Here is a 127,240-nt window from a genome sequence, read left to right on the forward strand (position 1 = left end):
ACAACATGAAATTTGAAAACAGATATATTAAACACACAAACAACGAGAGAAAAATGGAAAACAGGAGAAACATACAACAACCCTTTGTCAGTTGTCACTGTGTACTCCTCATTTTAAGCATTCAATGACAGTATGAGTTTTCAAAGACAGTTGCTCCCATAAATTCCAAATTAAAATTTCGGATTTATGGTGCATCAAAGTTGGGAACAAAAACAGGACAGTGGAGACATACAAGGAAACCGAACGTAAAGAAACATGGAGGGTCACTAGACAAAAACGAGAGGAAAATAATGAACACTGGGAGACAAGAAATAAACGAACACGTGTGTGAGTATAAGGGTGGTTGTTGGCAAATAAATTCTTCCTGTATGATAACATCCATTAATGATTAAGTGAGTGTGGTGGGAACCAAAGACAGGTGAAATTAAGTTCATGAGTAGACTGGCAGATAAGTTGGTATCCTACTGGAGTTAATAAGTTGTCCACACATCCTTTAAAGAAAAATGCTTACAAAGAAAAGAAATAATGAGTACAATGCTACTGCTGGATCATATTTATATAATATGTATAATATGGAAAACTCAGCAACTGCTGTTGCTAATGCACAGAAACAATTGTTGTCAATTGTGATTAAAGCCTGTTCATTCCATCTTGTTTTATCATTGTTTTCACGTGAATGCTGTGTACACTAATGGATTTTCACATGTACATCCAGTAAAAGGAGTATTCCTGCTGTAAGATTGCATATGGTAGCTGATAACATGATATTATCAGGTAACTACAGAAAACAGATTTAACCCTCAGTGACATTCATGCCGATATGTTTGCTACATTAGGGTATGGTACTCCAGTTTTATCCACAATGCAAAAGTGGGTAGCTGAAATTAGGAGGGGAGCAGAGAGCCTTGAATATGACACATGGTCTGGATGTCCTGCAACTCACACTACCAAAGAAAACATTGTTCATGTTCACATGGTGATGGATGACAGGTGATTCACTATAAATCAAATAGCCAATGCTATTAGCATATCCTCTGAGAGAGTTAAGAATATTCTGCACAATGAATGTGGCATGATGACAGTTTCTGCTTGATGGGTGCCACATCTTCTGACACCTGATCAAAGGCACACCAGACTGATCACTTCACGGGGAAATCTGACATTGTTTGAGGCAGATCCAGCTAGTTTTCTTGAACGTTTCCTAACCCAGGATGAGTGTTTGATTCATCATTTCGAGCCAGAGACAAAGAGACAATCCATGCAGTGGAAACACCCTTCTCACTGGCATCAAAGAAGGCCAAGATTGTTTAATCTGTAGGGAAGGTGATGGCTTCAGTTTTTTGAGATGCAAAAGGCAATGTATCTATTGTCTTCAAAGGGCTATACCATCAATGAACAACAACTTGCTGAGGTAGTTATGAAAGGTTATCAAGACCAAACACCCAAGAAATATCAGGACAACGCTCCATCATACAAATCCTTGCTTTCAAAAGCTAAAGTGTGTGAGTGTGGCTTTGAACTGGCTGACCACCCTCCCTATTCTCCTGAATTGGTCCCATCTGACTATCATCTGTTCCTCAGCATAAAAAGTCACTTGGCTGGAAATTAGTATCATGACTTTTTAACAGAATGAAAGCTTCTTCACCAATGGGATCCAAGCACTGCAACACCAAAGGAAGAAGATTGAGAACTGCAAAGGGAACTATGTTAAAAAATAAACTTCATTTGGTCACATTCAATTAAAGTATTTTTATTAGCCTATGAACATTTCAGCCGACCCTCATAATTCAGTCTTCAGCAGACAGTAAAAGTATATAATAAAAGCATATTTTACTAACTATGCATGTTCAATGCATATAACATACATCCAAGGATTAGGAGGAGGGAAGCAAGGAGTAAACAGAAGCCTTCTTTTGCCTTCTAACAAGATACTTATCTACATACACACACAATTGATCTAGAGATAGCAGGTGTGTTGTGAGTGGATTTGGTAGACAGAAACTGAATGAAACCCATTATGTGTATATGTGTGTGTGTGTGTGTGAGTTCTCCATCTCCATGTGACAACTGGTATTGGTGTTTATGTCCCTGTGAATTAGCAGTTCAGCAAAAGAAACTGATAGAATAAGTACCAAGCTTAAAAAAATAAATCCTGGGGTCGGTCTGTTCAACTAAAAGCCTTCAAGGCAGTGCCCCAGTATGGCCACAATCAAATGACTGAAATAAGTAAAAGAAAGAAGATAATTCTCAAATACTTATGACAGAGACATTTTTACTGAGCAAATAATGAAGGACATAAAAAAAAAAGTAGAACACGAAATAAAAATAATCAAATTTTAAGGGAGACTTACCCTTCCATTGAAGCCTGATGATGTAATTAATGCATGCAGTGGTGTTGAGGGTGTTGAATAGTTCACATTTATCCTCTGGAATGGTGAGAGGATGTCATTCAGGGAACCGGTATTTGGAGGCTTGTCAATGAGCAGCTCTTCTACAAAAGAAGCTGAATATAAAAATGTTTATATATGTATGTGTATGCATGCTTGTATGTGTATACAAACATGACAACCTAAGGAAGTGTCTTCTACAATAACCCTAGACTAGCTGAAACCTTGTGAATAGATATAGAAGACAGGAACTGAAAGATGCCTGTTGTCTGTATATGTGTGGGTGTACAAGTGTGTATATACATGTGTGTGTGTGTGAATGTGCATATGTGTAAGTGCATATACATGTGCGAGTGCATATGTGAGTGCATGTGTGTGTGAGTGTGTATGTCAATGCATATATGTACCCTTATTTAGACAACACTTGATAGTTATAAATAAGCATCATCATCATCATACAAGTGAGGTTGCTTATTTCCAGTCTTCCACGAAAACTATGCCTAGCTATGGGAAAATATTACCTTGCCTAGAAACAGGTGAGGATTGGCAACAGATGGGGCATTCATTCATAGAAAATCTATCTCAACAAATTCCATCTGACCCATACAAGTATGGAAAAGTGGATATCAAACGACGACTTTAATATCAGTAGCAGGACACACTGATTACAGAAATACAGTTATTTCCTGTACTGACTTTGTTATTATTGAGAGCACACATTGATATCATTATCATCATCATTTAACGTCCGCTTTCCGATGATGATGATGATATCAATGTGTGCTCTCAATAATAACAAAGTCAGTACAGGAAATAACTGTATTTCTGTAATCAGTGTGTCCTGCTACTGATATTAAAGTCGCAGTTTAATATCCACTTTTCCATAATAACCAAATTATAAAATAAATTGTAAACTAACCTGATGGAGATTTTTCAGAAGACTTATCCTCTTGAGAACTATTTTCAGAAGAATTCTCTGAATCATAGGCTTCCACTGGAAAATTGTAGATTGGCCAATTAGCAAGAAATCATGACATAGTGATATAAATCTGTATCACCAATAATTAGTTTCTGTCCCAATTGAAAGTGATCTGATTTAAGTATGCATAACATGGGTCAAGAACACAAGGAATGCTTTTATCCTTATAGATTCCTTCCAAACATAAAATTACACATTTGATAGTACTGTAACCCTAGATCAAAACTGGTCAAGTTGATCTGCGATCAAAAGCTTTCCATAATCAATTTCTTTTAGTTAGGCATAGTGTAACCTAAAATTATATCATCCATTGTGATGGCTTTAAGCAAATGGGATGTGATTTAAGAGAGAGTTGGATATTATTGCTAGTAGGCTGAGTGCACTAAAGCTCTCTTGTATATGTAACTTATCAATTTCTATTACATGCAGTCTAGACACCAAATTTTGAACTACAATGAGTTTACAAGAAATAATACATTGTGAATGGTAGTGTCATTTCTACACAGCCTTTTCTTCCTCTCAACATTTTTATACATGTTTAACCCTATAGCATTCAGATTTCTCTGTCAAATGTAATGTTTATTCACATTAATTTTGAACTAATCACGCATTACCTTGTAGTTTTGAGATTTCAGTGATGTGATTGCTTATTTTAAAAATAATATTGTAAGGTAAGTAGGCCAGAGCTGGCCAGTTTGAGGATAAAACAGAGCTGAATACTAAAGAGTTAAACAAGTGAACAGCATATCTACATCTCAGTTGTAACACACTAAGAATACAGCTAAAGGTTAGTTATGAGGCTCTGAAAACTTTAACAATGTACAGCTGGATCAACTTATTTGGGAATTAAAGTTATTACTGTTCCAACAACAATATTATAGACAGAATACGCAGGAATCAGCAACTACTGGAAGTTTACATGAAATTCAATGTTCTATGTTTTGTACTAAGAAATGTGCATCTGTAATAAAGAAAATTAAAGAAGCTGATAGATATGTTGGAAATTAGATATTTACAAATCTTTGTTATTATTTCTTGTCATGTAGTCATGGAAATCCTTTCTGAGTTCCTGGCCATTCCATCAAAGTAGAAGAATGGACTAAGTCTAGATTAAGAATTATTATGATGGAAGATACTGTACAAACTATAGAACTTGAGCTAAAAATGTGAAAGGCATAATTACTTACAAGATTTATTTATTAGAATATCATCTAAATGAAGATCAGATGAAACAACATTCAAAATTTCTTTCAAGATGCCCATTATCTCTAACTGTGACCGCTCATTCAATGAGAGCGCTGCATTCATGAAGACTTCCCGGTTTTCCCCTTCCACCCCAACTGCCAATACAAGTACAGCAATCTAAAAAGAAGCCAATTAGAGAATACAATCAGCTTTGATTTAACAGCATTCAATAAATAAATAGACAGAGAGATAGAAAGTTAGGAAAAAAACAAAGAAAAAGTGGGATGAATAGCTCAAAATCTATTGGTGAAAACCGAAATCATCATTGTCAAATAGAAAGTAAACAAAATATAATATAAAAGCATTTTAACCCTTTTCCATTGAAACAGTGCTTTTGTTTCAATTAATTTTGAAAATGAAGAAGACTTTAGTAAAATAACTTTGTCATCATTATTAAGATAGTGTTTGGAATGTAAATTAGCATGAAATTTTGATGGAAGATTTGAATTTAGATCACATTAGAACAGGAAGTTTGTATTGTAGAACCAAGGGCAGCCTCAGGCAGATTGGTATCAAAAGGGTTAAGGTCATTTTTTTTTCTGGTTAAGGCAAGGGTTAGCTTTGTAGGCCCTGTGACAGTTTCCTTCATTTTGCCTTTCCCACTATATCATTTTCCACCAACATCAGACCTTTTCTTCCACATTCATTTCAATTATTCCTCACACCCAGCCACATTCATCCTTTCTTGGCTCATGTAGAGTAAATGTTCATCATAGGATAAAAATGAATATTTACAGTATGATATGGTTTCATTTATAGTATTCAGAATATCAAGTTAATACGAGACAAAGATGAAATATCAATGTAAGTTGGTTAAAATGGGAACTGATTCAAATTCAAAACAAATCAATACCGATATGAAACAATACATAAGAAACAAAAAGGAATCCAGCATGGTGAATATACAAACATATTGAATGTTGATGGCAAAAAACCTATTATGGAGAGGAATTGAGAAGAAGGGACATCATTTAAATAAAATACAAAGACAATTCCTGAAGACAAAAAATTATCAGTTGGAATGTTCTTGTTAAGCAAATAAAAATAATACATTAAAGTTGTCATTCTAAATCACACATCTGGACAAAAAATATATGCATACACACAATACAAACACAAATGACATCTGTATACAACCTACCTTGGCAAGATCCAGTTCATTATCTCTGTCAAAATTCACTTGTTCAATAAGACTATGATGATAGTTATCTAGGAAAAAGATTTATAATTTCTTAGTTATGCTAACAAGAGTTAAAAAGTAAAGGAAGAATTAAAAGATTACCATTTAACATTATTAACTAAAGGCATTCAAACCTTTTACCATTCAGATTGCATTGTTAACTGTAATGCTTATTTATTCACATTATTTTGTAGCTTTGAAATTTTGATGATGTGATTGTTTATTGTTAGAATGACATTGTAGGGTAGGTGTGAGAGGCCAAATCTGGCCAGTTTGAACATAAAATCAGGTAGAATACTTGGCCTGATATGGCTGGTTTAAATGCTAAATCTCATTATGTTCATTTTTGCCACTTTTTCTTCAGTTTTCTTTACTGATGTGCATACATATATACACAGAAAACAACAGAGAAAACAAACTAGAGCAACAATGAAGTAAAAATATCATAAAACATACCCTCAATAAACTTTTGTATAATTTCAAAACGTTCTTTCTTTGTGTTTGCATCATAAGAATGGCCTTTTCTATGTAAAAAATATAATAATAAAAAAATAAAGAAATAAGAACAAGTATGGATTATATTTTAGAATAAAGCACTAATAGCTTGTCTTTATTTTCATCAACTTTGAAATCTTCTGAAAGCAATAACTGACTGAAAGAAAAAATATATGTTTAATCGTTTAAAGCAGTAATTTATATCACAAAATAGCTGAGGGGAAAATCTTGTAATATTTATCATGTAGCTGTGGTAGAAATTATTATTCATAAATAAGGCATAAAAGACAAGAACTATGTTGTGGACATTAAGCCAGTGATCTTGAGGTCCAGTTCAGATTGCTTTGTTTCACTTTAAGTCATCTAACTCCTTTAATACTAACTTGCCCGATTCCACCGCTTGCTCTATGATACAAGTTTCTTGTTCTAAAGTGGTCTCAAAACTTTCTGGCAAAATTTCATGTTACTTTATGCTCTGATGATCAACTTAATAATGACTAAGTTAATTGACTAAATTCTTCATAATTAAAAAAAATTAATCAAAAGAAAGGCGATGTATTTCAATAGAAATATGGTAATAAAAGGGTTAAATAGCTAAAGCTCTGGAAAAAAAAAGGTTGAATAAGACTTCAAATTGTAAAGCCTCGTCAAAAACATTTACACATGGTCACACAACTAGAAGGTAATTGTTGATATCAAATATTTAAAGTGAATTACTATTTTATTCACGGCAACATTTATCTAAAACAAATATGGATTTCAAATTTTGGGAGTTTTGGGAGAGAGGGCAACATAAACCGCAGTGTACAACTGGTATTTATTTTATTGATTCTGAAAGGATGAAAGGCAAAGTTGGCCTCAGTGGAATTTGAACTCAGAAGGTGAAGACGGATGAAATGCTGCTAAGCATTTTGCTCGGCATGCTAATGGTTCTGCCAGCTCAATGCACCAAAAGGATAAAAGGCAAAGTCAACCTCTATGGAATTTGAACTCAGAGAGTAAAGATGGATGAAATACTAAGCATTTATCTAAAATCGCTTTTATCTAAAACAAATATTAAGATCCAGGAAATATAAACACAAGACAGAAAGTAGTAATAGTAATATATGGTCATAGATATCCAAGTACTTATGTTAGAGTAGAATAATCTAAAGAAGATTTTAACTACAAATCTGTAGGCAGTGGGAAACTAAAATTAGTTCTGACCATCATACATTGTCTATTCTAAAACATGATACTTTTACGTGTTTCTGAAAAATGTGTTCAACGCTATATGTAACAACAATGTATCTAATAGCTCCCATTATCTCATTCCAAACACTTACTTTATCAAATCCCTGCTGCTCTTCCGCAGATTTTCATTCCTTTTGAATCTCTTTCTATCTATGTACCCTCTCCAATTATGCATCATCGTCTAGGGATCCTTCATAATCCAGTAAGTCATCTGGCAACAAGTGGAATAATGTGGAATGTACTATGGTTGAACCAGAATTACCTATTATATATACAACCTGTCAAGAGCGTTAGCATGCTTGATGAAATGTTAGCAGTATTTCGCCCATCGCTAAGTTCTGAGTTCAAATTCTGCTGAGGTCAACATTGCCTTTCATCCTTTTGGAGTCGATAAATCAAATACCAGTTGCGTACTGGGTTCGATCTAATCGACTGGCCCCTTCCCACCAAATTTCAGGCCTTGTACCTCTAGTAGAAAGGATTATATATACAACATGTAATAAGAACCAGAGCCTTCTAAAGCTTTCTCCAGTTCTGCATGGTGAGTTGAACTTAGTGCTACAAGTCAATAATACTATGACTTTTAAAAACAACAATGACTTAGTGACAACTTGTTCCTCCTCTGTGATATCTAATTACAGACAGGCATGCTAGACTGCTTAAGAACGAAGTGCTTCAAGTATTTTCTGTGCAAGGTACGTAACTCTGCCTCAGTTTGTTTGCCTAACAAGTTCCACTCTTGTTTCATGGCTAAGTAATTAGTAATAATTAAGCAGTTAAATTTCACATAAGGAAAAATATTAAAAAATACAATTTATTATAAATATTTTTTTGTATGATGATAGATCTGTTAATATAAATAAACAAATGAAAAACTATATTAATAAAAAATACTTACATCTTGTTCAATAAAGCAACAAACTGCTCCCCTTCTCTCAAATCATAGAGTGATTCTATGACAAGTTGAGGGTTTAATTTGTTCAGCTGGAAAGAAAGAGTGAAAGTTAATTTCTAAAGATGTACATGAGACTAAATTCTTTCAATAATATATCTAAACTAATCACTCTGTAATACCTCAAAACCGTGTAAGACAAATGACAGTATAATTTAGAGATTTAATATCCAATCCAAGGAGATCTCCTAATAAGATAGTGTCATTTAAGGAGACGTATTCATCATCATCATCATTTGACTTGGCTGGCATGCTGGAAGGCTGCACCAGACTCCAGTCTGATTTGGCATGGTTTTCTATGGCTGGATGCCCTTCCTAATGCCAACCGCTCCAAGAGTATAATGGGTGCATTTATATGCCACCAGTATAAGTGCCAATTTGCGTGACACCAGGGTGCTTTTACATGCCACCAGCACGAGTGCCAATTTGCGTGACACCGGGGTGGTTTTACATGCCACCAGCATGTGTGCCAATTTGTGTGACACCAGTATCTGCCACGACTGTAATTTTGCTTGGCTTGATGGGTTTTCTCATGCACAACATAATGCCAAAGGTCTCAGTCACTGCCTCTGTGAGACCCAACACTCAAAAGGAACTCAGCCACTTTGCCTCCGTGAGGCCCATCACTTGAAAGGAACTCAACCACTTTGCCTCTGTGAAGCCCACCACTCAAAAGGAACTGTCACTTTGTCTCCATGAGGCCCAACACTTGAAAGGAACTCAGCCACTTTGTCTCCATGAGGCCCAATGCTCGGAAGGTGTTCTTTACATGCTACCAGCACAGGTGCATTTGGCTTGATGGGTCCTCTCAAGTACAGCACATCACCAAAAGTCTTGGTCTCTTCAAATGTCAAAATGTTAAGAAATTATTATGAGGAAAGCACTTTTGATTTTTCCATCCACAACATATGGAATATTGTGGAATGTACCATATACACTGTGTGAAATAAAATATTTTTTTGTCATTCACTCCACAACTCCAAAACACTTTAATGGTTATTTTCCCATTGGTTGGATGATTCTGCCAATCTTCTATCAATACCAAAATTGCTAGTAGTCACCTAATTGTCAAGAACTTAAGCCCCCACCAAAACCAAAATATTGAAATTGATTCTGTACTACAAATGATTGAAATACTAAATGCACATCAATAAAATTTGAATTTAGATTTATATGTCATTTACAAGGTGTAAAATCCAGTAGTCTGACTAGTAAATCATCATAATCTTCATCATTTTTATCTTTACCTTTTACTTGTTTCAGTATTTAGAATGCAGCCATGGTGGAGCACCACCTTGAAGAATTTTTAGTCGAATGTATGAACCTCAAAATTAATTTTTATAAAACCCAGAACTTATTCTATCAATCTCTTTTGCTGAACCATTAAGTTACAGGGATGTAAATACACCAAGCAGTAGTAGTAGGGACAAAAAGACACACACGCAAACACACATACACACACACAATGGGCCTCCTTTAGTTTCTGTCAACCAAATCCACTCAAAAGGATTTCATTGGCCTGAAGCTATAGTAGAAGACACTCATTCAAGATGTCACACAAGGATGGTCTGACAGGAGCTGGCTAGGCAGAAGTCTGCACCAGGTTTCAGTGTTTGTTTTGGCATGGTTTTTAGGGCTAGATACCAAAGCAGACATGTAATTGTAAAAAAAACTAGCTTTGCAAGTATGTCTACAACATATCATGAGCATAAAAATGGTATGTTGTGTCCTTTTATAATTTAGCAGCTCAACAAACAGAAATCAATAAATCAAACTAGTACCTAGCTGCAATGGCTTGACTAATCTGCATACCATGCTTAATTTAAATAACTATTTGTGAAAAGATCCCTTTGTCAGAAAAGAAATGACGTGGATACTTCTCTGGTGAATTGTAAACAAACTGTGAAATCCATCGGAACACATGCCTACATTTTGATGTGTATGAAAAGAATAACAGCATAAAAACTGCAGTTTAAATACTTTAATTGTATCTTAGGTTTTCTAAACCATGCTATGTTGTGTGTAAATATCAATTATTTAGTATGAAAATTAAATTCTTACAACTAAGTTATAATTTGTGTTTAATTTAAAAAAGCTATTTGTGTTAAGACCTCTTTGTGAGCAGAGGAATAAGCTGTCAACAAACCATGAAACGTCAAGACAGTCTCCTTCATGTTTTTGTGTATGAAGAGAAAGTGTAGTCGCATCTTTTTAAAGTTCACTGACTGTGCACTGCACAGCACCTTGGGTAAAAGCTTTCCACCATAGCCCCAGGCTGACCAAAGCCCTGTGAATAGATTTGCTAGGTGGAGACTGAAAGAAGCTTAGCATGTGTCTCCTTGTCTTGACAGCTTGTGCTAACTATAAACAAGCACCATTGTCATGTAAGCAGGGTTGTTCATTTCCAGGTATCCATGAAAAACCTGTCTGGCCATCAGAAACCTTGCCTGGAAACAAATGAGGGTTAGTGATAGGAAGGGTATCCAGCCACAGAAAAGCTGCCTCAACAATTTCTATCAGATTCATGCAAGCATGGAAAAGTGGACATTAAATGATGATGATTATTATAGTAATTGTTGATGCCTACTCATTAGTGCTTGTCGTATCACTAATCTAGCAATTAGAGAAGTCTGTTTCACAGAGGTCTAATAAGACTAAAACATGTAGAGTTGTCATTTATATGAAGATGAGATTAATATTCAATGAGCTGATGGTGAACTGGTAAAATCATTAGCATGCCGAGCAAAATGCCTAGTGGTTTTTTTTATCCATCTTTATATTCTAGGTTCAAATGCTGACGGGGCTGACTTTGTCTTTTATCCCTTCAAGGTCAAGAAAATAAGTACCAGTTGAGCACTGGAGGTTGATTTAATTAACTTAGCCCCTCCCCAGGAAATTGCTGGTCTTGCGTGAAAATTTGAAACCAATATTCATTGAGCTAATGTTTTTTCCTCACTACATTGCATAAATGTCATTAATTTATATTAAAAAAAAATTCATTAGAGTTATTTTCCTCAATACATACCAAATCAGTTTTCACAATAAGTATTCAGTCATCTGATAAACTATACCATCTGGTCATTGTATTAGCATGTAAGTGGCTGAGTATCCACAGACACTTGATGTAATTCTCCACTGTAACCAACATGATACAATGTGACAAGGACAAACCTTTAAATTACAAATACAATTCCATTTGATAGGCTTCCACAGTTTCTGTCAACTTAATTTTACTCACAAGGCTCAGGTTGCCACCTGATAAAAAGAGAAACTTATTCAAGATGCTATGCTGTAGGATAAAACCCATGACCTCATGAGTGTACAGCCAATCACAAGCATTTGGCCTTGATGGCACTAGAAAAGGGACATGACTCTGTCCAGCTTGTTTGATTTACAACTGGTTTGGTTTCTTCACAGTTGAGAAGTTAACAGAAGAAGCATCCTGCTATAAAATAACTCCTCCAACAAAACAGATCTTCCCTGCAAGCTGCAGCACCTCACTAGTGCTGGTGGCACAAAAAGATTTAAAAATTTTTTTTTTAAAAACACCCAGTATACGTTGTAAAGTGGTTGGTGTTAGGAAGGGTATCCAGCCATATAAACCAGGCCAAAACAAACACTGGAGCAGGATGCAGTCCTTGGACTATTGGAACTTGTCAACCCATGCCAATACTGAATATGGACATTAACTGATGATGATAACATGATTAGTATAGCATTTTAACTGCTACGGCATCTTTTCAATAACAGAGATTAAAATAAGCATAATCATAAAATCTACTCACCCACTGGATTAATGTATCTTTCTTGCTAAGATCCATTTGGTATTCTACAGAAGTAAACAAAATTCACAAGGAAATTTATCATTTTAATGTAAACACATTTAATGATCACATTTAAATAGGGTCATAAAGTTCATACATTCAACAAACAAAACATTATTTTTTGCTAAAGTTCTCAATAGAAAGAAGCTGCAAGTAAATAGAAGGGATGGTCTCTTATGGATCTGACTTGATGTAAACCTTTAAGGTGGTTGTTAATGAGAGTGAAAAACACGTAATGACAGAGTTTAATGTGAGGATGAAGTTTAATGAAGGCATGTGGTGTTTTAGTCAAGGGTGACCAACTGTAAAGACATAGTCACCACTTATATAAACAAAATTTAATGCAATAATGTACAGGAGAAATGTAACAGGCTAAAAATGTCAGCAAATCATCAAACATAATGAAGTTTTATGATACAGTTATAATGATGGAGTTTAATGTGAAGATGTATCAGAGAAATGAATGAAGAAAAATATTTGCTTGATTATTAATATGATCATTTATTAAGCTGATTATAATATTGATTACCATCATCATCGTTTAACGTCCACTTTCCATGCTGGCATGGGTTGGATGGTTTGACTGAGGACTGGCTAGCCAGAAGGCTGCACCAAGCTCCAATTTAATCTGGCAAAGTATCTACAGTTGGATGCCCTTCCTAATGCCAACCACTCCAAGAGTGTAGTGGGTGCTTTTACGTGCTACCAGCATGAGTTGTTACAATATGATATACACAACTTCGAGTTTGTGTGTACACAGCTTGTTTGTCAATAGAGTAATATATTTCATCTCTGATTCTTTGGTTCATTGTGTATGTTAGTAGTTTAGTTTCATCTCTTTGACTGAATTTACCAAAGAGATCAACTAATATTTGGCTGTGGATTTATATTGTTGCTAATTAAATTAGATCAAAATAAAAGAATAGGGTTCTTTGTCCCTACTCAGGTTTGAGGTCAATTTTTTCTCATTAGTCTCTCAGTGCAATGGATGAAGATAATAGGCTGAGGATTTGTTTGACATTGTGGAAAAATGTTGATTCACTTTTGAATCTCAGCTTAGCTATTCTGAAGCTGTTTGTTACTGAGATATTTAACACTTTAGCATTCAGATTAATGTCAACAGTAATCCTTATTCATTCACATCTTAAAAAATTAATCTGGTATTATCTTGTAACTTCAAGATTTGAAAGATGTAATTGTTTATTTTTAGAATGACATTGCAGGATAGGTGAGAGATGCTGGTTCTGACCAGTTTGAGCATAAAATGGGTGGAATATTTGGGCCAGATACAGCCGGTTTAAACACTGAATGGTTAAAGTATTGTAAGAAGTGGTTGTTTACAGTTGATTCAATCATATTAGATGCACTGAATGGGAGATTTGTCACGGCAGTGGATTAGTAGAATCATTACAGTGTTGGACAAAACTCCTTACAGGGGTGTAGTCAGGGCCAGATTTATGTATGGGCTAGTATTGACCATAGCCCAAGGACCCCCATGCATGTGGTGGGGTGGGGCCTTTAATTCAGAGAAACCTAAAGCTTAGTTTTAAAAATTCAGATAATATATTTACAGCAATCAAATAATTTGTAATTTTTTTCCCTTGTTTAAAAAATTTATTCTAATCCGGTAAAGTTCTTTTAAAATTATTGAGCCTTTTTTTGATTTATTGGTCCCTTTTAGATTAAAAAAAGGGGGGGGGGGGCATTGAATTTAAGTGAATACTTCTGAACCTACTGAAACCCACTTATGTAATAGCAGTTCTGTGACAACTCTGAGACTGAATCCGAGTGAATGTCAAATCCGCCCCTGAGTGTAGTTACCTTCAGGTTGGAGGTCTAGCTTCTTGATATTATGAGAAGCAATTGCAAGACTGATTAGGACTGACATAGGACGGTGGGCATATCTACACAAAGCAGGCACTACTTATATACAGAGCTCCCGATGCACCTACGTAACGATGTGTTTACAATGCACACTCGTTAGGGTTACGTAGATGCATCGGGACCTCTGTATTTAAGTAGTACCGTTAAGGGATCTCTGTATTTAAGTAGTACCGTTAAGGGATCTCTGTATTTAAGTAGTACCGTTAAGGGATCTCTGTATTTAAGTAGTACCGTTAAGGGATCTCTGTATTTAAGTAGTACCCACAAGCGTGCCCTACCCTCCAACTTTGTTTCCTCATAACGTCCAGAAAATGTATACTTTTAAATGAAATTTTCTGCAAATACGTTTCAGATGGTGTAGATTCCGGTCGAAATTTGTGACAAAATTTTCCGAGCGTTGAGAATCTATACCATCTGAAGCATATTTGCAAACTTTCATTTAAAAATATCCATTTTTCTGAAAGTTATGAAGAAATAAAATCGAGGGGACACGCGTAAGTATGCCAGATGGTGCACCTGTAGAAAATTCAATATGGAATGCTCACTTGTTTAAACCGCATAATCTAGATCGAATTTAAATTGATTTGAATTATGTCAATTTATTTGTTTATCTATCAGTAAATTCATGTTTTATGTCGTACGAAAGAAAATTTTTTGAATTCTGAAAGTCAGCATAGAAAAAAGTGTTAAAAAAGAACACAAAGAAACCAGCAAAGAGACGAAAAGAATGGCTATGGAGGGGGTTTCGAAGAAATTTTTGTTACTTTTTACTGTTTCACTCATCTCACAAAGAGCACAAACTGAAGGTGGTCAAATATGTAAGAAAAAAACCCTAAATTAAATTAAATTTTTTTGGATAAAAATTCTTTCGTAGGCTTTAAAAGAAATCGAAATTCACTAAAAGTTAACGACGACAAAAAGAAAGTTATTATCTTAGTAAAACTATCGTTTACTTTTTAATTGAAGATGTTTAAATCTTTCAAAAAACCCTAAATATGAAAAATTCAAAATATCGTTTACAACAAAAACAAAATAACTTGTCAGTTGGTCAAAGGTTTGAATAGAATTATGAAATTACCTCAGGCAACACCATACAATTTAAAATTAAAAAAATATTAACTGCTTCCTTCTTTTCACGGACAAACGTTGAATGAAATAAATTCCATTAAATGAGATTTAAATAAAACAATCAGAGAACCATAGCAGATCTAAATCCCTTTCAGACGTTTATTTCGTAAATTTTGGAAATTGAATTTGCCGGTTAAAAGCCTCGTTTTCGTTTATTTAGTTTCTCATCCGTTGCATCCTGGGATTCATATTTACATATTACCGGTTGGTTTAAATAGGCTTCAGTCGAGTTATATCCCGTGTAAACTCGCACCCACCCTCAATACCTGCTACTATAGGCGCGTAAGGCCAGCAAATTTGAGGGAAGAGGCAAATTGTTTACATCAACACGAATGCTCAACTGGTACTTATTTCATCGATCCAGGAGAAATTTGAACCCAAAATGTAAAGACGGACGAAATGCCGTTAAGCATTTTGCCAACCCACCGCCTTATAGTATCCTAATAATTATTGGCACAAGGCAATTTTAGGGCTTTAGTAAATTAAATCGATTCCAGGACTTGACAGGTGCTTTATTTTATCGCCTCCGAAAGGATAAAAGGCAAAGCCGATCCTGGTGGAATTTGAACTCAGCAGAAGGTAAAAAAAACAGCCCAGTGAGTCTTAACAAATATGTAGGAAACGAATATGATAAAAAAAAAAAAAAATTACCCGCTGACGACCCCGGAGGGAGGAGAGGACTTTCGGAAAATTCAGAACTTTCGGTAAAATGGATATATATTGATTTTTTTTTCAACGGAATCCACAATTTTGGTTATGGAGGATCCGATTCTGAAAAAAAATTTCAAAAATCGTATTTTACAAATTTCAACCCCACCCCTTATCCTCCCTCCCCTCATTTTTCAATTTTTTTCTGCGAAAAAATTTGTGGCAAGACTTCCTTTTGTACCCCCGCCCCTTACCCACCCCCTAAATTCTTCATTTTCAACTTTTTTCACAATTTTTTTTTCACAATTTTTTTTTCAAAATATTTGGAAAAATACGGAGATTATGATTCTGAAAAAAATTTCCAAAGATTTTTTTCACAATTTTTTTTTTTTTTGTCAAAATATGCAGAAAAATACGGAGATTATGATTCTGAATAAAATTTCCAAAAATTTTTCTACTTAGCGTTAGGGTTACGTTTAGGGTTAGGGTCAGGGTTGGGGTTTTAGGGTTAGGTTTATGGAAAAAGTGAAAAATGAAGAATTGGTGGAGTCTTTTTTACCAATGTTTTTCACCAAAGTCTTCAGAAAGATGGGCGGCATCTTTTCATGAAAAAAAATTTTGAAAATTTGTTTTTCACTCCCGCCACCTCTGCACCACCCCAGTCCAAAACGATTTTGGTCATATTTTTTTCACTACACACTTAAAACCTGTGACAGAAACATTTTCAGTTTTAAAAAAAAATTGTTAATAATTTCAGAGGAAAATGTGTGATTTAAGGGAGATATGGCTGTTGTTTCTAGCACATCCCCAAACCTCCCTCCTCTTTTCTTTCTCACTCACACATCTATTGATATTTTTCAATATTTTTCTCTCCATAATCAAATTTTATGGAATGATGATGTCAAAGTAGCACCCGTGTAGTCCCAACCGAGTGAAGCCATGTTATGTGTGTGTAAAGAAAAAGACACCTACAAACATCATTAGTGTTCATATTGATCTGTCAAATGTAATGCTTATTTGTTCATGCTATTTTGAATTATTCAGGTTCAAGAGGGGTGTCTACAATATTTGCTTGTAACTTTGTAAATTTTTTACATACAGATTTGAAATTTTGTCAGTGGGTGCTTTATATACCACTGGTTTATTGTTATGTAATTTTAACTGACCATGCAAAGCAAATTTGACTTTTATGGGCAGGTAAATTTAATTAACAGGTGTAAAAGCAATAACAATATGGATAAACACTAAAATTGAAATTCTTAATGCCTCATACCTGTTTGATTTGATACTTAAATTATTCCAGATGCCAACTGACAAAAATTTTTGCCACTTTTCAAGATGAGGTACATTAATTTGAATTAATTAAAATACAGGTATAATTGGTACAAGATTTTATTCTTTCAGTAAATACGTACCTTGGTGTGGAATAATATTTTTCCAATTTTTTTCAGGTGCATTCAACGTATCTGACCTCCAAACCCACCACAAGCCACTTTTTCCAGAAAAGAAAGGTGGGAGGGGTGGTGTTGACCTTGAAGTTTTCCACCAAAGGAGTTTTGTTTTGCAGGTCTTTTTTTCTTTTCCAGGTTATTTTGCATACTTTCAACAAATGTGATATCGAAATCAAACGTAAACAGCTCCTTTTCCAGAAAAGGAAAGATTTGGCTGCTATTCCTAGCATGCCCTGCTACCATGTAAGAGCTATTTGCATTCACACTGAAATATTTACTAACTTTTTTCCCTTCCATTTATTGTTTCCACTTTATGGAAGTCGATGTTGACATCCACCTCAGTTAATTTTGCTTTTCAGTTTTGTGCTTTCTGGAAGAAAAGCCCTCACATTATCTCAAAGCTACAAGAATTCACTAACACAATTTGTTTATTTTTTAAAAAAGATTTCGTAGAGGAATTAGATACAATGGGTTTTTTTCTGATTTAAACACTAAGGGGTTAAAAAGTGCCAAAATTATAAAATCAGCTTCTTTTTTGGCCTTTAGAACCCTAAAACTATACATATATATTTTTTGCTTAGAGTTAAAAAATGCGGATTTTATAGCTTTAAATTTCAAAGGGCCTAAAAAAGGCTGATTTCATAGTTTGGGACCATTTTTAGGTTTTTAAAGGCTTTTAGAGCCAGAAAAGAATAAAAAAAAAATGAAACACAATATTAGTATTAAGCTAAGAAAAGTTTATTGATAAAGTGGCTGTAAAAAATCGAGAAATATGACATATACATAATTTAATTTTTCTTCTTCTCCATTTTGTTGATGAGATTCATGTTGCACTTCATGAAAATTAACAAACTAAAATTTTCATCAGATAAAAACATTCTCTTGGCACTCGAGATGTCCTTGCCCATGGAAAATAAACATTCAGTTGCAGCACTGGAAAGGATGGCGGTGTTGAACTTGATGAAAAAGCCCACTGACACTTGCTCACTCAAGAAGGCATCTGTCAGTAGATCCTTGGAGTTGGTCTCCAACCAGATCTTTACTAAATTCTGGGCCTTGTCCTTCAGTGACCTGTAGCTTCCACTCTCTTTTTGTTGGGTGACACCACGGAAGAAGTCATCCTCCACCTCTTCATTGTTGCTGCCCCCCCACTGTTGCTGCTCACTTCCTCATACTGCTGTCTCATGGCCTCCTTTTTCATACTTTTTAGGGATAAGCAAATAGGAAATAATAGTTGCTACCCAAGGACAAAAATTGTGTTACACAGTGTTATTTAGGCTATTATTTTGAGTGGTTGTTCTATGTGAGAAGATGTTTTTATATCCAGAATATTTTTGATACTATCTAACACAGAAATACTTTTTGATTTTAAAGGCTACAGTCCAGTATAACTCAGCTTTGACCAGGATTAAGGTGTAGTGAATCAACAATTGTGTGGTTTGTATTTGTGTATAACTCTATAAATTGTATTTTTCATCCAAAAGAAACTGAGTACACTAAGTTTCTCAACACCCTGGATCCACCTGGAGTGTCATCTCAGAGGTTCATGCTGAAGAAAAGATCCTCAATTATTCTTTCCAGAACTTTGATGTTGCACATTGATACAATGGTACAAGTTTGATATGTCCGGAGCTCTAACAATGTTTGGCAAAGTTTTGAATAAACTCCCAACATTTTTTATAACTTTTATCTTTTATAATAAAACTTTTTCATATTTCTCTGGATTTCTGTGTTTTAAACAAAAGAGATTTGGAAGGCACTCTGTTGGTTACAACAATGAGTGTTCCAGTTGTTCTGACCAACAGAACAGCCTGCTCGTAAGATTGATGTGCAAGTGGCTGAGCACTCCACAGATGTGCATACCCATAGCATAGTTTCCAGGGTGATTCAGCATAACAAATGTAATGGGGCTGGCTCTTTGAAATACAGGTACTATTCATTTTTGCCAACTGAGTGGACTGAAGCAATATGAAATAAAGTATCTTGCTCAAGGACACAATGCGCAATTGGGAATCAAACTTATGAGCTTAAGGTCATGAGCTAAATATCCTAACATTCATCAGAGATTACAATTCTGCAAATAAAAATATTTTCAAAATTACCATTTTTCATTTTTTTTTTTAACCCACTTAGTTTCAAAGTATGTATCTGGCAATAACTTTTCATTTACAAATTTTTTTCTAGAAGTGTAAGCTTTTGACATAGGAGGTTGATTTTACTCAAAAAATAAGGTTAGGACCAGGGATTGAGGTTAGAATTTAGATTAAGCTTAGGATCAGTATTAGGGTTTTAGGGATATGCATAGCATTAGGGTTTAAAGTAAGGGATTAGGGTTAAGACTTAAGGGTAGAATTTGTTGTTAACACTTAGAATTAGGGTTTTAGGTTAGAGTTAAGATTATGTTTAAACAGAAAATATTTGAATTTGCATTCAGTTTTTTGCACATTTGAAATCACCTAGTGAAGGCACAAGGCTCAGTGGTTAGAGCATCAGGCTCACGATCATGAGGTAGTTAGTTCGATTCCTGGACCAGGCTGTGTTGTGCTCTTGAGCAAGACACTTTATTTTTCATGTTGCTCCAGTTCACTCACCTGTAGAAATGAGTTGCGATGTCACTGGTGCCAAGCTGTATTGGCCTTCACCTTTTCTTTGGATAACATCGGTGGCATGGATAGGGGAGGTTGGTCTTCCATAAACAACTTTACCTGGATTTGTCACTTGGAAAGTAACTTTTTAGATGCAATCCCATGGTCATTCATAACTGAAAAGGGTCTTTACCCTTTACCCTAAAATGAAGCCTTCTGAACATGTGGTGGTCTTACTAGAAGCTGTATATACTGTGGTAGAGACTGAGAACAAAAGAGAGTTGCTACTCAGTAGGAGATAACTACTTCCAAGCACAGCCTTCTTTTGTCTTCTGTGGACATTTTTTTTTCAAAGAGTGTAAAGAGAATACATCTTATTGAATATAATTCTTTTATTATTATTCTTTATTATGATCTGAAAAAAAAAATTCCTAAAAGAATATTAAAAATAAAAGATCTGCATAGTGTTCTTAGTCAGAAACTGAACAGAGTATTTCTCCAAAAGATTTACTATGAATTAATTAAATTGCTTTGTGATGTTAACATTAATTCCCTGAGTCTTCAATTCAGGCAATGCCAAGTTTTTCAGTTAGTCTTAGATATTGTTTAGTGGGATGTCCCATTAAACAGTCACTTTGAATTGATGCAAAAGTTTACTTTCTGTTGACATATTAACAGTACACACACACAGGGAAAAGGTCCTTAGTCTTGCAAGCTACATGATGACCTCACTAGTGCTGGTGTTGTGAGAAAAGCACCTGGTACAATTTGTGAAGTAGATGTTAAGAAGGGCATCCAGCTATAGAAACTATGCTGAAGCAGATGCTGGAGCACAATGCTGTCCTTGGACTAACTGGATTCTGTCAAACCATCCAAGCCATGCCAGTATGGAACATGGACGTTAATTAATGATGATGATGATGATGATTGCACAAAATCATGTGTACAATATTGGCAAAGGTTTTGAACAGGTAGAAGTTCTGAAGCAGGCTAAACCAAAAGAGTGAGGCGAGTGCACAATGTCTCACACACTTATATTTAAGGCTCTGAGAGGTAACATTAATGTTATGTGTGACTCACAGTCTTGCTCTCTGATGATTTCTGGCAAACTCTGTCAGTTATCTCAAAGTGTATAACTACTGATGTAATGAGAACAAACCTCAAAACATCCTATGCTGAGAGATGAAAAGAAAAAGTTTATTTTTTCCTATCAACATGTCACAATAGCTCAGCTTCCATGAAGGGGTGGGGCAATAGTCATCTACTATCAGTTAACCATGTGCTTGGGGATGTGAAAACAACAAAATGTGGAATAATCACTAACACATCTCAAGAAATGGTATTGAAAGTTTAATCATCATCATCATCATCATTTTAACATCTACTTTTCCATGCTTGCACAGGTTGGATAGATTTCATTGAAGCATATTTTCTATCACTAGATGCCCTTTCTGTCATCAACCTTCACCTGTTTCCAGACAAGCAAAGTAATATTTCTTCATGGTTAGATATGTTTTTACTGAAGAATCGAGTTAAATGACATTGCTTGTATAATGGTGACATCTGCTTCCAAATATCTTACAATGTCAAGACAAGGACACACATATGACAGGCTTCTTTCAGTTTCTGTTGACCAAATCCATTCACAAGTTTTTGGTTGACCAAGGGCTATGGTAGAAGAGACTTGCCAAAGGTGCCACACAGTGGGACTGAAGCCGAAAACATATGGTTGGGAAGCAAACATCTTAACCACACAAAAGGCTTACTCCATGCCTGCACCTACCCATGCCTTTGTCTAGCTTTATTTCTTTCCAGTGTTTGCAAATTTTCTGTCCTCAAGGCCTGTGTCTTGTTATCATGTAGTATTGAAATTCTAAGACAAGCAACACGTCAAATTGATTTTTGTTTTTTAAAATTTTCTAGCATCTATCAAAATATGTTAGAGATTTATTCACAAGCTGGGGGTGTTTTTGAAATTGGACTTTCTACTTGACAGGAACAAAAATTTTAAGTTTACAAGATGATGACAAACAAGACATTCATCATAAGGATAACTCTCATTTTTTTAATAATCAGGCAAATATACACTGAAGGTCTGGTAATCATTTTACATTCCCCATTTACATACATTTTCCATTGTGGGTATTTATCAAGACTTGTTTTATCTATCGATTTATCAGGACTTGTTTTATCAATCGAACAAGGCTACTTTCTCTGAGGTAAATTATCAAAATAATTGCAGTATGGAAGACACATGATAGCCATTCAAAAACACACAAAGACTGTTAACTTCACTTAAACAATTATGATTTGGTGTCAAAATTTTCATCATAGTATTTGCAACCTGGTCAATAATACAGTTCCACTGCATTTGGTCTGGAGTAAGGTTGTTGGTCAGCATATATAGGTTTCAGAGTCATAAATATAATCTAACAAAATATTCTTTCTAGGACTGGGATATGTAGTGCATTGCTGTACTCAGGAAGACCTGCCCACCACAACAGAATTGAGATTCTAAAGCCAAGGTGCCACATAAAAAGCATTAGTGTGGGTGTTGAGGCCACATAAAAAGCACTGGTGCTGGTGCCACATAAAAAGCACCCAGTGCACTGTGTGGAGTGGTTGGTGTTCAGAAGGGCGTCCAGCTGTAAAAATCAAGTCAAAACAGACTATGGAACCCGGTGTGGTTCCTGTCAAGCCATTCAATCCATGCCAGCATGGAAAATGGATGTTAAATGTTGTTAATGATGATAGTTTCAGATTTTAACTGTAAAATAACATTTTCCAGACATGGTTCTGATTGGTGTTATTCAGTAACTGTCTTTTCAATGACACTGTTTTTAGTAAATGTTTTCCAAAATTTAACAATTTTTATCAAATTTCTCTGTTAAACTCTAAGAACTACTTCTTTTATGAACTCCAAAGTAATTTTTATCTATCTTTTAGGTTTGTACAAACCTAACTTGTGACCACTGTTTTACATACCTCCACATTCATTTCTGTCAATCTTCTCATCCAACTATTTTCATCTTTCATCATCATTTCTCTTCACAAGATGGCTCATTCTCTGCAATTTGTCTTTTTGTCCTCCTCTCTCTTATTGAAACTCAGGATTCATTACCTATATCTTATTCCTATATATCACAGCTCCTCTCACACATGCAACATAAACCTTCTCTTCAATTTAAGTGACATTTCCTTCCTCATTAGTATACACTCAGTTCCTGAAACTTCTTCCACATCTATCTCATTCTAGTCACTATCACTGAATCCATACACCTTATATGTAAATGTAGTTATCACATCAGTTAAAAACTCTCTCACACCAATACATTTTCAATGAACCCATCCAATACATATTATACATGTAATAATGTTTCCTCCAACATTATTCCTGTGCACTACACATGGTAACTTTACCCACATGATTTACATTGGTCACCATCTTCATCTTTCTGAAGTTTACCTTCATATCAGACGTGCCTTCCACCTACTCATCTTCTCTTTCCATCCATCTTTACTCTCTGCAATTAATAATAATAATATTCAATGAAAATCCTGACAAACTGATACCTGAATTTGAATAGAGTTTATTTATATTTAAAAACAAAATAATTGTTTTGGGGAGCATTAATTCCCAAGAAAACAACAGAGAGAGAGAGAGAGAGAGTTGACTGGATTAATAAATCTTCAGGAACCAAGACAAAAATGAACAACACTTTTGTATCAGGTTTGACTGATTCATCGGCATTAGAATCCTCCTGGTGGACTTAGACACAAGTGTGGCCCAGCTCACAGCAGCAAGTACACTCAAAGATTTCTTAATTCAAAGAGTTGTCTGTCTGAAATTTGTTTTCAGGGGATTTCTGTCAGGCTGAGGTTCTTGCTGCAATGATAGTTTTTAAGTTAACATTAAAATCAAAAATATCTAATCAATCCTAATTACAAAATTTCAAACAATCACTAATGATGGTATATAACAATAAAGTCAATACCAAAATAATACATGAAGTGAGATATTTGGATCTGAAGATTTGCAGTAGTGTTCTATGCCATTATTTGTTTAGGAGAAAGGCACTATTTAAAACAGAGTTTCCTTCCCCATCATAGTTTGCTTCTTGTGATATGTATTATGCATGGGCAATCATGGCTGTGTAGTTATGTAGTCCACTTCACAACCAAGAAGTTTTGGTTAGTTGTCTCCTTCAATACCCAAAGAGAAACTATGTATAGTAGTAGAAATCAACTGCCCAGTGAATGTTAACATAAAGCTAAAATCAACCAAAAAGAAAATACCTAAGCTGAACTATTAAGAGATCTACAGTAACTCTACCCAGATTACAAATTCAGGTTTGTCCCTGTAATTATTGGGGCACTGGGATATATAACACACTGCTTAAGTACTAATCTTGAGAAATTAGGCTTCTCAAAACCAGAAAAGAGAAAGGCGATTTGAAGACTACAGACCCAAACCATCACTACATTTGTAAAGTTTATCATTTAAGTATTTATGTGCACGTCTAGATATGCAACCATATGCATGAGAATAGATACCTAAAACAAAACATACAAATCTGCATATGCACTGACTCCAAATACTGCACATATTCACATATACATGCAAAAATACCTTGTTGATGATGTTGAAATTCCAATGAAAGAACTTTGGATCTAGGTTAGAAACTGGCTCTTTCTCTATTGGCAAGAAATCTTGAAATAAAACTAAATAATGACATACATGCATGTATATGTACATGAGATCCCATGATTGAAAAGTGAATGATATGCAATCCCTGTTGATTAAATGACTGGCTGCTTTGTACTTTTGAAGACAGAACTTCAAGGTATATAAGTATATGGAGGATGCCAGTTGTATTAAGAAGTGCTGAATGTCCGAAGTGAATGGAATCCATGGATGAAGGAGTACAAAAGGACATATGATGAAGTGGTAAAAACTGATCCTAAGAAGCTGAAGTAGATAAAAGACCACAGACTCTGAGAAAGTGCTGAGTTGGAAAGGACTGGTCTAACCAATGCAAGTATGGAAAAATGGATGCAAAACTGATTAAGGTGTTGGTAATGGAGATTGGGGTGTACAATATCTATCAATAGCTATTATGTTCATATTAAATTTCCATACTCAGCCTTCTGTTTTTCTTTGTCATTTTTTTCATCTCTCACTTACCTGTCTTCAAGCAATGTGCCTCCCCACTAGTGCCCTATATCTCTCCCATAGTGCACCTGTATAATGAAGGATGGTAGTGTATTAGCTTTCTCTGTTTATTTTTGATCCTCACTTTACCATCACCCATTTCTTAATTGCTAGCCATCCCTTTCTCTCTTAGTCTCTCCTAATATTCTCTCAGTTATCACTTACTACTGACATTCATCACTCACTATCTTTTACCAGCACCCATCCTCTTTGCAAACCATCACTAATTCTCACTTGATTCTTCCTCCAGCACTTATTGTTGACATTTCTCTCTCTCTCTCTTTCTCTAACTCACTTCCAGAACTCCATCTTCTGTCATCCAGTCTCTCACTATCCCTTACTCTTATTTGTCGAGTAGCTTATTCTGTTTGTATTCAATATTCTTACCAACAATCATTGTGTAGCTGTCTGTCATTCTCTCTTCCTTTACTCTCCCTTATATAACCCACTCATGCCTATCACTCTAGTTCTCTTCTGTTACTCTCTCCAGCCCATCGGAAAACAGATATAAATTTATGATGGTGATGATGGTATTAACCTTAGTTAGTTAGGCCTGCCTGCTCAAGGAACATAGGGCTACCAGAGCCTTCCTGTCATTTCTTTCAAGTGTCAGGCCTCCAAACCTCATCCCAGCCATTGTCATCACCCATGAGATCCTTTTTTATTAATGCCAACCACTTCTTCAGACATCCTTTCTTCCTAGGACCCAGTGGAGACCACTGATGATACTGGTGTGGAAGTTGGGAGGAATCCAACCTGATCACCAAGCCAGTTTATCCTCCTGCTAGCCATCAAATGACTTAGTGTGCATGAGAACCCTGATTTTCACAGATTGATGACACAGTCTCTGTATGAAATTTCATAATCTTAGTAGAAAAAAAAAGGAAAAACCCCAAAATCTCTTGACACTTATCATAACCATCTCCTTCTCATCCACTCAAAATAACATGTGATTTGACAATACAGTGGAACCTCAGTTTACAAATGCCTCTCATCACAAACAAATCAGTTTATGAACAATTTTTCAAACATAAAACATTTCGGATGACAAATAGTGTCCCTAGTAATGAACATGCAAGCTGGCACAAACAGTTGGTGACAAACTGGGAGTATCAGCAGGTGAGCACCGTTGCGATCTAGCTTTTTCTCAGTACACATCTCTGTTTGAATTTGCCATGCCTTCTCTTGAATATTCTATGGGAAAAGTAGTTTCAGTTTACTAAAATTTGGACAATGATTGGTCTTCAGCTTCCACTGAAGCCAATAGTTCTGCTGAACTTGCAGTTAAACAGGAAATGTCATTTATCTTATGAGTAAGAATTAACTAATTTTCTACAAACTGTAGTCTCTCAACAGAACAAGATCAAGCAACAAAGTGTCTTTCTAATGATTCAGAAACCTATTGTTCTAATTGTACTAAGAATTTGAAACAATCTCCTGAGTTTCATTCCACATCAAGACATATACAAGTTTCAAAAACAGAAATATACATTGGGAATACAGATAGTAAAATGAATAGAGATACCAGAAAATTATCCATAGATTGGTGGTTTTGATCCTGTCATTTGTACAGTATTACATTCACGGAAAGAACATTAATTATCAGAGGACACAGTCAGCCAGTCCTACAAAAGCACCACAAAGAAGGAACAGCACATTGTTGTAAACAGCAGATTAAACGTTTCATAGTCCTGGAGTTTACCAATAACAACTTTCTTCTCTTCTTTGGTTGTCTTCAGTTCTTTTCTGAGACTTTCAATCTGGAGAGAAAAAAATAAAATGGTTGAAATTATGTTTCTGTTTCCATGCAGCATCTGTACTACAATCTGCAAATTGTTAAGTTAAAAAACACACATGTTCAAGACACTTAACTCTGTTGTAACCATACTTCTATTAGAAATACACTGGCTTTGTTTTAATTAATTTTGAAAATAACGAAAAATTTAAGTAACTTTATCACTATTAAAATGGTGTTTCAAACATAAATTAACATGAAATTTTAATGGAAGGGTTTAATTTAGATTAGTTCAAAACAGGAAGTTTGTGTAATAGAATCTGAAACAGATTTAGTTTTATTTACACAACATAGAATAGATCACTTAGTACAAGCATTTAAAATCAGACAAAATGCATTTGTGGTTTCATATTTCACACATTGAGTTTAATCCATTGGCATTATAGGCATTGATAGAATACCAACAAGTTGAGTTACTGACCTTTTTCCTCATACAATATATTGATATTTAGCAGAAGCAACAGAGTGACTCAAGGGCCGAAAGTTTCATGTGTTGGCACTTATCAAACTAGTATATACATATACTCATATTTTGAATTCTATTTTTCCTGTTTGCACTACCACCACCACCACCACCACCATGCATGCATACATACATACATACATATGGTGTGTGTGTGTGTGTGGGGGGGGAATGCACACTAAATTCACAACCAAGAATCGAAACCTCAGTTATCATGCTTTTGTCCATTGTTCTCAGAATCTGCACTCAGAATTTATTAGCATCACCTGTCAAGTTCATCACCATCTTAGTTGAGTTCAATTCAGATAGTCCATCCAATTCCATTGTTACTGAGCTTGTTCAACTTCAGTACAGGTATTAATTTGAGACACCTACAGGAAAACATTTGCTTTTCTTTGCAAATTTTAGTGAGTTAACTTCTCTGTCTCTCTTTTCTTCGGTTATCCATAGACAGTTAACTTGTCATCAATGGCAAACCTTGTGTGAGCTTTACATCATTACATTTCACTTTCCACACAACTGAGTAGGAGACCTCTACGACTACAGCAAGAAGTTCTCTAGTAAATCAGACTCATATTTGTATCTACTTCCAAGTCATTGTAGTTGTGAAAAACTTTGTAACAGATGAACAGAAGCCATGATAAGTATAAACTGTTATCTGTTGATTTATTTCAAAGCATCCAGAAATTACCAGTTATACAACATGCAATCTTACCCACCCAAACCAGTCTAGTACATCTTAAGCATTGCAAATAATCTTTCTTTTCTCTCTATCTATATGTGTATGTATATTTCATATATCTAGCCCAAGTGGTTTTATTTCTGTATTTACATCATTATCCCCTCCTTCTCCCCCCTCTCTCTCTCTCTCGCTATATATATATATATATATATATATATATATATATATATATATATATATATATATATATGTATGTATGATGATGATAATTGCATCATCTTGTCAGAAGATAGCTCTCTTACATTCAGCCTGATTGTTCTGGCTTACTTTCATCCTTGCATTTTCACAGATATAACTTTTCAGGTAACTAGGATATGAAATGATAGCAAGATATCTGTATATCATTGGATTTAAGTAATAAAAGCCTGTACAACACTTTTGCCACTCTCTCAGTCATCATAGTATGTTTGAGTGAGAAGCATTGCAAAATGACAGGTACTATTTTGACTGCAAGTTTTATGTCAGAGTATCTTTGTCCTAGAAGAGCTGCCCTCCCCATGGCTTTGTCAAAAAAAAATTGGGGGGAACCTCCTGGGAAATCTATTTAACCCATAGACGGGACCCGGACAAGTACCACTAGTCTGGGTCAGAAGAGACCTGGGAATAATGGTAATTAAGGAGTATATTAAATAACATGCAAGATAAATTTTGATTTATTGAAACTAACTCTGCTTCAAGAGTTAAGAGAGATCAGTCACTCAATGGCAACTCCAGATGAGAAGGGGAGATAATCTCATGAATCAAGAATTTTCCTGACATGCCTTTAATGAAAAGACAGTCCGATTGTCTGAAGAGAAGCAGACAGCTGTGAACTCTTGTTTCTGCCTTAATATCAATAGGTATCACCTGCACAGCAATTTATGGGAATCAAAGCTTGTCCTGCTCTTTTTTTATAAATGTCTATGTGCATCATCTGCTGAAAATAAGGTTGGACAATTGATGTGCTGATAATCCCTACTGAGGCTGAAACCTCTGTACACAGACATCCTCTTATCTTTAGACTCCAAAAGATGAAATAAGTTAAATGAAGAGGAAAACAAAAAGATGATAAGAATCCTTTCTACTATAGGCACAAAGTCTGAAATTTGGAGGTGGGGAAGGGAGTAGTTAATTACATCAACCCAAGTGTTTCACAGGTACTTAATTTATTGACTCTGAAAGGATAGAAAGTAAAGTCGACTTTGGCAGAATTTGAATTCAGAATGTAAAGACAGGTGAAATACTGCTAAGCATTTTCCTGGCATGCTAACAATTCTGTCAGCTCACTACCTTCAAAAAGATGATAATAATAGTCATCATTGTTATCACTATGCTCAATATCATCAATATCTATATATATATGTTTGCAAAGTTTATTGATTTTATAGTTCATTAGCTTTCTTTATCTTTCAATCCTGTGTCATACATAAAAGTTTCATTTTTAAAACAAAATTTAAAAAATACTACACACAAATTACCTTAGAACATAGATTTTCATGCTTCTTTTTAAGTACCTCTAACTCTTGAGATGTTGCTTTTTCAAGTTTAGTCTGATCTGTGCTTGCCTTTTTCCACTGTTGACACTCGTTTCTGACTTCATTTATGATTCTGTTTAGTTTGTCGATCTCCTCTTCATGAATTTTCTTTTCAGACATCTTTTCATACTCGAATAGCATCACCAACGTTTTTTTGTCAGACAGACTTTTCTCACAGTTACTTTTGGTTTCACGTAAGACCTGTTGAAGTTCTTCACATTGGGATTGTGAAGAGGCTAATTCTCGGGAGTGGCAATCTTTATATACACACATATGTGGATGAGTGGACAAACAAAAGAAAGAGGCACTCAACACATTTAATAGGAGTTACATATATCATTAGTTAAAACAGGTTGATTTGGCCCCATGCAACTTAAAGTTTCGTAAGCTCATTACAGGTATCTAACTTGTCGGACTCAGGCCGAATCAACCTGTTTTAAATAGAAATAATAATAATAATAATGATAATAACAACAACAACAACAACAACAACAACAGCAACATCAACAACAACAACAATATACAAACACACACATGCATATAATGTTGAAAACAAAAAGACGTATAATAAAAAAAGCATAATACAAAATGTACAAATAGTGAGTAAACATTAAAAGCAACTATTGAAATTCAATGAATTCAAATCTATATGCCTCGTATAATGTAGCTGACAAGTAAGTAAGATTTTAGTAAAGTGCACTGAAAAGTATTTTACAAAAGTTAACTATTCTTCTATTCTGCTACTGGTTTCAGGCACTGGACTGTTCTCTTCCTGGGGCACAATCTTCTGGAATCTCTTGTGGCTCATATTGATCCCAGTATTTTTTTTTGCAGTTAATTAGTTATTTTATTGGGATTTATTTGACAATTTGATACAGCACAATTCATATTTTAACATGTAAACTCTGAGATAGAGACAAACTAATTATATACAAGTAAATACAATTTCCGTTCATCAGGTAAAATAAGTGCATCAGTAAGGCAATGCTCTTGACCAGCAACATTTTGTACATCAGAGACAGTACTTCTACATGTCTATACATTCTATATGTTAACATATTTTACATGTTTATACATTCTAGAATCTAAAATAGCAAAGCTTCACATTCTACATACAACATTACACTCATAGTTAAAGCATGATTTTTATCTTCTACTATAATGGAACTAAACCCAATAGCTTAATTGCAGGTAATAGCAATTCTTCAAATGGAAATATTTTGACAAATGCAAAGGTCTATTTTCTGCTATCGAATATTCCCACAAACCTTCTTCCTTTCAGTTGCTGAAAACATACCACAGTTACCCTGTCTACACTTCCCATCCCGTCAATAACTTTAGAGCTGCCTCAGTCAATGCAGGCACAATGAGAGATAGGTCTGGAGAGATAATGTAAATGTGCATTGTGTGCAAGAGTTAAGATGGAGAGGAACCTTAATCAGATTCCTCACAGGCAAAGAACAAAGGTAGAAATTCTTGAGGGTAGGCAGTAAGATTTATAGAATTGATCTCATAATTATAGTCACCTTTCAACATCTGTATCTCGTCCTCCAAAGATTTACATTCAGTAATCTTTTCTTCATAGGCACTCTGTATTTTAACTATTTCTTGATTGGAAGTTTTTGATTTCTTATCATTCTCAATCATGTATTTGGTTAGTTGATTCACCATTTCTTTGTGATCCGCATAAGCAACTTTTGACATCTCTTCAATTTAATTTGAAAGACAATCAGATAAAAATAAAATGTTATGTTAGTTTAATTGTGATTAGGCATCATGATGATGATGCATGTTTATTGTCAATATTGTGTGAGTATTAACCTCTTCTTTGAATTAACATTAGCAATACTAATTATTGATTACTTGACAAACAAGCACAGACAGTGTAGGGTTGAGATAAAATTCTCTCTGTATTCTCTGTAAAATGCTTAGAATTAGGGAAAATGTGCAGCTGTAGAAACAATGTCAAAAATGGAACATACAATTAGGGCCAGTGCAAAGAAACATGGGGCCCAATTACAGAATTGTCATGGGGGGGGGGGCCCTCTATTTTACAAAAGCTGAAGATTGATGTTGTATGCTTCATGTAGCATGCCAGTCCCAGCCAAAAAGCATTGAAAGCTTGAGGCTCCACCATTAGCCACAATGATATACTAAATATTCATTATAATGTCCTCTGCTTGAGTGTGTGTACAGGACCCTCTCTTGGCACAGGACCCAACTTGAACAAATCTGTCTAATTGGCTTAAAATCAGCCCTGCATACAATTAAGCCACAGTTCTCTGTGTTTAGAAGAACAATAACATTAGAAAAGATCATAATACCTGCTTTGAGCCCAAGCTAACATGGAAAGTGGATATAAGATGATAATGACAATCTAGGAAGAAATTGAATGTTTCACATAAGCTAAATTGTTTTATGTTGCATTTATACAAATTTCTATGAAGTACATGGATAGTTGAGATAGTTGACATCTGTTACTTGATATATCTTCTTCATATTCATGCATTAAAAAAAAAAAAAAAAAAAACTTCCAGTGTCTTTGCTTTTACCATGTGCAGTAGCTACATTTAAATGTAACCTGGGAGCAACAGGCATTATTGCCAGGAAAGATGCTTTGGTAGAGTGACAGTGCTATAAAAATTTAGGTACAGGTAAAAGATATGAACATTTTGTTTAAAAGCATCAATATCTTTAAATACAACTTCCAGAATAAACAATATAAAACATAGAAACTATTGTTTCTGCCCTTCTTTAAAGAAGAAAATAGTAAATGAAATAAAATTTAAACACACACACACAAACACACACACAAAAAAAATTTAAACTAGAATTACCATTTACTTTTCTCATGTAATTATTGTAGTCAGTTTTTATTCTGCAAAACACCATATCATGATCAATTTTCAACTGATTTATATGAGACTGGAATATTTTTATCAAAGTGACTATCTTATTTTCATGTTTAAGTTTCAAAACTTTTATCTGTTCTTCCAGTGATTTATTCTTGGTAAGCTCTTGTCTGTGGGCATTTTGTATTTTTAAAATTTGTCGTTTTGAAGTTTTCACTTCCTCATCTTTTTCACTCAGGTATTGTGTCAGCTCTTTCCTCATTTCATTGTATTCCTTTTCAACTTTTACTTGCTTCTCTTTCATTTGTTCTTAAAAACAATGAAAAAATTAATTTGCTAGATTAGTTTAATATTATTTGGTAGTCATACAAATGTTTTTATTGTGTGAATAATAGCTTATTTATTAACTTAGTAATAAAACTTATTGATCTAAAAAGCAATTGAACTATTTGTATTAACTACATTGCTCTACTTTGCACTAATATAGATCTTAAACATCTATGTACATAAATAAGTCAGACATTTAATAGCTCTTTCTTGCTCTGTCACCTTCATATTCAGGTATTAACAAATATAAAAAACTCCCCAAAACATTATGCATGGTAGCTGTATTTAAATAAGGTCCAGTAATGAAGTTGTAAATATTATTGCTTGAAATGTCTTTTTGGTAGAATATTGCTATAGAAATTTATGTACAGGTAAAAGATATGACCCTGTAGTTTAAAAGCATCAATAATATTGTTAAATAGTTTTAAATATTATTGTAATGAGTATACATTGATACGCAAATATATAACCAATAATTCCACTTCTGTCAGCCTCCTCAAGTAAAATTTCAAATAGTAATAATTTCAAGAACATAACAAAACCCCGTCTACATGATGAAACATGGAAATGAACCAAGGACACTGAGATCTTCAACCAGTTCAATGTTCCATTACTAAGCTATTGACTATCTGCAAATGACCTCATAATTTATAGTAAATATTTACTGTTAATCAGTGATGAAGTGTGGAAAAGGCCACAGAGATGCAAAATTTCAAAAGTAAAAAATAAGGTGGTAATAATAAATATAAGAAAATAGTTCTTCCTCCCAGCAATACTTGCTTTGCCCCAGATACTGGCAACCCATGCTATATCACTGCTGTCAATAAAAGGAAAATATTTTGCTACTGTACACCAAAGAAAATAGTGAAAAAAAATAGAACTTATTTCAAATTAAAAAACAATTAATTTGTGTTTTTATACAACTTTACTTCTTATACTTGTTTTACATTTGTCTGAAATATATATATTTACACAAAGTAATAGAACACATTGAAAAATTGGAAAACCCTGTTCTTATCAAACATTTTTACCATCAGACAAGTCAGGGTTTGGTAAGCGCACGCAATTCAGTTTTGGATTAACCTGCTGAAAATAACATGCAATGTCTCACAAATTCATCACACATTATCATTGTCATCTAATGTCCATCTTCCCTGCTGACATAACTTGGACAATTCAGCAGGAACCAACATGTTGGAGGACCACACCAAGCTCCAATATCTGCTTTAGCATGGTTTCCAAGGCTGGATGCTCCTCCAGTGCATTTTTCATGTCACTAACATTAGTGAGGTTGCCATGTAACCACCAAAACTAAAAATCGCCTTGGCTAAATAGGAATATAGTAGAGAAAGAGTGAGAAAAAGAGAGAGACAGACAGAGACAGAGAATATGTGCTAGGTGTCAAGAAGCTAATGTATAAAAGGAACATATTGCTTGCTACACTATTAAATAAAGGCTATATTGATCAACATAGATTCTAGACATAGAAAAGGTGAAACTATCATGACTCAAATGCCTTCCATCATTGTGTTCTTACATGACAAACTATATTTTGAGCCAAGTAGAAAGGCTTCTGCATGGGTGTATGGCCTGATTGATACAAGGTCAAGTTTCCCTCAAATAACACACTACCCTCTTAAATTAGGATATATTAGAAAATGTAATCCCATATATATACAAACAGATGAAATGATTATATTCATGTTGATGCATAATAATGATTATGGTAGGATTACTATTCTTGTGCTAAAAGTCACAAAGATTCATTGACAGTACAGATGACAAAGCTGATAGAATAACAAGCAATTAACCCAAGAGGTTGATGTTTCATTTTTTGGATAGCATCTGCCAGTTTTGGGGCCTATAAAGAACATCTGTGGAAGAAGATGAAGAGAAATTTCTGATGTGACTGTGAAGTCCAAGTAACTACCAACAGTATAAGCTTCAGAGATTTCACATATATATATGTGTGTGTATATACAGGGGTTGGACAAAATAATGGAAACACCTAGCATCATAGCATCATAATTTTGAAATATCTATAAAACCGTCAAAAGCTTGTTTATTTTTATGTTTTTTGATTTATTATTATTGTTGCTTAATATGTTTTGCTAAAATTGCTGTTTCTTTTCAGTTATCATCAGAAAAAGGTAATTAAAATTCATTAAAATGACAGACCTATCAAACTTTCAAAGAGATCAAATTGTTGGTGCTCATATGGCAGGCCCTATCAAAAAGAAAACAACCAAAATGTTTGGTGTATCAAGAGGTACTGTCTCGAAAGTAATGACAGCCTTTGAGAAAGAGGGAAAAACCTCCTCATCGAAACAAAACTCCAGAAGAAAACCAAAACTTTCAAATAGGGACCGTCGGACTCTTACGTGAATTGTTAGAAAGGATCACAAAAGTAAAGCTCCCAAAATTACTGCAGAGCTTAATGACCACCTCAAGAGCCCAGTTTCTACAAAATCTGTTCGCCAGGAGCTGCACATAGCCGGATTTCACAGGAGGGTTGCAATCAGAAAACCACTACTTTCAAAAACAAATGTTGCAAAGCACTTAGAGTGGAGTAAAAGCCTACAGAATTGGTCCCTATTTCTGACCACTGGCCGAGTATATGTGTAGAGACATCCAAAAGAAGCATGTGACCCAGACTGCCTTCTTCCAACTGTTAAACATGGAGGAGGATCTGTGATGATCTGGGGGGTTATATCTTGGAAATCCACCAGCCAAATGGTTTCCCTTCATGGCAGAATTAATAGTCAAGACATCCAAAAGAAGCATGTGACCCAGACTGCCTTCTTCCAACTGTTAAACATGGAGGAGGGTCTGTGATGATCTGGGGGGTTATATCTTGGAAATCCACCAGCCAAATGGTTTCCCTTCATGGCAGAATTAATAGTCAAGACTATTTAAGCATTTTATCTGATCAAATTCATCCTATGATTGTGGAACTGTTTTTGGAGGGAAACGCAATCTTTCAGGATGATAATGCACCAATTCACAGGGCTAAAGTTGTTACTGAATGGCATGAGGAACATTCTAGTGAAGTTGAACATCTTATCTGGCCACCACAGTCTCCAGATCTCAATATTATTGAACATTTATGGTACATTTTAGAAAAACAAGTAAGGAGTTGATATCCTCCATCATCATCACTACAAGAACTGGAGACTGTTTTAGTTGAAGAATGGACAAAAATTCCTTTGGAAACAATTCAAACTTTGTACCAGTCCATACCTTGTAGAATTAGAATTCAAGCTGTAATTACTGCCAAAGGTGGTCCTACCCCATATTAGAATAAATTTGTTTGAAATTTTAAGGTGTTTCCATTATTTTGTCCAACCCCTGTATATATATATAATATTTTTCATGTCAGTGTTGTTGTTAGTTTCTATTCTATTAAATTCTTTTCTGAATCTTCTTTCAACTTTCTTATTTGAGAATGGAAAGATTATTTCGGAGAAGATATCAGATCATTATTGTTATCTTGCAATATCTTCATCTGTTCCTCTGGTGATTTACACTTGGTAATCTCTTCTTCATAGGCATTTTGTATTTTAACCTTTTCTTGCTTGGTAGCCTTCACTTCCTCATCTTTTCCAAGCAGACATTGGCTCAGGTTTCTGTTCATTTTATTGTATTTCTCTTCACTTTCTTTTGTTTGGATTGGTCTTAAAGACATTATAATAAAATTGATTTGTGAAGTTAGTTTAAGATCATTTGCATACAAATAGCTTTATCAATATTTTACTGAAAATTAACACTTTTCTAGATTTAACTTTAATAATAAAATCAGCTCAGATATTCAGCCATGCTGTCTTCTATATCCAATTGCACCTCTTGCTTTGTTCATTTCCTTCTCTTCTTTCACCTCTTGCCGCTTTCTCTTCTTTCCTTCTCTTCTTCATCTTTCATATAAACTGCTGTTTATAATTGCTGTCTTCTTAAGTTAAACAATAATCCTCAATATATTGTATTCATAAGAGAATGGTAAATATCTTTTTTTCCTATTATTTTAATTTCCCCATTTTCATTTTCAATTTCTGATATTTTTATAAAAATTGCTGTTTCCTCTCCTGGAACTTGTAATATATATGGCACTGATTGTGGGTAGTTCATTTTTGCTGTAAGTGGCAGAATGCATGAAACACAACTTAATTTATGTTGGTTGTACAACAAAACAACTAAACAAAAGATTTAATGGGCACAGATTTGATGTCAGGCACAATAACAGTACTTCGACAGAACTTCCCAAACATTTTGTTTCAAAGGGCTGCAATTTTGAAAAAGACTTGAAAATGCATATTCTCAGAAAATATTCTGAATTTGCTTCCCTTTCAATACTCAAAATGCATGAGGAGAAATATGTTTGTAGGTTATTAACATCACACCCAGGAGAAATGAATAAAATGACAGAAAAATATATCATCAAATTTACACAAAACTGTATAATTGAATATTCTTTTTCCTTTCCTTTTTTTCTTTTGTTTTCTTTTTCACTTTTTTTCTGTCTTTTTTTCTTTTCATTTGTTATAAAATTGAAGCTTAAAAACTGATGATGTCATTCCATCAACATGTGGACGCTGGTTGCTCTTGTTCATACTTCAACTACGCCCCTCCCCCAAAAGTTAAGGGCTTGTGCTTATAGTAGAAAGGATTATTATTATTATTACCTTGAAAATTCTTTTTTTGTTTTTCCAGTAATTTACTCTTGCTAGCCTTTTTTTTGTAGGTATTTTGTATTTTGAAAACTTTTTGCTTGGAAGTCTTCACCTTCTTATCTTTTGTTAGTTCTTTCTTCGTTTCAATGTATTGTTTTCCAGTTTTTATTTGCTTTTCTTTCACTTGCTCTTGCAAACATTGAAATAAAAATAATTTACTTGGTTAGTTTAACCCTCTAGCATTTAAACCGACCATATTTGGCCCAAATATTCTACATATTTTATGTTCAAAAAGTCCAGATCCAGCCTCTCACACCTACCCTATAATGTCATTCTGAAAATAAACAATCACATCATTGAAATATCAAAGCTACAAGAACAGCCATGATTAATTCAAAACAATGTGAATAAATAAACATTACATTTGACAGAGCAATCTGAATGCTAAAGAGTTCATATAAAAACTGCAGTTTCTAGTAGAGTGACAGTTCTATTGAAATGTACAAACAGGTGAAATATTTGTTCTTTCTTCAAAATAAACACGATAAAAATATAGAAAGTAAGAAAGAACCCACAGCATAGGTAAAAGTTTAAGTCTTGATAAAATGAGTACACAAGCTGGCTTGCCAGCTCCTGTTCAACCATCCAACTCATGCTGGCATGGGTTGGATGGTTCATTTTGTGATGATGATGATGTTTTATAGATCATTTAACTCACTATTTTGATGCATCACTACTTGGTTTTAATTAGTAGTGCCAGGTCAAACAGATATACACAAGCACAGATCTATACACTCGTGGATATGCATATATAAACACATGTATATATGTGTATAAATGAGTATGTGGGTATTTTGAAAATATCTCATTAAGTGACAATCATGCCCTGCATAGCTACAGGCTGCCTTTTGGCAAGACGTAGCACCCATTCAATCACCTTGTCAGGGATACAGTGAAGTCATGGGACTGCAACACAGCAGATTGTGAAGAGGTAGCTCAACTGAGCCAAAGGTGCTTCTTACATTGATGCTGAGTGGAGGAATTCTAGAAGATCAATGGTCAGGATCACCAAGCTCTACCAAGAAAGCAACTGCAATGCATCTATGGAGGTGATATCCATGGTTGTGCAATCAGCTAATGAAAGATTCACTATGACTCAAGTTCCCAATTCAAATTCATAAAAATGGAATTGGATGGTGACAAAAAGTCTTGGGAATTCATGAAAGCAGCAAAAAAAAAAAAAAAAATGTGTGATAAATTTCTGTGTAGTCTCTATTTACTAAATTCAATTCAGTGAGTAAAGAGGCTCTCATAATTTAACCTCTCATTTCTTAGCATAAAGTCATCTTATACTAGAATTCCATTCACTTGAAGAGAGTCTTAGTCTTACAGGCTGCATGGCAACCTCACTAGTACAGTTACTGCAAGAAAAGCATTTAATACACTCTGTAAACTGGTTGGCATTAGGAAAGGCATCCAGCCATAAAAGCCATGCCAAAACTGCCTTCAGAGCATGATGCAGTCCTCAGACCCATTGGATTTTGTCAAACCATCTAACTTATGCCAGCATAGGAGATAAACATTAAATGATGATGATGATGATGATGATGAGTAAAATCCATGCTTTAATAATTGCATTCACTAGACTAGTATACTATCCATACACTTCAGGTGCTCTTGTATACATAGATACATTCAGGATCATATTTTAAAAATGGACCCCCCCCCCCCAAAAAAAAAAAAACCAACATTTGCTTATGAATATATGATTTTAGGCTCACTGATGAATCACAGTTTTAATTTTTCTGGAACTGTAACAGATTGAAGTTACCGACTCTAAAATATTCCCCACTTAAACCCATTTAATATATCCACTTCTTTTATAACTTTCACCATGTCACATCAACAGACATAATTTAGCTAAATCCTTATCCTAGACCATACTCTACTAAAACTCTCTTCTTGTCTATGTTTTCCTTTGAAACATTAAACTCTGAGATTCCAAACTAGATATTAATCTGTTGTGAAGATATTCCTGTTTCAAAAGGTATAGGAAGCCCATAGACTCATACCCTTTCTGTTCACACTAACTTATGAAAAGTTACTAGATGATCCAGCTAATACTAACATGGAAATATTGATGTTAAAAAACCCTATCAACATCTATATAATAATCTACTTGTTCGTTTGTCTATTATACTTTAACTAGTTTAAATAGTTGGAGTGGAGTGAATGAGAGGTGGAGTAAAAGTGAGAGAGAGAGGGGAAGGATTGTGAGTACAGAAGTAAGAAGTGAAGAAGTAGAGAAAGATGTATAAGGCCGAATATGGTTAGTTGAAGGGAGAAGTGAAGAGCAAAAGAAAAAGACAGTGAGAGAAAAGAGGGAAAGAGAGGTGTTAACAATGTGCTGTAAGGTGGGGAAGTAAAGGGAAAGAGATATGTTTAGGATACAATATTTAGCAGAGGGTGATGTTTTGGTAGTGAGGTTAAAGAAAGGCAGATAGAAAGAGCTAGACACAGGAGACAGTTATATTGAGAGAGAGAGGTAGATAATGTTTGTATTGTCAGAGTAGAGTGGTGGTGTTGTTGGTGGTGGTGGTAGTGAAAAGTGGGTTTTTTTTTTTATTGAATCAAATTTATATTATTCTTCTACCTATTTGTTCACACTTTATACTTTAGTTTGTGAGAGAGCAGAAGAGGAAATGTGAGAGTGAGTGAGAAAGCCTGTAGCCAGTTGATGTATTATGCTGTCACTCAAGTGGTTAGTGAGAGGTGAAAAGAAAGAAATGCTAAAGACATGAAGAGAGGAATTACATGGCTAAAAAGTTTGTTGAAGAGGTAGGGAGAAAGAGAGAAATATAAAGTGCTTAGCAGAGGGAAATTTTTTAAATGATGTGATATATTATTGTGACTAGAAGTGAAATAACAGCAATATAAAAATAAAAATCATCCTTTCTCTCTTAAATAGCTTCTCTTAATTTTGTTTGCATTCTGTGGAATTTCCACGGGTCCCACTCGTCTATATAATAATCTGCTTGTTTGTCTGCCTGTTATACATGAGTTAGTTAGAGAGGTGGAGGGGGAGTGAATGAGAGGTGGAGTTAGAGTGAGAGAGAGTGGGGGGGGAGTGAAGAAAGAAGAAAGGTGATTAATATTATTACTCTTAGGCCAAATAGTCATGTGATCAGCTGAAGGTAAAGGCAAAGAATGAGAGAAGAGTTAACAATGTGTGGTAGGGTGCAAAAGGAATACTTATTATGCGGTTAAAAAGTTAGCTGAAGGGAAAGGTAGATAGAGAGAAATAGACAGGGAAAGCAGTTATATTGAGAGAGAGAGAGAGAAAGTGAAAGAGAGAGAGAAGCAGATAGTGGTGGTGGTGGTGGTGTGATGATATTGAAAAATAATTTTTTTTATTGGACTAATTTTTTTATAATGACCACTGTATATGCATAAGTGGAACTATTTATCGTCTGTTCGCTTAAAAAATTGATATTTGTTTACAAGGGTTAATTAAGCCTAAATCCTGGATTCACAAGAAACATGGTTGCAAGCTGACCCAAAAATAATGTGCAGATATAGAGCACGGATCAGAGAGGATCAGCAAGAAGCTATAATAAAAAGAAGAAAAAAACAACATAGATGGAGACATGAGGAAATTAATATTGAACGAAAGCTAAACTATGAATGCTATAAAAATGCAAATCATTCTTTTTTACTTAAATAGGTCCTCTTAATTTTTTCCATTCCATAGAAACCTTGCCAAATCGGACTAGAACCTAGTGCAGCCCCATGGCTTACCAGCTTTCAGGTGGTTGTCCAACCCATGTCAGCATGGAAAGCGGACGTTAAACAATGATGATGATGATGAACCTATATGAGGTCACACTCCTGGTTCTGTGATACAAAATTACAGTTTTAAAGTAACCTAACTTGAAACCTTTCATCAAAATTTCATGTTAATTTATGTCCCAAACGTCAGTTTAACAATGACAAAATTATTTAACTAAATTTCTCATTATTTCAAAATTAATAAAATAGAGACAGTGTATTTCAACAGAAATATAGTAACAAAAGGGTTAAAGGTGTAATATACTAAAAACCTTATTAACAAATGTTTAACTAGAATTACCATTTATGCAAGTGAAGTCTCTTTTCATTTCATTGTAGTCTTGGACAGCTTTTATTTTTATTTCTTTATTTTGTTTTTCAAATGGATCAATATTTTTTTTCAACTCTTTAGACAAAGTTTGTCGAGTTTGCTCCAATTCATTTACATATTGTTTTTCCATAGTCAATTTTTCTACTGCCATTCTGGCAAGCTTCTTTTCAAATTCAGTACATTTCTTCTCTTTCAAAATAAGTTGGTCCTGTGTTTTGATGCACTTGTTGTTTAGCATATCATTTTGCTTTTGCAAACCTTTATAAAGCTTTTGAAGTTGGTTTAATTTTTTCATAAGTGATTGATTTTCTTTAGACCCCACTTTTATCTTTTCTCTCAAGTTTTCACAAAGCCTTTGTTCACATTCAAGTTGGTGTCCCAACTCTTGTTTTTCAAGCAAACTATTTTCATAATCTAGCAGCATCTCTTGTTGTTTTGGTTGTTTCATCTTATTCTGAGTTTCTCTAGTCCTTTCCAAGTTCTGCACAAAATTAACCATTTTCTTAAAAAAAAAAAAGAAAGAAAATCATTATAAGTTAGCATTAAATAATTGTTGATGTCTATGACTGGGATACTTTACTAGAGAAAAATAGGATCAAATTTTGGTATAAACATAATGTTTACTCTTATATAAGACACACAATTGTCTGCTTGTTAAATTTTAAAAATGGGAGAACTCCAAGAGTAGCAAAAATATATGTATCCAGCCATACAATATTGGCTTGAGTATGTTATTTGTCCTTTCATTTTTACATCCATTTTTCCATGCTAACATGAGTGAGTTGAATATATTATTGGATCCTATCACTAATCCATGCTTTTCTTTTTTTTTAAGTAATGGATTTTTTTTTTTACTTCACATATCTATGGAAGAATGAAACAAATCAATGATTTGTTGACAAGAGCAGTGACAGCAACACCATTTGTAGCTTGCAACTTTTAGAACACAAATGTAAACACACACACACACGTATATATACATACACATACATATGTGTGTGTATGTATGTATGTATGTATGTATGTATGTATGTATGTATGTATACATACATATATATATCTCTTTTCTCTTTTACTTGTTTCAGTCATTTGACTGCGGCCATGCTGGAGCACCACCTTTAGTTGAGCAAATCGAGCCCAGGACTTATTCCTTGGAAGCCTAGTACTTATTCTATCGATCTCTTATGCCGAACTGCTAAGTTACGGGGACGTAAACACACCACCATCGGTTGTCAAGTGATGTTGGGGAGACAAACACAGACACACAAACATATACATACAAATACATATATATATATATATATATATATATATATATACGATGGGCTTCTTTCAGTTTCCATCTACCAAATCCACTCACAAGGCTTTGGTCAGCCCGAGGCTATAGTAGAAGACACTTACCCAAGGTGCCACGCAGTGGGAATGAACCTGGAACCATGTGGTTGGTAAGCAACCTACTTACCACACAGTCACACACACATGACTGTCTTATTTCAGTTACCAGCTACTTAATTCTCTTCCAAGGCTTCAGTTGGCCTAGGTCTATAATAGAAGACATTTGCCCAAGATACCACAAGGTGGAACTGAATCTGATATCAGGTGGTTGGGGAGCACACAGCCACATCTATGACAATCATACAAATACATTTTCATATCTATTAACCCTTTAGTATTTGAATCGGCTAAAATTTTCTACCTGTTTTAAGTCCAAACAGGCCAGATGCAGCCTCTCGCACCAATCCTACAATGACTTTCTGAAAACAACATTCAGATCATCCAAATCACAAAGCTATAGGATAATGCAAGATTAATTAAAAACAATATGAATAAATGAGCATTACATTTGACAGAGCAATCTGAATACTAAAGGGTTAAATATATGTTAGCAGGGAATCCTTATATGCAAAGAATTTGAAGAAAATAAATCAAAAATACGATATGCAGTAGAATTTCCAGTCACAGTTTCAAGTAATGAAAATTTTGAAACCATATTACAAATAGGCACAGATTTGGCTGTGTGGTAAGAAGGTTGCTTTCCAGCTACATTATTCTGGGTTCAGTCCCACTGTGTAGCAACTTGGGCAAATGTCTTCTACTATAGCCTCAGGCTGACCAAAGCTTTGTGATTATATTTGGTAGACAGAAACTAAAAGAAGCCTGTCATGTGTATGTATAAGTGTGTGTGTGTTTGTATGTCCCCCACTCCACTGCTTGACAACTGGTATTAGTGTGTTTACATCCCTGTAATTTAGCAGTTCAGCAAAACAGACTGATAGAATTAGTACTAGACTTAAAAAAAAGAGTTCTGGGGTCAATGTATTCAACTGAAACCTTTAAGGCGGTACTCCAGCATGGCTGCAGTCAAATGACTGAAACAAGTAAACAAACAAAAAAAAATGTTTATGTGAAGTTGATAATCTTAATGCAGTTCTGAATGGCTAGCTTATGTCTTCCATGCTGCCATCACAAATCAAAAATAATATTTTTTGTCTCAATAATACAATCATTGTTAAATAAAATACACATTTTGTTTTCAAAAATCCACCCGCCTAAACTCACTGACCTTCAATATTACAGCCAGCTCAATTCTTACGTTAGAAAGTTCTACATGTATTGGAGTAGGATTTACTTGCTGTTGTTGTTCTGATTTGTATTTTGCTTCAGTCTGTTTCCAATTTGATTCTTTTGCATAAAATGATTCAAGATCTTCCGTCAGCTTTTCAATAATATGCTGCTTATCTGAAATCTTGAGATATGCATTTAAAAAAATCATATAACATATAACCATAACTGACTGCACTGTAAGATATTTATTTATATATCTACCCCCACCCTCAGCCTAACCCACACTCCACCCATGCTTTCCCCACTCTCACCTCCCCCTTCCCCACCTCCCAACACCCTCACATCACACCACACTACACCATATCACACAACACATCACTTCACAACACACCACCACGCACACACTAGCACTGACCAATTCCCTTCCCCACACCTTCACACCTACATACACACATACATACGTTAAGATCACCAGCATTCTCTCACACACACACAGCTTCTCGACTTGGGTTCACCACTTCTTTGTTATCTCCCCTTTTTTCTTAGCTCTCCTGTGTGATCCTTCTGTCCGGCATTCGCCATGAAAGATCGCTGACCACTACATTTATATCTTTTTTTCTCCTTGTTTCTCTCCTTATTTCTTTCTGTGTTCCTTTCAGTTGAAGAGCGTAGGCTTGAAACGTCAAAGACTTTCTCTATTCCCGAGCGTAAAACTAATACATCCATTTGTTGTTTTTTTCGTAAATTCTTCCATCCATATATATATATATATATATTCAATTAGCTAGTTAGAAAATCTCTATAAGAGATGAAAGCATTAATTATACAGAGAAGTAATGGTTATTGCTACTTAAACATGGCTGTTCAGTAGGAACTGATGTTGCTACCATTTTAACCCCAGGATGACACCTCCTCCAGCTGGTTATTCGATGCAATCTGCACCTGATTTATATTGCAAGCAGGGGAGTGAACCCCTACAATCTTCCAGCTTATAGACTGGCAGACTGTACAGTTTTGAGCCCTTTGTGCTCAATCTTGGTGGTAGACACTTGACTGCTAGAGATAGCAGTAGTTTACTCCAGCTCACAATATATAGTAAATAAGTGACACCCAGTCACTGATCTTGCAACAAGCCAGTTAGCTAGTTAGGAAATATCTATAAGAGATGAAAGTAGTAACTATACTGAGAAGTAATGGTTATCATCCCTTAAGCATGACTGCTCAGTAGGAACCAATGTTACTACCATTTTAACCCCAGGAGGACGCCTCCTCCAACTGGTTATATCTGCACCCAATATACACTAGGGTTAAAATGGTAGTAATGTCAGTTCCTACGGAAAAGTCATGTTTAATTGGCAATAACCATTACTTCTATATATATATATATATATATATATATATATATATATATATATATGTGTATATATGTGATTTTATATTATTAATTCATCAATAATCTATTTAGGAAATCAATATTTAGTATTTCAAAAGATATATATCCAACATAACATGGTAGCATAATAAATTTAAAAGTTTAAAACATAAAAATAAAAATACGGAATATAAATATCGATACATATAAAAATCTAAAAATAAATAAATATATGTTTAAATATATATGCGTATAAAAATTTTATGTGTAAATAAGCATGAATATTATAAATTCTAAAATATAAAATATAAATATAAAATATAAAGAAGCCTAAGGTTAAAAGAATAAAATAAAATATCTTACGATCGTTTCACTGATATTACTACAATCGCAAAGTGATCTAAAGATCATCTTATTGTTAGTAATTCCGTTCTTCAGAGATGCATTAAGAACCCTTTATATACCTATATATTATTAAAGTTTTTGAAATATTAAAATTAAAAATACTAAAAATTAGAAATAATAATATATACTGTCCTTCTTATAATATATACTGTCCTTCTTATAAAATTTGTTCGTTTTCTCCTTTGTTGAAGTTTCGATTATTGAACATTTATTTATATAAAAATTGGTATATTTTTTTAAAATATAGAAGATCTCGGCGAATTTCATCTTGTTATTATAGGTGTTGGTAATTTTATAATTATAGGTGTTGGTAATCTTGTAAATCCGATTCAATTTTGAAAGTTTGTCCACCGCGAGTATTTAACATTGAAATTTAAATTTAGTAGATTTCCGAAAGTTGCAAATAAATAGTTTTTGTTAGAAGATTCCATTTTAAATTCGATTTCACTTTTTTTTTTTTTTTTTTTTTTTTTTTTCCGAAGTAATATATTGGAATCCGAATTCAAACTCTCATCATTCATTTTTAATTCATTAATTGTAAATTGTTATCATTAGAATTCCCCCACTAAATCTCTACGTTTAACATGCATATATATCTCTAATGTTTCCCTATATTCATGTATATATAAATATATGTATGTACACCCAAATATGTGCGCTTTTTATATAGATAAGTTCTTAAGAATACAAACGGGTTTTTTTATTTTACCTTATTTTTGGATTTATTATAATATTTGAAAGTTTTATAATATCTATGTTTGCATGATGTTATCGCATCTAATCTATTATTTATTAAGTTATCTAGTTTATATAATAATATATTCAGCGATTCTATTGTGCATAAACGACAATATTTTGATTTATGTGTGTATGGTGTAGCGGAATCCATTATTGACCAGTCTAGTTTATAATTAATTTTATTTTTATTAAGTTTTTGTATATATATATGTAGCTAGTGAGGTTGTATTATTATTTATATTTGGTTTAAATGAATGTATATGTGCCAGGTATCTTTGTTTAAAATTAATAGAGCTTCCTATGTATACCATTTTATGTGAGTTATTATTTATTGTTACGATGCATTTATATATTATATTTAATCTTTTGCAATTTCCTTGTAAAGGACATATTTTTTTAGAACGGAATTACTAACAATAAGATGATCTTTAGATCACTTTGCGATTGTAGTAATATCAGTGAAACGATCGTAAGATATTTTATTTTATTCTTTTAACCTTAGGCTTCTTTATATTTTATATTTATATTTTATATTTTAGAATTTATAATATTCATGCTTATTTACACATAAAATTTTTATACGCATATATATTTAAACATATATTTATCTATTTTTAGATTTTTATATGTATCAATATTTATATTCCGTATTTTTATTTTTATGTTTTAAACTTTTAAATTTATTATGCTACCATGTTATGTTGGATATATATCTTTTGAAATACTAAATATTGATTTCCTAAATATATTATTGATGAATTAATAATATAAAATCACATATATACACATTTATTTGCTCAAGATAATTGAGCACTCAACATAAGTTCAATTATATATTCTTTTAGAATATTACTTATAAAAGTTATATATATATATATATTTATCTATCTATCTATCTCTATATATATTATCATATTATCTATATATATTGTATATATACATACATACACACGTAATAAATTTCCCCTATCGATCTTATTGTTTTTCTATGCACGCTTCAAACTTATACATTATTCCGGTACATAGTCCATTTACACTCTATATCATACAGATTCTAGATATTAACTTTATGGATCTTATTAAATAAATTGACACAATACAATCTCTGCAAGTTGATGAATACCACATATTCCCCTTCATTTTCTTATTGCTATATAAATTAATGGTAAAATATCTTTTTACCTGCACCCATTTATTGCACTTGGTAATGCAATGAAAAAACACTAGTGTAATAATAATTGGGTATTCTTCCAGCAGTATATTGGATAGACATTATCCCTTAGTGAGCTAAATTCACAACCCCTAACTTTCTTGGATATATATATATATTTTTTTACATATATATATGTATATATACATATAAAGACGATAAGAAAATGGAGAAATAAATAACAATGAGAAGTGGATGTTTGGTGTTATAAAGCTATTATTTAATTAATTAATTAAGATGAGAGTATATTAGAGTAAGTTTACAGCTGTTTCAGTATATCAGGCTGGGGTAAATTTGCATTTACGTCATTGCAATTGGACTTTTCTATGTAACTTCCTTTATATACATGACTTATTTGGAGTTAGAATTACTTATCTCCTTACTCTTCTATAGAGGGAACTTCTCATAAACCCTTTCTCACATATATTTTCAAATAACCATTAGTTGCCTTAGTTTTAGTTTATACCTAACTAGACTCACATTTCTTCTTTCTTTCTCATAAGGATAAATATGAATATCTGAAATCATTCTCTGCTATTTCCTTTATCAAGTCCTTTGTAATAATTTTTTGTTTATACTTCTTGCACTGAGGAGAACAGTGATATATAATTAATTTAATTATTTCTATTCAACCATGAATTTGCATGATTTTAATATTGCTGTTCGAAGCAATCGTTTGCATGAATTAAAATTCTCTTAAATTTTAACATCTTCTCTTCTCCATTTTTAACAAATTTGTTGAGTTTTATGGGATTTCTTTCCATAAATTCACATAACTCACCATACACAAGTTTTATTTTCATATTTACAAACTTATGCCAGTAAGGTACCAGCAAAATATGAAGAATCAATATTAGAAATCATTTTTGGAATCCTTCAGATTAAAGGACAAAATATTATTCAACCTTTTCACACAGATGTATATATATATATATATATGTATATATATATATATATATATATATACATATATATATATATATGTATATATATACATATATATATATGCACAGGGTGTGTAAGGTATTTGAGGACATAACTTTTGGGGGTCATTGCTGCATTTTTTTGCTAACTGTATAATCTTTCAGAAAATAATAACGGCAGACCCTCAGCTTACTCAAGAAATGAAGAAGCATGCTGTTATTGTGATTGTAAAGACTGAGCATAGAGATTTAAAAACATCTTGATTTTTAAAAGTTGCCAGATTTTTGTCTACAAAGCATTCTAAATGCTCTGAAATCATCAGAACAGCTGAATTTATCCAGCAAGTTCAATAAACCATTGATTACAATCCCAGGAAGTCCATGAGATCAATTGCAAAAGATCACCATGTGTCAGAAGGAACAGTCAAAGACATCAAATATAAGTCTTATATGATGAAGAAAGGTCAATTTGTCAGAAAAAGCAAAAGAAAATCACTACATCAGATCTAAAAGGCTTTTAAACAAACTGAAAAATCCAGCAGAAGATTTGATTTGGTTTTTCTCAAATGAAAAACTTTGACCAAGATCAAAAAGTTAACAGAAGAAATGACAGATGGTTATAGGCAGACCCTTCTGAAGTTCCAAGTGTTATGCATACAAAATTTCCTGCATCTTTCATGGTTTTAGGGGTTGTCAGTAATGAAGGACATGTGATTCCTCCTTACTTCTTTCTACAAGGCCTTAGAGTTAACTCTGCCACCTACATTGAGGTCCTGGAAATAATTGTTAAGCCCTGAATAGACAGTGTATGTAATGGAAGGCCATATGTGTGTTCAGTAAGACTCTGCACTATCACACATGCCTCTAGTAACACAGGAATGGATGGCTGAAAATTTTCATGATCACATAATCCCTAACATTTGGCCTCCTAATTCCCCAGATCTCAATCCATTGGACTATTACATGTGGAGCATTGTCAATGAACATGCCCATAACACCATAGATTCTTTGAAAGTTGTCATAGTCAGAGTAATGTCCAACATGAATGAGGATCACTTGATTCGAGCATGTAAATAATTTAGATCTCATATAAAATCAGTTGTTGAATGACATTATAGAAAAGAAGGTTTATTTTTATCCTCATAGCATTTTTGATAAATAAAATTATTATTTGTTATTATATATCTATTTTTTTATAAACATAAATCTGTCCTCAAATATCTTACGCACCCTGTATATACATACATACATACATACATATATCTGTATATGTTAAGATCTTTTCTAGCCTGATGACAGAGGTTCAATTTATCCAATGTTGATTGTTTCCATTACAGCTTGCATATTGTGATGAATTACACCTACCAACATTATGATGGTTCACCAAGCCCCCAGAAATAGCTATTGGACTTATAACACCTTAATTCCTCCCCTTTAATTTTGTCTGTTGCTTGTACTGTGTAAGTTGGATCTATTAATATAAATATCTGGTAACCAGTAATTTGACTCTTGGTAATTTCACTCCCAATATTTTGACTCCAGTAATTTGAACCCCGGTAATTTGACTGCCAGTCAATTTCACTTCTGATATTAGAAAAAAAAAAAAAAATGTTGGATAAAGATAAAATAAAAAGTACAGTAAAACATAAAAATATTATTAAAAGCTTCAATAATGATGACGGTTATGAGCTATTGCTTATAAAAAAAAATCCATCTTATTTTCGGGACTATGTTACTCAATAATTATCTGCAGCCATTTGTTTATCTTTTTATACTTTTTTTGGTCTCACATATCTCACCTTGATCAAATTCAACCTTTCTTAGCTGTGCCAAGTGTTCTTCCCTTTTCAATGCAGTAATTAATTTCCATATATTCGGATGTGCGCAAGTTAAAGAACTTTGTAGGGCATTGTAATACCTCTAAATGGTTATTAGTGCAAGACATATCTGATTCTGTTCGAAAGCAGACATTCCAACTTTCAATAGGAAGCAAAGGAGAAGTTCTTCGTTGTCTAATTCCTCTACCTTGCATGCATCCTACACATGATAATTTAAAGTAGGACACAAGTTCTTGAGGAAGATTGCTGTCTTCTACAAGCTCTTCAAATCTGTCAATCATTGAGAGGAAGAAAAGCCAGTGCTGAAAAACATCTGATTTTAATGCTAAGCTCATTAATATGATGGTATCTTTCCTTAAAGCCAAATTCACATACTTTTTTTGTATATGTTCTGAGATAGATGAAAAAGACAACATGAGATAGAAGCACTAGGAAATAGATAAAATTCTAATAATAGCTTTTTCAAAATACATCATAATGTTTTCAGGGCTCAGTCCTTATGTAATTCAATTAGCTTATTAAAGAGGCAGGTGTAAGTTTCTTGATTTTTGTTTGGAAGTAATGCAAACAATCGCAGAATACTGAATGAACCCACTTGTACAACTGATGAAATACAGTTGGGAAGCACTTAAAAGTTCTATCACCTGCCCAGTGTTTTACATTCACTAAGTCATGCCCTTTATAAGTTGCAAACACAAGTAATCTGTCTACATCAGTTTCACCACTATCAAACTGCAAGAAAAGTTTGCCACTATCAAGGAACTTGTATTCATTAGGTATCTCATAGCCAAATTGACTGAGGAATTGGAGGGGCACATACTTTTGCTTGATGCCAGTTGCTTATATTGTGACTTACACACAAAGAGGAGGGTATATGAGCCATTTCATTTTCATTAAGCTTTTCATAAGCAGTCACATTTAATGAGCAAGAAGATTCCTGGGAAGCAGCTACTGTGCCTTTAGGTCCGCTAAAGTTTCATAAACTTTGGGTTTTGAAGCACACGAACTATGATGATGTTCACCGATGTGCTTAATTATGGTATAAGCTTCATCATGTATAACCTATTTAAATAAAACACCTGAATGGATGACTGAAAATATACTTTCAGTTAACTAAATTACTCTGCAAATAAACAACCAAATAGGTGACTTAAATGATACTTTCAGTTAACTGAATTATCCTGTAAATCAGGGGTTCTCAACCATTTTCCATTGTGGACCACCTCAAATTTTTAATTTATTATAAAAGAACTACTACTCATAAATATTAGTATCATTTTCACTTTGCAATGAAAGTTCCTTTTTCGTTCTTGTGACATCACAGAGAACAAATAACTGAGAACACCAATAACAAAGCCAACTTGCAAATGCATATGATTCTCAAGGAAGCTTTATTTGATAGAATTGAATAGAAAAGGTTACTGAGTCGTGGGAAACACCCCCTTTTATTAAAAAAATAAGCTGTACAGTTAAAATATAATAATGTGAAGGGTAAATTTTAAAAAATGTGAGGAATGAAGTTGGGATCAGTACAAAAGGTTGTGTAAATGTTTGAGGGAATATAACAAATTGAATTAACTTAAAAATGTCAGCAACAAGTTGTCAGGAAAAATGTCAAGAAACCTTCAGTGAGACCCTTGGGCTTGCTTTTTATCCACAAGCTGAGAAATCCTTGGCTCTTTTCAGCTCAAGCAAATTCTCAAATCAGCATTGTTATTGAGGTTCAAATGCTTCTGCTGCTTCCTGAACAAGGGAGGACAAGGGAAAATCCCTTTTCAGCCAAGTAGGATATTGGGAGATTTATAATAAAAGGCTCAACTTGTACAAACAGCTTTGGATATTCGTGAGAATGATTCAATCAAGCCTTGACCCAGTTGTTTTCAGATGATTTGCGCAGATTATCATCTACCGTCGCCTCACATAGCTCCATCTGAACACATTCTGGTTGAACAAGTATATCATTCATAGACATTGTGTAAAGAGAGTCCACAAAAATTAGGATATTTAAAACCAAAAGATCTTCAAAACAAATATTGAAGTTTTCATGAAAGAAAGATAGATGTCCGATTATATATTTGTGCAAGTCGTTATCTACCACAACAGTTTTTAAGTTTATGAACTGCAGAAAGTTATGATCTTCAATTTGAAGTTTCCAAAGAATGAGTTTATTCACAAACGCCCTTATCAAGTGTCTGGCTCATACAATGTTGATGTTTGCTTTTGTAAAGAAATATTGAGGTCATTAAGTTTTTGAAAGATATCATGTAAATAAAATATTACAGGTTTTTTCTGAGAAAGTGATGCTGTCATAGTTGGATCAGTCTGTTGAAGAAACTCTATGACTTTACCGAAAAGTGACACAAAACGTCCGGGACAACTTCCCATTGATAGCCAGCATATATCTGTCAAATACAACTGAAAATGCCTGTCTTGATGAGCAGATCTTTTGATTTTTTTTTACTGAGGAAGCAATTAAGTCTAGGGTTTCAGAAAGTATATTATTTCTGGTTCTTTTTGCTATCAGGTCTTCTTGATAGAGAACACAATGAATTGTGAAGACGGGATTAAATTCTATCCATCTGGCAACAAAACCCTGGGATTTGCCAATCATAGATGGTGTTCCGTCAGTGCATATTGATATGAGGTTGAGGGGATCAATGCCATTTTTAGTAAGATAATCCATGACTGCATTGTAGATCATCTCTCCCATGCTTTTCAGTATGGTTTTCATAAAGAGTAGGTTTTCACAAATTGTGGTACCTTTCACATAGCAAGCAAAGGCAAGGACAACACATTTGTTGTTAAAAGTGCTGTCATCCACTGTCAACAAGAATCTGCAGTGTCTCAAGTCTTCTACAACTATGGATTCGACATCTTCAGCCATTTCACAAATGCAGGAAGATACAGTGTTGTTTGAAAGTAGAATACTTTCCTAAAACTAAGGCACTGTTTGGCACATCAGCAACTTTATATACTTCAAGTATGGTGGGCCTAATCAGATCTTTGGCAATGGTATGTGGGCGACCCCATTTTGCTATCATGAGCAAAATGTTATAGGACACCTGCCAGACCAGAATGGTTATTAGTATAGATGAGGAAACTTTTGAGCGATGAAAATGAGACATTTTTTTTTTGCAATGGTATTTTTCAAAGTACTCCTTTGGCTTGCCAAATAAACCAGGATGGATATTTTTGTAGATGATATAATTTTGAGGGTTTCATTGAGTTATTAGTTAATATTTTTGAGCAGATAATACACTGTGGTAAAAAAGATCTACACTGGATACAAAACCATATTTGATATAATCTTCGTGATATTGTCTACAGAAACTTTTTTCTGAGTCGGTGGACAGAGAATTAAGGGAACATTTTTCCATATCACTGACAGCAAAATTTCTACAGATTACAATTAGACTAACACTTGCATAAAAATGTTTGTACCTGGAGAGGTAATATGATATGTTAGGTGAGCTGTAAGCACTGTAGTTTCATTAGTAATCCTCAATTCAAAAGTCCGGTAGAAAACACGATCACATTGACCGTCTGAGAACACAACTTTTTGTGTGTTTTTAATGTGTGCAAATGTGGATCTGATTGTACGTGTCTGTACCTGTCTGGTACGCATCCATGTATGATTAGACAGCTAATCATCCAATAGGCAATGAGTGCACTTGCATATGCTTACACATATGCAATGAGGCATATTTTGTTAACGCAACATGTGCGTGCACGGAAAAATTTTAATTCTTCAGGTGGACCACAGAAAATTTTCCACAGACCATCTGAATTTTCCTGTGGACTACCTAGTGGTCCACATGGACCAGGTTGGGAACCCATGCCGTAAATCATCATCATCAACACCAACAATAATAATAACAATAATAATGAATTGCAATGTTTTATTCATTTTTTTTTCTAATATTAGGAGTGAAATTGACTGGCAGTCAAATTACTAGAGGTCAAATTACTGGAGCCAAAATATCGGGAGTGAAATTACCAGGAGTTCAATTACCAAGAACCAAATATCTATACATTTATACTTGAATATTCATCGTCTGAAAGTCTTCACTTGTTGCTTTCTCTCGTTTGACATGTATACATAGACACATATTTTGTATTTCATACCCAAACAGTTATATTTAATATATTTCATTTATTTGCATATTTGCATATTTGCTTCCATATTTGCTCAACTTGATCCCTCTTATAGCCATTTACCCTGTGGAATTGATCCCCTGTAAAGACATCAGAATCTTGAGAGCTACTGTCTTCTATACTGAGAATGTCTGGATCTCATCAGTTGACTATATATATATATATATATATATATATATATATATATATATATATATATATATGGGGTCATCCAATAAATAACGCAATTTTTTCAATTGGATGAACTAAAAGTCAGGGTGGGATGGGTATAAATTACCTGCAACAATTTGCTATAAAAACAGGTAGTAATTTTACCATGTCCTTATTCTTAGTGTAAGTTTTGAAGAGTGTAGTTCACTTTTAACAGTTATTTTTTCAAAGCTATAATGGAAGAGACAAAGGAGCATATTCAGCATATTTTGCTTTATGAGTTCAATAAAGGCAATGATGCAACAGAATGTGCAAGGAATATTAATGCAGGATATGGAGATTGGACAATAAGTATAAGCCAGTGTCAATGGGGGTTCCAGAGATTCTGAGCTGGATACTACAGCCTAGAAGACGAGCCTCATCCTGAGACATCTGTAGAGCTTGATGAGGACATCCTGCAAACTCTGGTGAAAAAATTCACATCATAACTGTTAGGAACTAGTAGAAAAGCTTGGATTTGGTCATTCAACCATTCATCAATACCTGTATGCCATCAGAAAAGTTAGCAAGTTGGGTTAATGGGTTCCTGTCTAATCGTATGCACAGAGTAAACATGTGCTCTTCTTTGCTGGACCTTTTTTGGGCCGAATAGTTACTGGTGATGAGAAATGCTTTCTCTATAAAAATGTCAAGTGCCATAAACAGTAGGTAGGGAAAGGAGAAACACCAACACCTCAGGCTAAAGAAGGTCTTCATCCACATAAAGTGTTGTTATCTGTTTGGTAGGATATGAAAGGTTTAGTCCACTTTGAACTTTTAAATCCAAACCAAACAATAACAAAGGAGATCTACTGCAAGCAGCTTGAGCAACTTAAGTGAGTGCTAGAAGAAAAATGACCATCTTTCAAGACAAAAGGTGTTCTTCCATCAGGATAATGCTCGGCCACATGTAGCTAGGATGATATTCTAAAGGCTGGAGCAGTTTGAATGGGAAACGATGCCCCACCCACCATATTTGCCAGACATCACCCCATCTGATTATCATTTATTCTGCAGTCTTCAAAATCATTTGGATGGACAAAATATTAATTCTGTAGATGAGGTCAGAACAGTACTGGAGAAGTATTTTTCACCACGGACAAGTGAATTTTGAAATAGGGGCCTTGCAAATCTACCAGATACATGGAAAAGCATTGCAGAAAATGAAGGAGAGTATATTTTAGATTAAAAAAGAACTTTGTTTATCTTAAATTTGAAAAATAAAAGTATATAAAAATCACATTATTTATGGGATGACCCAATATATATATATGCATACACACAAATATATAAACACATATATACACACACACACATACACACAGGGTGTGATGGGTAAATTGGCACCATTTTATGTTTTTAATTTCGTGCATGCACATTGTTTGTTTTTGATTTTGTGAACTATGCAGTATAGAAGTTGGGCACCATCTGTGAGAAAAACAGCACCATGAGGCAATTCACTCTGCCAGAAATTTGGAAACAACATGCTGTACTGCTTGGTATTCGAACCAGAAGCTCTAATATGATAATTTCAGAGTGTTTGCACCTCAGTCTGAAGACATGTACTGAGAGTGATAAAAATCAAACATCCAGTCAACATCATGACGTTTGGAGTGATGGCAATGTTATGCCTCCATTCATCTTCCCACATGGCCTTAGACTCAACATGGAGGCCTACATCAAGTGCTTGGAGGAGATAGTGTTGCCTTGAGTTAAAAGGGTGTCTGCTGGAAGACCCTATGTCTGGCAACAGGATTCTGTACCATACCATACAAGGAGAACCCAGTCATGGCTGCCAGACAATTTCTGTGACCACATCACTCCTAACATCTGGCCACCTAACTCCCCAGACTGCAACCCCCTTGATTATTATGTGTCAGGCATAGTTGAGTGAGAGACCAACAAAACTCCTCATAACACGAAAGAGAAACTGAAGGCAAGGATTATGGCAACATTTACCAACTTAAACAAGGAGACAGACCAGAAGAGTTACAGGAAGTTCCGAAGTCCTCTGGAGGCCATGGTTCAAGTCAATGACAATTTTATTGAATAAATTTGCTCTTTAGTATTTCAAGATACTTTTATGTAATCTTGGGAAATATATCTTTTAAAATGAGTTGTCAGTGTTATTTTCATTTTTGCGTAATTTAGACAACAGTTTATTCACTGCACCCTGTGTGTGGGTATATATATATATATATATATATATCTTATATAAACATATCTATAATTAATACAGTAGTACCTATCTACCTGCCTCTTATGTCATGCGAAAGGAAGTAGTTCAGAGTAAAATAAAGGAACAGTTGGTACTTATAATTATAGTAGAAGTGGCAACATTAGTATAGAAGGAGGAGGAGGAGGAAAAAAGTAGTGAAATGCAGCAAGAGAGAAACTAAGAGGGTTTGAGTGGGGGAGAGGAAAAAGGGAGATGCAGAAATAGTGGAATCAATGATGAATGTGAGAAAAATAGACAGAGAAATAGAGAAAGCCAGAGAAAAATAATAAGTGATATTTCAATTAAAATGTCAGTGTATAAATCATCCAATTATCACTTCCTCTCCCCCCAACTTTTTACATACCATCTCCTTCATTTTATTCAGTTCTTCATATACCTTGGTATTCTCATTTATTAACAAAGTATTTTCTGATTTCAATGATTTTAGTTCATCATTCTGACTTTTCATCCTGGTGATAGAAAACAATCAAATATAGATAAGTGGACAACACAACATTTTACACAGAGTTTTGTGCCTGTATCTTCTTATTCATGAGACTCCATATTACCAAGTGGATTTTAAACTATTTTCTGAGTTTTTAATTTTAATCTAGAGCTTTAAGTTTTCATTCATTAACCACATTTTTTTCACATTACACATCCATAGTAGTCAGTACCCTTGATGTCCAGTCATTTTCTCAACTCCTTTGTGGATTTCATAAATTACCAGTGTACTTGAAATAGATTTTACTTAATTAAACCAAATCCACAATTTTCAATACTTTCATTTCTTTACTACCCAGTATTATACATTTTAGGCACACTAGTACTTGAAATTTTGTGAAAGAGACAAGGTGTTAATTTCATTAAATATTTCAGTTAATTATAATCCCCACTCACTTTATATTTCTGTACCAAATAAATCACTATGGTCTCAGTAGTTGAAAAATGTGTATTTCAGAGATAGGGGTAGGCATAGCTGTGTAGTCAAGAAGATTGCTTTCCAGTTGTGTGGTCTTGGGTTCAGTTCTACTGTGCAACATCTTGGGCAAATGTCTTCCACTATAGCTTTCACCTGACCAAAGCCTTGTGAGTGGATTTGGAAGAGGAAAACTGAAAGAAGCCTGACTGACACACACACATACACATACACATGTATGCATTGTGTGTGTTTATGTGTACTCTTGTCTTGATGTCACTTGATGATTGTAAACATACATCACTGTCATGCAGGTACTGTTGTTTGATTCTAATCTGTGAAAAACATGTCTAGCCCTGGGGAAATCTCTCTCTCTCTCTCTATATATATATATATATGTGTGTGTGTGTGTGTGTGTGTGTGTGTGTGTGTAAGAAAAAAGAGATTAAAAAATTCAAAGCACTCAGTTTTAAACAAATTTGGTTAACTATATCCAACAACCAGACACCAGTAAATGTAAGTAGAATACGCATCCAAGGTAATTCCTCATGTATAACAAGTAGATCCAAATATCATTTTTATATCTATATATATTTATCCAATAGAAACAATTGCTGACTTTATAAGGTGAATTCTACAATAAAGATAAGGTTTTCCTTATATGTATTTTTGTTTTAACATATTAAAAATTTTGTTTTTGGATTTGGTTTGTAAGATTCTTTATGTGAGTTCGTGTGTTGAAGCACTATAAGGCACTAAAAGAGAATGACTCTCCTCAAACACAACAGCATATTAAAAATGTTAATTCAGAAATTAAAAGTAGAAAACTGACCGAATTTTTGCAGTGTACAACTTCTGTTCATATTACAAACATAGCAGCTGCAAAACATAACTTACCAGTGAGACTTATGGATCATTTACCTGGACTAATTCAAAATGCATGTCCTGATTCCAAAATAGTTAAAGATATCAAATGTGCAAGAACCAAAGCTACTCAAATATATAAAATGTTTTAGGCCCTTATTACTTTGAAAACCTCATTAAACAGTTAAGAGTGCAAGTTTTTATTAATTGTTGATGAAACTACTGATGTAAGTACAAAAAAACCAGCTTGTTCTGTTAGCTAGATTTTATGATTGCAGCACTCAAAAAAATTATTGATAGTTGTTTGATTCTTTTGGAAGCCAAGGATTGCTCTGCTAATGGAATTTTTTCCTCTATTGAAAGATTCTTCACCTTACATAACATTCCCTTTGAAAATTTGAGAGGATTTGCCAGTGACAATGCTAGTGTAATGATGGGACAGAAGGGAAGTGTGCAGGCATTACTAAAGAACAAAGTTCCCTCTCTCTTTATTCAGGGTTGTGTCTGTCACTCTATGCATATCTGTACATCAAAGGCGTGTTCAGAATTAACTTCATGCTTAGAACTTGCTAGAAGCATATATTCATTCCTCTCAAATAGCCCAAAGAGACTGCAGGAATATGAAGAATTTCAGGCATTTATTCAAACAAATCCTCATAAATTATTACATGTAAGTTGCAGTCTGGTTCGGTCCGGACCTCCAAATGGAGAAGAACTGGGGCGAAATAACGACTAGGGTGGTCACTCTCACCCGGCAATGGACTGAGAAGAAGCTATCCCTAAAAGGTCGGGTGGAGGTGGCGAACGCGTACATAGCATCCGTCATCGAATACCGTCTGACTGTCGTGCCTTGTCCCGACCCTACCATCACCAAACTGGAACGCATACTCTTCCGCTTCTTGTGGAAGGGAAGCGTTCCGATGGTTAGGCGATCCATTTGCTGTCAACAGCTGCTAAATGGAGGGCTGGGTATGCCGTGGTTGATGATGCACAGACATGCGCTGAGACTGCGACATCTCCGGCGTTTCATAGACGACGGTGAACAGGTGTGGTCGCCGTTTGTGCGGCGTGCTTTCCCGCAGCTCATCTCCTTAGCCGAACTGCAGTCGTGGATTAAACAGAGACCTAGGCTCGGCGAATGGCACCATGAGTGTCGCGTTGCTCTCAAGCAACTCTGCCGTCCGGGATCAATCTTGTGCAACTTTGATTCCACAAAAGCGTTCTATAGAGGTTTAGTGGAGGGGAGGTGCAACGACGAGGAACACCTGACCCGCCTGTTCAGGACAACTTTCAGGCTGGGACCTATGGACAACCACCAGAGATCCCTAGCCTGGCAGTGCTATTGAGAAGCATTACCCGTCCGGGATAAGGTGTACAGGCACGGTTCGAGACACACCGGACCGACCTGCCCGAGATGTGGTCAGAGCGACGAAACCGTTCTGCACGCACTCGTGCAGTGTCCAAAGATTTCCGACCTGTGGGCTTATGCCGAACAGCTGCTGTCACATGTGGGACGAGTCCGCCTGTCAGCCGAGTCTATTGTGCAAATTGCTCCACCACCGTCCCTCAACAGGGAAGGCAAGGCAGTGTTCATCATACTGGTGGCCATGGTGAAAGAATGTGTGTGGTGGACCCGAGCGAAAGGATTAGAGACGAAAACTTACCTCTCTGGCCAATCGCTCATCAACTTTTTCAAGTATCACTTGAAAAGGAAGGTGAGAATAGAGAGACAGTTTTTGTCTCGTGAAAGTTTCATTAAAAGGTGGGTGAATGTAGCAAAGATGGTGCGTGCGAGTGACGATACCTCTTTGAGCATGATCCTAAAAATCGAGAAAAAAAAATTTTTTAAAAAGAGAGAGAGAGAGAGCACTTCACTCTCATGTGTCTATTCCCTGCTGAGGTTACCATGATCTTTTCCGTAGGCTTTTCTCTCCATGGATAAACCTAATGTTACCCCATTTTACACAATTGACATTTTCTGTGATATACGATACCCACTTTTTTTTTTTTTTCTGCCCCTACCAATCCCTTTTGATTGGATTTTTTTTTTTTTTTTTTTTAAAGAAAAGCTCTACAGTTGTATTTGTTCCTCTGTGTGCAGCCCTGTGTGGCTAATAAAAGAAAGTTATCTTTAGAACAAGTTGTCAAAAGAATACTAGAACAGTGGCCTGCTCTAGTGTTATTCTTTATTACTGCTGCTACTGAAGATAACAACAGTGCAGCTTCAAATGTGCTGAACTCATTAACAAATCCAATCACAGAAATGTATTATGCATCTTTAGCATATATTTTGCCAGATATTATTAAGTTGAACTTAGATTTCCAATCAGAAAGCTATAGAATGCACAAACTGCACAATTCTATTAAATGTACTGTTAAATGAATACTTGGCAATTTTGTTAAAAAAGAAATTGTTAAAAATAAAGAGCTACATGAAATTAATATCAATGATCCATTAGTGTATCTTCCCATAATTGAAATTTACAGAGGAGCAAAAGCTGAAAGCATCTACATAAAGGAAGTTTCATCTATTAGTACAAATGAATTGAGATAATTTCATGCAAAAACATAAAATTTTTATGTGTGCCTTGTAAAGGAAATTTTTCAGCACTTCTTTGCATATGATTTCTTCCTTAACCTGAAGCTTCTAGAGGCACTAGACCCAGTTAGTATTCATGATTACAATGGTCCAAGTTCAATTGTTCCTCTGGCATGCAAATTTCCAAATATTGTTCAGGAGAGTCAGATTGAAGCTCTTAATAAAGAATGGAGTGAACTTAAACTTCAAGATAACAATGACAAAACTGAAGCTACCAAACCAGAAGATTATTGGTTTGAAATTTCTAAGGAAAAATCTGGAGATGAAGCTTTTTATGCAGTCCTATCATGCTTTATGTTTCAGCTCCTATCATTACCACATTCTTCAACTGCAGCCAAGAGAATATTTTCAGTCCTAAATAACATTAAAGTCAAGAATAGGTCTAAACTGCATACCCAAACAATTAATGCTTGGTTACATTCAAAAAGTCTTTTTCATGATGTAAACTGCACAACTTATACACCCAATGCAGAGCTTTGTGCTAAATTAAAAGAAGGGCAAGGACATCGTTACAAAGAGGAACCTCACCCTGTTGATGATGCAATCTTCTAATTATAAAGTAAGTACATTGAATATGTGTAGGTTACTTTAAAATAAAGCCTTGTATATTATAAATAATATAAATTATGCATTTCAGTTGATTTATAGGCAAAATATTACAAATAAAAATTTTGGCACTTTTCGAGCAAAATTTGGTACTTATTTTTTTTGCTAAATCTGGTACTTTCTTCAAAATACGTTTGGCAAACCTGGTCACAACCACTCCAAGTTGAAAATGTTGATGTGTGGTGGCATATACTGTTTTATTTAAAATAGTGATCATTATCATCTAAATCAAATGCAGAAAAACAGATAGTCCCTTCCCTAAGTTTATTTCAAACTCCATGTTATATCTATAGAAGCCATCCAACAGAACAGGAAGGAAACATAGTCCAAAACTTTTGCAATGCAACTACAGATTAAGGGAGGAAAAAAGAAAGCATAGTAATTTTCCCTTTAAAAAAGCAGCTTCTGGAAATTTGAAAGCTCTGCAATGGGAACCACATATGCAGGTAGAGAGAACAGAGAGTGCGAGAGATTTAAACTGGATAAACTAACTCCAGTCTTATTCATGTGCCTGATTTTTGCTCAGGAACTTACTGCTAAAAAGGACACAGAAGTCAAAACAAAAATTTTTGCAAAGCTGGAAATGAACCAGAAACTATCAAAAGAGTGCAATATGATATTAAAAGTAAGACATGACACAGAAGAAATCCAATGCAGAGACTGTTTACAGATAAAACCAGCGTGAAAAAGACAGAAGATGGATAAAGTGTTTCACAAAAAACATGATATACATCAGGAGATAAACCCATATATGGCATGTGGTGGTAGGCACCTAAGAAAAGAGTGTCTGTTCAAAAGAGTGAAGTGTTTTCATTGTGGAAACACAAAACACATTAAATCGCACTGCAGAACTAGGATCAAATGAGAGAAAATAAAAAATTAGTCATCAGAGAAAAAAATTTGTACAATGAACAGAAAATTCATCAAGGTGAGAATTGAAACCACTAGTATCAAAATACAATTAGACATCACTATCATAAATGTGACATCACTATCATAAATGAAGAAACATGGAGACAAATCAGTAAGCTGAAATTATTTAAATCAAATCAAGTAACATATGGTGTTACATGAAAGAAACTATATTTCATTGGCGAATGTATTTGCAATGTAACTTTTTGAGGTGAAATGAAAAGGACAATCATTTGTGTTGAAAAAAATCACTAAACCTATTTGGTACAGAACGCATGGAGTTATTTAAAATGTGGGATACTCCCATTAGTGTTCTCTGTGAAAATGTAGTTGGCACAGTTAAAATGAATGAAGTCAAAGAACTGAGATAGAAAATTAAAAAATTGTTTCCAAATGTGTTTTTGGAAGGTTTAGGCTGTTGTGCTAAAACAAAAGCAAAGATCACAGCGAAAGAAAAGGCAACACCTGTTTTTAGGCCCAAATGAAACATGCTGTTTGTAGCATTGGACCAGTCAATAAAGAGCTAGAAAAACTAGAAAGTCTAGCTATAATTGAAAAGGTCGACCATTCAGACTGGGCAACTCTGATAGTTATGTAAAGAAAAAAAATAATAAACTAAGAGTGCGTGCGGACTTTTCACCTGGATTAAATGACTGTTTACTTGAACACAACTATGCATTACCAAGCACAGAAGTGTTCCCAAACCCTAAATGGAGGAAAAATTTTCTTGAAGTTAGACCTCTTGGAGGCCTGTCTACAGATATAGGTAGAGGAAGATTACGATAGCTTTTAACAATCAAAACACACTGTGGATTGTATAAATTCAAGCGGCTTCCTTTTGGAGTAAAAGTGGTACCTGCCATATTCCAACAACTGATGGACACAATGTTAAATGATTGCGACTTCACTTTCGCTTATCTCGATGATATTTTGATAAAGAGTGAGTTAGTGGAGCAACACTTCAGACATATTTAAAATGTATTTGGAAAAATAAATGAATACAGGCTTAGACTAACAGAGGAAAAGTGTGAATTTTTGATGAAAAAAATCAAATATTTGGGTCAAGTAATTGATGAAAAGAGATGAAGGCCAGACCCATCAAAGTAATACAGAATATGCTTCCCCCAACAAACATCAGATTATTACAAGTGTTTTTAGGCTTGGTAAGCTACAATCAAGTACACATCCCGAATATACACAACACAGAGCTTCACTAAATGTTAAAAAAGAATGCCAAATGGTTTTGGTCAGAAAAATGCCAGAAGGCAGTTGAAGAACTAAAAAGCATGTTAACTTCAGACTTGTCACTGACACACTTCGATCTGAAGTTGGAAATGCTACTGGCAACAGATGCTAGTTGGTAACAAATGTGAAGATAGCAGCCAAAAGGCCGTAGTTCATGCATCAAGGACATTATTGTCAGCAGAAAAAAATTATAACCAAATTGAAAAAGAAGCATTGGAGATTATATTTAGCATAAAAATGTTCCGCAGGTTTATACATGGTAGACAGTTTAGACTACAAACAGACCGTCACCCATTGCTAATGATTTATGGATCCAAGAAAAGAATCCCAGTACATATAGCAAACAGGTTGCAGAGACGGGGCACCATACTACTAAGCCACAACTATGCTATGGAATATTTACCTTTGAAAAAGTTAGGATATGCTGACAGCCTATCCAGGTTAATGCCCAGAAATGGTGAACCATTTGAGGACACAGTAATAGCAGCCCTAAGAGCTGAAAAGGAAATTAAACACATAATGTGGAACAATGTATGAGAATTACCAATAACTCTGGAGGAGATAAAGTGACACACGTCAAAAGAAAGTTCATTAATGAACATATAAAATCTCTGTGGTCAGTGAAAGAGAACAAAAAAAAAAAAGGTTCAGTAAGAAAAAAACAAGATGTAAACATATATTCAAACATGTGATGGCATACTGATGTATGGTCAAAGGGTAATGATACCTGAGACACTACAAAAAAGAATGTTGAAAGAATTCCATATTGGACATTTGGGGATCACAAGGATGAAAGCGCTTATGTGCAGTTATGTGTATTGGCTGAAGATGGCAAGGAAGTTGAAAACGTAGTAAAATGCTGCAGAGGATGTGCTCTAGCAGCGAAATTGCCTACTAAAAAATGGGAGCCTTGGCCAGAAGTAAAAAGTCCACAGTCAAGACTACATATCGATTTTGTGTGTCCGTTAAATGGTTATTACTACTTAGTAGTAGTTGATAATTTTACAAAATGGCTGGAAATTGTAAAGTGTAAAAGACCAACTGCTTCAATTGTAGTAAATTTTTTGCCCGAATTACTCACAAAATTTGGCATCCTAGATGTGATTGTATCTGACAATGGAACACAATTTGTGTCCAGTGAATTTAGAAAATTCTACGAAATGTTCACAGTAGAATATAAAACAATAGCACCTTACCATCCCAGATCAAATGGACAGACAGAGCATTTTGTGGACACTTTTAAAAGAGCTTTGAGAAAAGCAAATAAGGAAGCCACAGATGAAGTTACTCTGCAGTAATTCCTAGGGGTATACAGGGTGACTCCAAACCCCAATACATCAGCAGGAAGCTCACCAGCTGAACTGATGTTCACAAGGAGGGTGAATTCAGTTTTTGATAAACTGTTACCTGACAAGGAAAGAAAAAGTACCAGGAAAGACAATCCAAAATGAGGCCGTATAAAAATGGAAAACAATACCAGGAAGAAGGAAAAATTATAAAGTACATAGGAAAAATGATATATGAAATTAAAAGCAGAAAAGGTACTGAAAAAAACTCAGAAACCAATTGAAGAAGAGATTCATAGAAAATGGACCAAACAGATTGGAAGAATCTATGGAATAGCTATATAATACATTCCAGGTACCAACAACATTACAGTTGAAAAAAAAAATGCTAAAAAGGGACGAGGGGAGAATAAAGTTAAATAAAATTACTTGCTTCTCAAAAAGAAAAAAAGAAACTAAAGGGGGAGATGTAGTGAAAATGGTACATTTTTCACATGACAAAGTGGTATGATCAGCCACTATAAAGTCAGATAGTCAGTTGTTGTAGGAGGTGAGTAGTAGTAGAGTCATTGTACAAGTTCTCAGTTGGAGTCAGTGTCAGTTACGTGATATATATGAGTTTGAGTTACCATCAATGTAGACATAACAAAATCATTGTCTTGCGGAGCTATCAGCAATAGCATGACAGATAAGTCAAAGATAATAAGACGTGGAATATCGCCACAACATAATAGTGGTGACAAGAATATTACAGTGCCGAAAAGACAACCACCTAAGTCAACCACAATGAGATTTGAACTCAGAATGCAAAGAGCCGAAACAAATGCAGCTGCCACTACCGCCACAGCAGCAGTCACTGCCAAATGAACTGATTTCACATACTTTGTAGCAGTAGCCTCTAGTTTGTCATATTCATCTTTGAGATTGTGGTAGTCATCTATCTGGTCTTGCAACTTCTTCAATTCTCGAATTTGGTTGTTCAGTTCTTGGATCTTGTCATCTAAAGAATCCAGAAAATAGAAAAGAAGAAAAAAAAAAGATATAGAAATAGGAAAAATAAAGTGAATATACAAAATAATGAGTAAATATGTACACGTGCGGAAGAGAATATGTACAAAGTAAGGAGAAAATATATACAAAATAATGAAAGAATATGCATAAAATAATGAGAGAATATGTACAAGCGAAAGATCAGTGGCTGTTATGGCTAAATGGTTAAGAAATTCATTTTGTAATCATGAGATACCAGGTTCGATCCCAGTGAGCAACACCATAGGTAATTATCATGTACTATAGCTGCCTGGTAAGTGAAAATGGATACACTGAAATGCTGTGGAAGTTTCTATGATGAATGTGCTTAAAAATTCAAAGACACAGCTTTGTTATATGCTGCTAGACTGTCTGAGGATTATATTAAAGGTACAAGTGTCTGTGGAACACTCAGCTACTTTCACTTATTTCATCATGATCATCATCAATATTTAATGTTCATTTTTCCATGCTGGCATGGGCTGGACAGCTTGATAGGAACTGGTAAGGTCAGAGGCCACACCAGGTTCCATAGTCTGCTTTGGTTTGGTTTCTACGGCTGTATGTCCGTCCTAATGCCAACCACTCCACAGAGTTTACTGGGGGCTTTTTACATGGCACCATCACCAGTGCTGTTTACATGGTACCATCACCAGTTCTTTTTATGTAACACCATTAATAAATAGTTCCTCTGATCAAACAACTGGAATTCTCATCATGAAAATCAATAAAGACACAAACATTTGAATATTTTTATTAAACTAGGTAAAAGCCACCAACTTTTGGAAAAATACTAAATAGTGAATTTGAAAATGTGTCCTGAAACAAGATATCTAACTCTGCATAGTTTTGATTGCATAAAAAAACCCCAATAGAATTCACTCCGTCTTCCTATTTGAGTGATTAATATTAGAAGTAACTAATTGAATCAATATATAAATTATTCAATGACATGTGATGTTGTTTGAGTCTTCCATGAAAAAACATGTCCGGCAACTAGGAAATATTACTTTGCTTGGAAACAAGTGAGGATTGGTGACAGGAAGGGCATCAGGCTGTAGAAAATCTACCTCAATAATGCAAGCATGTGAAAGAAGGTAATAAATGATGATGATGACGACGATGATGATACGAAGTGCCAGCCACTAATGAACATCTAGAAGGAATAGCTGTGTTACATTACCTTTTGAAGAAATAATCTTCTGGTATGCTTTGAAATTACATTCCAATTCAAAGCAATGATGTCGTTCATATTCCAGTTCATGGTCCAACTTCTTGAGAAGCATATTTTTCTCTTTAATTTCCTAATACATGTAAAAGTTGTACAATAAGTAATTTTACAAACATTTTCTTGAGTGTGCACAAATGACAATGGAGTCAAGTATGTTGGCATACTGACAAACATGGCAATGGTTTATATTTTATCACTGCAACAGAAATATTTTAACTTTCTGTAATCCACTCTACCTAGGTACCATTATGTCAACTGACAGACTCAGTGTGAGTGAGTGGGGGGGGGGAGAAGGAAGGAAGGAAAGATGAAAGAAAGAAAGAGAGAAAGAAAAAAAATGAGACAGAGAGAAGTGAACAACTGTGTGTTAGTGAATATGGTAGCTAAAATGATTTTTCTACAGATGTTGGAAATTTTCTCTCAGTACTGATTCAAAATTAAAGTCTTTATCAAAATATTTTGATTATTGTTTGATTATATTTTTTAAAACATTGTTTAAACACACTGTTGTATTTTGTGGTACCTTTAGTTAACAAATTATTAGAATGTTTTAAAAATTCATTTTTATCATAGCACTGTTACAAAGCATTAATTTTATCACAACCAGACCTGCTGACAACATTTAACATTTCAACTAAAGCCAACAAGGAAGTCTCAATATAGTCACTCAAAATGCAAGAAATAGTAGGCAAATTTTCCTCAAATCATAACTTATCGTCTTCAAAAAGAAAGGATAATGTTGTACTGCTGACACTATGATTTAAAAAAAAAATGACAGGTTGGTCACAACAGGAATGACATTGTAGGGTAGATATGAGAAGCTGGGTATGGCCAGTTTAAATGCTAAACGATTAAGGTAACTTAGTCAGTTGCTATATTTTTGCCTAAAAATGTCACTAAAAATGTCAACTAAAAATGTCACTTCAATAACATGAATACAACGATCAATGGAACATGTACACTTGTTAGCATGCAAGAGAATATGAACAGTATAGAATTCAAGAAATGAAACAAAGAATACTAAAGCAGGCAAACATGAATGCTTCTTCAAGCAGGCAAACAAATGCTATAGCAAGGAGGCAAACATGAATGCTAAAGGAAGCAAACAAACATAAATGTTACAGAAAGCAGGCAAACATGAATGCTACAACAGACAGACAAACATGGCTGCTACAGCAAGCAGGCAAACATGAATGCTACAGCAAGCAGGCAAATATGAATGTTACAGCAAACAGACAAACGTAAATACTACAACAAGCAGGCAAACATGAATGCTTCAGCAAGTAGGCAAACAAGCGTGAATGCTGCAGCAAGTAGGCAAACATGAATGCTACAGCTAGCAGGTGAACACAAATGCTACAGCAAACATGAATGCTACAAGAGGATAAACATGATACAGTAAACAAAAATGAATGCTACTGCAAACAGACAAACATGAATACTACAGCAAGCAGGCAACAAACATGAATACTACAGCAAGCAGGCAACAAACATGAATGCTACAACAAGCAGGCAGACATAAATGCTATAGCAAGCAGGCAAACATGAAAACTACAGTAAACAAACAAACATGACTGCTAGAGCAAACAGACAAACATGACTGCTACTGCAAACAAACATGAACCTTACAACAAGCAAACATGAAAGCTACAACAAGCAGGCAAACATGAATGCTACAGCAGGCGAACATGACTGCTACAACAAACAGTTAAATATGAACGCTACGGCAAGCAGATAAATATGAATGCTACAACACGCAAGCAAACATGAATACTGCAGCACAAAGACAAACATGACTGCTACAGCAAACGGGCAAATATGAATGCTACAACAAGCAAGCAAACATGATACAGCAAACAAAAATGAGTGCTACTGCAAACAAACATGAATACTACAGCAAGTAGGTAAACATGAATGCTACGGTAAGGAGGCAAACATGAATGCTACAGCAAGCAGGTAAACAAATGTGAATGCTACAATAAGCAGGCAAATATGAATGCTATAGTAAGCAGACAAATATGAATGCTACAGCAGGTGAACACGACTGCCTCAGCAAACAGACAAATATGAATGCTACAGCAAGCAGACAAACACGAATGTTACAACAAGCAGGCAAACATGAATGCTACAGAAAGCAGGCAAACATGAATGCTACAGCAAATATGAATGCTACAGCAAACAGACAAATATGAATACTACAGCAGACAGACAAACATGAATGCTACTCCAAACAAACATGACTGCTACAGCAAACAGGCAAACATGAATACTACAGCAAACAGTTAAATAATTACTGCTACAGTAAGCAATGTACCACAAATTCTTTGGGATGCAATGAAATAGAATTCTATTATGTTATGAAACATGAGTGATACAGATATCAAACAAAAATGAACAAGAAATAAGATTGCTAAATAAATGACAGAAGCAGAAACAGAAAAAGCTAAAATGGAACAGTTTAGTTACCTCATTTTTTACCCATAATTCTTGTTCTTTTAGATTAATCTAGTTCAAATTAAAAAAAGATAATTTTTTTAGAACTGCAAATAGGTGTTGCAATGCAATAATATATTACAAATTTTGATATTCAAAAATATGAGTTTTACATGGTTAATAAGCTGCTTGATTTAAGATTGTATACTGTAACTGAAACAACTAAATCATGGTAGACATTTAAAATGTGCATATGTTAATAGTGACAGCATAAGCATTGCCACATGATTAAGAAGTTGGCTTTGCAACTAAATGGTTCTGACTTAGATCCCTTGTACAAATGTCTTCTGTTGTAGACTTGGGTTGATGAATTCTTAGTGTATGAAATGTGGGGCATGGGAAACTGTGGAAATTGTCATATGTATATACATGTGCGTGTGTGTCTTTATTTGCACACAGAGGTGTGAAACAGTGAATTGAGTCACATCCCTTTATAAAATAAAGCAACGAAACTGTACGGTGAATAACTAAAATTACTGGAACAATATAACCCACAGATGCCCTTGTAGGAGGTTCTTCTACCATAATTGCTAGGCTAATAACTGAAACCAATAACAGAATAAACCATTATATTTACTTCACTTTTGTTTTAATGATTCTGTCTTTTATTACACCAGGTCTATTCCACTATATCAGTTAAACAACACACCAGTGACCTGGCTGTAAATACGAGGAGAAATATTGGATCTTTTCTGTTTGGCTGCACCTGTGGAAATTTTAGAGTTTAGTGAAAATTTTTTAATTTATTTTTTTTATGTAATTTTCCATGCTGAATCTCAGGGGCCAATTCACTTTTTACCCCAAAATTAAAAAAAAAAGTTACAGATCATTTTTACCCAGTCAGAAAACAGGATTTGGAAGCTGTCATTCTGTGTGTGATTGCACAAGTTGCCAAAATTGTGAAAATAGCATGTTTTAATATGAAACTGTAAACAAATGAAATACTGGTGGAATTCTGCTTTACACACGACAAATAACCCCTCATAACCCTTTTATTTTCTGGAATTTTCAGAAAATTTTTTGCAAATTTGTATTCTACACACAGAAATTCATACAATTATGCAAAAACAAACAAAAATTATGGTGTGTGATTTAAGGCCTAATTTAGCTGTTATTTTATAGCACATCTCATGGCCACCTCATAACTTGTGTTTTAAGCATTTAAAAAGTGAAAAATAACCATGTGCCTTGATAGGACAGCAACAGAGAGGTAAGCAGCTTGGTTTGTTACTATAGAAACAGGCACCTATGTGTCTGTGATTTTTGATTGGCTAAAATAACTCAAAATTTGCAAACTTTAAAAGCTATTAACTCTTTATTTATTGATTTATGGTGAAAATAAATTTCATGTCAATGATTACCATACAAAACTACACCAATACACCAAATATGAAATCAAGTGGAACAAAAATTAAAGAAATTGAAAAGTGGCAGCCAAACAGAAAAGACTTGAAATAATAAAAATAATCACTACTGCAGATACTAACACCATCATCATCACCATCTTCATTTAACATCTGGCTTCTATGTAAACATGGGTTGGATAGTTTGACAGGATTTGACAAGTGAAATGACAATGTCTTGCTCCAATATCTGCTTTGGTATGGTCTCAACAGCTGGATGCCCTTCTTAATGTCAACCATTTTACAGAGTGTCACTTTATTCATGGTACCAACCCTAGTGAAAATTACCTTGTAATTTGCAAGACTAAGAGCCTAAAGTGACCCCTAAAACTGAAGGATAGGAGAGAGAGTAGGTGAAGAGTCTAGGCAGGGTTATGAGGGAAGGTTAGTAAGATGAGAAGGATGGATAAGACTAATAACAACCCTTTCTATTTCAACCACAAAGCCTGAAATTTTAAGGGAGGGGGGGCTACATCAATCCCAATACTTGACTGGTACTTATTTCAAAAAGATTACAGGCAAAACAGCACTACTAAGTAAAATTGGAATATAATAGTATGTGTGCTTTATATGGTTACCAATATTCCACCAAAACATAAGTTAAAAACAGAAATATAAAACTTTTTATTTTAGCTTCTCAGTCTTAAAAATTAGGAAGAATGAGCTGGAAAGATCTGTAGTTAACCCTAATCCTAACCACATTTTTTTTGTGAGGTTTCTCTTTAAAGTGGATCTGACTGACTTTTTTTCCCTTACTGAGTCTAGAGAAAGAGGCAGTGTCTATGATCTTTGTGGGCACTATGAGACCAGTGAATTTGATGCTATTAATGTTCTGTTTAAGCTGTTGTAGGTGAATATCTTCCTCTTGGCATAAAGATTTAAACTTGTTTTTTTTTCATATTCCTTGGAATTATATTCTTTTCTGCAATGCAGAGCTTGCATTTCTTGGTGGTATATGCATTGTTTGGAATTTTTAGTAAGTTTGCAGCTGATGTCAAACACTGCCTGATGTAGCTTGTGTGCTTTATAATATTTGTTTTGTAATATTTCTGAATGAGGTGGCGTGCTGGTAAAATCTTCACTTGAAGGATCTTTTAGGGAATTCGATATATCATTTTAGGTTGTTGTTCTGATTCCCATTTGTATATTCATCTCTGCCTCCCAGAAATGATGGCATATGATTCATTCAGAGGGCACATTACAGGGTTCCTTCTTCAACATCCAACTTAAGCAGTTGTTTACATAGTTTAGTTTATGTGCCTCAGTACTGGCTTTATGTGATATAATTTGTTTCATGTCAGAGGTGCAGCTAACCATTTCTCACGATCACTTGCATCCCAAAAGACGGTTAGCATCACATTTTCTGCAGAAAGTTGAGTCTTGAATTTCTTTTTTGCTGCTGATTCTGGGTGTTTTCATTCCATACTCTGCCTCTTGGATTCTGGCTCAAAGTTTCATTTCCTGTGACTATTCTCTACAAAAAATGCTTTGCTTTCATTGTAGCAGTTAAATTAGTGTTGACAGATTTCCACACAATTGTCCTTCAGTAAGTTCTCTTTGCATCTATCTCATACAGAATTCATGGAAGTCGATGATTTTGTATGCAGACCATGGCTCATTTGTACAGAACATGCCATCTTATTGATAGTTACTCGTCAGTTTGCCAGAACCATCTCTCAAGCTTGTTGAATTTTTATGTCAATGGTAGGGGCTGATGAATATCCTGCTCCCTCTTCATGCTTGTCAGGCCATTTTAAAACTTCTTGATCCACTCATATGCACTTCCATGTGGTAGAGCACTACCTCCATCTTGTACTGAAAGCCTGCAAAAAACTTCAGCCCCTAATACACTTTCAGACCAGAGAAATCAGATCACTGATCTTTGTTCTTCCTTGGTTCACACTACCAGCAAAGCAACCATGTCTTCTCTGTAACACAAGAAAGAAAACTGGAGTGATCAGGGTCAAATCTTGGTTACATAACCATAAGAATATCACCTTTTAGTATGAGTGCACTGAAGGCAGTGCATCCAATCTAGAGTTTTTGCAAAAGTGTAGATAATTTTAAACTTCCTCTTGTATATATATATATATATATATATATATATATATATATAGGTAAGTGGTAGGTTTGCCTCGATCCTTCAGGGGTAGTCTGAAGCATCCAACGGCTATCTAGTCCAATGAAAATGCTTTTTCTTGTATTTGTTGCTCCATTCTCCAAGTAAATATATATATATATATATATATATATATATGAAGCTAGTATGCTCCAGTAGATGGGCAATGTCAATGTGCATGCATGACAAAGTGTAAATGATTTAAGAGGAAAACTGGGGATAAGAGGCTTCAGATGTCATGTGCACAAGGGGAGACTGTGCTGGTTTGGTCATGTCATGAGTATAGATGAGGACAGCTGCGTAAAGAAGTGCCTAGTTCAAATTGTAGAGGGTACCTGTGGAAGAGGTAGACCCAGAAAGACATGGGATGAAGTGGTGAGAAAGGATCTTCGGACACTGGATGTCACAGGAAATGACAAGGGACTGGGAGATGTGGTGATTTGCTGTACTTGATAAGATGTGTCAAGCTAAGTAAAATTGCTGTCTTCCACACATATAGGCTTGTCCTTTCAGGTGCCAGTGCCACTTAAACAGGCCAGTGCTGCATCAACACACTCATGTTGGTGGCACATAGAAAGCACCCAGCACACTTTTTAAGTGGTTGGCATTAGAAAGGGCATCTAGCCATTGAAACCATGATACAACAGACAATTGGAGTCTAGACAGCCTCAGTCAATCAGTTGACAAGTCCTATTTCATTAATGATGCTGTTCTGTAACCCCGATCAAGGTACTTAACTCATAAAGGCCTTCTACCTCTAGTTTCTAATTGGTGTCATGGGATGTATAAAATTGTCGGTTGTAAGTAGAGGTGGCTAATGCTGACATTTTGAAATACTTCAGAGAGTAGTGACTGATCCCTGCATAGTTACGGGCTGCTCTTTAACAAGGCGTAACACCTATTTAGCCACCCTGCCAGGGATTTGGCAAAGTCATAGGACTGCAACATGGTGAATTGTCAAGAGGTACTGGAAAAGCCCAACTGAGCTGACAGTGCTTCTTACAATGACGCTGTGTGCAAGAATCCTTGAAAATCAGTGGTCAGGACCACCAAGCTCTATCAAGAGATTAACTGTAATAGATCCATAGGGGCAGTGACAATGGTTGTGTAATCAGCTAATGAAAGATTCACTATGACTCAAGCTCCTAGTTCAAATTCATAATAATGGATTTGGATGGTGACAGAGAAGCATGGGAATCTGCAAAAACAGCAATAAAAAAAAGAAGTAGAGGCTAAGCTTGATGAGTATTTTGCAGTTTACTAGTGCTCAACTCATATTCTAAGCATAGATTGAAAAGATATTTTCCATGTGACTATAGAAGTCTTCTAATGTATCTTTATAGTCTAGTGAATGTCAATATATCTACATACATACACAACATTCATATCCCTAATATAACAATTAACAATAAAATTTTTTAAAGTGCATTTAAAAATAATCTTTATTATAGAAACATTTTCAATGAATGTATACAAAAAAAGAATAAACAAAAATAATTAGAATTACTGAAAGACTTACATAGTTTGCATGAATGGCACTTTTGTCTGATGACCATGAAGTGTCATGGTAAGACATCTCTACAATAGAAGGTAGATGAAAAACAATTTACAGATATACATAAAATATAAGTGTAGACATGACTGTGTGGTCAGAAGTTTGCTTCCAAATCACATGGTTCTGGAAGTCCATTGTGTGATTATGGATGCACGCGTGCGTGCGTGTATAGTAGAATAAGAAACAAAATGTCCTTGGTACAGTATTATATATTTGAAAAAATTAATAGAAATAAATTTTCTGATAGTTTTCCACTTTAATAATTAGATGTTTATAAATGACACTGATGGGAGTTTCTTGCTTAAAAACAGTCTTCAAACTGATAATTTAGAGTTTATATACTGCTTAAATAGGGAGTGTTTAATTATAAGCATACACATATACAAACACCAACACACACATATATACATATACCTTTACATAAGCACATATAGAGAGAGGTGTACATATACATATGTACACAAATACACACACAAGAACATGGGACCATCAGAGTCACATTTGTAAACTTAGAAACAACTAATTATTAAAGTGGAAAAATTATCAGAAAAGCCATTTCTATTCATTCTTCATCCCGTAAATAATGCAGTTTTTTAATACTTTTTTTATTTTTCAAAATTAAGATAAACAAATTCTGTTGTGTCTGGGGAGAGTCATTTTCTTTTTTGTGCCTTATAATTTTACCAGTGAGTGTGTTAAATTATAAGGCACAAAAAGAAAATGACTCTCTCCAGACACAACAGAATATGCTTCAACACATGAACTCACATAAAGAATCTTGCAAACCAAATCCAAAAACAAAATAAGATAAACAAAGTTCTTTTTTAATCTAAAGTAGACTCTCCTTCATTTGCTACAATGCTCTTCCATCTATCTGGTAGACTTGCAAGGTCCCTCTTCTAAAATTTACTTGTCCATGAGGAAAAATACTCCTCCAGTACTGTTCTGAACTTGTCTTCAGAATTCATGTCTTTTCCATCCAAATGATTTTGAAGACTGTGAAATATATGATAATCAGATGGGGCAATGTCCGGCAAATATGGTGGGTGGGGCATCGTTTCCCTTTCAAACTGCTCCAGCCTTTGGAATATCATCCTCGCTGTATGTGGCCGAGCATTATCCTGATGGAAGAACACCTTTCGTCTTGAAACCAAAGATGGTTATTTTTCTTCTAGCACTCACTTAAGCTTCTCAAGCTGCTTGCAGTAGATCTCCTTTGCTATCGTTTGATTTGGGTTTAAAAGTTCAAAGTGGACTAAACCTTTCATATCCCACCAAACAGATAACAACACCTTACATGGGTGAAGACCTTTAGCCAGGGGTGCTGGTGTTTCTCCTTTCCCCATCCACTGTTTTCAGTGCTTGACATTTTTATAGAGAATCCATTTCTCATCACCAGTCACTGTTTGGTCCAAAAAAGGTTCATTCATGAGACGTGACACCAAAGAAGAGAACACATTCACTCTCTGCATATGATTAGACTTGGAAAGTTTGTGAGGAACCCACTAACCCAATTTGCTGACTTTTCCAATGGCACACAGTTGTCAATGAACGGTTGATCGACCAAATCCAAGCTTCTCTGCTAGTTCCTCAATAGTTATGATGGGATTTTGTTCTACCAGCGTTTGCAGGACGTCTTCGTCGAGCTGTACAGATCTTCCAGGATGAGGCTCATCTTCTAGGCTGTAGTTTTCAGCTCAGAATTTCTGGAATCACTGTTGAAACTGGCTTACGCTTATTGTCCGACCTCCATATACTGCATTAATATTCCTCACACTTTCTGGTGCATTGTTGCCATTATTGAACTTATAAAGCAAAATATGCTTCTTTGTCACTTTCATTATAGTTTTGAAAAAATAACTGTTAAAATCGAACTGCACTCTTCAATACTTACATTAAGAATAAGAACAATGTAAAATTACTGCTTGCTTTTATAGCAAGTTGATACAGGTAGTTTATCCCATCCCTCTCCAACTTTTAGTTCATACAAATGAAAAAACTGCATTATTTATGGGATGACTCAATATATACATATATATGCGTGTGTGTGTGTGTATGTATTTGTCCTCCACCACTGCTATACAACTGGTGTTGGTTTATGTCTTTGTAGCTTAGCAGTTTGGTACAAGAGATTGATAGTTAGTTTAACTAACTAATTACGCTGTACAATTAACTGTTAAATTAACAGAAAAGTTTGAAGATGTACCAGTTACTGTATTCTTTGTAATTCTATGAAAAAATTCATAATCCAGCAAAGTGAACCTTGATTTACCCATCAGAATAATTACAGTGGGATTGCTCCCCCTAAACAATCCTTGATGCTTCTTACTACTTGTTTTGACTAGCCAGAACCTGGACTATACCTGAGAGCTCTTACAGTATCCACCTGGATAATTTATCCCTATATACTCATCATACACATATATATATTTATACATATATAAAGACAGAGAAGGGTTTGTTGTACAAATAGTGGAAAATGTACTCAATATAGGTGGGAGAGTTTATTCATTTGAAGCTGATGATTCTCTAAGTATTAATCTGAATCTCATTTATATGCTTGAATAAATGCACATAAGTGAGAAAGTTGAAGCAGTACTGAGGTGAATCTTCAAAATCAAATAAATATATTTATTTATATATGACGAAAAATAGTTGAAAAGCAGGAATAAAATAAATGAAACCTCTACTGGATTCTCAGTAAAGTGGTAATGAACAACACACACACAGAAAAAGAAGACAAAACACTAAAAACAGACAACTGATCACATTGCAACTTTGTAATTGAGTGTTTATGACTCATTGGTATCCTCCATAGCTGCTGTTTACTTTTATTTTCAATAAAAGAAAAAACAGGTTTTTTTTCTTTTATTTTCAATAAAAGAAAAAAACAGGTTTTTGCAACAAAACAAATATGTGATGAACCCAGCATTTGTCTGGTAAATGAGCAAGGCCTAGACTCCTTGCAATTGAGGAAATTATTGATGTTATTTATTCATTGGACAAAGAGTTTATCCTTACACAGACAATGAGGGAGATTTGGACAATCAAACTAGTGAAAGTGATGAGGAAAGTATAGAGATTAGGGCGAACAAATACAATAGTAGAGAGATAGGCTTATTATTGTTATTCTTCTGAGTTTTTCTTTTTGTGATTCAGTCCATTAGTTAGCCTGCAATGAAAAAACATGGTTTTTGAGAGATAGGCTTATTATTGTTGTTTGCCTGAATTTTTTTGTGATTCTGTCCATTAGCTTTTTTGCAATCATTACTCTTGAGCTGTATATGCACCTATTTACTTTCTTTTGCTCAGGAAACCAGGTGGAGGGTAAAGTTAGATGGTTCCGTTCACTTTTAGCAAAGATAATTTTTAGCGAAGTCATTTTGTACAAAGTTAATTTTTAGCAAAGTCATTTTTAAGTGAAACATTATGAGTGAACAGTACTTTCAGCAAAGGTTAGTTTTAAGCGAAATATATACTATTACATATATTGCAACCGACATCAGCAATTGATGGGTATTAATTTAAATGACCTTGATTTTTTTTAAAAATCAGTTATTCAAATTTTATTAGAAGCATCTGTAGCTAACTTATCATGGACATTATTGTTTTGAATCATGGCAAAAACAAAATAGCCTATAATGGTTTCATCTATAAAAAGGATAAAGCTACTCAAACCACAATTACATGGCGTAATGAAAGGTTGCAAAGGACAGTTGAATACCTCTTTGGAATACGAAAAGGATAGAAATTGCACTGGGAAATGAGAATACTCGCATGCTCCTGAACCTGTTAAAGTCAGTGAGGAAAAAGTTGAAGAAAGTCTGCAAAGCTGCTGTAACAATGCATGATCCATTGAGATACATACTCCAAGATGCCATTGCTGGTCTACAAAACAAACTTGCAGCAAAGATCAAATTGGGAACAAAATTAAAACATACCGTATCTAGGAGGCAAAGCACTATGGGGAATTACCCTCCACCCCCTCAATTAGCTGCATCTATCATTATTCTGGAATCCTTGTGGTCTACTTTCATGGGTGATAATTTTATTCTCAATGACAGTGGTATAAGTGATGAGAAAAGAATAATAATTTTTTGTACTAATGAAAGTTTTACCAGGCTGAGAATCAATCATCAATGGTTAGCTGACAGAACTTTCAAAATGACTCCAAGTATTTTCCTACCAATTTTTACAATGCATGCATTGATAAAGGAAAGTGTAATACTTTGTATATATGCTTTACTTAAGAATAAATGTGAGGTAAGTTACACAGCAATATTCACTATACTGAAAGAAATAGAGCTTTTGCTAGATCCTGTCTCCATCTTAATAGACTTTGAAATTGCTACAAGAAATGCAATAACACTCACATTTCTACACTCAAGCAGGATGTTTCTTCCATTTGGGACAGAGTATATGGAGAAAGATTACCGATGAAGCTTTAAGAGAAAGATATGTTAATGAAGAAAATGTTTGAATGCTAATCAAAATGATTAGCATTTCTCCCTACAGATGATGTCATAGCAGGGTTTCAAGCCAAACGTGAATTGGAAAATTATGATGAAGAACTTGACATTATTTTCGATTATTTTGAAGATAATTATATTGGCCACCCATTGGCAAACAACCGTAGAAGAAAATCTAAATTTCCAATATTATTGTGGAACATTTTTAGAAGGCTTCAGATGGATCTCCCACAAACAAATAATGCCATAGAAGGATGGCACACTGCTTTCCAAGGCAGTCTATCTTGTAGTCACCTAACAGTTTTGCTCTTAATAGAGGCTTTAAGAAGGGAAGAGAGCCTAAAAAAGATGGAATATTTTGGAATTTATTCAAGAGAACCTGCACTAAAGAAGAGGAAATATGTGAATTTAGAAAGAAGAATTAAAAGCATTATTGAATCAAAAGATTTAGAAATTACAGATTATCTTAGTCACCTTGTCTACAATGTTACTTTTTGAATTTTTATTCTTTCTAGAATTAATTTTTTAAATTTTAAATGTTGTGAATTTTTAGTTCATTCTACAATAAAATGTGTTAATTTTTAATAATTCTTTATTTATATGTTGTGAAGGCGTAATTATTCATACAAAAAAATTTGTAAATTTCTATTAAATTTTTATTTTTATCAACTTCACTCAAATTGACATTGCTTAATAGGCAGCACTCAAAATGCTTGTAATTTTAACTTTACTCAAAATGACTTCGCTTAAATGACTGGACACAGAAGCCCAGGTCTGAGATAGTTAAGAAGATTTACTTACATTTGCATATCTGGTTTTACAATACCATGATTTTCAATAGTAGTGTGAGATGGAGTTTGAGAAAATATAAATGAATTTTCTTAAAGACTCTAAGTGCATTTTCAATTCTTTTCTTTTCTTTATGTGTCAACTAATATATCTTTTATATCATTTAATTGTTTCAGTCTTAGGACTGTGGTTTTGCTGGGTCACTACCTTGAAGGGTTTAGTTGAATAAATCAACCCCAATGCTTATTTTTAAGCCTATATCATATCAGTCTGTTTTTGCTGAATTGCTAAGTTATGGGGACATAAACAAGCCAACACCAATTGTCAAGTGTTAGTGGTGAGCAAACATAAAGATACACAAACGTATATATATATATATAACAGGCTTCTTTCAGTTTCCATCCACCAGACTCAGTCACAATGCTTTGGTTGGCCTGGGGCTATAGTGGAAGACAATTGCCCAAGGTGCTGCACAGTAGATCTGAACCCAAAACCACATGATTAGGAAACAAGCCTCTTATCACACAGCCATGCCTGTGCCTACATAAAATGTGAAAAAAAAAGAAAACTTATTTTCTTGTATATACACACACATAAATATAGTATTTATACTTCATCATAATCATCATTTTAACATTTTAGCAACTGTTATTTGGTGTCGGACAGGTTTTCAGTATAGTATGTTATTATTCCTCTCAATCCTGTTTTCTATCTCATCATCCCATCTCATCACCTATATATATATATATATATATATATATATATATGAAGTTAGCCTCATCAGTTTTTATTTCCCTATGTTTCACGTCAATCACACTCTTCTTTTCTGTCATAGTTGGCCATTCCATTTACATGACATTTTCATACCATGAAAGATGGGACAAACAAATTTGCTTTATTTTCAGTTCTCACCTGATTTAAAAAGTTATTATGGGACCATACATTCATCATAATTATAACAGTTCAGCGATAATTTCCTATATTGACTTGGTTATTATTAAGAGTACACATTGATTATCGCAGTATGGTTATAATTTTCCATATTGTGACTGTGCAAGTTGAGATTAGAATTTTCTTCCATGGACATCATCTTGCCCAGTAGTGGCACATGTTTCAAGAATTTTCCAAGTTGTCCTTTGATTTGTTAATAAATCATGACAAATAACAGTTCAAAAGTTTTCTAATATTTCACAGAAATAAACTGGGTAAAGTCCAAAGAGCTTCTACCTCTTGGCAACAAAGGGCCTCTCACTCAGAGTGAAAGGCAGATTGTATGATGCCTGTGTATTTACAGCTATGCTACATGGCAGTGAAACATGGGCTGTGATTGCTGAGGACATGTGTAGGCTTGTAAGAAATGAAGCTAGCATCTTCACTGGATGTGCAATGTTAGTGTGCATGTATGATAGAGTGTGAGCATCTTGAGAAAAAAGTTGGGCATAAGAGGCATCAGATGTGATGTGCAAGAGATGACTGTACTGATATGGTCATGTAATACGTGTGGACGAGGATAGCTGTATAAAGAAGTGCTGATCTCTAACTGTGGAGGGAACCTGTGGAAGAGGTAGACCCAAGAAAACATGGGACAAGCTGGTGAAGCATGATCTTTGAACGTTGGGCCTTATGGAGGCAATGACTAATGACTGAGACCTCTGGAGATATGCCATGCTTTAGAAGACCCATCAAGCCAAGTGAAATTGTAGTTGTGGTTGATGCAGGTGTCATGTAACTAGCACCCATGCTGGTGGCACATGAAAAGCACCCATTACACATCAGAGTGGTTGGTGTTAGGAAGGGCATCCAACCATAGAAACCATGCCAAATTAGACTGGAGTCTGGTGCAGCCCCTCAGCTTACCAGCCCTAGTTAAACCGTCCAACCCATGCCAGCATGGATAATGGAAGTTAAATGATGATGATGATGATATAATTAGATTCTAATATAAGCAATAAACTGACCTGAATGTTCATTATTCTCTGAGTCAAAGATTTCCACTGGAAAATTGTAAAATGACAGATTAATATAGAAATCATAAGATGTAATGAAGTAACTCTATATCACCAATAGATAGTTTTTATTTCAAATAAAAGTCATCAGATTTAAGTATGCACAATGTTGGTCAAGAACACAAGAATAGTTTTTGCCCATAGAGATTTGCTTTTGGTATAAAATTAATAAAATTACATTTTTGATAGAAGTTGTAGTTTAGCCTTGGCTCAGTACTGATCAGTCAGATCTATAATCAGGTACAAGGGTCAGCTGAAAAGTTCATAGGCTGACCAAGATACTCTCATGGAATGTGACCAAATGAGATTTATCTTTCAACATAGCTCCCCTTGCACTCCACACCCTTCTTCCATCAGTGCTGCAGTGCATGGATCCCTTTGGTGAAGTAGCTTTCATCCAGTTGCTCAAAAGAGTTATCAACAGTAGATATGATGTCATCATCACTGCGATACTGGTTTCCGGCCAAGTGATTTTTCATGTTGGGGAACAGATGATACTCAGATGGCACCAATTCAGAAGAATAGGGAGGGTGATCAACCAGTTCAAAGCCACAGTCATGCACAGGAACCATTGAAATCAATGCTGGAGCATTGTCCTGAGGAAACCAGATCCTTTCTGCAGTTTTCCTGGACATTTGGTCTTGATAACCTTTCATAACTTCTTTGGCAAATTGGCAGAGTACTCTCTATTGACTCTTTTGAAAATAGACAATAAACACAATGCCTTTTGCATCCCAAAACACTGAGGCCATCACCTACCCTGCAGGTGGAACAACCTTGGCTTTCTTTGGAGCAGGAGAGGTGTTTCCACTGAATACATTGTCTCTGGTTCAAAGTCATGAACACAACACTCATCCTGGGTTAGGAAATGTTTGTGGAAACCAGCTGGATCTGCCTCAAACAATGTCTCAGATTTTCTTGTGATGTCATCAGCCTGGTGCACTTTTGAGCAGGTGTCAGAAGACGTGGCACTCACCAAACAGAAACTTTCAATATGCCAAGTTCATTGTGCAGAACATTCTCAACCCTCTCATGGGGTAATCACCATGTAGTGAACATGAACAATGTTTTCCTTGGTGGTGATAGTTACAGGACAACCAAACCTTGGGTCATTTTCAAGACTCCCTGTTTCCCTCCTAAATTCAGCTGCCCACTTTTGCATTGTGGATAAAGCTGGAGTGTCGTCCCCTAATGTAGCAACCATGTCAGTATGAATCTCCTTGGGGCTAAACGCCTTTTTCTGCAGGTACTTGATAACATGATGGTGCCAAATTTTGCTGATTTTTAAGAAAAGTCACTACTAGTTACTTCTGAAGTCTTCTTTGAATAGTGAGATGTCAGTTTACCTGAAAAGAAACAATACAGTTATTAATAAGGAGAGTTGAAATTAATGTATGCAAGATCTCACTGCTCTAGCATCACTCCTTCATAGTCAGCCAATGAACTTTTCAGCCCATCCTCATATTGCAGCCAAGATCAATCTGTTTTGTTAAGTATAATGTGTCTTGAACTACATTATTAGTGTTCTTTCTTTTTTGTTTTTTTTTAGGCAGTTGGCTGGATTTGAAGGAGATATAGTTGTTATTTTAAGTAGAGTAAGAGACTGCTTTGAGGTTCCAATGAGCACATATAGTTTCTTAATTCCTAGTGCTTGCAGTAAGAATTCACACAAAATAATTGTGTAGTGACGTCATATTGGCACCAAAAGGCATAGGCGCCATTGCTGAATCCTTAACCACGCATGCGTGGGTTTCAACATCGAAGCGTTCCCGCTATGAGTCTGCCTCTTTACCAAGCCTGACAGCGACCAAGCAAGACGTCTAAGCAAGCTCTCCCATTTGAGTGTGGTTGAACCAAGTTGTCTCTACAACGACACCAGCTCGAGGAACCGTATATCTACATTTCAGGCTACTCTAAAACCGGACAATTGGAAGCTGTTTTATTTTCCACCGTACAATAAATATTTGTTGTTGTTGATCAGTTTGGAGTTTCTGTGTTCAGTTCACTTCTAATTTAATGTAGGAAAGTTAGGTGTATATCTAATGATATATAACCCACTCTCCTAAAATTGTATTGCTAATGATTATGCCATGATTATTCACATACATTTTCATGTTTTATGAAGTGTTCGTCAAAAAACTTAGCAATATAGAAGCTTAATGAAACTGATAAATCTGTTGGGAATTAGATATCTACAAATCTTCATTATCTTTTCTTATTATACAGTCATAGAAATCCTTTCTAAGTCCATGCCCTTTCCACCATAGCAGATAAGTGGGCAAAATCTATGTGAGGAAATGATATGATGGAAAATATATTTATAGATGGAAATTGAGCCAAAAATGAAAAAGACATAAAAATTACTCACAATGTTTATGGGTGAAGAGATTATCTAGTTGAAGATTATATAAAGGAAGAGTTAAGGCTTGCTTTAAAATGCTCATTATCTCTAATTGTGACTGCACATTCAATGAGAGTGCTGCCTTCATGAATTCTTCCTGAGGTTCCCCTTTTACCCCAGCTGCCAACACAAGCACAGCAATCTGAAATAATCCAATTACAGAATACAATCAACTTTTGATTTAACAAAAACATTCACTGCAAGCTAGTAATATATCATCATCATCATTTAATGTCAGTTTTCCATGCTGGCATGGGTTGGACGGTTTGACAGGAGCTGGCCAATTGGAGAGCTGCCCAGACATGATTTGTCTGTTTTGATAAGGTTTCTATGGCTGGATCCCCTTTCTAATGACAACCACTTTACAGAGTCCGCTGGACGCTTTCGCATAGCACCAGCATGGGTACTCTTACATGGCGCCGATATGTGCTCTTTACACTTGGTGCTGACATAACTGCTTCTTACATGGTGCTGGCATGAGTGCTATTTATGTAGCATCAGCACAAGTGCTTATTATGTGGCACTGGCACAAGTGCATTTTACATGACTAAGTGCTTCTTATGTGGCACCAGCATGGGTGCTTTTTACATTGTGCTGGCACAGGTTGTAAAGGACTTGCCTGTATGCATGGATGGCCACAGTTTTACTTAGCTTCTCAAGCACAACAAACTGCCATAAGTCTCAGTTTTTTGTCATCTCCTCAATGAGGCTGAATCCTAAGACTTGTAAAGCTGGAGCTTAATGTGGTTTCCATGGGATATATGCAATAAAGATTACATCATTCTCCACTGAATGGGATACCATTTCTTTGCAGAGTTAACTTCCCAGCTATTGCTGGAACTCATTTACTGCTGAGTGGACAGGACCGATGTGAAATGAAGTGTTTTGCTCAAGAACACAACACATTGCCTGACCTGGGAATTAAAACCATGATCTTACAATCATGAATGCAACACCTTAACCACTAGACCATGCATCTTCACATTATGTATATATATTGCAACAATACTTTAGATGGTCGGTGGTCCATGTTCTATGTTGGGTCACCATTTTAGAAGGAATGGTGATTTAGAATGTTGGGTTTAGCATTATTGAAAGGTCGTGGTCTCAGGTGGTGAAACCATCTAATAACAACTCTGTTCAGAAGGCTGTAATAATGCATATATGCCAGTGGGCAAAGAGAGAGACACAACCGGATAGAATGCTTGAGAGAAGTTTTATTTGATATGTTAACCTGTGTGTCTGTGTGTGCGTCATGTATACAGAATAATAGACAGGCTGTCATGAGAACTAAGTGTATAGACATGGATGTATGCATGTGCGTTAAGTACATATAAGAATAACAATGAGGAAGAAACAGTGAGAGAGTCTATAATGAGAAGTTAAACGAATGTTCGTAGACACAAGAATTAGAAATACCAGTTCATAGTTAATTGTACACGATAATAGAAATACTGTATCAAGAAGCTGTGGCGTTGATGCAGAGCCAGTTGTGGTATGTGCCATACGAAGTTGTGGCTGTAATGATGCTGCTTGGGTTAATTGTACAGGAGTTTTCGCAGGTTATATATTTGCTGTTAACCATAATGAAGTAATTCATGAACAGTGCTATGTTGGAACCTGTGCTAGTTGCTGGTTGAGCTGTGTACATAGAAATGTTGTTGACGTCATTAAGAAGATGGTGGCAATGAAGATGGAGGTTGCCATAATGTTGTTGGACGGGTCGTCTGACATTGTCACTAGAACTGGTTGTGTTTTGTGTGGTCAGTGGCTAGACCTTAAAAGGTCAGGAACCAAAGACCTTGAGTCAAGGAGAAGGTGAGTTTTTATAAGGAACAGTAGGCTCAAATGGGGTTGAAAAAAGGCTGTCTCACATGATCTTATTTAGGGGCTCCGATTAGTTATATGCTACATACTGGCGTGAGAGAGTAAAAGACAAATTGCGTCAATACGAACCAGTCAGAGTAGTGGATACAACGGGGTCCAAATAGTGGCCAAAAGCTAGCTGTTGTCTGCTATGCTCGAATGCCTGTATATATAATAAAGGGGAGAGGAATTTCACTAGAGTGTACGCTACAATACCATGAACATACGAATGATCTTGCACCATGCCTATATGTATGCATGTAGAATCAACTATTCAGTTTACTTGATGTCTTTTTATAATGTATACTATCAGCTGAATATGTAATTCAAATGTAACTACAGGAGCCACACTATGAGGGAACACTTGGATAATTCTAGTTTAAATGTAATCTTTATGGATCTCTGAACTTAAAGTATCACACTATTAAAGCTGGTATTGTGAAAGGTGCCTTACCTTTCATAAGAAGTTTTAGTGTTATGCATTTTGCTTTTTCCTATATAGAAAAAATATTTTTTCATAAAATGAATATTTAGTGGGGAGTGGGGGAAGAATGGTGAGAATATATTTATTTAGCAATAAAGATATTTTAATGGTCTCATTTAAAATAACACTTGTACACAAATATGTGGATACGAACAGTATATATATACCAATGACATCCTTAAATAGCTTACCTTGGCAAAATCCAGTTCATCAGCTTTGTCAAAATTTACTTGTTCAACAAGTTTATAATCATATTTATCTAGAAACAAAGATATTGTTTCTCGGTTAGTCATGCCAGCAAGAACAAGGAGTAAAATTAGAAGATTATCATCTAGGATTAGTATTAACTAAAGAGATTCATCCATCTTCACATTCTGAGTTCAAATTCTGCCAAGGATGACTTTGCCTTTCATTCTTTCGGGGTTGATAAAATAAGTACTAGTTGAATACTGGGATCGATGTAATCAACTTAACCCACTCCCCCGAAATTACTGGCCTTGTGCCAAAATTTGAAAACAATATTAAAGAGGTGTTTTAATCTCATTACATTCATTTTTATCTATGGTAGTAAATATGATACATCATCATCATCATCATTTAATGTCCGTTGTCCATGCTGACATGTGTTGGATGGTCTGACTGGGCTGGGGCACTGGAAGACTGCACTAGACTCCAGTCTAATTTGGTATGGCTTTTTACAGTTGGATGCCCTTCTTAATGCCAATCACTCTGAGAGTGTAATGGGTGCTTTTATGTGCTACTGGCACGGGTGCCATTTCTGTGACACTCGGGTGCATTTATGTACCACCGGCATGGGTGCCAATTTGTGCGACACCGGTATCTGCCACAATTGCGATTGTGCTCAAGCACAATATAATGCCAAAGGTCTCGGTCACTGCCTCTGTGAGGTCCAACACTCAAAAAGCACTCAGCCACTTCACCTCCGTGAGGCCAACAAATTAAAAAGTTTTATATGAATAGTATTATATGTCCATCATCATTCAACATCTGTTTTCCATGCTGGCATGGATTGAATGGATCCACAGAAATTGGCAAGTCACCAATTCCTGCTGTCTGCTTTGTCATGCTTTCTATAGCTGGATGTCTTTCCTAACATTAACCACTTTACAGAGTGCACTGTGTGCTTTTTATGTGGCACCAGCAACAGTTAGATCACAAAGTAACTTGCAAGACAAACTCCCTCAATTGAGGTGGGAGTAGGCTTGAGAGACAGATAAAGGAATCTTGCATTCTAGGGAAACATGACTGCCTCAGTGGAGAGTGAGATGTAGAGAAAAGTGACAGTGAGTAGGCCAGTGACAGTGAGTAGGCCAGTGACAGTGAGTAGGCCAGTGACTGGAGAGGGTGAGTGGGTGACTTCCTGAGATTGCAAAAGGAGAGTGGTGGTCTGCTGATTTTCCTAAAGGAGCACCTATCAAATAGCAGTTGTTATGCATTCATAACGTAGAAAGGACAAAGTAAACAAAATTTATGTTCCTTAAAGGATATAGTTCAATGCTTTTTTGTGAACTGAAGATATTTATGTGACTTTAAACTGAACATTTGAACACTCCTCAGTGTCACTTCTTCATTTAGTTTTCTTCCCTGGGATACATGATCTCTATAAAATAGTCTAACAATACTTATCAAACTAGAACTGAAACAATCACAAAATAACTGAGTCAAAAAACTACAACAACAACAAAGAATATAGTAAAACAACATACCCTCAATAAACTTCTGTATAATTTCAAAGCGTTCTTTCCTTGTAGTCACATCATGAGAAGTATCTTTTCTAAATAAAACAAATAAATAACTGTTACAGATTGTATTTTAGAAAACCACTGATGCCTTGTCTATACTTTCATTAAAATTTGAAATCTTCAGAAAACTATAACTGACTAAAGGAATTTAATATATTTTTTATCTTTTTCTTGTTTCAGTCATTGGATTGTGGTCATGCTGGAAAACTGCCTTGAAGGATTTTAATCAAATGTATTGACCCCCCCCCCCCCCAGTATTTATCTTCATAAAACATGGTACTTATTCTATTGGTCTCTTATGCCGAACTGTTAAGTTATGAGCATGTAAACAAACCAACACTGGTTGTCAAGTGGTAGTGGAGACAAATATAAAGATATGCACACACACACACGTATATATATATATATATATATATCATCATCATCATCATCATCATCGTTTAACGTCCGCTTTCCATGCTAGCATGGGTTGGACGATTTGACTGAGGACTGGTGAAACCGGATGGCAACACCAGGCTCCAGTCTGATTTGGCAGAGTTTCTACAGCTGGATGCCCTTCCTAACGCCAACCACTCAGAGAGTATATATATATATATATATATATATATAGGCATATATCTACAATTATATTTTAAAGTAATACACATTTACTATGGAGCTCCAGTAATGCATGTGCAATGATACACAGTAACTAGCCAGAGTTAGCTGTAGCATATTTACACATATGTGCTCCATCGTATTTCTTGGCTCAGAAATATGGATATTTTTTAATGAAATTTTCTATGAATGCGCTTCAGATGGTGTAGATTACAATTATATCGGAATTTGTTGTGTCAGTAAGTATTGTATTATCGCACCAATTTTATTTCTATATTAAATTCTGATATAATTGCAATCTACACACTCTGAAAGTTATATGTCAAAATTTTCACTTAAAAATACCCAGTTTTCTGAAAGTTACGAAGAAACAAAGCTGGCTCATGTGAATTTTTTGAAACTCCTCTCTCCACTCTTCGAGAACATTTTTCACAACAAATTCAGATATAATCGAAATCTAATGGTGTAGGCATGTGATGTGCATGGAAGATGACTGCTACATAGAAAAGTGCTGAGCAATCCAAGTTAGAGGAGCCTACAGAAGAGGGAAATCAAAGAAGACTTGGAACAAAGTAGTGAAGGCTTATTTGAAGATACTTCATCTCACGAAGGAGATGACAAAGAACTGTATTGATTGGTGGTACACAATGCTACAAAAGACCTGACCATCAACAGCAACATGTACTCTTATTCAAAGGAAGTGTTTAGAGGCTGCAATATTTGTACCCTGCCAGGCTTGCATTTGTTGCCCCTCGCGTTACATCCTTGACCTCCTTCTCATCTACCTATTGTTCAATCACCTTCTCATTATCACTCATAGCACTCCATTTCTCATTTCCCCACCATTGCACCAGCCTCATCACTCTGCCTACTTACTCTTCCTAACACCAACCTATATACAGGAGACTGCATTAGGCCACTGTCATCATCCCTTATACAATACACACTTAATCATGCTATGTTGTCTGCCAGTACTCTCTTTTCTCTGAATAACCTCTATTGCCACCCCTCACCTACTCTCACATTTAACTCATCACCCACCTCTACCTATGTCCACCTGTCATTGCCAATCACACCTTCTCTCCCTGACCACCTCTACATATCCCTGCATAATATGATAATACTCTTGTTCCTTTCACCCTCCCACTCATTTGATTTTTATGATATCATGGTGCTTTCTTTTCTTTCTAGTTTCCCTCCTCAGTTACCTGTGTTGATGTATATGCTCTAATTTGTTGAGTACTCTCTATATGCACATTTACTTTCCTATTCCCACCTCACTAATACCCATTTCTGATCTTTCTTTCATCAGTTTCCTTTCCAAATTGCATTATTCCATTATCTCATTCCAAACACTCACTTTCTCAAATTCCTCCTCCTTCTCAGACCTTCATTCTTTTTGAATCCCTTTCTCCAATTACTCGTCATCAAAGGCTTCCCTTTAATGACAGAAGACATCCAACTACAGCGGAATATCTATGCATAATGAGTAAAAAATGGAATATATTATTGTGGTACCAGAATTACCTATAATATACAACCTGTAATAAGACCCAGAGTCTTCTATTGCCTTCTCTAGTTCTACAAGAGAAGTAGGACTCAGCATCACAAGTTAACAAAACAAAATTTTTAAATTACAATAATTTAATGGTAAGTGGTTCCAGATGGACTGGATTACTTAAGAACAGTGTTTAAACCAGGTTGCTTCTGTGCAAGTTACATAACTCTGTATATTTGATTGATAAGTTTCACTCTCATTCCATAGCTATGTAGTTAGCAATAGTTAAATGTTAGAAGTTACAATCTCATTCATGTGATTATGGAAAGATTGATGTAAAACAATTTGTATATAAAATAAAATGTTGTTCAAAAATGGTAATTCTGTTCATGTTGTATGTGGAAACTAATGCAGGGAAATAAGATATGGTCCACCTACATTCTTGTTGTTGGCTGTCCAACTATACTAAGTCCAAAACATGTGCCCTACCTGTTGCACTAATGTTAGCAGCTGCTACTATCAATCCCATGACGTTCGTTCATGGTGAGTGCGTCAAGCCAAAAGAGGATGACCCTGGTCTTGCTTCCCTCACTTCCTCTCTCCCCTTTTCTGTACTGATCAGGCCCATTGACTGCTGATGTCACAGCCCTTTCTCGCAAATCTCATCCCCACACATCTCCTTTATCTCAAAGATCACATCCACACTTTGCTCAATGTCAAAATCTGCCATCCACCCAGGTGGACGCCTCACACACTGTGATCTCTGTAGGGAAGGAGCCTCGTTCTCTTCCTCTCCTCCGGCGAAGCAACAATTCTGTGAACATCCAAGACTTGATGCAGTATTCCATCCACAGAAACGTTATTTTTGGAATTAACAGCCATCACTGTTCCTCTTTTCCACTGAGATGTGCAGCATGCCTTCAGGGCTTGACCCAGACTTCATCTCCCACCTTCACGAAGACAGTCCTTCTCTCTTCTGCAGGGCATCCTGATGGCTTACTTGGATGTCGCCATTCATATCTGAATATCACTCTGTGTGACACAGATTCTTTGGCCTGTCTTGATTGGGGTGACATATTGCACCTGAATACTGCTTTCGGCGGTGAGATGCGCTCCCTCTCCACCATGACCTTGTTCGTTTGTTGATGTCTTTCCATGATCCCATTTCCACTCAGCCTGTATGCCACTCTGAAGAAGCAGCGTATGTTCCACTTATCAAGCATCTCTTACAGTATCTCCAAACGAAATGCAATGCTGTTGTCTATCAGTAATTCAATCACAGGGTCCCGCTCCAGGAATATCTTGTTCAGGATACAAGCAATCTTGTCCGTGCTGCCTGTCTTCATTTCTCTCCAAATAGCCATCCAACCTGGCCCACAGTCAACCATCAAGAGATATGTCCCCTGCCGGTAGTGTGTCACACTCACTGCCAATTATTTCCAGTTGTGCTCTACTGAAATGATTCCCTGCTCATGCACACCCAGAGCAGGGTCGCTGGATTGACACCTGTCACAGTTCCCGACCACCTTTTGGATGCTCTATCTAGTAACGTTGGTGTCAACCCTCTTGGCAAGATATACGGTTCTACCCATGCCCATATGATGCATGGCATGAAGTCTCCTTAATTCCGAGTTACTTAACCGACATCCTGCAGCTATTCCCTGCTTCGAATCTTCCAGCTCTGCCAACCAGACCTTTTCACCCTGATCAAAATGTCTGCCTTGTTCCTTTCAGCTTCAAGTAAAATTTGGCAGCCAGCTCTCCTAGAACCCTAGGCAATGCTTTACTAACATCTCTGCAACTCCCTTTGGTTCAAACACTCTTTTCACCAGTGATCAATGATCCTACCGATCCAGTTTGGATTTTAATTGAGTGCAGCCCCCATTTCAGTGTCAGATTCACCAACTCAACCATGTTGATATGGTTGTAATCATCTGTTCTAAGCCAGGTCGCATCCTCCACATCGACACCTCTGATTTCCAGTAAAACCCTTCTCGCTATGCTGCTAGCATCACACCATACAGTTCCATTCTCCAATTTAGGCACACACTAGTTCCTTCTTACTGGGTCTTCTGCTCTTGTCCTCTCTAGGATCTCCCACATCATTGCCACTGTCTCCCCAGTTTGCCCCATCTGCTTGTCTCTTGATGTAGTTGCATGCTATTTGCAACCACCTTGGGATTGGGTAGTGACCCACTAGTCTTTCAAACATTGAGACTAGTTCTCTCCTGCTGATGCTGGTACCCAGTTCCGGGATCTCATTCCCCCTCCAAAACACTAATGGGCCTGTTTTATCTCTTTGAAACTTGAGCTCCAGTGCAACTCCTCCAACCATCGACTCCAAGGACTTCACAATCAGCCCAAACTTCTTTAAATGACTTACAACCTCTGTGGCAGGAACTACAGTCTCGTCTACCAAGATGTCATCTATATTGGAATTGGTGGCCCTTCTGATCCTGTCTACCTTTCCCAGGATAGACTTGAGCACTGTCACCATGATCATCGGCAAAGAATTTAGCCTGAAACCCAGTCTAGTCAAATAGTATGTCTGGCCCTTATATTGCACCAGCTGATACTGTCACAGTTTCTTGCTCACATGGAGCTGAAAATATGCTGACTTCAAGTCAACAATCATCGCTACCCTTGTCCTCTGTCTCCATTCATGCAACATCTCACCGCAGATGTCAGTCACCTCACCACCTGTGTGGTACAATACGTGGCCATTCCTCTTCCAAAAGTCTAGTACCAGCCTGACTTTGCCCTTTGTTGGCTGCACCACTGTCATTAGTGGTAGTACTCTGCTCACCACCTCCTCCTTCCACAGGATAAGGACACCCTCCTTAATCCACCTCTCTACCTTTCCTTCAAACTCACTCTTGGTATGTCCTTTCAAGGTATGCTGGTAGCAGCTCAGCCTGTTCTTCAGCATCAGGGGCTCTCCTTTCCAGCAACACTCTACCATCCACCACTGACCACTGAACACCACCTGAAAATCTCTGTCCTCACTGATGTAAGCAGTACACTCCCTTGTGGAGCTCTGCTCCCTCTCATGTTGCAGATTCATGGCATATGAAGCCCCTGAACCACCAAATAAAACCATGTCTCCACCAACACTGACACCTTCAAGGCGGCTGATTGTGTCCATCCCCATTACCATGCCAATTCCGTCTACCACATGGTCAATCACAAATGCCCAACGCCCCAATGTTATGCCCTGCACTGCTACCCTTACATCCAATTTTGCTGGCAATGACTGCCCAAACACTATTTGTCCCCTTCCATTTTTGTTGTCACCCTTAGGGTCATGAGAATCGTCATGCAGCCCGTATCCACAAGGGCTTTGAACGCCTTTTCCTCAACCAAGACTTCAACTACAAGCAGCAACTGCACAAGCATCTCTACTTGCACACGAGGGTAAGTTTGAGAGGCAGCAACTTCCCTGTGGCCTTTTCCCTGGCTGCAATTTCGAGTGATATGCCCAGCCTGCCTGCACCAGTAGCAAACAGGTCTGGGCTTCATCTCTGTGCAGTCCCTGACACTTGAAGCACCCACCCATGAATGGTCACTGTCACTTCATGGCAGTTTTCTCCTCTTCGTTCTTTACCGGTTGTTGCACTACGTCACAGGCTTCTGCAGCTGCCATCACCACTGCCTTCTACCTGGTGTTTTGTGTAGACACATGAGCTTGAGTGATGAGCTCCCTCATCTCCATTTTCTTGTTGCCCAGCAGTTGCACCAATGTCACCAGGAAAGCCATTTATGAAGGCCAGATGTGTTGCCTTCTCTAGACCCTCTCTGCTAAAACCAGATAGCATAGCCAGTCTCTGAACCTCCGTGGCATACTCATTGACCTGTTCCCCTGTCCACCTGACCATTCCCAGCTTAGCAAATGTGGTGTATGTTTCCTCCATATAGACTTTCCTCAAGTGCCACTTGATCTTCCTCATCCGTCTCGAAGTACAGTGCCAGTGTGCTTCCCTCCAGGTAGAAGGCCATGAGACCTGCTACATCATTGATGCCTTGTAGCCTGGCCACTACCTTGATCTTACAGATCCAGGCCACTACATCTCCTTCACCATAGAAAGGTCTGACAGCATCACTGCTGATCCTTAACTTTACTGCCATCTCATGGAAGGGGACAACAACAATGGAGAAATATATCTATACACAAGTGCTGAAATAACTTGCTGTATGAGGGAATTGTAATGTGGGGAAATAAGATACAGTTCACCTACCTACTTGTTGTTGACTGTCCAACTGTACTAAGTCCAAAACATGTGCTCTACCCATCGCACCTAATGTTAGCAGCTGCTATTACCAATCCCGCTAGCTCACTCTGCTGATATCCATTCATGGTGAGTGCACCAAGCCAAAAGAGGATGACCCTGGTCTTGCTTCCCTCACTTCCTCTCTTCCCCTTCCTGTTCTAGTCAGGCCCCTTGACCATTGACATCACAACCCTTTCCTTCTGGCTCATCTCATCCCCACAGTTCACATAAATGAATATATAATACAAACTACTATGTTAACAAAATATACTTACATTTTGTTCAATAAAGCAATAAACTGCTCTCCTTCTCTCAAATCAGAGAGCGATTCTATGACAAGGTGAGGATTTATTTTGTTCAACTGGAAGGGAAGAATGAAAGAAAATACTTTAATAACATACGTGAGACTGATTTCCTTTTACAATATATTAGGTCGTCAAGTATGAAATTTGTAGAAAAGAAAAAAAAGTTTGCTAGTGTTTTATAAATACAAGGAATAGTTTTATTCATCAAAGCATGCACCCATATTGCCAATACACTTTTGCCATTTCGGCTGTAGTTTGTCCAGTCTGGAACTGTAAAAGCCTGGCAATATAGAGTCAATAAAATCTTGGAAGGCCTGTTTTACAGCATCGTCAGAATTAAATTTTTTTCCTATCAAAATGTTATCCAAATTCTGGAAGTCGTCGTCGTCAGTGGGGTCAAGATCTGGTGAGTATAGTGGATGATGTAGAACTTCCAACTCCAATTCCTGTAGTTTTGCCAATGTCATTTTTGCAATGTGTGGTCTGGCATTGTCTTGCAATAAAATAGGAGTGGATCTGTTGACTAATCTAAGCTGTTTTTTGGTAAGTTTCTGCATCATATGGTCCAGTTGGCTGCAGTATACTTCGGCCGTAATTGATGAGCCAGGTTTAATGAAATCATAATGGATCACACCAGTTGGCTGCAGTATACTTTGGCCATGATTGATGAGCCAGGTTTAATGAAATCATAATGGATCACACCTACGTCAGACCACCAAACACACACCATCAGCTTCTTTTGATGAATTTTGCTTTTTGGACTGTTTTGGTGGCTCGTCTTTGTCCAACCATTGTGCTGAACATTTACAGTTGTTGTATTGGATCCATTTCTCATCAAATGTTACAATTCGATAAAAAAATGATTCGTTTTTATGATGAGAAGGTAGCATAATGCAGGCTTCTAAACGTTGCTGTTTCTGATTTTCATTGAGTTCATATGGAACCCACTTATCCAACTTTTTCACTTCACCGATTTGAATTAGGTGAGTCAATATTGTTTGCTTGCTAACACCAAATAACAACGATAATTCACGGGCACATTGAGATGCATTCCTCACCTGGGAGGGTCTTTGTATTAAGAGGAACCCTGCATCCCGCTGTCTGGTGAGGATGAAATCAATCTGGTTAGCAGAGTCCCCTGATTGATAGGTTATCAGGTGGCTGTTTAGCTTCCTGAACTTAGTGTTGCAGATTAAAAGGTTACATGCATCACAAAACTGCAGTAGCGTAGTTCCCTCATCATTCTGGGAACCAATATCATGTACACTAGTGAAGATACCGGATTTCTGCCCAACATGCCCATTAAAATCTCCAGCCACAATGATGAGGTCATTGCCACTCATCTTTGAGGTAGCCTGTAGAAGGGTATCATAAAAACGGTCCTTCTGATCATTTGGTAGCCCTGCTTGTGGGGCGTAGGCAGAGATAATTGTAGCTGTGCTGTTCTGCAGGACTAACTTGAGCTTAAGCACTATCGCATACCCTGACAACCTCTATGACCTTATCCACCCATTTCTTCGCAAGGAATATGCCTACACCCTCCTACTCCATCCATGTTATCTTGCCAGAAGACTTTATATCTATGTGCCTTACCTGTGAGGACCCTAGCTGAAGCTCCTCTCCATCTTACCTCTTGTGTGCAGCATACATCAACCCGTTTCCTTTCAAGCATCTCTACAATATCACTAGACCTACCTTTCAGTGTGCCTACATTGACAGTGCCAACTCTGAAAACAGGGAAGGGAATGTGGGGTGAGGCTTGGGGAAAAATGACCATGTATAGTTTAGCGATTCAATATCTCATCCAAGTAGATAAACAGGTAAGAAGGTGTATTTAAGAAGAATATATGAAACAGAAACATGTGTCATTTAGAGAAGAATATTTGAAATACAAGAAAACTAAGCCTAGAATTCTTACTAAGCTAATACAACTTTTCACTAGATGGGGATTAAAATAAGTATACTCATACATCTTACTCACCCACTGGATTAATACATCTTTCTTGCTGAGATCCATTTGGTATTCTACAGAAGTAAAGAAAATTCACAAGGAAATTTACTATTTTAATATAAACAGTAATAAACCATTGACTCTTTTAAGGATTATAATTAGATAGGACAACAAAATTCACACATTCAACAAAAGTAACATTGTTTCTTTCTCTTTTTTTTTTTGCTGAAGATCTCAACAGAAAGAGGCTACATTAAGATATATGGGATGGTCTTTTATGGATCTGAATTGATGTAACCCTTTGAGGTAGTTTTAAATGAGAGTGAGTGAGGTGGGGAGAGAGATTTAAAGTAGTGTAGGAAGGGATAGTTTACAAGTGATTCAATTATTTTAGATGTGTTGAATGGGAGATTACTAGGTTGATTACAGGATGGAGACATACAATTGCATACATCCATTTTTTAAATCTCTGTAGAGAGATAGAGGTTTGGAGAGTATAGGTTCTGGCTCAAAAGTAAATTGTTTCCAGTTGCATTTTGGATCAGGCCTGATTACTTTATTGATATTTAGTGACCTTTGACAACTGAATTAGTCAAAAACTGAAAGCTTAGATCACTGAGTGGAGTGTGAGGGGAGAGTAAATTATTGTTGATGCAAATAAAGAAAACAGAGATGACTGTGCCTTGCCCCACATATCTAAATTGGTAAAATAAAAGTTAGAGAGGATTCTATTAGCACATTTTGTTGGGGGAATGTTCTGTTAAGTATCTTTTGAAGCGGATTTTTGAAATGGACAGTCAAAAAGTTTGCTGAAGTCAAGAACAATATGACCTTTTTATTTATATATATTACAATTATTTCCTTTTTATGGTTAAAGAAATTGTAGTGATGACTATGGAGGAAGAAACCACAACTCTTTATCCTCAAAACAAGGACCTGGTCTGAATGCTTGCAACAGAGTGGACTCCATTAAAGGAGCCTAAGGACCAGGGGCTAGTGTGAAACAACACAACAGTTTAGTCATCTAATAGGCTTCTATAAAGTTCTAATCTGTTCATTTAAACAGCTTAGAACAACTCACTGCTATGTTTGCCAAGATGTAGAAGAGTAATATCAAACTTTGGATCATTTGACTATTCCTGCATCCATCAGAAGGGCTTATAAAGGGTGAGGATCCAACAAGTACATCAGTCTGAGGGCTGGATATCCAAGAGGGGGGGCCACGAGAATTTCTAATGAGAGGGGGAGATCCCATCCATTCCAAGGTAGTGTCCCAAAGCAACATCATTCTTACTTAGAAAATTTTTCTCAAAGACATTCGTAATCCAAAAATGTGACATACAATAATAGGTCTCACAAAACATTCTCCCCGCTGGTCCCCAAACTAATATCAATTTGAATAGAATTAATGAATTACCAGTAAATAAGCAACAACTACACAAGTTTGTCAATAAGTACATTAGATTAAAAAAAAATACTTTCACTTTGACTTTGCAAGTTTCTCAAAAGATAGAGTATCTTAAGACAGAGAACACAAGACAATTATTAGACAGTTGTAAACTGTCTTAAGCTTATTTCCACATATTTAAAAAAAATATTTCTATTTTCTAATTTACCTAAAATATTTTCTGTCTGCTGCAGAGGCTTCAAGTTCACATGGGCTAATTCTGCTCTATTTGAGGTTTCTTGTCAGAGTGTCTTTGTACCTCAGTTTAAGTCTTCCTTGTATGTGTGAACCCTGTGTGAGCTTGCTGTACAACGGCTGTCTGAGTACATGGTTGGTAGTCATTCTGATGACATGGCCAGTCCAGCGTAATTGAGCCTTCAGCAACACTGGCTTAAAGCTTGTTGAACAAGCTCTGTCCAGCACTTCTTGGTTTGTCACACTGTCCTACCAGCGAATGCCCATGGTCCTGCACAGTGCCCGTATGTGAAACTGTTCCAGCTGTTTGATGTGCTGACAGTATGGGGTACATGTTTAATATCCATAGTGTAGTGCAGAAACAACTACAGTTTTGTCGGTAGTCTGATTCCTTTCTGCTGGAGGACTTTCCTTTTCATTCTTCGAAGTGCCTGGCTGGCCTTGTGGATTCTGGACAAATCAGTGTGGAGGTCTCTTACCTCATGAGCAGCAGCTGCCTATGAAGAAGACTGGCGACCGCGTCTCAATGCTGCAAGAGAAAGATGTCACAGGGTAGCATCTACCTAAACCCAGTCAACAGACTATTGCTATGACACCTGTGGGTGCCTGTGTGCTTCCAGCTTTGGACTTTGGAATCACAATGCACTCTCATCACTGAGAACAGACTTTGTTGTCATTGGACACTGATGGACTACCTAACATCATGTTTCGCTGAAACACCTTTTTACCTTATTTTCGCAAATTTTCTTTCTTTTTTTTTAAGAGACCAATAATGTTTAACCCTTTAGCATTCAAAGTGACCCTATCTGGCCCAAATATTCTATTTGTTTTATGTCCAAACTGGCTAGACCTCTCACAACTCCCCTACAATGCCATTCAAAAAATATATAAACACATCATTGAAATCTTGAAATTATGAGCTGATGCAAGGATGAATTTAAAACTGTGAATAAAGAAGCATTACATTTGACAAAATAATCTGAATGCTAAAGGGTTAAATGAAATGTTGTCGCTCATGTTTGAACACATCTATGCGTGTGCATATATATATATATATAAATAATACAGAATGGGACAAGAACGCAAAACATCCAGACAGTTAGGTGATACAAAAAAAGGACAAAACATACAGATAGACGATACAAAGAAAACACGGACATGTCATTCGGAGTTTTCTCTCTTCAGTCGAGATCCAGATTATCTTTGGCTGGTTATTCTCGATATTGCTCCAATATTGCTATATGTCTATATCAGGCTCTGATATTGCTATATTAGGCTGTCCAGAAAGTTCTAAACGTTTTTTAAGCACAATAAATTATAAGAAATTTTAAACATACTCTCATCTTTATTCATTGAAGTAATTCCCATTGTTTTCTATGGCCTTAGTCCACCTAGCAGGCAATTTAAATATTCCATCAGCATAAAACTCAGTTACTTTTAAGGAAAAGAAGTCACCTAAGTGGGTTTTGACACCATCTAAATCATTAAATGATTTTCCTTTTGGGGAGTTCTGCAGAGACAAAAACAAATGATAGTTAGTTGGCGTAATGTCAGGGGAGTACAGTGGATGAGGTAAGAGATTCCACCCAAGTTCATGTGACTTTGTGTGGGTAACCAAAGACAGATGTGGTTAGGCATTGTCCTAGTGGAATACAACTCCTTTCCTGTTGGAGAGCACTGGCCTCAACTCCTTGATCTTTTGGTTCAAATTTGCTAGCTGACAGCAGTACACATAAGAATTGATGATCTCATTTTGTAGGAATAGCTCTTAGTAAATAATGCCTTTGAAATCTTACCAGGCACAAAGCATGACTTTTTTTGAATGAATATTCTTTGTAAGGATCCTCACACAATCTTCAAGATCTTTTTCTCACTATATTATCATAAACAATCCATTTTTCATGTACAGTTACCAGTTCTTTCAGGAAAGGCTTATTTTCATTGTGTTTCAGAAGCATATCACAAATGGAATACTGGTCCATGCAGTTTTGTTCTGACAGTTTGTGAGGTACCCAAACATTATAGCAAGAAACATACCCAATTTTCATTAAGTATTCATGAATGGAACTTTTGGAAATTTCCAACTTCTCTGCAAGTTCTCTAGTTGTAATATTCAAGTTTTTTGCAATGGTTACCTTCAAAATATCGTCATCTAAGGCTGAGGGTCTGCCACAGTGATTGTCATTTTCCAAGCTGAACTAGTGTTTAAATTTTGCAAACCATCTTCAAATAGTTGATTCATTTACAGCATCTTCACCATAAACTCCACAAATAATTTTATACATTTTCACAACATTTTTTGAAGAAAAGCATTATGTGGCGAATATGCAACTTTTTGTTATCCATTTTAAATGGTAATTAGGGCTGAAAGGAGTAAAATATATGCTGATTTTTAACGTGGGACTTAGGTGATACTGCAAATAATTCTGAAATATGAGTCATACTAAGATTAAGATTGTTGCATGAAGGGCTTAGACACAAATCCTGAAATAGCTCAGAACTTTCTGGACAACCTGATGTATATATATATATATATATATATATATATATATATATATATATATATATGAGAAATAAGGATAAACACATGTTTATATAATAGTTCCTACATGCATTTCACCATTATGATCTTTGGAGCCCTACTACTCTGTATAGAAGGCAGACTGGATTATGAAAATCTAGTGGACCTCAAACAATATAACAGTAGCAGTCGTGCATCTATTTGCAGACACAATTCCTACACTATATATTTAATCTCTTTACCTTTTATTTGTTTTAGTTATTAGACTGTGGCCATGCTGGGGGCACCACCTTGAAGAATTTTAGTCAAATGAATTGGCCCCAATACTTTTTTTTTTACGCCTGGTACTTATTCTATCAGACTCTTTTGTGGAACTGTTAAGTTATGGGGACGTAAACACGCTAACACCAGGTATCAAGCGGTGGTGGGGGACACAGACAGAACGACACACACATATATAAGGTGCTTTGTGTTCATGTTAGGGCGCACTTTTACCTTTTTTCGTGAAAATCCAGGTGTTAATGAGTATCATAAGCAAGAAAAAAGATGAAAAATGTTTGCAAAATTATAAGTTTTTAAGACCAATCCAAATTTAAAGTCGAACATGTTATTTTCTATATGTAAACAGTACAATTACCTGATTTTTAACATAGGCACAAAGTCTCAATTTTTGAAGTGAGATTAATCGATTAAATTGATCACAGAATTTGACTGCTACTTATTTTATCAACGTTTGTTGATAAGAATACGAAATATTACTACGAAATGAGAGATTTTCACAGGCAAATTCGCTTTAGTATCGCACAAGTCTTTTTTTTTTAACGAAAGGGTATATATATATATATATATATATATATGTGGGCGACAAAGCGAGAGAAAGAGAATTTTACAATTCAGGTACACCTCATACTTCTGTGACTATTTATATCTTTTATTAATATATATATATATATATATAACTATATACGTGAACATAAAAGAAATAAAACAGCCAGGGAAGCTTTGAAAAGGAATAAGCCGTGTACATGAAGTAAATAAATACATATTTATCAATATGTACGTAGATATATATATGTGTATCTCAATAGATACATATCGAATTCCTTCCGTTAAAGCTAAACATGGGCGACGAAAGCATTTCGTAAACTGAATTTGCCGGTTAAAAGCCTCGTTTTCGTTTTACTTATTTCACATCCGGGGCCTTGTATTTGCATATTGACCATGTCCATCTAAATAGGTTGGCGCCTATTTTGTGATGGCATTTGCTTATTGGAATACGAGGCGACAGCTTCAACTACAGAAAACGATCAGTGACAAGGTAATGCACAGGAACTACCCAAAGCAGATGTAGGGTGCAGACGTGGACCTAATCTGTGCATAAGATCAAAGTCTTGCAATCAGATTCTATTATCCTCATCTTCATGGATGGAAGAGATCCACAATGCAAAATCTATGGAAAATATGGAGAAACATCAATCACATTGTCTCCAGATGATGGGAGCTAGCAAAGACCAAATACAATCACAGGCATAACAGGGCAGAGGCATACATTTACTGAAAAATATGTAGATGTTATAAAATCAAAGCAACTGAGAAGTCGTATGTACATCAGCCAACATGTTCACTGACGACAATGATGTTGCCCACCTCCAGGATAGGGACAGGAGGTATATACTTACCAACATTGCAAACTCTCTGAAAGAAATACATCCAGGCATGGCTATGTGGTAAGAAGTTTGCTTCCCAACTACATGGTTCCAGGTTCAGTCCTACTGTGTGGCACCTTGGGCAAGTGTCTTCTACTATATAGCCCTGGGCTAACCAAAGCCCTTTGAGTGTAACTGATAGACAGAAACTGAAAGAAGCTCATCGTTTATGTGTGTGTGTGCGCATGTGTCTATGTATGTATATATAGGTGTATGTATACATATGTGTGTATATATGTGTGTGTGTATGTATGTGTCTTTAACATTAATATTGACAGTAATTGTTGTTAGGGGTCACTTGTCTTAATGGCTAGAGCACTCAGCCAGTTTCTGAGGGGTACAGGGTGTAAATTCCCATACTTTCCTGCTGGCAATTTTTTTTTCTGTCTTCTGGAGTTAAATACCCAAACTTTCTCTGCCGTTATTGCAGCCATACCGCTTTTGAAATTTACTTTCTTGTTTATAAAATACCAACACATTTGGTGCTTCCAAAGTTTGTCTACAAAATATTCTAGTATATCTATGTATATGTATGTCATCAACTAGCAACTAGCAATAACCGTGCCTTGGATACATCTCATTGGCCATGGTACCTCCTCATATATATATATATATATATATATATATATATATATATATATATATATGTGTGTGTGTGTGTGTGTGTATGTGTGTACACTCAATATATGAGTATAAATATATTTTTATTATGTATATGCATATATATGTGTATATATGTATGTATGTATATACATATATGTATATATATATATGTATGTATATATATATACATATGCGCATTACCAAGATAGCAGCAAAGTGTGGACAACTGGCAGGATGGATATTAAGGGCCTTCAAGACAAGAAACCAAGAAGTTATGTTGATCCGGTAGAGGACCTTTCTTCTCAGCCACCTGAACTACTGCTCTCAGCTATGGTCACCACATAGAACTTGAAGCAGTCCAACATCACTACACTAAAAAAGATTGTAAAGTGCAGCAGATGAGTTACAGGGAGAGGCTGAAAAAACTATGACTCTACTCCATGGAGCAAAGGCACAACAGGTTTGTAATAATCTACATATAGAAAACTCGAGAAGGCCAAGTACCTAAGTTCAGCATTGAGTGTTATACAAATGCCTGAACTGGATGCTGTTGTATTGTATGAAAGATATTATCCCCTCCATCTAAATTTAGGACCAGGTACTGCAATAGCCTAGGGTTCGAAGGCCCACAGCTCTTCAATGCCCTGTCACAAAAATTAAGAAATCTACATAATGTGGACATAGATGTCTTCAAAAAGGAACTAGACATCTTTCTCTCCACAATGCTGGATGAACCAATGGCTCAGCATGAGATACAGATGAGGGCAGCGGAGTCAAACTCCCTCATACACCAAATGGGTCAACTGCTGGGACAAAGGCACATACAGAAGTGGTGATGAGGAAATCAATCGAAGGATAATCATATGTAATGGTGCAAAACCATGGTGGTGTTCTAGCATGACCGCAGCCACATGGTTGAAACAAGTAGAAGAATAAAAGAATATATATATATATATAGAATAAAAAGTTTAGAATGGTATAACAATGCACTATAATACAAAAAATGGACTATATACCTGTTGTAATTTGGTTATCTATAGTCCGATGATATTTCGGAATTATAATTCCTTCTTCAGATATTCTTAGATGGAGTCTCTGCTATAAACTGTTTTCCAACGGTTTTCTTTTTTTCGGAAGTGTCTCAGTAGTGGTCTCACAAAGCTTCTTCTGGAATTTCTCATGAGAAGTGCGTGAGGTTGGCTATGTCTCAATCTCGTGTGTGTTGGTACATCTGTGGCGCTGCTTCTAAGTTGTGTGTTATATGTGCAGTTTCTCTTTTTTTGCTCTTTTTTTTGTTATAAACAATACATGAGCATGTTATTAAGAATGAACCTACAGACATCCAGATGTAGCTAAATAATATATTGATTACCAACTTCTAGCCTGTTGTTAATTTGGGGTCTTAGTCTGTGTATGAGTAGAGCTTCCTTAATTCTTAAATTACCCAAATTTCTTTCATTGGCCTCAATTGTGACTGTTATGCTTTTATCAGTGTTCCGGCATCTGTCTAGATGTTTTCTGAAGGAGGAGGTTCTCGTGTTCAGATGTTCTTTGATGTAGACGTGTAACGGTCTTGTTGTGCTACCCACATTTTTTGTATTATAGTGCATTGTTATACCATTCTAAACTTTTTATTCTTTACAAACAATACACAATGCTTCAAGCGAACTACAATACTCTCCTAATATATATATGTATGTATATGTATTTATTTATATATGTGTGTGTGTATCATCATGTTTTTGTCCCTCACCACCATTTGACACCCATTCTTGATTTGTTTACATCCCACTAACTTAGTGGTCTGACAAAAAGCGACCTACAGAATAAAAACTAGGTTTTTAAAAAAGTACTGGAGTTGATTTAAGTGAAACATTTTCATAATTTGGGTTACAGCAGACATTAGAGCCAGCCATATTTTAAGCTTGATTGGTAATTTTCTATTCTTTTCTTTAATCAACATCTCTATATTTGCAACATCAAATGTTCCTCTAATTCAGACTGGTTATTTTTGTTTTTGCAATTGGTATTGCCATCAGCCAAGGTCATATTTTCTCTCTTCTAATTACCTTATCTTTTGATAATTAGCAATATTATTATTTGGGTATGTAAGTATTTTGAAAATACCTCATGTAGTGGATAACCATGCCCTGCATAGTTAAGGGCTGGCCTTTGACAAGGCATAGCATCTGTTCAGCTACCCTGCCAGGGATATGGTGAAATCATGGGACTGCAGCATAGTGACTTGTGAAGAGGTAGTGGAGAGCTCACCTGAAGCAACGGTGCTTCTTACATTGATGCTGAATGAAAGAATCCTAGAAGATCAACGATCAGGATCACCAAGCTCTATCAATAGACTAACCTGCAATACATCCATAGGGGTGGCATCCATGGTTGTGTAATCAGCTAATGAAAGATTCACTATGACTGAAGCTCCCAATTCAAATTCATAATAATGGATTTGGATGGCAATAGAGAGTCATGGGAATCTATGAAAGCAGTAGGAACAAAAAGAATTCCTTAATATCACAAGGCCACAGTCCAATGACTGAATTATGTAAAAGATAAAAAGATTGTAGCCACAAAAAAGCTGACCAAATAAAGACTTGCTAATTAGGCCACCTAGATAACAAAAAGTTATTTAATATTTCTAGGAAACCTGGGCATTTGAGAAATTATATTTCTCATTTGCTCTTAATGTTTATTGCTCCTATGCATCTGCCACATACAAAGTCTTTCTCTGCTAATGCCTCTGATATTACTGCAGCTCTTGTGTGTTTGTAGTTTGCACTGGGTACACTGTATGAAATATCTACCTACATCTTTTTTTACACATTGAGCAAGATCATTTCCATGATGGAAGAGTCCTGTCTGTTTTCCTACTTATTAAAATTTTGGTCCTTACTAAGTTAACTTTGTGGCTCTTTGATTCTATGTTTTGCTTCTACACCTGAAATTTTATTTCTAATCCTATTATGGATTCAGCCATGAAAATGAGGTCATCAACATACAGCAGTTCCCATGGGGATCTGATTTTAGGTTCCTCTGTTATGATGAATAGAAAGGGACTAAGGACTGATTCCTGCTGAATTTCTACTGCATACTGCATTAATCACTATTATCATTGCTAACTCTCATTTCTGCTTATGCTTAGCTTCCACAGTGACCATCAGATCATAGTGCAAGGGACTCTGCTGAAAACTTTCTCCTAGTCATCAAATGCCAAGTACAATGCAGTTGCCTCACCAGGAAAAGAGTATCAGTAATGCTTCTTTCTGGCACAAAACCAAACTGCGTCTTATGTAATCTAATTCTCTTCCTAATGACTTGAGCTATAAACTGATTCCATAATTTTCATGACCTTATCCAGTAATTTAATACCTCTGTAATTACTTCTCTTTAATCCTTTTGCATGTAAACCAAACATATCCAGTCCAAATGTTATACCTGTTTTATGTATACACTGACCATATTCAGCTTCTCACACTTACCCTACAATGTCATACTAAAAATAAGCAAGTACATCATTGAAATCTTAATACAATAAGATAATGCATGATTAATTCAAAACAATGTGAATATAAAAGCATTATATTAGACAGAATAACCTTAATGCTAAAGGGTTAAGGCATCTTTGCCTCTGTAAAAGTTGACTATAATACTGTTATGCCAGCCATTGTGGATGACACCTTCTGGTATATTGTGACTGACCATTTGGGTAACTAAGCCAAACCCTACACTTCCAGATATTTTAAGCTTCTCAGCAGTAATTTCTGATGGTCCAGGAATTTTTCCTGTTCTTCATATCCTTAATTGCTTTATCTATTACACTGGTGTCTTTTAGAATGGCTGGCTGGTCCCAATGTAAGATCTACACCAAGAAGACTTTTCTCCCATACATTCTCCACTTATTCTCCTATCATAGCAGCATTTCCATGCCTCTTTTTTCTTAAAATCACAAGGTGCAAATGTACCATTATCCATCCGTCTGTACATACTTCTCTCCCACAACATTTTAATTCTTTCTGATACACTGCCTTGCAATTTGGAACATGTCTCTGATCCTCACTTTGTGGAACGTTAGCAAACCTCTGTCTTTCTGCTTCTCTTCTTGTTAAAAAACCCTTTTACCCAGCTTCTCTTCTGGCTAACTTTTATAATTCTCTGCTACCCCCATTCTTAGACTCTTTCCAAGTCTGTTTTATCCCTGTTAAGGCTCTGTCTGCCTCACTGGTTCACCACTACATCACCCTCAGTTTTGCTGTAAGTTTGCATCAGTCACAGCCTTAATGTGTCACTGTTGCATTTTCCAAGACATATTTAAGCATTAATTACCCTTGTCACACACTCTACCTCAATCACTTTATCTGCCTATTTCTCTGCAAAAACTGTTTACATAGCCCACACTTTCACTATTGCCAGCCTTTGTTCCTTGCCTGTGAGGAGTCAGGTTGAGGCTCCACTTCATCTAACACCTTCCATACAGTACACACCTACTTTCCTCCTCTTTAACATTTCAACAATCTCACTGGAACTGTCATTGTGTCCACATTGATGGTGGCTGCTCAAACATGATGGCTATGAAAGGAGGAGTGAGTGGGAAAGTGGGGGACAGATTTCAGCACCTGGAAAGAAAGTTTGTGAGAATGTTTCCTTGCAGGTAGAGGGCTCTAACACATGTCTGGTCATATAAGTATTTCTTTTATTCAATGAATTACAATGATAATCAGATGGAGCATTGTCTGGCGAATATGGTGGGTAGTGCATCATTTCCCATTCAAACTGCTCCAGCCTTTGGAATGTCATCCTTGCTGTATGTGGCCGAGCACTATCCTGATGGAAGAACACCTTTCGTCTTGAAATGAATGATGGTTGTTTTTCTTCTAGCACTCACTTAAGCTGCTCACAGTAGATCTCCTTTGTTATTGTTTGGTTTGGGTTTAAAAGTTCAAAGTGGACTAAATTTTTCATATCCCACGAAACAGATAACAACACTTTATGTGGGTGAAGACCTTCATTAGCCTGGGGTGCTAGTGTTTCTCCTTTCCCTACCCACTGACTTCGGCGCTTGACATTTTTATAGAGAACCCATTTTTCATCACTGTTTGGTCCAAAAAAAGGTTCATTCGTGAGATGTGATAAAAAAGAAGAGAACACATTCATTCTCTGCACGTGATTAAACTCAGAAAGTTTGTGAGGAACCCATTGACCCGATTTGCTGACTTCTCTGACAGCATGCAGTGTCGATGAATGGTTGAATGACCAAATCCAAGCTTCTCTGCTAGTTCCTCAACAGTTACAATGGGATTTTGTTCCACCAGGATTTGAAAGACATCCTTGTCAAGCTGTACAGATCTTCTAAGATGAGGCTCATCTTCTAGGCTGTAGTTTCTGGCTCAGAATTCTGGTGCCACCATTGTTACTGGCTCACACTTATTGTCAAATCCCAATATACTGCATTAATATTCTTTGCACTTTCCATTGCATTGTTGCCTTTATTGAACTCATAAAGCAAAATATGCTGCATATAATCCTTTTTCACTTCCATTATAGTTTTGAAAAAATAACTGTTAAAATCGAACTGCACTCTTCAAAACTTGCACTAAGAATAAATACAAGGTAAAATTACTACCTGCTTTTATAGCAAGTTGATGCAGGTAGTTTATCCCATCCCCCTCTGACTTAAAGTTCATGCAATTGAAAAAAAACGCATTATTCATGGGATGACCCAATATATATATATAACCAAATATTTCTCTGTACCCATAACACTATTTTTTCAGATCTGCTGCTATTTACTGAGCCTTCACAAAGGAAAAGAGAGAGAGAGAGGAAAAAGGAAAATGTCTTACCTATTTGAAGACTATGGAAATATTTACAAAAATTTTCATTTAATTTTTTCTTCAATTTAATTGTTTTTCTTCTTAATTAATATCCACCTTTGTTTTACTCTTAGTTGAAAAAGTACTCTTAGTTGAAAAATACAAATGTATTTCATGATAAAATTATTTTAGCATTTTCTACCTTGTCTTATTTTCCTTATATATATATATATATATATATATATATATATATACTTTGATAGAAATAAGAGTTAAATGCTGTAGGAGGTGTGCAGAATGTATACACACATATATAATTCTACACTCCTCCTACAGCATTGAGTATTTTAACTCTTATTTCCAGCAATGTAGATGCTCCAGCATCCTTTGGCATACTTAGTGGTGATTGAATTTTCCCGTTATGATATTACTTTGTGCCTGGCTGTTTATATATACATATGGATTCTCTTATCATGAAAGACAAATTTGGGTTCAGTAAAATAAAGTGGTAATCATGTTCTATGGACACGGATGTGTCTCTTGAAGCCTGCTGGTGCCTTGCAAACCTTTTGGCAAATATATATATATATATATATATATATATATATAAACTAAAATTTGTTTTTTTATAGGTGCCAAAATGTGTATATAGATACAAATAAGATGAAAATTTATTTTCAAATGCAGAAAGACTGTTAGAACAGCAGAAACATTGGATAAATTACCTTTACAAAGCAGAAAAATTTGTCAACAAACAGCCATGGGACATGAACTCATATTTCTTGAAGACCCTGGCCAAGTGCTTTACCATTACGCTAAACTACCTGCTGACAAATCAATTTGCATTTTAGATGCTTTTAAAGCTAAATGTGCAACCACATATATATAAATATAAACAAACTAACATTTGTTTTTTTTTTATAAGCACTGAAATGTGTATATAAATACAAATAAGATGATAATTTATTTTCGAATGCAGAGACATCAATGACAAATTTTTTCCACTTTGTAAGGGTAATTTACAAAATTTCAAAATAAATATTCCTGTGTACTGTAATTTTACTATACCTAAACTTAGTAAATGTATGTCCCTAATCTATTCATTTATTTATATTTACCTTTGACTTATTTCCGATTTATTATTTTAGATCTTTATTTTCATCCCTCAGTTCCCAATGAGCAAACACCTTCATTATCACCACAAACTTTAAAATTTTATATTTAATATCATGGGTATCTATTTCTAGTGACACCATAACCAGGCAAGTCCTAAATCTCTCCTTACTTCCACTATTATCAGGCTCCCTTTTGCTTGAGATCTTCATTATCTTTTACAACCACTTTATTACCATCACTACCCCCTCCTTCTCATTTTTGATAACCCTGGCCAGCCTTGGTGCTCATTTAACATCATATAACATCTGCTATTTTCCATCCCTTTATTTATCTGTCTCTGTAAATACTCCCACTAACCTCTCCTGACTTGCACACCCCAACTACACTGACTAGTATATATCTACTCTGCTACACCCACTGGTCTGTCTTTCCTCCTGACTATAATATAAGATTCCAATTCTACCCTGATTCATTCTCTTTTCAAAACTAGAACTGGTAACTTCCACTTTTACTTGCCATGGATTATCATTGAGCATTCTCACTTGAAGCTATTATTGGATATTACCTATAACTGTATTTTTCATTTGATTACGGATCTGCCTAATACATTTCTATTTTATTCTGATCTTCCCTAATTCTTGACAAACTGGAATACATTAATATCATCGATTGAGGACTTTCCCTCAGTTTTAGATCTCTCTGATGATGAAATACTCTGCTTATGGAATTGTTGATATATATGCATGTGTGTATGTGTATGTATATATATATATATATATATCAAAAACGAGTTAAAAGAAATTACTCAGATTAGTGTCCACTTCTCCATGCTTGCATGGACTAAAGTTTATTGAGGCATATTTTCTACAGCCAGATGCCCTTCCTGTCACTAAACCTTACCTGTTTTCAAGCAAGGTAATATTTCACCACAGTCAAACATGTTTTTGCAGAATACAACAATCATGTGATGTCAAGACAAAGTGATGTAAACACACAAACACACACACACACACACACACACACACACACACACACATGTCTCATACTTGATAATTATTTAAATATTCTAGGAGACTTTATTTAGCATTGATTGTTTATGAATCACATATTATTTGGATGGAAATAAGATAAGTTGTTGTTGTTTTATTCCTGTTTCCCCCATCCCTTACTGCCTCCTCAATGAGGGATGTGCCTCTTTTTATATAATGTTTTGTGTATGTGTCTATATAAGTTGTACATGTGTGTCAGATGGATATATGCCCATGTATGTACAATTCTATATAGGAAACGTGTATGAATATGTGCTTGTGTATGTCTGTATGTTTATATATAGATGCCTATGGTGGTATAGGTGTGTATCTATAGATTATTTATTAGTCATATGTATATATGGAGATATGTGTATATATGCCTGCAAGCATGTCATACACATACTTGCCATTGATGCTCTTCACAGGATGGAGGGAAGTGTGTAAGTTATCGAGATATAAATAGCATTTTTCATAAGTTATGTTGGAAGACTCATTATCTGGTAATAGGTGCTTACAAACATCTTTCCAGAAATTTAAACCATTATCCCAAGTACCCCACACTCTTCAGAAGTCTTTTTCCTCAGGGCAGCAATGTTGATTGTGGGCTCAATGAAAGGCCAGTCAAGTAAGATTGTTGAAATGTTAGAGTGCAATCATGTAGATGTGTGCTCTGTACAAGAAGTGAGAGGAATCTAGAAGAGGCTCTTCTCCATCTCACTTCTTGTACACATCTACAGTCTTACTTGACTAGCCTTTCATTGTGCCAATATCAACTCTTAGTAGAGAAATTGGTAGATTAAAGTGATTGAGATAGTCAGAGTGTGTGATAGGATTGTTAAGCTAAGATTAGTATTAGATTATACAACAGTAACATTTGTTATTTCAATGGACATGTTGGGCTGTACTCCAATAGATTTCTTGGTGTACATGGAGGTTATGGCTTTAGTTCTGTAAATGAGGTAGAAACAAGGTTGCTGGAGTTCTGTGATGCTAATGACTTATAGATCTGCAACACTAACTTTAGAAAACTCACCAGCCACTTGATCATCCATGAATCTGATGGACATAAAAACCAGATTGATAACATTCTCACTAGAAAACAGGATATGCAGATGCTTGTGAATATGCAGATGCTTGTGAGACCTTTGGAAATATGCTTTGCATGAGAAGACCCGGCTAGCCAAGTGAGACCAAAATCCAAGGCCTCTGCCAGGAGTGTAGCCAGCCCACTTATGTGTACCTTTCTTGGTGAAGAATGTTTTTTTGTCAATTTAGTTATACAATAAACAGATTAATCAATGGAATACAGTGTCTGCAATTTTGATGGGTACCTTATATTCCCCTCCATTTTCTTATTGCTATATAAATTTAGGGTAAAACAACCCCCTTTTACCCGCACCCACTTATTGCACTTGGTATAACACTAGAGTAACAATAATTGGGTACCTTCCCAGCAGTTTATTGGATAGATATTATCCCTTAGGGGTTGGATCCCCAACCCCTAACTCTCTTGGATTATATGTGTATATATATATATGTATACATATATATATATATATATATATATATATATATATATATATATATGCATGCATATATATATATATATATATGTATACATATATATATATATATATACGTATAAATATACATGTATATAAATGTATACATATATATACGTATATATGTATATATATATGTATACACATATACATATATATGTATACACATATACGTATATATGTATACATATATACATATATATGTATACATATATATGTGTATATATGCATATGTATCTATGTATATATATGTATACATATATATATATACACGTATATATATACGTATATACATACATATATATATATACATATATACATATATGTATATATTCGTATATGTATATATATACATATATGAATATATATATACATATATACATACATATATATATATATACATATATACATATATGTATATATTCGTATATGTATATATATACATATATGAATATATATATACATATATACATATATGTATATATTCGTATATGTATATATATACATATATGAATATATATATACATATATACATACATATATATATATATACATATATACATATATGTATATATTCGTATATGTATATATATACATATATGAATATATATATACATATATACATATATATATATATATATACATATATATATATATATATATACATATATATATATATATATACATATATATATATATATATACATATATATATATATATATATATACATATATATATATATATATATACATATATATATATATATATATACATATATATATATATATATATATATATATATATATATATATATATATATATATATATAGATATAAATATACAGGGATTAGCAATTGAGTTGCTTCTCCAACATACTGAAAATTTAGAAATAGCAGTCAAAGAACTACTGATTCCAAACTACAAATTTTTCTCTAAAGTGGATGGCGATATTTATGGCACACATAGAACAAAAAACCGGAGGGGTGTGCCATAAATATCGCCATCCACTTTAGAGAAAAATTTGTAATTTGGAATCAGTAGTTCTTTGACTGCTATTTCTAAATTTTCAGTATGTTGGAGAAGCAACTCAATTGCTAATCCCTGTATATTTATAATGATAAATAGTTTTACCGATAAAGGTTTTTTTCATACTGAACTACTTGGCAGAATTGTTAATTATTAATTCTATTATTAATTGACGATTATCTGCCCTTATTCTTGTATATATAGATAGATAGATAGATAGATACATGTATACGTATACATATGTATATATTTACATATATATATATATATACATATATATACGTATATATATATATATATGTACATATACACATATACATACATATATATATATATATATATATATATATATATATATATATATATATATATATATATACACGTATATAAAGATGAGAAGAAAATGGAGGAGAAATAACAAACAGAAGTGTGTCTTTTGCGCAAGTAAGCCATTATTTAATTGGTAAATAAAGGTGAGAGTAAAGTTGTTTACGATCGTTATTGTTTATCATGGTGAAGAAAATATATATTATATTTTTGCCTCGTTGCTAATAGTGGACATCGTCAGAATGAAGAAGTCAGAGGTAGAGAGACGAAGAGTGAAAGATCAATGGTTACGTTGGAAAAGAGAAGATCAAGGATTCGAGTGTCTTACATTATAGTTGGGTTCACAGTTTGTTAAGTCCATTGTGAGGTGGATGATGAATATAAGTTACTTGGACCTGTGGTCTCATGGTTATACGTATATATACATAAATATATATATATATATATATATACATACTATGTATATATACGTATATATATATATATATATATATATATATATATATATATATATATATATACGTATATATATATATAAACATATATACGTACATATATATATACATATGTATATTTGTAAATATACATACATATAAATATATATACATATATATACATACACATATATATACATATATATATATGCATACACACACATATATACATACATATATATATATACATACATACATATATATGTATATATATATACATATACATATATATACATATACATATATATACATATACATGCATACATATATATATATATATACATGCATACATATATACATATGTAGATATACATATATATATATATACAATAATATATATATATAAATATATACATACATACATATATACATATGTAGATATACATACATATATATATATATATATATATATATACATACAATAATATATATATATATATATATATATATATATATATATAAATATATACATACAATGTTAATTCTCTAAATGAAGTATTAACAGTAACTGCACGATAAAGTGTAGTATATTGCCACTTAAGTGTGGCTGACCCCTAGGGGTGGATGTTACTGTTGCTTTTAGCCCCAGGAGGACATCTCCTCCAGCTGGCTTATCGACACACGACTGTGTCCTGTTTGCCAAGGGTAGTTATCCCTCTCACCAACATCTGCAGCACGAACGGATCCGGATTTCAGGGTTATTTCCCTTCGTCGGCGTCCGATAGCCGCTGACCTTGGTGAGAGAGACAAAAACCTGGCAATCTTATATCTTCTTTTCAAGTGAAATTCTTCACTGATATCGAAAAGGTGAAAACAAGCAATGTTAATTCTGGGGCTAAAAGCAACAGTAACATCCACCCCTAGGGGTCAGCCACACTTAAGTGGCAATATACTACACTTTATCGTGCAGTTACTGTTAATACTTCATTTAGAGAATTAACATTGCTTGTTTTCACCTTTTCGATATCAGTGAAGAATTTCACTTGAAAAGAAGATATAAGATTGCCAGGTTTTTGTCTCTCTCACCAAGGTCAGCGGCTATCGGACGCCGACGAAGGGAAATAACCCTGAAATCCGGATCCGTTCGTGCTGCAGATGTTGGTGAGAGGGATAACTACCCTTGGCAAACAGGACACAGTCGTGTGTCGATAAGCCAGCTGGAGGAGATGTCCTCCTGGGGCTAAAAGCAACAGTAACATCTACCCCTAGGGGTCAGCCACACTTAAGTGGCAATATACTACACTTTAATATATACATACATATATATATATATATATCATCATCATCGTTTAACGTCCGCTTTCCATGCTAGCATGGGTTGGACGATTTGACTGAGGACTGGTGAAACCGGATGGCAACACCAGGTGCAGCAACATCAAAGGCAGGTTAATTAGCAAGTTAGTTTTTGTTTGTGGCAGATGTTCAGGTGCAATAAAGACTGTAAACAAACAGGAAACAACTTCTATCTCATTCCAGGGTGAAAAACTAGAGGTAGTCGATAGCTTCCGCTATCTGGGCGACCAAGTTAGTAGTGGGGGTGGGTGCGCTGAAAGTGTAGCTGCTAGAATAAGAATAGACTGGGCAAAGTTCAGAGAGCTCTTACTCCTGCTGCCGACAAAGGGACTCTCACTCAGAGTAAAAGGCAGACTGTATGACGCATGCGTATGAACAGCCATGCTACATGGCAGTGAAACATGGGCTGTAACTGCTGAGGACATACGTAAGCTCGCATGGAATGAAGCCAGTATGCTCCGTTGGATGTGTAATGTCAATGTGAATACCCGTCAGAGTGTAAGTATCTTGAGAGAAAAGCTGAACATTAGAAGCATCAGTTGTGGTGTGCAAGAGAGACGATTGCGCTGGTATGGACATGTGGTGAGAATGGGTGAGGATAGCTGCGTGAAAAAGTGCCACACCCTAACAGTTGAGGGAACCCGTGGAAGAGGTAGGCCCAGGAAGACCTGGGCTGAGGTGGTGAGGCAAGACCTTCGTACATTGGGCCTCACCGAGGCGATGACTACTGACCGAGACCTTTGGAAATGTGCTGTGCGTGAGAAGACCCAGGAAGCCAAGTAAGATCGTTGCCAGTGCCCCTGGACTGGCTCTTGTGCGGGTGGCACATGAGATGCACCATTTTGAGCGTGGCCGTTGCCAGTACCGCCTGACTGGCTCCTGTAGGATTTTCGAGTGAGATCGTTACCAGTGCCCCTGGACTGGCTTGTGCGGGTGGCACATAAAAGACACCATTTCGAGCGTGGCCGTTTTCGTGCGGGTGACACGTAAAAGCACCCACTACACTCTCTGAGTGGTTGGCGTTAGGAAGGGCATCCAGCTGTAGAAACTCTGCCAAATTAGATTGGAGCCTGGTGTTGCCATCCGGTTTCACCAGTCCTCAGTCAAATCGTCCAACCCATGCTAGCATGGAAAGCGGACGTTAAACGATGATGATGATGATGAAAGAAGACTCGAGTTTCAGGGCTATTTCCCTTCATCATGGCCGGTATGACAGACTTTAACAGACTGTAATAAGTTGGCTGGTTTTCTGTCTTTTATACCAATTCCTTTGGACAGCAGCAGTAGGTGTTTGGCTATTTTTAGAATTGATGTCAAATCTATTTTTAGAAATGATGATATTTTAATTTATTGTTTTGTGTTTGGGTTGTAGGGATAAGATTTTTAAACCCCAGTAGGTGTTTGGCTGTTCTTAGAAATGATGCCAAATCTATTTATAGAAATGATGATATCTGAGAGATTTTTTGTGTTTTGGTTATAGGGATATAAGATTTTTATATATATATCTACAGGCATGCTGTGTGGTAAGAATTTTGCTTGCCAGCCCCATTGTTCCAGGTTCAGTCTCACTGTGTGTCATGTTGGGCAACTGTCTTGTACTGTAACCTTGGGCTGTCGAAAGCCTTGCAAGTGGATTTGAGAGATGGAAACTGAAAGAGATCTGATATATATAAGTAGGCAAATGAAAAAAGGTCACTCAACACATTTATTGGGAGCTACAAGTATGGATTAAAATAGTTTGATTCCTACTCTGAGTTTCAAGTGAGATGCTAATCTTTCAAACTCCCATGGCTGAAGTTTAGCATCATGCTGGAAACTCTGAGTACCAAGGAGCTTGTATCAAACTGTTTTGATCCCTATATATATATATATATATGGACAACATTCAGGAGGCTTTCATGGCGTACATGGAGGCTATGGTTTTGGTTCCCACAATGAGGAGGGAACCAGGCTGCTGAAGTTCTGTGATGCAAATGACCTTATGGTTTGCAATACTAACTTCAGGAAACCTGCCAGTCACCTACCATTCTGGCAGACACACTAGCCAACTTGACTACATCCTCATTAGGAAAAGGGAAAGATGGCTGCTTATAAATGCCAAAACCTTCCCAGGCGAAGTAGTTAGTGAGTTCAGGATCAGGGCTAAGTGGTTGCCCAGAAGACGACCAGCATGGAGGAGAAGGGTATGGAAGCTAAAAGATCCTGCGAATGGACAAAGATTTAGAGACTTATTACTCGAAGCCTTTGATGAAATAGAGGGGGATATAGCTTCACACGATGTAGAAGACAACTGGATGTTTCTATGTGACAACCTGCCGAGGGCCATTGACCAGATCTGTGGATGGTGCAAAGTCCTCTCTCGACCCAAAATAACGTGGTGGTGGAACAATGTTGCTGACAGGGCTATTAGAGAAAAGAAACAGGCTCGGAAGGACTGGAAGAACAGTGGTAGCAGGGAATAGTATCAGACTGCCAGAAGGGGAGCTAGGCGACAGGTTTATTTAGCCAGAGGGGAAGCAGATGGGAAAAAATTCGCCAATGTTCTGTGCCATGAGGACCAAAGACTTGAAGTATTTTGTGTTGCCAGACAATGTGTGAGAGAGAATCGTGATGTCATGGGAGAGAAATGTGTTTGCATGGATGATGGTACACTTGCACTAAACGAGGCTGCAAAGAAAGAGGTTTAGAGACGCCACTACGAAAGATTGCTCAATAAAGAGAATGAATGGGAGAAAGAGAGTCTGCCGAATGTCGACCCAACAGAGGGACCAGCTATCCAAGTTGACAGTACCATGGTAGATAAAGCAATTAAGAGTATGAAGACAGGGAAAGCCTCTGGCCCATCAGGAATCTCTGCAGAGATGCTCAAAATATCTGGTAGTGTCGGCTATAGCCTAGTCACCCGTATTGTTAACCAGGTAATAAACGAAGGAGTCATATCCAATGACTGGTGTAGCAGCACCATAGTCAACTGCGACAAAGGTAAAGGTGACGCTTTAGATACAAATAATTACAGAGGTATCAAGTTGTTAGACCAGGTAATGAAAATCATGGAGAGGGTCATAGCCCAACTAATTAGGGAGAGAGTCAGTTTAGATGAGATGCAGTCTGGGTTCATGCCTGGGAAAAGCACCGCTGATGCTATATTTCTGGTAAGAAAGCTGCAGGAGAAATACCTAGCTAAGGATAAACCTCTGTACCTGGCTTTCGTTGACATAGAGAAAGCCTTTGGTAGGGTCCCCCAATCCTTTATCTGGTGGTCAATGAGGAAACTAGGGATAGAAGAATGGTTAGTGAGAGTTGTGCAAGCCATGTACAGAGACGCTGCCAGTAAGGTGAGGGTTGGCAACGAGTACAGTGAAGAATTCCGGGTAGAGGTAGGAGTCCACCAAGGTTCTGTCCTCAGCCCTCTCCTATTTGTCATAGTCCTCCAAGTGATAACAGAGGAATTCAAGACAGGATGCCCCTGGGAGCTCCTCTATGCTGATGACCTTGCACTAATTGCTGAGTTTCTATCAGAACTAGAGGAGAAGTTTCAGGTGTGGAAACAAGGACTAGAATCGAAGGGCCTTAGAGTCAACCTAGCTAAAACCAAAGTCCTAATAAGTAGGAAGGTAGACAAAACACAAACCCCTTCAGGTAGATGGCCCTGCTTGATCTGTAGAAAAGGCGTAGGTAGAAACTCTATAAGATGTACCCAGTGCATATGGACACATAAGAGGTGCAGCAATATCAAAGGAAGGTTAACTAGGAAGTTAGTTTTTGTATGTGGCAGATGTTCAGGAGCAATAAACACTGAAAATGTGCAGCAAACAACTTTTGTCACATTCCAGGGAGAAAAACTAGAAGTAGTTGATAGCTTCTGTTATCTAGGTGACCAAGTTAGTAGTGGGGGTGGGTGCGCTAAAAGTGTAGCTACTAGAATAAGAATAGCCTGGGCAAAGTTCAGAGAGCTCTTACGTCTGCTGGTGACAAAGGGCCTCTCACTCAGAGTAAAAGGCAGACTGTATGACGCACGTGTACGAACAGCCATGCTTCATGGCAGTGAAACATGGGCCGTGACTGCTGAGGACATGCGTAAGCTCGCAAGGAATAAAGCCAGTATGCTCCGATGGATGTGTAATGTCAGTGTGCATACTCGACAGAGTGTAAGTATCATGAGAGAAAAGTTGAACCTAAGAAGCATCAGTTGTGGTGTGCAAGAGAGATGATTGCACTGGTATGGTCATGTGGCAAGAATGGATGAGGATGCCTGTGTGAAAAAGTGCCACACCCTAGCGGTTGAGGGAACCTGTGGAAGAAGTAGGCCCAGGAAGACCTGGGATGAAGTGGTGAGGCACGACCTTCGAACATTAGGCCTCACCGAGGCAATGACTTCTGACTGAGACCTTTGGAAATATGCTTTGCATGAGAAGACCCGGCTAGCCAAGTGAGACCAAAATCCAAGGCCTCTGCCAGGAGTGTAGCCAGCCCACTTATGTGTACCTTTCCTTCATTTGACACTAAACTCTGCTTACGAAGACCTGTTGAGGCAAGTGAAATCGAAATCAAACTAAATTCGACGACTGGCACCCATGCCAACGTCTCCTTCATTGGACACTAGACTCGGCTTGTGAAGACCTGTTGTGGCAAGTGAAAGCAAAATCGTGATGGCACCTGTACCAGTGGAGCGCTAAGAGCACTGTTCGAGCGAGATTGTTGCCAGTGCCACTGGACTGGCTCCTGTGCAGGTAGCACATAAAATACACCACTTTGAGCGTGGCAGTTGCCAGTACCACCTGACTGGCCTTCGTGCCGGTGGCACGTAAAAGCACCCACTACACTCTCAGAGTGGTTGGCGTTAGGAAGGGCATCCAGCTGTAGAAACTCTGCCAAATCAGATTGGAGCCTGGTGTAGCCATCTGGTTTCACCAGTCCTCAGTCAAATTGTCCAACCCATGCTAGCATGGAAAGCGGACATTAAACGATGATGATATATATATACATACAAGATTGGCTAAAAGCTGCCTGACAGTGAATGAAAACCATTTAATTCCAAGATTTATTTACGTTTAACAACTGAATGAATTTAATAAAATCATCTAAACATGAAACATCATGAAGATTGATCAAACTGAAGTCCTTCTTGAGTGATATATTTTTCCATTTATCAGGTCATCTCATTAGTTCTGTCCGATTTTACCTTTTTAAAAATTGAAGGAAATTTAATAGTATTTTACAATGTCTAATGGAATTAAAAATTATTTTTATGCGTTTGTGTACATTTAAACTAATTAAATATTATTTTACAGAATAATAGAATTAAAATTTCTTTGATTAAAACCTTTTCTAACATGGAAGTATCCAAAGAGCATTTAAGACACATTAATGCTTTATGAGTACAAAAAAGGAAACTCTGCAGCTGAAGTGACTCGAAACATACACTCAGTTTATGGGAAAGAATGCTTGAATGAAAGAACTTGCAGAAGATGGTTTGCAAAATTCAGAAGTGTAGATTTCAGCTTTGAAGATGAAGATCGAACAGGTCGTCCAGTTGAGTTTGATGATAAGCTCCTGGAGGCATTACTTGAAGAAAATCCTGCATTATCAGTTGAAGAATTGGCAATAAAGCTTAGTTCAAACCATACAACTGTTCATCGTCATCTTCAACAACTTGGAAAGGTTCCTAAACTTGGAAAATGGGTGCCTCATGAATTGTCCGAAAGCAACCGCAAATCCTGAGTTGACATCTGCTCTTCTCTCCATTTCTGCCTATTTTGGATAGATTTGTGACTGGTGATGAAAAATGGATCTTCTATCAAAATGTTAAACGTCGTAAACCATGGCTTTGTAAAAGGGAAAAAGTTCAACCACAACTGAGAAGGGAACTTCATGAGAAAAAGGTTCTTCTCTCTATCTGGTGGAATTGCAAAGGAGTAATTCACTTTGAATTGTTACCACCTAATGCAACAATCAATGCTCAAGTCTACTGTCAGCAATTAGAGTGTTTGAACCAAGCTTTGAAGAAAAAAATTCCTGCTTTAGTTAATCAGAAAAGGAGTAATGCTTCATCAGGACAATGCACGACCCCACACTGCAAAGATCTCATCACAGATGATCGAAGAGCTTGGTTGGGAAAAAATTCCTCATCCACCTTATTCTCCCGACCTTGCTCCTTCAGACTACCATTTGTTTTGTAGTTTACAGAATCATTTGGGGGACATAACTTTTGAAAGCCAGGAGGAGGTCGAAACTGACATTTCAGAGTTCTTCACTTTGAAACCAAAAGAGTTTTACATTGATGATATTAAAAAGCTTGTAAATAGGTGGAAGGAAGTCATAGTTAATCAGGGAAAGTACATTGATGATTAAATTTCAATTAAATATAAAGATTTGATCACTTGTTTTCTTTATTCAAAATTCGGACAGAACTTATGGGATGACCTGATAATACAAAATTAGATAGTATTTATGGAATTTTGATTTACTCTCGGGTGACTTTTGGCCAACCGTATATATACATATCTGTGTGTGTGTGTCTTTGTTTTTTTCTTTGCCCCCCCCCCACCACTGCTTGACAACTGATGTTGGTGTGTTTATGTTCCCATAACTTAGCAGTTTGTCAAAAGAGACTGATAGAGTGAGTACCAGGCTCTTTGAAAAAAAAAATGTACTGGAGTTGATTCATTTGACTAAAAGTTCTTGAAGGCGGAGTCTCAACATAGCCACAATCTAATGACTGAAACAAATAAAAGTCAAAAGGTGTATGTATATATTTCTGTATTGGAAGAATTGAGTAAATTGTTAGGCTTCAATCTCACTTATGCTTGATTCAATTACTAGAGATTATATTAACCAGTTTGAAGTTGTCTGTAGCATTAAGTGCTTATTGATTTATGGTTGGCAATATGTATATTTATTGTAAGGAAGGACTGGTTGAATTTTAGGTCAAAATTAGCTATCACTACTGTTAATTTGTATACTGTGTAGGTGTGTATTGAAAAATCTCTGGTAAGGATCATCATTAATTGCCTACAGAGCTTTCCCAGATATACAGTGTGTATGAATGAATGTGGATTAGTATATTAGATGTAAGCAAGAACATGTGTTGGATGTGGTGTCAGAGTCTGCATGTTCTACTGTATTATACCTATGATGGGCACAAGAAAATCAGTAAGAACATGTTCAGTTCATTTCCTATCACCAATACTTCATTGGTTTTATAGGAAAGACTTTGGTGTGATGTAAATTAGCACAGCAAATTAGAAGTAGAAACAACATATCAGGTAGCTAGAAGCAACACTGTAAAAACAGTATTTTGTTAATTTGCAGCACAAAGTTTAAGCCTAAGTGTAAAATCTGGAGAAGGATGGATTCCACCAACCTTAGTCCAAGTTACTCAATAAGAACTAAGTGTTCAACTGTACTGCTATGACCTAATATGTTATGGAAGTCACTTTTATATTTCTAATAAGTTTTGGTCATCAGTGATCGTTTGTTTTATTCCACTACCTCATGCTCAAACTACATTAACTTGAGAAATTTTACAGTTAATTTCAGTATCAATATTTTAATACATTAAATAATGCTCAACCACTTTCACTCATCTGCAGGATGGAATAAGTAGGGTTCTTTTGTTTGTTTTTAAATTCATGTTTTTTTGACACGGTGCCATCAATTTGAGAGAAGCCTTCAAAGTTTTGTTATAAATAGTCATCTAGAATGTCTACCATGTAGCCATCTCTACCTTGTGATAATAAGATTGATATTCTGTTGAGTAATTTTCTAGTTTAAACTGATGCTGTTAATTTTGGAAGTGGAGATAATGAGAAGCATTAATTTTTGACATGTTTCTTTAGTTGACATTCCAGAACTCTTAACCAGACATCAGTAGATGGAAAAATCTTCAAAGATCATTCGTTTCAATAAACTAATCTATAAATGTTTTTACATGTAATATAATCAATAATATTATCCTCTCTGAATACTTTTCTGTGAAGTCTTGGCTTCAGTCAAAGTGGTTGCCTCCCTTGTAAATCATGAAGTGAGTCCTGTCACAAGTCATCTAAAATGAACATAATATTATTTTAACAAGACACTTTTGATATTATTGTTCAGAAAAATATGTCTGATCCAAGAAAACATCAACTAGTTAGGTTACTTGTGCAGTAGCTTCTGAATTACTAATTAGAAGTCTGATAGTAAATTATTTACATAAATGTAAGACCTCACATTAACACCATTATTTGACTTGTATCATTTTACTGAGCCTGGATGAAATATGAATGGCATTGTTGACCGTGAAACAATTTGAACTCAGAATGGAGAGACAGGGATTTTAATATAAAAGGCATTTAGTATGGTGTGCTACCGTTTGTGCCACTCCACTGCCTCAGTGAAACATATTAATGTGAATGATGAAATAATGTAAAGAGTACAGTTCAACTTAGTAATCTACTCCACTGGTACAGACTTTACAGTATTATAGTAGACTGATAACTAATCTAGACAACCAAAGTAGTAAAATATATGCAATGTTAATTGCTGCAATACGCCTAAATTCTATACTAGGTTACATGTGATAAATTTCAAGGAATTTATACCAAAACACAGCAGTTTTCTTGTTCATCTTTACTGTTTTCAAAGGTTTTCAATAAATCTTCAATCATAAGATCGAATAGGTGTTTAACAACAAACACAGCATACCCAAATTATCCACTGCTCCATCCACATCCAACTGCTTCACTATGTTGTGTCTGGCCAGGTCACATTACAATATACTCAAACATAGCACACCAAAAGTGCTGAACTCATAGGTTGCTCTCTGTGCTATGGTGCTGCACAACAATATTAAGATGGCTGACATAGAGATTGTAAGAATTATAAGTAAAAAAAGGTGGCTCAAACATACCAAAATGTTTTTGGCTATAAATAAATTGAAATGAGTTCAACTTACAAATCTTAACTTTTTTTTCAGGTACAGCAACTAATTCAAGTTAAGTTCTTTGATTAATCACATGTAAACCAATACGCCTATCTTGGACAAATAATATGCTTAAAGGCTAACAATCAGACCAAAGAAATTGTATGAGGAATACCATTAGGATGAGTAGCCTTTGGTAAATTGAATCACATCATGAAGAGTAACTTGCCCATGTGTCTAAAAAGAAAAGTCTTCAACCAGTGTGTGCTGCCTACCATTACATATGCATCAGAAACATGGACTACTAACAAGAGCTTTAAAAATAAAGAAAGAGCAACACAAAGAGTCATGGAAAGGAGAATGCTGAAGATTAACAAAATGGATAAGTGGAGAAACAACAGGTTTAATGGATATTATCTAGAAAATTAAAAACTCTGAAATGGTCTTTCACAGGACATGTGTTTAGAAGAAAGGATAATTGATGGAATACCAAACTGACAGAGTGGATACCACATCCAGAGAAAAGGAGGGGAAGACCATGCAGAAGTTGGAATGAAAACTTTGTTAAATTCTTTAGCTCCCAAACATAGATGAAGAAAACATCAGACTGGTTGGTGGAGAGAACATACTGAGGCATTCGTCCAGCATGTGCAAGGATGATGAAAAACTAATCATATGCTGCTTAATTCTGGATCTGCAAATATTCAGCAGATGTACATCTTATATGGATTGGCTTACTACTGCATCACAAAGCACAATCTTTTTCAGAAAGATCTGTAATTAATTAACCACATAAAGATAGAAATGAAGTATTGTAAAGAGCAATTGATTTTTGTGAAATACCTACAGTGGAGAAGAAAGTTGATATTCAAAAGCCAATAGTACCACTTGACAGAATCAGATACTGTTGTAACATATACTTAAGAAATGATTACCAATAGTATATAATACCATACCTTACCCATTTGATTATCTTATGTGTCACTCCTAATTAGGAAAAACAGGATGTCTCTTAAGTAAATTTATATAATATTAAACTGTAACTACACACAAGTCAGATTGTAAAATATGTGGTATTTATAATTATTTGTGTCAAGGATGTGACAATGAATTAGAATGTCAGCAAATAGAATGTGATTCCATAGTTTAACTTACATTGTTTTTGTGCACCCTAAAAGAAAAGATATGATAGATTTCTTCATAC

At 35.6% G+C, this 127,240-nt stretch overlaps 3 protein-coding genes across 11 annotated transcripts in view; 1 reads left to right on the plus strand and 2 right to left on the minus strand.

Annotated features, from left to right (window-relative positions):
- The window catches only part of LOC106868475 (uncharacterized), a 75,350-nt gene extending 59,488 nt beyond the window's left edge, over window positions 1-15,862 (minus strand). For 2 of the 5 annotated variants that reach the window (XM_014913752.3, XM_014913756.3), the window contains exons 1-8: window positions 15,258-15,862; window positions 12,257-12,300; window positions 8,418-8,503; window positions 6,248-6,315; window positions 5,753-5,820; window positions 4,554-4,728; window positions 3,307-3,381; window positions 2,352-2,503 (exon numbers count right to left, since the gene is read on the minus strand). In XM_014913752.3, coding sequence (XP_014769238.1) covers window positions 2,352-2,503; window positions 3,307-3,381; window positions 4,554-4,728; window positions 5,753-5,820; window positions 6,248-6,315; window positions 8,418-8,503; window positions 12,257-12,292 — 660 coding nt within the window. In that variant the 5' untranslated portion in view covers window positions 12,293-12,300; window positions 15,258-15,862. The remainder of the gene's footprint in view (window positions 1-2,351; window positions 2,504-3,306; window positions 3,382-4,553; window positions 4,729-5,752; window positions 5,821-6,247; window positions 6,316-8,417; window positions 8,504-12,256; window positions 12,301-15,257) is intronic. The other 3 variants (XM_014913755.3, XM_014913753.3, XM_089359849.1) reach the window with 3 other exon arrangements.
- LOC128249074 (uncharacterized) lies at window positions 13,280-18,964 on the plus strand. Its single transcript, XM_089360609.1, has 4 exons — window positions 13,280-13,417; window positions 15,778-16,011; window positions 17,542-17,649; window positions 18,781-18,964. The coding sequence occupies exons 1-4, from the start codon at window positions 13,280-13,282 to the stop codon at window positions 18,823-18,825; spliced, it is 525 nt and encodes a 174-aa protein (XP_089216735.1). The 3' UTR covers window positions 18,826-18,964.
- Window positions 18,965-23,561: 4,597 nt separating this feature from the next.
- On the minus strand, window positions 23,562-103,322 carry LOC106868476 (uncharacterized). 5 transcript variants are annotated; one of them, XM_014913757.2, is made up of 20 exons: window positions 102,791-103,322; window positions 98,021-98,064; window positions 96,010-96,095; window positions 89,336-89,403; window positions 87,800-87,867; window positions 85,226-85,400; window positions 82,810-82,845; window positions 75,558-75,616; window positions 70,490-70,528; window positions 67,976-68,096; window positions 66,646-66,763; window positions 57,697-57,802; window positions 44,283-44,465; window positions 41,690-42,221; window positions 37,573-37,749; window positions 32,555-32,878; window positions 31,244-31,423; window positions 29,661-29,974; window positions 26,729-26,963; window positions 23,562-23,877 (listed from the first exon to the last, which is right to left on the minus strand). In XM_014913757.2, exons 2-19 carry the CDS (start codon window positions 98,054-98,056, stop codon window positions 26,829-26,831), a joined length of 2,757 nt encoding a protein of 918 aa, XP_014769243.2. In that variant the 5' UTR covers window positions 98,057-98,064; window positions 102,791-103,322; the 3' UTR covers window positions 23,562-23,877; window positions 26,729-26,828. The 5 variants fall into 5 exon arrangements, with proteins under 5 accessions (XP_014769243.2, XP_089215981.1, XP_089215982.1 ...); XM_089359855.1 differs by lacking the exon at window positions 102,791-103,322 and adding an exon at window positions 100,970-100,989; XM_089359856.1 differs by lacking the exons at window positions 37,573-37,749; window positions 102,791-103,322 and adding an exon at window positions 100,970-100,988.
- Window positions 103,323-127,240: the final 23,918 nt, after the last annotated feature.

This window comes from Octopus bimaculoides, chromosome 11 (assembly GCF_046866305.1).
Source record: "Octopus bimaculoides isolate indiv1 chromosome 11, ASM4686630v1, whole genome shotgun sequence".
Classification (NCBI taxonomy): Eukaryota; Metazoa; Mollusca; class Cephalopoda; order Octopoda; family Octopodidae; genus Octopus; species Octopus bimaculoides.

Coding starts and splice junctions, on each gene's coding strand:
- LOC106868476 (XM_089359855.1), bottom strand. Junction 32,879..37,572: donor ACAAAAAAAGAATTTTCAAG/GTAATAATAATA, acceptor ATTGTTTTTAAG/AACAAATGAAAGAGAAGCAA. Junction 31,424..32,554: donor TTACATGAGAAAAGTAAATG/GTAATTCTAGTT, acceptor ATTAAATTGAAG/AGATGTCAAAAGTTGCTTAT.
- LOC128249074 (XM_089360609.1), top strand. CDS start 13,280: ATGGATGAAGATAATAGGCTGAGGATTTGTTTGACATTGTGGAAAAAT. Junction 16,012..17,541: donor CGGAAAATTCAGAACTTTCG/GTAAAATGGATA, acceptor TTTCTTTTCCAG/GTTATTTTGCATACTTTCAA. Junction 17,650..18,780: donor CTAGCATGCCCTGCTACCAT/GTAAGAGCTATT, acceptor TTGATTTTAAAG/GCTACAGTCCAGTATAACTC.